This window comes from Hydractinia symbiolongicarpus, chromosome 1 (assembly GCF_029227915.1).
Source record: "Hydractinia symbiolongicarpus strain clone_291-10 chromosome 1, HSymV2.1, whole genome shotgun sequence".
Classification (NCBI taxonomy): Eukaryota; Metazoa; Cnidaria; class Hydrozoa; order Anthoathecata; family Hydractiniidae; genus Hydractinia; species Hydractinia symbiolongicarpus.
In genome coordinates, this window is record NC_079875.1 from 14,961,750 (window position 1) to 15,105,928 (window position 144,179).

The 144,179-nt window shown below is 34.0% G+C and overlaps 10 protein-coding genes across 17 annotated transcripts; 7 read left to right on the forward strand and 3 right to left on the reverse strand.

Annotated features, from left to right (window-relative positions):
* Positions 1-11,034: 11,034 nt before the first annotated feature.
* On the reverse strand, positions 11,035-16,166 carry LOC130641948 (uncharacterized). 6 transcript variants are annotated; one of them, XM_057449016.1, is made up of 7 exons: positions 15,764-16,166; positions 14,058-14,234; positions 13,805-13,939; positions 13,301-13,435; positions 12,660-12,743; positions 12,239-12,334; positions 11,035-11,446 (listed from the first exon to the last, which is right to left on the reverse strand). In XM_057449016.1, exons 1-6 carry the CDS (start codon positions 15,834-15,836, stop codon positions 12,273-12,275), a joined length of 666 nt encoding a protein of 221 aa, XP_057304999.1. In that variant the 5' UTR covers positions 15,837-16,166; the 3' UTR covers positions 11,035-11,446; positions 12,239-12,272. The 6 variants fall into 6 exon arrangements, with proteins under 6 accessions (XP_057304999.1, XP_057305007.1, XP_057304975.1 ...); XM_057449024.1 differs by having other exon boundaries at positions 12,684-12,743; positions 15,764-16,164; XM_057448992.1 differs by having other exon boundaries at positions 12,235-12,334; positions 13,082-13,435; positions 15,764-16,162.
* Positions 16,167-24,353: 8,187 nt separating this feature from the next.
* LOC130641979 (isocitrate dehydrogenase [NAD] subunit alpha, mitochondrial-like) lies at positions 24,354-37,087 on the forward strand. The gene is made up of 12 exons (XM_057449036.1): positions 24,354-24,512; positions 30,143-30,187; positions 30,480-30,566; positions 30,916-31,030; positions 33,137-33,194; positions 34,080-34,209; positions 34,637-34,770; positions 35,012-35,114; positions 35,549-35,613; positions 36,432-36,516; positions 36,687-36,839; positions 36,916-37,087. The coding sequence occupies exons 1-12, from the start codon at positions 24,417-24,419 to the stop codon at positions 36,994-36,996; spliced, it is 1,152 nt and encodes a 383-aa protein (XP_057305019.1). The 5' UTR covers positions 24,354-24,416; the 3' UTR covers positions 36,997-37,087.
* A 5,129-nt stretch (positions 37,088-42,216) lies between these two features.
* On the forward strand, positions 42,217-52,010 carry LOC130641988 (protein Wnt-5b-like). Of its 3 annotated transcripts, none has more exons than XM_057449053.1 (4): positions 42,217-42,438; positions 49,872-50,104; positions 50,736-51,043; positions 51,340-52,010. In XM_057449053.1, the coding sequence occupies exons 1-4, from the start codon at positions 42,416-42,418 to the stop codon at positions 51,808-51,810; spliced, it is 1,035 nt and encodes a 344-aa protein (XP_057305036.1). In that variant the 5' UTR covers positions 42,217-42,415; the 3' UTR covers positions 51,811-52,010. The 3 variants fall into 3 exon arrangements, with proteins under 3 accessions (XP_057305036.1, XP_057305042.1, XP_057305027.1); XM_057449059.1 differs by lacking the exon at positions 42,217-42,438 and adding an exon at positions 47,709-47,820; XM_057449044.1 differs by lacking the exon at positions 42,217-42,438 and adding an exon at positions 47,930-48,503.
* Positions 52,011-61,755: 9,745 nt separating this feature from the next.
* Positions 61,756-63,943, forward strand: LOC130654636 (probable cyclin-dependent serine/threonine-protein kinase DDB_G0292550). The gene is made up of 2 exons (XM_057457283.1): positions 61,756-63,546; positions 63,701-63,943. Exons 1-2 carry the CDS (start codon positions 61,756-61,758, stop codon positions 63,941-63,943), a joined length of 2,034 nt encoding a protein of 677 aa, XP_057313266.1.
* A 2,128-nt stretch (positions 63,944-66,071) lies between these two features.
* Positions 66,072-70,691, reverse strand: LOC130642004 (short-chain dehydrogenase/reductase family 16C member 6-like). The gene is made up of 3 exons (XM_057449072.1): positions 70,352-70,691; positions 69,106-69,552; positions 66,072-68,865 (listed from the first exon to the last, which is right to left on the reverse strand). Exons 1-3 carry the CDS (start codon positions 70,545-70,547, stop codon positions 68,564-68,566), a joined length of 945 nt encoding a protein of 314 aa, XP_057305055.1. The 5' UTR covers positions 70,548-70,691; the 3' UTR covers positions 66,072-68,563.
* Positions 66,610-67,192, forward strand: LOC130642021 (uncharacterized). The gene is made up of 2 exons (XM_057449091.1): positions 66,610-66,732; positions 66,846-67,192. Exons 1-2 carry the CDS (start codon positions 66,639-66,641, stop codon positions 67,190-67,192), a joined length of 441 nt encoding a protein of 146 aa, XP_057305074.1. The 5' UTR covers positions 66,610-66,638.
* Positions 70,618-75,616, reverse strand: LOC130642011 (UPF0235 protein C15orf40 homolog). Its single transcript, XM_057449081.1, has 3 exons — positions 73,887-75,616; positions 72,628-72,758; positions 70,618-70,841 (listed from the first exon to the last, which is right to left on the reverse strand). The coding sequence occupies exons 1-3, from the start codon at positions 74,018-74,020 to the stop codon at positions 70,618-70,620; spliced, it is 489 nt and encodes a 162-aa protein (XP_057305064.1). The 5' UTR covers positions 74,021-75,616.
* A 7,758-nt stretch (positions 75,617-83,374) lies between these two features.
* LOC130642032 (mucosa-associated lymphoid tissue lymphoma translocation protein 1-like) lies at positions 83,375-114,549 on the forward strand. Its single transcript, XM_057449102.1, has 15 exons — positions 83,375-83,575; positions 96,793-96,943; positions 97,167-97,323; positions 98,204-98,476; positions 98,990-99,061; positions 99,537-99,764; positions 100,770-100,826; positions 100,966-101,368; positions 101,633-101,719; positions 102,375-102,496; positions 103,288-103,446; positions 109,887-110,041; positions 110,581-110,631; positions 111,480-111,590; positions 111,936-114,549. Exons 2-15 carry the CDS (start codon positions 96,794-96,796, stop codon positions 112,062-112,064), a joined length of 2,154 nt encoding a protein of 717 aa, XP_057305085.1. The 5' UTR covers positions 83,375-83,575; position 96,793; the 3' UTR covers positions 112,065-114,549.
* Positions 114,550-120,157: 5,608 nt separating this feature from the next.
* LOC130642042 (uncharacterized) lies at positions 120,158-124,015 on the forward strand. The gene is made up of 2 exons (XM_057449114.1): positions 120,158-120,317; positions 120,699-124,015. The coding sequence occupies exon 2, from the start codon at positions 120,703-120,705 to the stop codon at positions 121,750-121,752; it is 1,050 nt and encodes a 349-aa protein (XP_057305097.1). The 5' UTR covers positions 120,158-120,317; positions 120,699-120,702; the 3' UTR covers positions 121,753-124,015.
* Positions 124,016-129,469: 5,454 nt separating this feature from the next.
* On the forward strand, positions 129,470-131,921 carry LOC130642052 (ras-like protein rasD). Its single transcript, XM_057449124.1, has 3 exons — positions 129,470-129,742; positions 130,818-130,948; positions 131,283-131,921. Exons 1-3 carry the CDS (start codon positions 129,634-129,636, stop codon positions 131,718-131,720), a joined length of 678 nt encoding a protein of 225 aa, XP_057305107.1. The 5' UTR covers positions 129,470-129,633; the 3' UTR covers positions 131,721-131,921.
* The last annotated feature ends 12,258 nt before the right edge of the window (positions 131,922-144,179 follow it).

Sequence of the window (144,179 nt, forward strand, 5' to 3'; positions counted from 1 at the left end):
GATTTTTCACGATGGCGTACAGTTGTTTGGCCCAAATGGTACTAGGCTCCCCAGAGAATAGCTCTTGCGCATCCTGAGGTTTGAATAGCCTTTCCGCAAGTACCTTGTTGTATGACTCTACAAAGGCTGTAAATGTGTGATGGTATTTGGTGGTGGGCCACTTAATTTCCACTCCCTTGCCTTCAAGCAGTTTCGTTACATCCGATTTAAACTCAGAACCATTGCCGCACAGGAAGGTTTTTGGGTAGTGTAAAGGTCCTGCCTTGTATATATCTTGGATCATACTCGCGACTTCGCTGCCTTTTTTAGTTCGCAGGGGTCTAGCTACTTTGTAACGTGAAGCCACGTTAATACCTGTCAGGATATACTTGTACGTATTGCCGTATAGCTTGTCATGTGGCATGTAGAGTAGATCAAATTGATGCATTTCATTAGGTGTGTAACGGTAAAATGGGGGTAGTCTATACGTTTTGGACCCTTGATGTGCCTCAGCCACAAGACTTGACGGGACAGCCAATGAGTAACCAGCTTTGTTGAGAGACCGTTCTCCTTTGCGAGTAATCTAATGGCTTTTCGCCCGGTCCACAGATGTTCTGGGGTATAGTAAATTTGGCCTAATATCTCTGCCTCCTCATCGGTAACAATGTGTGATGCTTTTGACATGTCTTTATATATACATGTTAAAAACGCGTTCTTACAAATACGTGTAAGCAACGAAGCCTAGTAGGTATAAGGAGCCAACAACGAATGCCAGCTCCCCGTCTTGTTGTTCCTTCAAGGGGGTATAAAAATCTTTCAATACACCTTTATGATAATTGAATTGTACATGCGTTCCTACGGCTCTCCATCGTTTTACAATATCAGAAAAAAAGGAGGTAAAAATCGTTTTTTTTATGAGAGTTTTTAAACTTCCTTTTGATTTCTTTCAAATTTTCAGGAAACGTTAATAATAATAAGATAAAACAAAACGCGGCAAGAAAGGTTATCACGAAAAAACGTGTTTTCTCATTAATAAACTTTTATAAAAGTGTGATGTTTACCTCCTCCGATCGCTAAATAAGCTGCGATGGAGTATTAGTTTTCCCGGATTATCGTAAAGGTGTATTGCGGGGCCTTCTTGTCTGAAGCAATTAAAAATTAATACATATCGTCATCCAACTCATGAAGGCTTTTACCAGCCTTTAATTGCATCTCCCTTTGCTTGGCGAACCAATCGAGCTTATCTTGCCGTTTCCTGATGCACTCCGCCTGAGTTGCATCAAGCTTTTTGACGGGCTCGTCATACTGTTTTCTCTCTGCCTCACCGTGTCCTGAGAGCTTACTGAATAGAAAATTTGTGCCGGAGAATGCTAGGGCGTTGATTAGCGCCCCCCGCCATGATCATAAGAGTAGCAATGTTTCTTTACTTCAGCGCTCCACGTTATGAAATCCACCATCTAAGATAGTCAGTTGCGCGTGTTTGAGAAGGTATACATAGCACAAAAAATCCCCAGTTCCGTCGGCTTTCTTGCTCATATGGAGGGTAATGTCGTCACTTAGAAGTTGTAGGAGTATTCCGGAACCATGTAGGGTATCGTCGGGAGAGGCTCGAAAATCAATAAACAGCCCATACCTTTCGTTGAAAAACTGACCAATCGTGACGTTTCTATCGTGGGAGCCGAAAGTATTGACGATCTGCTCCAAATGGTCCTTGGGAAGCATAGCATGCGAGTAGACCTCATTGGGCTCCCCCTTAACGGTAATACTAATACTCTCGATCTTGGGATTATAGAACACCTCATTAACGCCTGCATAAGACTTCACTTTTCCAGGGTCTATGAAAAATAGCAACACACCTTTGAAGCTTTTCGCGGGGTATCAATTTGAAGGTTATATGAGGTATCCTGCTTCCTCATAGTGACTACCTTGATACGGAGTATGCGTTCGTAGGACAGGGCCAATCTTGCATAACTTGATGTCATAGCGCTGGCGAGGCCTTCATGAGTGATCTTGTCAAATTCAAGCTTGATATTGGTAATTTTGTACGCGGCATTGGCCGCTTCGGTTGCCGTGCTCCCCGAGGCCGCTGTCCCTGCATCTTTGATCACGTCGCCGTAGGCCACGAAATACAGAGCAAACTGCAATCTGTCATGGAGTCCTGCCGGGTAAAGCGGGAGGTCCCTAGTCAGTTCAAACATCTGGCCAAGGGGTTTGCAAAAGGTGTTACCATACGCTGCGGCAATAGCCCTTTCTTCATCCGTAACAACGTGATCCCTAGCCTTGACTTGCACGGCCCTAATGGTCCCGTCATTGGGGTTGATGCCGTCCAGGATGAGGTTGTTATCGCGATCGAATTTGGGTAGCCATAAATCCCGGTACACTGCCAATATATTGTAGTCAGATATGTTTTGCACCTCGTTGCCATCCAATGTAATGCGCAGGTTCTTCACCAGGTTTTTGCCTATATTTGATACGATTGTACGCTTTGTATTGGTTGTATTGATTGATAAGGATGATACGCCATCAAGACAGCAAGTCCCCGGAACATCGGGAACTTCGACGCCAGGACAACAACGGTAGGATATACCAAGCGACTGGGGTTGGGTGCGGCGTCGGTCGAGACTATACTTTTTAAATCGAAGGTTGATAGTCTCTACACGACTCTTACGGATGGGCTGGGGCTTATGCCTAATGCGATACATTACGACAGGTCTAGAATGGATGAAGAAAATCAACTTGTCGTTAAAAAGATTGTGACGGGGAAAATATCCTTACCGGATATAGTACTCACATTGGAAGATCGTACCTTGTCCAACTATTGAACAGCTCAGAAGGAGGCTAGGTAGCACGCGTATGAAGGCCACAGGTTTTATCAAACACCCAGCAAGGGTAGTAGGGCGACCGCCCAGAACCTCGCAAATAATTTTGATGTTCTTGTATTGAATAGGGGTGAAGAGAAGCTTTCGGGTAAAGAGGAGGCATCGGGTAAAGAGAAGGAGGGTGAGATGATCCAGATGGAAACAATAGAGGGTATTCAAAATTTTGCATATGATATGGAGGGTTTCATAGATACTTCGTTTGCTGGCATCGACGAAGTCGAGGACATTGGACATTGATATAGGAGGAATAAAGCTCGAAATTGAAACCTTACAGAGTAACATTAAAGAACTAAAAGGTAAGATTATTTCATATGATAGTGATATGAAAACAAAAGAGTCTAGGGTGAAAGAACTCAAAAAGCAGAAAGCCGGGGTGAAAAGGGATAGGGATATCACCGATCTTGAGAAGAGTATTGATAAATTGAAGAGGAATAGGAAGGTTGCACTGAGTAGACATGGTCTACTCTCAGGGGAGATTTTTAAGCATCTGAAAAATATCAAGGCGAGTTGATGAAAATTGCCGGAGATGATATGCCTTTGGAGAAGCTTAAAATCCTCTTCAGGGAGCAGGGTATAACTACAGCGAGTATAGTGTCTGATATTGGCCTATTGGTTTCCACCATTGTGCTCTCCGTTACTGGAGAAAGTGCCGCGGCGGGTGCTGCAGGAGGAAGTGCAGCATTATTCGGGATTATTGGTACCGTAGTCTCGTTCTTTCTCAGGGTAGCATCAACTATCGTGGAATACGCGGCAAAACATCTGTATATGGTCATTGCGGCAGGCGCTGGGTTTATTGTGCTCTATATTATTATATCCATATTATTAACAATTGCATCAACAAAGAAATATTTCCCCAGCAATGGAAGATTGCTCGTGTTTGCCCAATACCAAAGATCGACACACCAATTAGCACAAAGGACTATCGTCCAATCTCAGTACTGCCTGTAATGTCAAAAATCTACGAGAGAGTAATCTTATCTCAGTTATGTGAATTCATCGAAAGTAATCAACTTTACAATGAAACACAATCCGGTTTTCGCAAAGGTCATACGACTACCACATTGATGCTTAAGCTTCGTGACGACATAAAAAAAGCAATGGCGAAAAGTGAAGTGACACTCTCTATCCTCATCGATTACTCCAAAGCTTTCGACACGATTGATCACAAAAATCTGCTGCTGAAACTACGTGATATGAATTTTTCATTTCGTGCTTTAAAGATATTATCAAGTTATCTGAAAGATAGGAAACAATACGTTCAAATTGAAGACAAAATTTCATCTTTAAAATCAATGTTTTACGGTGTACCACAGGGTAGCATACTTGGCCCTGTCCTGTTTAACCTCTACGTCATCGAGTTATCAAATCAAATCAACTCCGCCAGTATCCAATATGCTGATGATACAACATTAGATAAACACTGCAAAGTCAGAGATCTATTTCAATCAATCAAAGATATGGAAAAGGATGTAGATAACCTTCTAGCTTGGTCAAAAGAAAACAATCTTTTGTTCAACAGTGACAAGCTTAAGTTAATCATATTCCATTCTAAGCGACTGAGAGCATTTGATTCTGACCGAAGCTATCTTTGTCGTTGTGCTGGTATGTCAATCGAGCAGGAAGAAAATGTTAAGTTACTTGGCATTCAATTCGATCAAAATCTATCATGGACCTGCCATATAAACAATGTTATAAAATCCTCGCACTCAACACTACGTGCTCTACGAAAGTTTAGTCGTTTCACACCTTTCCATGTACGCAAAACCTTGGCGGAAACGTTGATCTTATCAAGGATAAGTTACGGTAATGTTGTCTTCTCGCAAATACCTGATTATCTGATATGTCGGCTACAAAAGATCCAAAACATGGCTGCTGGTTACGTTCTCCGCCGTTATGCTAATCTGCAAGAAGTCACGAATCTAAAATGGCTTCCCGTAAAAGAACATATTGAATTCAGTATAAGTAAACTTGTACACAAATCGAGAATTGATAACAACCATCCAAGCTATCTAAACGTAGAGTTTGTTGTACCAACACGAAATTTGAGATCTTCTACGAAGGAGCCTCTTGTTAAAAATGTTGGAAATGGCACTTTTCAAAACCAAGCACGGTGTTACGATGAAATCCCGGATAGTATAAAAATTATTGAAACTCTAGAAAAATTTACTAAAGAAGCAAAACAATTTTATCTAAATAAGGCAGTCGCTAGAGTCTTGTCTGTTTGAATTCTGTTCGCCGAAGTTTGGGTGCCAATATTCTATCGACCTGTTCACAATCTACCCTTACTCATTTTCAGCTTGTGTTTACTTTTGCCTTTTCTCCTTTTGCGACTAGCCAAGTATATATATGAAATATTTTTTTTTTTTTTTTCATAATTCAATTAGTTTATTTTATATTTTCTTACTTCCAAGGCCATTTATCGTTTTCTCTGGGTTTTTTTTTTTTTTTTTTTTCTAGTTACTCCTATCTAGGTTGATTCCAATATCGTCTCTATTTATCTTGTCGATTCGAGTGTTTCAATTTCTTTCGAGCCTTTCAAGTTTATTTTTAATTTTGCTTTTCATCGCGGTTTTTATAATGTATATATATAAAAAGATAATATTTTTTTTTTTGAACAATTATTTATTCTTTATTTATAGTTTATTTATATTTTCCTTACTTTCAAGGCCATTTATCGTTTTCTCTGCTTTTTGTCTAGTTACAATTTAGGTCGATTCCTTATATCGTTTCTCAATTTCTCGTCGATTCTAGCGTTTCAATTTCTTTCAAGCCTTTTCAGTTTTTCTCATCGCGGTTTTCTTTTTTATTTAATGTATATAAAAAAATTTATTTTTTGAACACTTATTTATTCTTAATCTATAATTTTTTTCTTTTTTATATTTCATTTTAGGGAGAAGAACAATTTTGTACAAAATTGAACCCAAATAAATGTTAATAATAATAATAATAATAATAATAATAATAATATTAGGAAATGGGTTACTTGAGCCAGATGTAGGCTATGACGAGGCCTACCCCCGTTGTGATCAGCACGGTCTTGGTATCCTCGTACTGTTTTTTTTTTTTTTGGGGGGGGGTTGTTCGGGCGATGTAGTATGATCAGAGGTATGTATAGGAGATGTAGCCTGCTTGTGAGGTATAGATGGTATAGCCTGTATGGTATGATCCGGAGTATGTATTGGAGGTGTAATAGGTGTAGCATGCTTAAGAGGTATAGAATGCATGGTATGTATAGGCGGAGTAGTATGCTTTGGAGGTGGTTTGATAGTCTTCTCTGTATGAATAGGCTTGTTATTCACATCAACCTCTACCCCCACATTTACATTGGCAGGTGCTATGAGGATGTTGTTGTTATACTCTACAATTTACCTACACGCAGGTTCATATCGGAAGGTAGCATGTATACGCTTGGAATAACAGCAAAATTGACCGGGGTTCAGGCATATTGAAGCACCTTTTGGAACTCCGTGATGTCATGGCCTACATTTTCTTGGCGTTGTAACATGGCCCCAAATTTTTGCAATAGGATTTGCCTTGCTGTGCAGTTGTCGGCACCAGAGCCGATTAGGGATGCTTTTGACCCTCTGATGTTAGGCCTTGGCTTGTTGGTAGGATGAATTTAGCCCAATCACCATCAACCTGGGGCCACCATCTACCATTTGTCAATGACGACATGACAGCTTTAAACTTGTACAAGGGGTTAGCATCTGCACCGTATTCGTGACACATTTGGGCGTACCCACAGGTGGAGTAGGGGTTCTTATACTGTGAGAACCCATCGTCATAAAGCATCGGCACCCTTATTCTTGTTAGGATACGACGCATGTGGTAATAGACATGGAATTTAAAGATCGAATTGACAAGGGGTATCGAACCCGTCATGTGCTTGGCAGATATGCCTCATGCCGTGGTGGCGCAATGGGTGGCAAAATTACCCTGAATGGTCCAGTAGTCCAAGCCTTGCCCTGTCCAACCCACTCTAACAGGATCATTAAGCAAATTGGTCGAAATAGAGATGGCATATTTGGTAAATTCCTTAACCCTATACGGTCCGGGGTTTTTCGAACATACTATGACCGGGGGGGGGGGGGGGGGGGCGGATTCCGCCCCCCCTCAATAACTTTTCATAGGGTTGATCATATTGAATCAAACTTGGCACACTTATAGTACGTCATAAAAGGAACAAAATGGCGCCAAAAAAAATTTGCTTGCGTCAGCACATTTTCTGTGACGTCATCAAAAGCCTAAAAAATTTTAAAAATGCCACTATCTGCTTAAAATATAATTACTTTTGTTCTAGAGCGAATTTTTACATTCTGTTTGAAGTTTCTGAAAGCTAAATAAAAGTTATTTAACATATCTTCCGGTTTTTACATGGATCGGATAAAAAATTGCCAAAAATTGCCCGTAAATCCGTTTTTTTCCGATTTTCGGGTAAAATTCGACAAAATCGGGAAATCGGATTAGTCACGTGTTCAAATTATTCAAAATGATTCTTCTTAATGAAACAAAGTTGTGTTGCAAGTTTCAAGCTCTAAGGATAATCCTAACAGGAGTTATTATATTTTCTCCATTATAAGGATTTCATAGAGATTTTTAGGGGTAGCTTCGAGTAATGGCCAATATCAAAGCCTCTGAAAGGTATGGGACCTAAAAAATTTACATGCAGGTGTCTAATAGATAAATGTTAAAACTCAGTAAGTATCATAGCCATATAACAAAGCAATCAGGAGTTATTAAAGAAAAACCGTCAGGGGGGGGCGGAATCCGCCCCCCCCGGACCGAATAGGGTTAATGTGTGAGTCTGTAGACACGTACAGGTCCTGATGTTCCAAATTTGTAATACCAAGGGTCCATTCATGTTGGATTTGTACTTTGCCTTTGGGTTGTATGAGTACATGTTCATCCTTTTCTTCTAACAAGAAAGGGATAAAACAACTCTATATTACTGATATCGAAAAGCCTACTATATTTGAGGACTACCTGGGGCAGGACACTCGTATAGCTGTGAAATCCATCAGTATCAGGCCTGTATGGCTGAACCTTTACAGTGACAATAAAATCGTCATCCGTAACATAGGGCCTGACCAGAGGATTGAAATCATGAACGGCCTGTACAGGACCGAGGATTTGGCGGTCATTGTGAACAGCCAGGCCCAGGAGAGGATTAAGCTATTTGTCCTTAAAACTGGACTCTGCAGGCTCCGTGTCAGTGACGTGTAGTCGGTGGTGATTCATCGACAACTGCAAGAGCTCTTAGGTCTACCGTACGATCCTATTAAAAAGTACTATATAAAGGGTGATTACGATGTATACTATAGGACTGATGTTTACCATAGATTGAGACTCGTTTGTCCACAGTTGGATGAAGACGAGCGCCTACTAGACGGTAAAAAGTCGAAGATTCTGGCTTTGCTTCCCACCAAGGAGGGGATATGCTGACCTGGAGTTTTGACACCCCTGTTTTGTTCACCGGCCTCACCATGTGTATTCTCATATAATAAAGATAAGCGATATCTTGCTATAGCTATGGGGGGGGGGGGCTGACGATTGCATCCGGGACAGGCCGGTCTCCGGAGCGCTTCAAAAAGGCTTGGTGTAAAATCAAAAAAAAACATGAGGGTATTAGGCTACTTGCCGAATGGAAATTGAAGTTGTTGATCTCATCTCAAAGGCAGTAGAAAACGGTGTGGTTAGCGACTACGAGTACAGCCTGATTAGCCGTGAAAAGCAGAGGTATATGTTGCTAAAGGAACAAATGCGACAGCGGTTTAACCGTATTGTCAATGCGATTAACGAACAAGGGAGAGCCCAGCTAATTGCGAAAGGTCGGAAGAATGGTAGGAAAGAGATGCAGGATAAGATTTTAAAAAAACGTTCGACCTGCACAGTATGTAAGCGGTACCTACAGTCCCCGCCTGAGTATAGACCCTAATTTGTATATATTTTATAGGTCCTGTATGGCCTATCAAATATATGGTTTTTAATCCTCACTCAGCAACCATTCTTTTTTGAAGTCCTTATACCGGCATTCTGTAATATGTACCTGAGGGTAGTAGTTTTTACTTTGCATTTACACAGATGAAATAGCCAGGGTGGCACTGGCTTGGCATTGCTCATCATACGGTACTGACATACCGTGGAATTTAGTCCTTGTAGTATTTAAGCTTGGCGTTCACATAACGGTCCTTTTTCACGGGCTCTGTCGTCAATTGCTCGGATATCAACTCCTCAATCTTGGACCAGATTTGACGATACTTCGCAACCCAATCAAGGTACTGTTCAAAATTGAGACTCATTGCTGGTACTGCATTTGCGTTATACCGGGTCACTCCATATGGGGACCAGATTTTTGGTGTTTTTACCCTGAGGGCTGCCACAAGGTCTCGTCTATGATATCTTACTATGTACCGATTATCGTTACCTCCATTGGCAGGAATGGGATTCGACACTGTCAGGTAGTCCATTTACAGTGCTCCATTTATTCTATAGTCTTCAAGACGATCATCTAAGCCTTGAATCTTCCGTTCATTCACTCTGATTCTCGTACCAATGCTAGGGCCATGAGGGGTAGGGAGATACCAATGCCAGCCATAAAGGTCATGAATGCTGCAGCTCCGAACATATCAAATTTTGATTTCTGACAGTTAACGCACATTTATTATAGTAGTATTTTTGATTTCATTCCTCAACCCCGAAGGGTTGTGGGATAACTTATGAATTTCACATGTTGTCGCACATGTCCTGAGTCTTGAACCTTTCGGGGACATTTTCAAGGATATGGGGATCCTTTTCAACGGCCTTATTGCACATGTCCTGCGTCCTGAACTGGTCCGGTACGTGCCTTATCATATACGGATCCTTGTTGCATATGTACCTTGAACTTGTCGAGGACAAAATCGAGCATGTGGGGCTTCTTTTCAACCGCTTTGCTGCACATGCCTTGCGTCTTGAACCGATCCGGCACATCCTCGAGCACGCGGGACTCCTCCTCAACAGCTTTGCTGCACATGTCCCGCGTCTTGAAACGGTCCGGTAATACTCTAACATGTAGGGATCCCCCTAACATCTTTGCTGCACATGTCCCCCGTGTTGAATTGATCGGGGACATATTCCGGCAGGCGGGGCTTCTTTTCAAATGCCTCGTCGAACTCCCCGATTGTATTTAAAACGATGCTGCTGTCCATCTTTATTAAATACAGAGTTATTTGAAAAATGGTGCTCTGGTATTTGCTCGATTTTTGAGTAGGGAATTTCCCTCGACTTTCTCATCTGTTAGGAACTTACCCTTGTTATGCATGACTAAACACCGCGCATAACACTATTGTCATGTATAACAATGGATTCTTGAGCAATGAGGCGTGACAAAAAGTTGTGACGTCACAAGCAAAATTCTGTATGATATTCTTTATGAGAGTTTGACCGTGGTTTTTGGAAAATCCTGGGTATATTCCCTCCCTACTCTAGCTCAAGCGCCTTTTTGGCCGCTTTTGTTTCTCAAGGGTCACGTGTATGGATTGAGCGAAGCGCATTTTCGCAAGGCTGAATCGTCTTCCAGAGAACTGATGCAGTATTTTTTGGGCGACAGAAAAGGTAAAACAGGGCAAAACAGGCAATATCTCGACAAAACTTAGATTTGAAAATCTGTTTTATTTAAACACTAGGTGGTACTAATGCGTGCATCTACGGAGAAATTGTAAAGCGTGGGTGCTTCGATCTTGAGAATTCTTGTTTTGCGTGTATTCCGATCTTAAACGGTAAAAAACTTGTTTAAAGATTATTTTATGGACATTCTTGACTTGTTGGTCTACAAAAGGTTACGCCAGCACTATTTCGACCTGAAAAGCACCAACGAACTTAACGAGTAAACTCTGACGAGTGCGTCGTTAAGACAGCTTTCTGAATGCTTGTGGAACACCACATTTAATATTGAAAACTGTCATATATTGTTTTAGGAGGCCCTAAAGTATCATCTAGCTATTGCAAGGAATTAAACATCTACGGAGGGACAAGAAAGCTGTCTAAAAATGCGAAAATGGTTGCTATGTGCGTTGCTATGCATTGATATTGCGGTTGGGTGGAAAAAGTGCCAGAATGCGCAATAAAAACCTAAATTTGTCATAACCACTACTTGCCACGGTATTTTAAGATGAATTTGCTGTCAGAAAACAGTTAATTGAGTGTGCGGGTTTTTAGAATTCACAACACACTTTTTAAAAGAAACCAATACAATTTTTATCACGACATGAAACAATACGATAATGAAGTAAAGAAAAACAAATAAAACGAGCACTGAGCACTACTTTTGCTGGTAATAACTCTCAATTGAAAGGAGGCGTCTAATTGAAGGGAGACGCTTATTGGAAGCATTAAAATATTCAGGAATAGTTTACCTATAAGCTGATCGCTGTTCAGTAAAAATGGAACTTGGGGCTCATCTTATCTCAAAAAAATCAACACTAAAAACAAAATCACACTACAATGTTCATTGAGAATATTTTTCCGAGCAACAACGTCCATCTTCAACATTTTTCTTCGTAATATCTTCATTAACTTCGTAATATCTTCATTAACTTCTTCGTAAAGATCTAGAAATTTGAAAAAATTAATATCTAAGTTACAAGATTTTGAACAAACTGTGATACTGGCCAGCCGAATTTGACTGGGCGCTTAATATGGCGTAGAATTTGTACGTGTTTGGCTGTTACTCTATGGTTGTCTATTACAGAAGAACAAAATGTAAAAAATATCATAAGTGGAACGGAATACATTTTTACATCTTTTCTCACCTATTTCCTTTCCACAGCTGCCTTTACCTAAGACACCAGGCAGGCCACAATTCGTCTTCATAAAAAGAGACCAAGAGATATAGCTAGAGAACTCCTGTCACGATTAGTGAGAAAAGGAAAGTAAATACACCTGTATTAGTTGAAAGACTGACATAACGCCGGATGCATCCTTTTGGTTTGCCGTTCTTACAAAACAAGTTCTCGCAAAAATTTATAATTTAAGCGGCTAGGATATAAACAACACATCCTACAGGTTCAACCGTTAGGGATGGTGACTATTTCGTCATGATGAGCATCCTATCTATTTTGGTAGATGTCAAAAGTTCAATAACTCAGAAAAAGGAATGTTGACTTAATAGTTGTTATGGAGCGCTTTACTTCTTTTATACTAATTCCAGACAGATTTATTGGGATTAGTATAAAAGAAATAATTTTGCATCTCTTTAATAATAAACATCGTCCGTCTGTCTGTTTGCAACGGTGCTAACCGTTTGGAGCCCTGCTAGCACAGGGACAAGTTTTCGCTGTGGTAAATTAAAGGAAAAATGAGGGGAAAAAGAAGCTACAAGTCACAAAGACAATCATACCCACTTTTTTCACGCTGTATTCTCTTCATCTTCACTTGTCACTCTTGCACGAACACCTTCACCAGTTGAATGAGACACAACAGGAGGGGAAGTTGGGCCGCTAAAACCAAAAACAAAACATATACCGTGGATGGTTAAATAAGGTAAATAATTAAATTAAATATAAATAAGTCCCCATTACTGAGTAGTGAGAAAAATCCATTCTTGAAACACTCGTCGTTTCATAACCATAACTATGTCTACTATTGATAAGGAATGTGAAAGAAAATGAAATTGAAGTTTAACTTCTTGCACATGATAACACTGTTGAACAGGAGGTAACTACAAAAACATCATAGTCAATACTTTGTAACACAGTTACTAATACACCTTCCAGAAAGATCGTCATTTTAAAGTCAACTCTAGCGAATTTTGATTATCACCACCTTGAATACAAGTAGGAAGCTCACCAAAGTTCAACATTGGTATGTGGAGACTTGTTCCCACGTTTGTTGCAACAGACTTTTTAACTAAAATAATAAATTAGCACATACTTAAGTATTTCACTTGATATTACGTGAAATGTATGTTTGAAATATATAATACCACATATGCTATTTTACCAAAAACGGAACAAACGAAATAGTGTTTTTTGCATTTGAAATGTTTTTTTGATAAATTTTCAGCATAAAAAATCTTAAGTTCAATCACTGTATAATTTGAATGGTTGAAAAGGTAAAACATAAACAAAGAGTAATAATATTGAAGCAGCAACGTAACAAACCCAACGAAATTTACAAGCTTCAGGGAAAAAGCAAATCTGGTTCAAAATGTGTTGATATACAATAAAAAGAAACTGGTAGAGTACCTGCCATTAAAGTAACAATTTTATTAAAACGAGCAATACGACCAATACGTTTTGTTAAAGATAACTCTGCCACACAAAAGTACTTTCCACTATGGTAGCCGCGTACATTGGATATATTAAGAGACGAATATGCATATGAATTTTTTTTGTCAGGGTATTCAACAATGTTTGTGTCAAGGCTAACATCAGTGTCATTTGGAAGTTTTCCTGTGTTCGTACCGTATTTCCAAACCAAATTCATCCCTATCACAGGCTCTCCCAAGACAACGGAAATCTTACAAGACATTGTCAAAGAGGTGCCTAGCTCTGCTGTAAATTTATCTTTATTGACAGTGATATTTGGGACACTAGTTTCTAGAATAAAATTAGGTATATATATTACATTAATGTTCGTGAGACTGCTGTTTGTAAAAAGAATAGTATATGTTCTACGCAATCGTATTCTTGATGTTGGTTGTTACTTTAAAACAGAAAACCATAAACAATCTTCTTGCGTAATCTTATACTGATTTTTGGAACATTCAAATGGAGAAATGAAATTTAAAAATGTTTAAAAATTAGTTTATTTCTTGCAATGACAAAAAATATATGCAGTTATCATTCTAAATTTTGTAGGTTCACTTTGAAATATGAACTGTTTGATACAAATAACTTGTAATCTCAGATTTCCTGAGAAGAACAAAAAAATTAGAAAAGTGGATTGTAAAATAAAAGATTACTTACTAGGTATGATGAAGAAATTTATCAGATAAGAACTAGATCTTCTATCGTAGCGACACATTTTAATACCATCTTTTTTTTCATCATTAAGTGTTAAATTTTTTATCAAAGCTGTGACTAATGTGGTATCATTTTTTTCTAAATGTGATGTGCAGAAACTAATAAACAAGCTGGAGAAATGTGTTGTTAAAATCATTACAGAGTAGAACTTGGCATTACGCTGCTACAATACAAAAACAGAAGAAGTTATATGTACCAAAATATTCTTTCATATAAATAATATGGTCTGAAGATGGAACTTCAAGTTCGTCCGAAGTATGGAAAGTTAGATTAAGTGGTCCTTTATTTGTCTTGTCATGAGCATAACAGTATAAGCGTAAATCGGATCCAACCAACGGATATAGGTTGTCTGCCCAAGCACGCATATTATAATCTAGAAATAGCAGAAAAAATGTTATACAACTTTCCTTATTTCAGAAAATTATGCAACTTCTCTATCTAAATTCCACACAGGAGTTAATTTGATTTTTCTTTCATTCTGGAAATGTTAAGGGTCAGTAAAAACAAATTGAAAAGATATTTGTCTTTCAAAAAAACCATTGTGTGAATTTTTAGACCAAGTCTATTTAAAACGATCACAGCTGGACACTAGCAGAGATAAGTTTTTGATTTCTAGTTTCACCTGTTGTTTAACGTCTTTACAGAACACAGTTTGGCTACATGTCTGTTCATTTAAACATATTTAGGGGCCGTTTACACGTAAAATTATACTCCGAGACGAGTTAACCCGTTTCTAATGAAAATCCTCATAACATTTACGTGTTCAGGTGGGATGAAATCTCATCCTGGGATGACATGACTGTTAAACAGTTAGGCTCAACTTACGGAACAGGGATCCTATGTTCCAGGGACTTTTGTTCACTGCAATCGAGTGATATTCGTGCTTTATTATACCAAGCCTGGAAATTTGGTAAAAGCGATCGTTTCGTTTCAGTGACATGTTGGCAAAGCAATAAAGACAGTAGCAATGTTTTACTTTATTTAAGGGGATTATGAAATATTTTGTGAGACTACCGGTGGAAAAGAAAAAACGTTTTGATAATTTCTGTTAGATTCAAATCACGGTAACGATGGATTGTTTTCCTGGACTCAACAAATTTCAGTTCAAACAAAGCTCAGCTGTCAAAAATGTGTTCTAGTTTTCGTATTCGAAATGCACAGCCAATATTAGATATATATAATAAATAATTAGCGAATAACTCACAAAACAATGTATCACAAGGGCCATGTTTCTCAAGCCTAATATTTTAGTTATAAATAAATAGTTACAAAGTTTAGTTACAAATATATATATATATATGTCAACCAAAGTGAATTCCAGTTTTAGCCATTCTAACCGTAAAACATCTGATTTGGTAGCTACCAATAAATCTACATAGATATTTTAGCTGATCTGAATTATAGAGTAAACTACCTTCAGTTAAAAAACACATGTGTGAACAATAGAGAAAACCACAATATTCGTGATTCAGGGGTTCTGCCGATGCCTGAATTTAGGGGATCTGATCCCAGGATCCCTGATTTGTAGATTGAGCGTAACTGTAGATTGAGCGTAACTGTGAAATCGCGTAACTGTGAAATCAATGTGTAATGCTTTAGTTAGACAGGAGAGAAATGGTATCACAGTTTCTCTCATCTACACCACCCACATTTTTGAATATGTCTAGCTAGCTAGGAAGGAAACTGTGATGTTATTTTCCTTGGCCTTATGTGCAGTGATGGTCAAAGGTTTTTAAGGTCATTTCAACTGAATGTAACTGAGTGAAAAGTCATTAGCTAGCAAGCTATATGTGGAAATTAATTTTGCACATTTGTAAAACTGGGTGGGGCAAGACTGGCAAGAGAAGAGCTAGCTAGCTATATAGCTAGCTATTTAAACAAAAATTGATAAGAATTATATACCTAAAAATTGCTGCTGCACTGCAGTGATTAAGAAGGCCAACGAAAACGAATATAAGCAAAACTTGAGTGACATTTTGTCCAAATATCACAACGAAACGACTCGCCCTTCCAAATTTGTTGTTATTGTGACTTCGACTTTTTCTTTGCTCTGCCCTCTGACCCCAAAACAAAAGGAAAACATTAGGTCAATCATTATGTAAAGCTTTATCAACAATGACCTCCAAGTGTGCAGTATAAAAGCCATCTGTCACATTTATTAAAGAAAACTTGGTTCTTGTAGGAAACCTAAGTTAAAGGAAGATGCTTTATCCAAAATGTCATTCCGTGGTTTAAAATTTTAAAAGTAACTCTTATTTAAAATACTTCGGCATTAACACGTGCGTGGTGCCTCAGGCTTTTTCCGCGAATTCCTGCTAAATGCGCACCCAATGCATTTCGGTATTACGCAACAATACGTCATATTTGAATAACGTAATTCTAATAATAATTTAAATTTAAAACCACGGAATCTCATTTTTATGGCATTCCAAAGTCACATTAATACAGTTATCTTAAGATAACAAATGTTATCTTAAGATAACTGTATTAATGTGACTTTGGAATGCGTGCATATTCACATTAATGTCCTGATTGTAAGATAACACTCGAGTAATCTTAAGATAACATATTAATGTGATAATTATATCTTTACTTTGTAGTTATCTTGAGATTAGATAAAGATTTTTTGGATAAAGCATCTTCCAAGTTAAACGCAGTGGCTATTCATACGTGACCGTACTTTAATATTTTTTTTCTATTCGTACGTGACTCTCACGTACTTTAATATTTTTTTTCTATTCGTACGTGACATTCGTGTACTTTATTATTTTCTTTACACTCGTACGGGAAACTCACGTACTTTATTTATTTAAAATGAATCTGGGGGAATTAAAAGAAATTTAGAGAAATTCACAGTATGTACATATTTACAAAAGAGCATTCTTAGCAACCTTTTTCATGTTTATCTGATTTTATGGCTGCGGTGTGTCGTACGGAGCAAGGTTTGCAGAACCAGATCCTAGCTGCTGGCATTTTGTTCTGTCAATACAAGATAGATGGCACCAGCACTGACAACCATCACATCCCACAGACGTTTCCTCGGAAAGATCGTTGTTGCAAACTTCGCAAAACCATTTCTTATTTTTTGTGTTTTTTAAAACATGCTTCCACGCAGCTTTACCACACAAGTGTTGGATCACATTGGTGGGTTCATTACCTGAAACTTTTTGAAATAATCGAGCAGCTCTGTGGTTTCGTTCTATGTTAAGTGTGTTTATGCACTTCAACATATCTTTAAGAAACTGCAGAGCACAAGATATCTCTTTCCGTCATGTCTTTATCAATGACTGCTACTTCTATCTGATTATGGTTAGGATTGTGTTTCTTGAAACATTCACTCATGCGGACAATTGTCGATTTCTCCTCATTCATTACTATCCAAACACCCACAATCTCGCTTTCTCCATTTGCATCCACGCATATTAACAAATATACTGGCATTCGCAAATCATTTAATTTGTAGGTTGCGTCTAACATAAGCAGGTCTGGGTAAGCAGAAAAAGCTGTTCTCATCTCCATGTCCTGATAGTATATAGCGTTCAATGTATCTTCGCTGTCAACAATAACTTCCACAGTGGCTCCTTAAATAGAAAGTAATCATCTTTCACGTCATTTAAAAAAATTAAAAATTAATACCCGGAAATATTTTTTTTCTTGAATTGCGAAATTAACTAGCTGCGAAAATTAAGGTAGTACATCAATTTAAAAATTTAAATTCTTAACAGGCACACTTATCATTTCCCTGATAAGACTCTCGACTTCATTTTTACTTCTACCTGCCATTTTCGCCTGGATATTGTGAAGCAAGCAAGGTTAGCAACTAAGCAACTAAGATTAATTTTGTTAATAATTATAAATGTATTTTTGTGCTATGGCTTTTTGTAATAAGAATAATAGAAGTAGCGCTGGAAAGCTTCCTTTGCCAGTCTTCCAACAGACAAGAAAAAACGAGCTGCGTGTACTCATTAACAGAGTCAATACCTTTCAGTCGAGTTTTAATCACTAGAATGTTTTGATCAACGTTGGCAAAAAAGACTTTGGCAATTCTAAATCTCTGTCTACTTGTCTTTGCATTAGGCCATATGAAAATTCTGGTATAGGTGCTCGCTCTTCTACGTTGCGTCTATAACTTTTCTATTATATTTGTGGTACACTAGGCAAGGGATTTACGGGATTTTATTTTGTTCTGCGCGCGTTGTTGATTCTTCTTTCTTTTTTTTTCTTTTTTCCTTTCTTCTATTAATCTATTTTATTTTATTTTTCGTGTCGCGTTTCATTCTCATATCAAAGAACGCTATAGGACCTGGGATCGAGGTTGCTTGATTTATTATTATAATAAGCCCAGGGTTGTGTTTTTGTACCCGTTCTTTCTATTTTTACTTCCGCATGGTCGTGATTATTAACGCTGCCAATAGTCTAGTCATAAAATGAAGTTTTTGCAAATCTTCTAAATTAAATTTCAGAGTCTAACTCTTCTAACCAACACAAACTCTTAGGGATTACAGCGCGGCATTTTTCGAAAGAGTAAAATAAAATGTCGCCCGCCATGGTTTGCTCTGATAGCCCTAAATAGCTTCTTTTTCACTTTAAAATATACTTTCCGGCGCCGCGACCCGTCTCCTGTGGGCATTGAAGTCTCTACACAAGTCAGAAAGAGTCAATCTCGTTTTGAGAGCATCGGAATAGCTAAAAAGGTCACGGTTCACTGCTAAGCTATTGCTTCAACTTCCATTCTCATCCTCATATCAGCTTTCCCAGCTAGAGTCTGATTCACTGTCAGGTTTTGTAGACTTTTTACTGACCGAAACTTCAAAACTAAGAAAGCCCACAACTTTTTCACGGGAACTCAGTTTTAAAAAGGGAAGTAAAGAACAAGTGTTTACTTATCTTCAGTATATACCTGTTACAAACTCATCTTCAGTACCCGTTACAAATGTTGAAAAAACAACAACCGCTTTGTCATATAAAAAACCGCTTTGTATATAAAAACATGGGCCAACGGCAGAGTCAGCGAAATTATCATCCGGGAGTTGACGTCACAAGCCCTCCCGCGAAGGAATTTATTTACAATCGGGACACAAGATGGCGACTGGCACGAAGCTTCTTCTTCAGCTAATATTTTACAACTTCAACAACGAATATCTTGCGAACAAATCAAAATAAGTACAAAAGAATTTTTTTTTCGTTATTAGTACAATATTTTGAGTTGATTTTCGAATACTTTTTTGAAAGTGGGAGGTTTTTAACAACTTCCCGGGTTTTTGAAACGTCCTTTTTGAAATTTATTTATTTAAATTGAACCACTCCATCTCAGGTGGGAAAAATATTTACAACACTATAAAAGGGTTACACCCGAACGAAACAGCGTTCCTATCAACCTCCTCCCCGGGGCATCTTATTGCCGCCCCATAAAGGGCGGCTCTTAGTCCGCCAGGCGTGAATAAAAATATTTTTTTGCTGAGCGAAATCTTGCGTTTCGTGCTGTGGTACTTGATTTCGTGTAAACAAACTACTTAAGTAGTACAGCTTCGAAGTAGCACAAACTTTAAAATAAACGAATAGAACCTAAGAAAAATTAATTGTGAAGCTGTACTTAAAAGCCAGGTTTGTCATGGCGGGGACCATAGAAAGGTTTGAGTGAGTATCACCTTTCATGCGATGATGACAGTGATCTGGAAGAATCTTTTAATGATGACAACTTTATACATTCTTGCATTACATAGCTGTGAAAAATACTTTGTTGATAATTTTGATAGCTACGCTAGATCAATTTCCCTGCTGGACAAGAGGGTGCCGATAAGCCGCAAACGCCCGCATATATACGGGCGAGTTCGGGCGACATTTCAAATAAAATTGGCGTTTGCCCCCCGAAATCGCCCGGAACATTCCCGAAATGCAATTCCTTGTAACAAACCATGCGGACGATATTTGGGAAGAAGGCGCTTGAAGAGAAAGGAGTTAATATAGTTTATATATAAGTTATTTATAAAGTAAACTTTATCAAAAACCATCAAAAACAGTTCTTTTAAGAACTTCACTACCACATAGTAAGTTTATTTTAATTTTTATAGTTTTTTTGAATCACATTAGTGTCTGTTTTTTTTCTTTATCAGGCATTATTCGGGCCTATGCGGGTTTTTTCGGGCGAATCCTTATATTTTTTTCAAAACGCCGAACTCGCCCGAAAACGCCCGCACTTTTTACGGCGTATGCGGCTTATCGGCACCCTCGTTGCTGGACTCACCATTTGAACACTGCTAAAAAGCCTACACCCTGGAGGTAGCTAGCTATATGTGTATGTAATGTAAGTAGCTGCAGTATTTTAATTGTTTTTCTTTATGTAAAGTTCTGTAAAGTCCTGTAAAGTAGTCACCCCTGAAATTCAGCTGTGCAAAAAGAATGTGTAAGTTTGGATTTGGGAAAGAGAGAGCACTCGCATTTTTTCAAAAGTCCAATTGACGTTCGGCTAAACTTCAGAAAATGTACACAAAAAAAAAATAATAAAATATAAGTGCGTATTTGCGTTTGCAGCTTTCATATGACAAACAAGATTTCTCTGCACAAATTCTACAGTTGCTCCTGGCGTTCTCCACGAAACCACCCATCCACCATGACAAACGTCCATGTAGCTTTGCAGCAACAAAGGTTTATGAGCTTGTTCACACAAAGTAATGTAGCTAGCATGCTCAAAGAAAAAGGAGGCGGAGAGGTAGTCTAAAAGCGTATCAAAGTGTACAAGGGGAAGGGGGTCTTCGAAGGGCTTACATATCTATATAGTTAGCTACGCTTTAAAAAATTATTGCGGTTTTTTTAGGTATCTTTTCTGCAAGAAATGCGTGGTTATTTCAGCTTAACACCTTAGACCTGCCACAGTTACCAATTGTCCTTTTTTCAAGTAACGTGTTATAATTAATAGTCATTAAGTTGATTTTTCATGGGAGGGGTAATCTGTAACTCGGGAAAGGGGTAAGTCGAAAGCAAAGCATACAATGGAGTATAAGATTGACGATTTATAGTATGTACGCATTTTTGAATAGACCCATTATAGTAGTTGTTGACAAATGATTTTTGTCTGTTTTACCCGCATGTGACTGGTTAATCCTTGAAATATAACTTCATTTTTGGATTGCTTATTTGATCAATTATATATTTTTTTAGAGTCAAAAAAAGGACAAATTTAATGGAGATCCTAACTGGAAATATAAAGGACGTACTTGTAAATGATTAAAGGAAAAGTCCTTCTGATACGTTACAACCAATAAACCACAAGGTCTTTTGGCTTAAACTTGCAGAAAAACTTGCCACCATTAACATGAACTGATGCATATATCTATAGATTTTGTTTTTGCAGATTATGCCTTTAAATTTTTTAAACTATAAATTTGATTTAAAAAATATTAAAGCTGCAGGTATAGACCTGCAGCTTTAATATTTTTAAAGTAACCGTTGGCCTGATTTTTTTTATATTTTTATGTTGTATGATATATACTTTTACATTTTTTATGCGTGTGTCTGAACAAAGTGTTATTTGTCCTAAAATCTTATTTTTTGATTGGGATTTTTTAATTCCTTTTTTAAATAAATATTTATAAAGTTTTATTTTAAACGCTTCACAGACTGCATTTTAAACATTTTGAAAGTATCAATTGTGCATGCAAAACAGTATAAATATAATCCAATTTATAGTGAGGTAGAATGTGGCAAGAAATTCATCCGTATATCACTGTATATAATACTGTGCAAAATAATTCTTTAAAAAACTTAACTGGAAATATTTTGTTATTCTTTCCGGATCCTAATAGTTATAGACCGTTTGTTGCTCTTGCAAAAATCCACTAGAAACAAAGTCGAATGTGCATGTAACTTCCAGATTTAAACCTAGCTTGCGGAGGTAGAATGTGCACACGTGATCAGATAAAACTGAGTATCCTTTCATTGTGCACTTCGCGTGTTGGTGCAACCTCGACCCCAGGGTTTATAAAAAGAGAACCAGCCCTGGGGTAAAGGTTGGTGTTGGGGCTAATCATCGCTTTGGAAAATAACGGTTGCATATGTATCAGCTTTGAAAGAACAACTGTCGTATCATGGTAAACAAGGGCGGCAAGTAGTTGCAACTATATACTAGTATCTTTTTTCAGATATCTATCTATCTCTTCAATAATACCCGTCGTCTGTCTGTCTGTGTGTCCGCGAAAGCCGTGTCCCGTAACGGAAACACAAAATTTTTAAAATGAGCATCAATACCAAATGCGATATATTTCTGTCCATTTTGTTGCAACGGGTTAATTTAAACGACGGGAGAACCCGTGCATTTTTCCACGAATGCGAATAATAATAATAACAAACAACAAATTTTAATGTTAAATTTGTATGTCAAGCCAAGGGATACTTGAATGTAAAGCATCTGGACACCAACAATTAGTGAGGTTTTGTCAACAGAAAGGAAGCCAGGAAATCTGATTGACAAATATTCCGTGTGTGGTTAAGAAAAGTAGTGAAATTGTTGGACATCTTTCGCTAGGAAAAGATGAAAAACTGTTTTTCACTTTTTGAGAGCATTGTCTTGGTAAAGGGGAAATCTGTTAAACTTAGGTGACAGTGATAGGATACAAGTTCCGTGTATTTCGAAAGGAATTTATTGATATTTTACAGAAAACATTATTATGTTATAGTGAATTGTTAGAAAATAAATTATTTTCTAAAAAATATGTAATATTTTTACCTTTTTTTACTAACAATGACAATGTCTCCAATGTGATGCATGAAAAACTGCTATGATCATATTTTTTGGCATACTTGCGAGAGCTCTCTCTTTTAACAAGTTGCGGTCTAATAGAATGTTTGACTATGTTTTGAAAAAATCATTGGAGCACCACAACCACTGCCAAATTTATCAAAATTACTCTCTCTTAATTTTTGCTTTTTGTTAGAAGAGTTGTCTTTCACAGCTTTCAAATACTTTTCTTTATTTTTGACCCAGGTCGAAATTGTAGTTGGGAGTACCGCATATTTGATAAAAACATCTTTGTTTTAAAGCCCTTTCTCTATTTCTTTTTGCTTTGTACTTTTCATTCAATGTTTTTACAGTAAGCTTCCTTTTGATATGTCCAGAGTAAAACGTAGGTAAAAGATCACGAAGTGGAGAAAGAGACATTCTGTAAAGCCTTTGAAAAGTAAACAAAAACGAAACCGGTTCCTATCAGCGGCATTTTTTGAAAAGTTCGAGATAAAGATTGTAATTTGTCCAAATGGAGACCGTAAATAATGCTGACGGGACCGAAGTTTTTCAATATTCGGAATACCTGGTCGGATTTTACAGGCTCTAATAAAAAAGCGTGCGCAATTTTGGTCTTGTGCTAAACAGAACGAAATTTTCTCGAAAGAAGGCAATGAAATCTTGCAAAGCGTGACAGTAAAATACGATGTAATTCTTAAGCAGCCTGCTGATTTTATTTTCGCAAAGATACAGCTATCTTTCAATAACATTTAGCGCAAATTTTCCTAAGTTGTTGGCACAATTCCGTTGGCAGCTTCGCTCCGAGGCCTTTCTTTTTATAAAATCTCGGTATTAAAATGAAGAATTTCAAGTAGGATTATAATCATCACATGAAATATTATTCCAGCCCAGGTGGCGATGTATTCATTTAAGCTTTTTTGTAACAACCAGTAAAATCCGTTCTGACTGAGACTGGTTGTTCTTATTTTTCGTGCCTTTCCCAAGCATGATTTGTTTTTGCTTTTCTTAATAGTTAGTTTTCTTAATGTTCCTAATAATTGCTCCTAATAATTCGTGCTGTCTCTTATCAATAAAACGACAATTTCGACTGCTTAATTGTCCCGCCAAACTCGTTGAGATTTCAGTTTTGTAACAAACAAGTCAAAAAAAAGAAAAAAAGACTAGTTCGGGATGAAACACACTCGTCCCCAAGGTTTTTTGTCTTTGTGATATGAAAGAAGATGGCAAAAATTTTTGGACGTCATTTCGTCAGGCAAAAACCCTGGGGACGAAACACACCATGGTAAGAAACTTTGGGAAACAATGTTTTAAATAAATATACGTACTGCATATTTTTTTGTCAAATAACATCGCACGATGTCGTCAAATAATAATGTACGATGGCGGAATACAGGAACAGTAGCCATCTGAAACGCATGCGCGTTATGTAGCTATGCTTTAACGATTCTCTGGCAATGCTATTTGTTTACATTTATAGCAATAATTTTGGTTGCTAAGGTTAAAAGTTTACTGTGTGTTGTATACAGCCCGTTGTGAAGGCTTTTTAGCCAATCAGTATAAACAGGTGGAAAATAGTTATTAGTTTATAATAGTTAATATAAAAGCTTTTATTTTGTATCAGACTCTACCTTTAAAGCATTTTTAAGAGGAGGAGCAGTAAAAAGGAAGTATTTGTAATTGTTCCGGTGTGCGCCGGGTGTTGTTCTGGATAACTTATGCCGGGGAGTTCTGGTTTCCGGTTTATTCCGATGTTCCGTGTTCCCACCGTTCAGCGTTTTACACTAAGCCCAAATCAATCGTCTAGTTTGTTGATACAAGATGGTTGCCGGCGCAGCAGTATTTGGTAATTCTTTCGCAAAAGGGGCATCCTGGTGTGCCAAATACTTGGCCGCATCAAACAAAAGATATTCAAATGTAATGATATGTTTTAAATTAGTAGCATACCTTTCAACCATAGACGACTCGCGTTGATCTTAGCAAAGTTAACAAAATTTTCTCTTCCAACAAAAGGTCCTCTCCACCCAAAAACCAGGGTGCCAGCAACAATCCTGAATTTTTTAGGACAGGATGACATCATATTTGATGGTAGTTCAACGGTCCAAACTCTCTTTTTTTCTCCATATACTTACATTTTTATTTTAACGTAACATTTTCTAACATAGTCCAGTACAGATTATAGCTAAATGTGCAATGAAGTTCTTTATTGACTGTTTTTCTATTTTTTGGACTTTGATATGGGTTGGTTTTTCTAAGTGTATACTACCTTCACAAAACACTTGCCCTTTTTAGTCTATGGAGCTTATAGACACCCTTGTTCCCACCACAGCACTGCCCTAAAGTTTTGAGGCAGACACAGGACACATGTCACAAACATTTAGGGCCCCATCAAAAATATGTTATGTTCGCGTCCTGAAGACCCCGCAAAAATGGGGGCAAAATTTGTTCCTAGTGCCAGTATAGCGCCACTCAACATCGTATGCAGACCCTTTTTCGCCGCCCTGTAAACTTGACATTGGTACTCTAAATAAATTAATTTTTACCGGAATTAATTTGCGCGAGTTTTTGTCAATTTTGGGAAAATTAGTTCTCACAAATTTTATTTTTCAAATATATCTTGTTGGATCAAAAAGTTTTTTCCGTTTTTTTTCCGACTTACCGACTCAGGTTTTTATTACCAAAAGTTATTCGGTCGGAGGACGCGAACATAACATATTTTGGATGGCGGCCGATGTCACAGTTATTTAACTAGCTAAGTGTTTTTTTTTTAATTCTTTTATATACCGTATTCGTTACAAGGTTATCTAAACAAAAGACTCCAGATTGACTGCTTCTAACCTCGCTAAGTTTATATAGTACACAAGGGTGCAGACTCGCCGAAAACGCTGTATATATGGAGGGCAGCAGTGGGTGTTTTCAGTTTTTTTCAGGGTTTTTGTCTGTAACCGCCCGGAAAACCTAGACCAAATTGTGCCCAAAATGGAACGCAGGCAAGCTCATTTTCATTTAATTTTACAGTTTATTATTTTTAGGATTTTGTTACAACTATTTATAGAAGAAATGATATAAAAAACAGTCTTCCACTACCACTGCACTACATTAAATAAATAAGTTATGCATTAAAATAAATGTTTAAAAAAATGTTGTTTCAGGTTAATTCAGGTAACTCGTCTGACAGCCTGTGGTTTTGCGGCCTTTCCGGCAAGTCTGCACCCTCGTTATAGTACCGCTTAAATATAACCTTATGTACACAACAGTTATCACCTTCGCAAAAGCTTTCGATGACATAGGAACTTTTGTTGTCATTCTTAACCTATTACCTAAAGTTTGCATTAGATATTTTTGCATGTTGAAAATAATATATGTCTCGCACAACAACTTTAAGTAGCTCCTGTCAACCATTGTTATATTTAATTATTATAGCATTGCAGGTCAACAAGTATAATCTGCTGTATATCTTTAAAACAAAGCAGGTATATTCTGTATAACTTTCGAAACAGCACAAGAATAATTCCAGCTGTACAGCTTTCAAAACAACACAAAAAAATTTGCTGCATAACTTTTGAAAATAAGTTTTTTAACGTGCAAGTATTTTTATCTTTTCACCTTGAGTACTAGTAACATTCTTTTAATGAGGCAAATTATTATTATTTTTCCTTCGCAACTAAAAAATATAAACTGCATGCGTTATGCCAAAATACATAGAAAACGGTTGTCGTAACACCCTCCTCTTTTGTTATTTTTTATTATTATTTTTGTTGTTGTTGTTCCGACCATTCATTCTTATTTTTCCATGAACTTTCATTAAATCGGGCATTCGCTAATTTAATATTCGCTAATACAAGAAAAACATACATAGAAAATATGCTTGTCGCAACACCCTCCTCCATTGTTGTTTTTTGTTGTTGTTCCGACCATTTATACATTATCGATAAAATTATTTTTATTTCGCCGACAGACAAACCGTAAACTACTATCTACTTCTACTATCTACTTCACGCGTAGAAGAAGTAATTAAGTTGGAGTCACCTTATTTCTAAAATCCAATTTCTCATAAAAATACAAGATGCAAAAGAATTTTTAAATGTAAAAAAACAAAAACAAAGACACAAGATTAGCTATACACATCTAGTGTTTAATATTTTTAATGTTATTCACGATCAATCGCGACAATCACGATTAATAGTGACGATTGCGATAGCATCGTTATTTTTTATACATCGCGACTATCGTGAAGCTCTTCGTTAACATTTTTTCTATCGCGATGGTCACGATAGGATCGCGGATTGTTCGTGTCGCGCATGATACGCGCTCGCGATGTTAGGTGTCCTGATTCAAGTACTGTAAAATCACTGTATATACTGTTCTAATATAACAAGAACACGTCCCATAGAAGGTTAAAAATCGCTGTACTTCATTCTTAAGTGAGGTGACAATGACCCTACAAAGCTTAAAGATTGCTGTATTTCGTTCTGAAATGACGAGAAAATATTTTGTCCTAAATATCTCTGTATTTTGTTTAATATAGCCGTCAAAACTATTTTTTTCATTGTGGTAAAACAGTATTGAAAGCAGTTTGTGCCTATACATTTAAAAATATATAAAGTTCAACAGCTTTTGTGATTTTTAGTGCTTTTAAAAAAAAGCTTACATGTTACATGTGAGAACAAAATACTTTATCATATCTCCTGGTTTATGCACAATAATAACTATCAATTAACTTCATCTGTAAATAAAAGATATACAAAGGTTCTTTATGCAGACAAGAGGTTGTTACGCAGGTCATATAACTTGCATAAATCTAAAATTACATTTAGGCTGTATTGTACCTCAAAACAGATGCAAAATTAGGAAAACTTGGTAAAGCGAATTAACCAAGAGAGTAATATTTTCTAGCCTGTCAAGTTTCATAACAATATAGGTTTGTTGTGTATTTGATAAATGATTACAGAGATAACAATAGATTAAATGTTGTACCCCTACCACACAGTATTTTTATGACTGAGCTACCCTAGCGAAGTTTTGGGTTTCTGTTCTATTAAGTACACAAATTTCGGTACCATTAAAATTGGTGACATGGTTTAGATCCTAGATGTAGGGCTCAGGATATGTTATGCTCTTCGTTTTTCTGCAGTCATTACACACCATTAACTGAATGTGCAGTGAGAAAAGTGTGAAAATACCACAAGATTTTTTTGTCATGTCATCTTGTAAAAATCAGCCATGTACAGTACCGCAATGTAACTTTACATGTACGCGAGTTTTACGACTTCATGTAATGATCTCATGTCTACATAAAGAACCTTCACATATCTTTTGTTTATACACAAACTTTCTTCTATTGTTATCGTTTTGCGCGAGTCATAACAATAAGATTTGATGAATCCTTTTGTTGGCACATGTAACATGCATGTTATTGTTTAAAAGTGTTAAAGATCTCAAAGGCTATTTAACAAGTTATTTTAGAAAAATGAACGAACATAACATGTAAAAGTTACATCATTAAATTGATTTTGTGTTATTGAAATCCAGAGGTCTTAATATTTAAAAGCCTTTTAAACGTTTTAGTAATATTTCTTTATCATCGAAGCATATTTTTTAACATGCTAAACTTTTAAAAGTTTTTTTATAAAAAGCAATGTTTAACAACGCAAACGGAAAAACCCTACGTTCGAGCCTTTTCCCTCATGATGAGATTTCAAAAACAATTGAATTTTAATACTGAACAAAGAAGAAATATGAAAATATAACTTTTGACGTTCTTTATAGATGAAAACACTCATTGTGAGGACATATTGTTTTTGCTATGCGATCTAAAAAAACATTTCCATCGCTCCTTTTTGCTCTTCAATTTGTAAAATGCGATCGAAAAAAGCTTTTCTATCACCGTTCTTCGTTCTTAAACTTTTAAAACGTGATCTAACAAAGCTTTTCAATCGTCGTTTTTCGTTCTAAATTTTTTAAAAGCCTTCTAAAAAAACCATTTCTATCGCCGCTTTTTGTTTTTAAACTTTTAAAATGCGACCTAAAAAAAGCATTTCTACTGCCGTTCTTCGTTCTAAAATTTTTAAAAAGCGATCTAAAAAAAGCATTTCTATTGCGTTTTAAAAATTTATAAACAAATGGTTTCCGTTCGTGCGCGTACATGTAAAGTTACGTTCGAGCGGTACTGTAAGCCATGCAAATGCAGAAATAAGTCATGTCATTATATACCGTTTTAAAGCTTAAAGTGATCCCGAGGTACTTTTACAAGTTGGACTTACCTGGAAGATTTTCATAAGAAGTTCCCAATGACATTTTCACTTTTTCTTAAAAGTTCATGTAACCTCAGATATCGTTTTTTAAATATCTGTTTTTCTTGCCGCCTTGATGGCTGCTTCGATCTTCTTGTTCAGATTCCTTGGGACCCATTACTCTTTTAAAACCCAATTGTTCATACTTTCAAACCCCTTTTAAAATGCTTACACATCATTTTCATTTGTTTCTAAAGCAATAACAGTAGTTTTGAGCTATTGGAAATGGCTGTATTTACTGATTTATTAGCATGATAGTAAAAGCTGCTGTAAGCAGCTTACATTTTTTTCCATGATATTGAGCTGCTGACAGTGCTTTGCGGCACAGAATGAGTTAATTTATTAAAATGGAAAAAAACTATTATGTAAAATACGACAGCAAATTTATACAAATATTAATGTTTCGTGGATCGTTAATGGTTGGGCATAAATTTTTAGCTTTTATTTACAGGGACTGAGCAACTGACCATTCCTATTTTTAGTGTGCTAATGTCTCTAAGTATCCTAGATATTTGTAATTGCCCATATTAAAAAATGCACCAGAACTGCACCAGGTTTTTTTTCAGGAGAATCATGCTCATACCTACAAACATGCAAAATGACTTAGGTGTGCTATTAATACTAAGGTTGACAAAATATTTTAAATATTTTCTTTAATACAGACAACAAAATTATGTATTATTTGTTAACTTTCTAGCCGTTACGGCACAACGTCAATAGATATAAAATGACGTCAAAACACTATGTAAAATCAGCAAAGCCATTGCATTGTACTTAAAAATTTGAGGCCAACAAATGAAAAAGGGGAAAATAACTAATGTCATGTCTAGGGACTCCTGTGAAATGCTGATGTTATTAAAATTTCTATAACTTCCAGCCTTTTCCATTGTCCTTCTGCCTGAGTGGATTTTTTACAGGTTTATTGACTACTCCGTTATAATAATACAAATATTGCATGCATTTGTCTTTCTGTAGCAAAGTAGATCTGTTCATTTTCACTTGATGTAGCTGAAAATTTATCTCCTGTTAACTTTTTTGACATTAAGGCATATATAATCAAGGTACTAGACCTGACATCAATGCATTTATTAGGATTAGTGAAACTATTGCGTTGAGCTTATGACTTTGAAACCAGGCGATGCTGGCTATTTTTCAACAAATAAACCTTATACTTTAAAAAACACTAAACACTACTCCTATGTACATGGTAATTTAACTTCAAAGAATAGTTACCTTAATAAAATCCTTTTTTAGATTGTATCACTTTCTTCATGTACAAAACGTGGCTACAGCACTGAGGTAAGTATCTCCCATATTTTGTGTGTAACATGAGCCAATTTGGGCGAAGGTATTCAGAAAATATTTTCATTAGAAGTGAAAAACGCAGTATATTATAATGCTGAAAGGCCTATTATAATTATTCCCTATTTTGTGCTATAAGTATGCACGAAATATCCTTGTGGACCTTCCACGGGCCCACAACTTAGCCTATATTATATGGCTGATTCTGTCAGTAAGCTAAAAAGTTATTTTCTTTAAAGACAGATTTTGTTCAATCAACAACATTATAACAGCTTTTTTTTAATTATAGAATGTTCGAAAAGTAACCTTAATTCCTGGGGATGGTATCGGACCAGAGATTTCAAGAGCAGTACAAAGAATATTCTCTGCTGCGCAGGTAATCTGATAATTTGAATTTTTTTAATTAACACAAATTCTATCAAACTTTATTTTTTTGCTCAGTGTTTGCTCTTTTATTTTTTTAATAAACCAGTTTTGGTTTAAGAGACTACAAGATATTTGCTTGAAAGTAAAGAGATTTCTATCGTGTGAGTTACAGATAATGTTTGAACTTTTTCAAAAAGGTGCCAGTAGGATGTGAAAGTTAGACTAAAAATAATACAGATGTGCAAAACGTGTCTACTGCCAGTTCTTGTAAGGATATGAATTCTTACAGCATGTTCAGTTTTGCAAAAAAAACAATAGATTCATTTTACTTTTGTATAATGTTTTTTTCGTTATTGTAGGCTCCAATAGAATGGGAATCTGTTGACGTAACACCGGTAATTGGTTTGGACGGAAAAACTCAAATTCCACCTGCAGCAATAGAATCCGTCAATCGAAACAAAATTGGTTTGAAAGGTATGAAAAGAAATGCTGTAACATGATTTAATGTAGTAACTATACCATGTTTTTAAACAGTTTTCTGTTTCTTTATCGGCTAGCATATAGCTGCTAAAGTTCATGGCTATGTCATAGTGGAGAAAAATGTTACGAAAAAATAATTCGATTTACCTTCTCAGTTAAAGCAGGATATCTCAAGAACGAAATAAGATTTTTATATTCTGTAAAGAGAATAATTCTCAGATAAATTGTCCATATTATTAAGACAAAAAAAGTTTTGGACACCTGTCCGAAATTGGTAAATTTAGGCCAAAACTTCTAAAAATGTCTTACAAATTATCGTTTAGATGAATGTCTTCCAAATATCTCTGGAGTAAAATTAGGAAAACATGTTTTTTATGGTCCACAAGGTTTGGTTAAATATCTAGAATGAAAATTACTTAATTTTATTACTGTCCGAAATTGTCCAAAGGGCTATTTTTAGGCCAAATTGATATGTGACAAACGGCCTTTAGAGTCTCAATGTATGCTTAAAGTTTGTTTATTAACTGAATAAAAAACATTATGGATTCTGAGGCCATTAAAGATGATGTAGGTGATATATTAAAAGGCTTTTTTGGTGCTAAATTTTTTCGGGCCGAATATGTGACATCTTTATATTAAATAAAACGTCATTCAGAGTCTACGGTTTTAACATTTTTGTTTATCATGTTAGTAGAAAATATCTCAAGTTGTTCATAAATAGGTTATTTATTATATACATTAAAATATATACAAAGAAATCATTTTGTGCTTCTTTATAAATTGTATATGATAACACCCAATCTTGTGATAAAGCCAAGATTAGCTAGCCAGCTAGCTATAAACATCTTTTCAACAACAATTTCAACAATTTCATCTTGAGAAAGCCCACCAAAGTTTTAACTAAAAATAAAAAAAAAGTATTAAGTTACTTAGCTACAGCATACGATGCAAAATGCAAAACTGAAGGACCAAAAATAGCTACTTTTTACAGAAAAATATAAAACAGGAGAACAAAATTAAAACGGATAACAATTATCCACGTCTAAACCTTTAAAACAATTTCCTAATTAAGGGTGCTCTAATAGCAAAAAAATAATATCAAAATCCCTGCAAAATAAAGTAGTTTACTCGTGCTTTGTCAACCTTTAGCTAGCTTCAAAATTGCTAAGACACTGTTGTTATTCTAGCATTTTCAAAAAATTCCAAACAGGGATTCCCGGGTCGAGCAATCAAGGCCAAAGTAAACACTAGGTCGCCGTATTTTTTTGGAAAAAACCCATACCTAACAAAACATTAAATGCCATCGCTATGACTCTCTTAGAAGTTTAAATAATTATTTGATTAAAGACAAAAGGGATCACACTAGTTTGGCAACTTTTTCTCCTCTGTTTTAGCGCCTAAAGAAGACTCTAACTTAAAATTTAAGTAGTTTATAGTTTGCAAGACTATCAGTACACGGTAAGGGCCGATAAAGCCATTTCCAGGCTCCCCATACCAATTTTCAAATCCGTACCTAGAAGCGAGGCGTTGGCACAAGGTTGGAAAGATGGTATACAAAAATATATGTTTTTTTTTTAATTTTGTGCATTTTGTTCGACAAAAATAACTTGAAATCTATAACACACATGTATAACATATTTATATATTTAAAAAGAAGAAGAGCAGATCGTTTTAATACTTTTTATTTCAGTAAAATTAAAACAATACAAAAAAAGTTTCAATAACTTAAAAAATGATAAAAATACAAAATTTCAAAAAAAATTGTAAAAAAGCCATCTTAATTTTGTAGGCGGTTTGACCGTAGTAAAACAGCCGTGGGTTCTTGGCACCAAAGGTACCAGAAATCTAAGAAGGGCAAATTGCTCTTTAAAAAACAAAGTTCAAGAAATCCTTAAAATTTCTCTCTCATTAATTAAATGCCAATGTAAATATGTATGTAAACAATTTGTAAATTGCATGCAGATTCAAATCAACTTGGTAAACAGCAATAAAACCTTAAAATTAAACATGCTTTCTTGAAAATAGAACAACGTCAACTCTTCGCTGAATTAACAACATTAATTCTTTTTTTGCCCATGACTCCTAAAAATTTTATTTTAGGTCCACTGGCCACACCGATTGGAAAAGGACATGTATCATTGAATCTTACTCTTAGAAGGTAAGGCACACTACGTGCAATGTATCCATAAATTTACGGTACAAACCAACTGCAGATTATTACAAGGTAGACAGTGATCCATATTATGCATGGTGAAACAAAATACTATAAATTATATGTTCTAAAAACAGATGGATAAGAAATCGTCATTAAACTCGTCTGGCATTTCTTGAATTATATTTTAAAGATTTGATTTGATTTGCTTTGCAACTTATTTTACATTCATTTTCGAAAAAAATTGTTGTAAGATAAAAAAAAAAAATTCTGTGAGAATTGAATCTTTTGGATTACCAAAATTCTTCAGTTTACAGGAATTAATTTCACCAACATACCCCGTGCCCCCTGTAACTGATAAATTTAGCTCCTGTAAAGTAATTGTTTCCGTATTAGCCAGATAATTAGTTACTGGTAAGGTTACTGCTCTGTAACCACTATCGGTATACGTTACCTTATGAAATCAACAATTGATGTTATCATTATCGTTACTGATAATAACATTTTTGGCCTGAATTGTCTCCTCTGTGGGTTGCTAAGACAATTCTCGAAAGATATGGAGACAAATTTTTTTACAGTAACCACAACTCCTTCCCTGCTTTAAGTTTTTGCAGTAAACAAAATCCAAAAGATAAAAACATTGTAAAAAAACGATGTCTTATCTTGTCAAAATAATTCTTATATGCAAGAAAATCCACACAAAATTAAAAATTTTTGATCAAAAGACCCTCTTTGCTTGTTACAGCCTGGTTGCTGTAAATAAGTGTGTAGAAGCACAGTACTAATTGCATTTGGAAGTCTATAGAGGTTTATTTATTTCAAGGCTTAAGATAAAGAAACGTTTCCATTCCTTTTACAAATTGTCTGTGTGAGCAGCTCATATATTTTTAGAACTTTCAATTTGTACGCAAACGTTCGACCTTGTCGCTCTATAGAAGGCTTTAAAACTGCATACGATAATGTCGATATTGTGACCATTCGTGAGAACACTGAAGGTGAATACAGTGGAATTGAACATATGGTAAGACGCTATTTCTTTTCCTCAAAACAACAACACTATCTTTGCCATACTTACACGAGCTAGTCTACTTTACTTTGAAATTTAAGCCATTGGTGGTTGAATATCTCTTTTCTTGCTAAAGATGAGGTTTTACCCAAGATATCCGAAGGATTTGGCGGTGAGAGATAACCATTTTTCTACCCATATTTAATTCACTTTCTTGGGTTTTCTTGTGTGTAACGTTTTTTTATCAGTATTAAAATACCCACCCTCCCACATCTCCTTCCCTGCACTCTACGGAATTGTTTAAAGAGGGGTACACATCTTCAGATGTGGAACATTTAGTGGCGGTGTCTTTTGAGCAAAGGCAAAAATAAGTAAAATAAACTTTCGAATTAAAAATTACACCCAAATTTGTGTTGAAAAATTCTTTGATTTGAATCTATAGGTGGTTGATGGAGTTGTACAAAGCATAAAACTCATAACTAGACCAGCTTCCGAAAGAATTGCAAATTTTGCTTTCGAATACGCTCGTGCAAATAGAAGAGATAAGGTCACTGCAGTACACAAGGCAAATATTATGTGAGTATTTTCGACGTACTGTATATTAAAAATAAGACGTTACGATCTGTATTGTTTTTATTGTCTTTATTGTTTTTGTCGGTCGGTCGGTCGGTCGGTCGGTCGGTCGTGAATGCCCAGAATCAAAATATCAATATTAAATCACTGCTATTTATTGTAAAGGGTAAATCAAGCCTTAGATTTTGTTGTTATGATTTGGCCACGTTTTGTAAGCATGCACAATTCTGTTTTCTGTGTATAGGCGTCAATCAGATGGATTGTTTCTTCAGTGTTGTCGAGAAGCTTCGGAGAAAAATCCTGATATTAAGTATACCGAGGTATTCTTAGACACAACATGTCTAAATGTAAGTTCGCATTTCTGTTGATGTTTTTGCTATGAATTTATTAATATGCAGTGAAACCTCCCTAATTTAAACTCTTGCGGGGCAAACATTGACTTGAGATAAAGGAGGTTATCCCACAGGACAAAGATGAATAAATAAAAATTATCTCCAAATATCGACTTTGCGCAGGTCAATTTTAACCAAAATGTTCACTCTTGACCGAAGATCGTTGTGAAACTAAAAAATTACTGGACAAATCAAACTGTCCATCATGAGGTGTCTACTTTAAAGTATGTCTGGTTCAGGGAGATTTCATTGTGTTTTCTATATTGTCGGCCGTTTTAAATAACTTGTGGATTTTTATCATGCGTGAGAAAAGATTGGGAGGGGGTGGCGAGAGGGGGTGGAATACCTGATATCACTTTATAGTACATTTAAATATTTTTTTCATATAGATGGTGAAGGATCCTTCCCAATACGATGTATTGGTAATGCCGAATTTATACGGGGACATATTAAGGTAATGATAAATCGCACCTATAATTATAGTATCAACCGCCCGTATGTAAACAGGTAACAGGAATGCTTAACTATTCCTTCAAGATTTTAGATTTGCGCTACGTATTTTTTTCGTAAACTTTTGATCGTCCACTAATGAAAAGAATTACGAGTTAATGCGGCTTGCTGAAGGATTTTATTCTACGTTTTGTTTTATCAAGTTGTGTCATAAAAATCTATATCACAAATTATTTAGGCACAATTTTTTCCCGCAAATTTCCTCGAAAATTTTTTATAAACTCTAAGCGAACTCTTAGTACTGCGTTTACGCTTTAACACTTTTACGGTTTCAAAGAAAGAGTCCGGTTTTAAATCAAAAACGTAATAATTTGAAATCGGAAATGTTTTATCCGTTTTCAAAACGGATAAGTTTTTGAATAACCAACTTCATATTATACCGAATTTATTCAGATACATGCGTTTTTCTTGAAAATTTACACCGATTCAAGCAATTATCCCGCATTCAAACGAATACGGAAAATACTTTTTTCGGAAACAATTCCGTTGGCAGTTTCCAGCGTTTGAACCCCTGCCGCTCAAAATGCTTAATTTCCATTAATTAAAGATGGCATCATTTTCTTAGCTTTCATTGATTATTAACTAAACGCTTGGAAGTTGACTCTTTTATTTACTGTTGTCAAAATACAGTCGCCGCGGCTAGAAGAGGGATCTAATGCAGGTATTAAACGCTAGAAACCGCAGCTAAAAAAGCAATAATGGAAAACAATTGCAAGTTTTATTTATTTATTTATTTATTTTACGTGTTTTTATTTTCTTCAGTGACTTGTGTGCTGGTTTAATTGGAGGGCTTGGGTTGACACCCAGTGGTAATATTGGTATGAATGGTGTAGCTGTGTTCGAAGCGGTACGTCAGATAAGTTTTCTTTAAAAAAAGTTCACAGGACTAGTACTTTTTTCTGAAACGTTTTTGGTAGTACGTGTTTTACAGATTTTGTAAAATCATTAGGTTTGTGATAATGTAAAGCTTTGCATATAGCTCTGCAAAATACGCTTCACATTCATATTCCTGTTTAGGTTCATGGCACAGCACCAGACATCGCTGGTGAAGATAAAGCAAATCCAACCGCGCTCCTCCTTAGCGGTGTTATGATGCTCCGTCATATGAAGCTAAATAAATATGCTGACGTCATCGAAAAAGCTTGCTTTACCACGATAGCTGAAGGAAAGGTAAGCCCTATTATTCCGATCGGGTAAATACGGGGAATTAGGATTTAATTTGACTTATATTTCGTTTTTGTTATAGGCCACCACTGGAGATCTTGGCGGGAATTCTTCGTGCACTGCTTACACAGATGAAATTATCCGCCATATTGAAACGATGTAAATAATTTTAAATTTTATATTTCGTGCGTTAAAACTAAATGTATTTATTAAACAAAAAATTAGTTTTCTTAAATCTTAATGAAATCATTTCACTGTGTTTTTTTCTTGCTCTGTACATTTTCGCCCTGTTAACTTTGAATTACAAGTATCCCGTTTCCATTGGTGTAAAGATTTCTAAAACTTTGATAAGACAGTGAGACGGTTTAGAGTTACTCCAAAAAAAAAATGCTGACAAAATTTTCGTCACCTGGAGAATATTTGGTCACTTTTATGTTGGTTAAGGTGAGACGCTAAGTAAATCCTCGTCCTTAAGACCTCTGTTTGCTTTTTAATTTTATGGTACCCAATCGATATTAAAAAGCGGAAAGCGTTCCTGGGGATGAGGTTGCGTTAAGTAAAAATATGTCTTCAGTTTTCCGAAGTTGTTAAAGAGTATTATAAAACTGTCGAAGAAGAAAAAAGTCATGAATACATGCGTTTCGTCGACTGTTTATGAGAGAATAACAGTTTGAAAGAAATTCTAAGAATTTAAAAGTGAGATCCTACAGAGCTACAACTCCTTACAAAAATATTGGGACAACGACATCTTTTCGGCTATTTTACAAAGTTGGCAAAAACTCAAACTCTCTCCCGTCGGTGAGGTCTGAAAGTGCTGCTTTACAGTTGCGTGGGTTATGTAGACATAGTTTAAATCGTGCTAATTCACGTTCGGGTTTATAAGGAGGCCGAAAATGTGAGAAAAAAAGGCCAATTAGCACATTTTAAGAGTCGAGATTTAACCTAAGATCCTAATTCCGCTTGACATTGCGTGTACCTAGTATTGGAATGACCTAAGTAACTACTTGTGAAATGAACTTCGAAATTTACCCCTTTGTCTCAATACATTTTAGGAATGGTTGTAGACGGCAATGATATGAAATCCTCTCCTCCCTTAAGGAGAGACTAGAGATCGTAAAAAAATTTAGCAGAGAACAACAATTAATTAAAGACTTTTTAAAATAAAATCATCCATCATTTGTTATAATTTGTTTGAAACTTAGGTTCGTTATCATTATGTTAATAACATATTATCATTTGTTATTTTTCCTTTGTGATACAAAAATCGGCTTTATTTTCTAATTTGCGGCTTAAAATGTAAAACTTGCCAAAACGCAGACATTTCCAATTAGCGGACACTCTGGTCATACACCGATTGTCTCCGCTAATGGGAGAGTATACACGCTTTTTTATAAAGATCAGTAGCATCTAACCTGAAGCGTGTGTCAGCCAATTTGCAGCCATCTACTCAATTCGACTTGGCATAGTAGGCAAGCAAGTTAAAGCAATTCTTTACGTATCATTGTCGGTTATGTAATATAATTACAGCCGGAAGGAAGTAAGACCCAGCCGGTAGGATGGAATCCCCAAGGACGTTAACACCTCCTTACTTACTTGCTTACTTACTTATTTTACTTAATTCCTAATTTGTTCCTAGATGGAAAAACACATCTTTGAAATTCAATCTTTTTTGTTCTTGTATTTAGATGTGCGTGCCTTGACCTCCCAATATTTTGTTAGATAATAACATTTTTTTACGACTGCCACGGCGAAAGAAAAAACAACATAAAAAGAAAAAGCTACGGCAAAGGTTATAGTAAATGTCACGTCAAAAGAAAAAGCCACGGCAAAAGTCAAAAAAAATATATTCGAACTAGCCGTTCGCCCGTGGAAAAAATCCACGGGTTCGCCCGTCCTTTTTACATCGCATTGCGTGCGTCTCGCTACTCGTGCAGCTAAGCTACCATTTTTTGTTACAGACAGTCAGACAGACAGATTTTAATTTGATTTTAATTTTTCAATATATAATTTAAATAATTAAACTAGACTATATTTATATATATATAAATATATATATATTATATCTTGGAGGAAAGAATACGGAAAAAAGCGTTTTACACCAATATAGAAACTTTAATACTTTAATCAGAGAAACTTTCGCCAATTTCACGAATGGGGGGTCCAGTCTCAGTTTTTAGACGGTCTTGTTGCATCAACTTTATGGGTTTAGCTTAAGAGGGTTTCTTATAAGTCAAGAATGTCTGATTTTATTATGATGTTACAAAATACTGCCGACTATCAGCATTTTATAGGTGTAGAAGCCCGGGGACAAGGTTGATAATATAAATTTTGTGCAGAAAAGCATTGACTTATTAAAGAAATCAGTATTTTCACACACAAGTACAATAACGGAAATATGCCTATTTATTACTTTTTTATGTGATTTTATTTATTTATTTAATTTTTTATTTATTTATAACGAATATTTATACAACATAGCCATTCAAAAACTCGTAAAGTATGTGAATATATACACAAAGTTTCTGTTCTTTTATTGATCATGTAGAATATCATGGGCGTAGAAGAACCCTGGGGACAAGGTTGGATAACTACACAAAATGATATCCAAGAAAAGGTGTTGTAATAGATTTAATGAACTATTACGTCATACGTCATGCATCCATAGTATTTCCAAGTAAAATACCCTAAGAGATAAAGTGACAATCCTGCGCATGTGCAATTTTTTTAGTCTTTCGACTTCACTTGCATTCTTCTTTTATGAAAATAAACATCGTCTTTTTCGGAGAAAGGAGGTCATGGCCACCCCAACCTCCCTCCCCCGGTTTATTGGCCTCGTATATTCAACATAGCCTCATAATCTCCTCAAGTGAGCATGTTGTTAATACACTAAATGACAAATTACAGTTTATAAGAACTGTCTCGACTGTCCATCAAAATATAACTTAACTAGCCGGGAGACCCGGCGTCGAAACGCCGGGTTAAGCCACAAGTAACTGTTGTTGATCGCCTTGAGGAGCGCTTAATAAGAACCGCAAACTGTGCGACCCGGTGAGGTGGAGCGCTTTAGTACGGGTATGCAGTATGTCGTAAATCAAGTGAAGGGACCACACCATTGCAGTGTTGCGACTGTAAGATATTTAAAAAAAAATAATTTCCCGCAACAAAAGCTGAATTAAAACAGTTTACAAACCGTTGTTACTCCGCCATAGCAAAAACAATCGGGCAATATTATTTTATTTTGCGGAATAAGTTTCCGTAAAAGTTCAAAACTTAATCATGACAGTGGGCCGAGAACGCATAATACCCTTTTCATAAAAAACTTTACTGCAATTTCGGTTTAACTTAAAACACAGGAAAAATCCAGTCGTTACCCCATAAAAAAACTAAAAAAACTCCATAATTGGAGTGCTCTAGTACAGGTATGCAGAATATGTCGTAAATTGAGTAAAGCTCACACAACATTATAGTGTTTCGGTTGTAATGTACTTTTTAAAATATATGTATATATATAACTTTACTGCAACTTTAACCGAAATAAAAACACAGTTTACAACCTGTTGTTACCCCTTCATAAGAAAAGAAAATAGTCAATATTATTATTTTATCTTGCGGAGTACGTTTCAGTAAACCTTAACAAATTAATCATGACACCGGACTGAGCACTTAGTACAGGTAAATGGTGTCACACATGCGTTATGGCCATAATAGCCTTTTCCCAAAAAAACTTATCGCAACTTCAATTTAAATAAAAAACACACAAAACACCCTGTTGTTAACACCAGGTTGAATGTTTATTGCAGGTAAAAAAACTTTATCACAACGAATTAAATAAAAACACGGAAAAAGCCCGTCATTAACACCAGGCTGAGCACTTAACATGTAAATTGTGTCATACATGAGTAACAGGCGTAATAAAATTTTTCAAACAAAATTTATCACAACGGTTTAAATAAAAACACAGGAAACAGCCCGTCGTTAACACCAGGCTGAGCGCTTAACAGGTGAATCGTGTCATACATGAGCACAGGGGTAATACCATGTTCCAAAAATCCTTATCGCTTCGGTTTTAAAAGAAATCAGTGAACAGCCTGGCATTAACCCGGTTAAGTTTAAAAAATTACTCAGCAATTTTATTTTGCATAATAAATTTTTAAATCAGTAATAAAAGTGGCCGCTGCCAACTGCATTTAGCATAAGAATTGTTAAGAATTGTGTTGCAGCCAAACTGCATTTGGCTACTTTCACTTGCAGCCAAACAGCATTTGGCTACTCTCACTTTTTAGCAGGATGTAGCTAAAAGAGGAGCTAGCTAGGTAGACCCAACTTCAACATAAAAATAAATAATAATATACCAAACTGAATAAAAACTTTAAAAGTATAGGAATAAATAAAGCTAGCTATAGCTAGCTGCCTCAAAATGTACGCTTTGTAGCTAGCCAAAAACTTAAAATTGGTTTGTTTAAGATTTATACGTAGCTAGAAAACGTGATGAAATATTCACCTTAACATGTGAAAACAAACTAAATAATCCTATAGGATAAAAAGTACTCAGAAGAAATAAGGAGGATTGAAAGGAAACCTACAAACTTCACACCATCACTTCCAAACCAAAATGGCCTTCGTAGGGGTAGCATGTTTCCTCCCGTCGGCATGTTGAGACCGCGAAGCACTTGGATTGGTCATTAGTGAAAATGGAGCCTCGTGATTGGTTTATTACAATGAGCGGCAAAGCAAGGCCGGTAAAAAAACGGGGTCTGCCGGGGATTCGAAATAAAGCTGCAGGGCCGCGGGGATTTTCGGCGGGTCTCGCTACTTGCTCCGCCATGTTGCGCAGAGACAGACAGACGACGGCTATTATTAAAGAGATGATTAATTTGTCGTTCTTTACATTTCAAAATGGCGCTTGACGTGTTTTTTTCTCTAATCTGGCTATTCTCTTTTGTTACTAAACTCATCAAAGAGATATCTTAGTGTAAAGACAAGGAAATGTAGAGACGATCAAAAAGTATTTACAAATACAACTAACTTTTATTTGACACGGATAAACAACTTGTCAAATTAGAAAATACACTGCTTATACCCAGGCTTAAGGAATTACAATAGATCCCTCCAACGCAGAGGTCTTACGATTTTGAAAAAAAATACAACAAATTTACGCCTTACGCACTGGGTTGTACCTTATAGAACTTTTTGCTTTTCAAAACAGCTGTGCGCAAGATCTTGTTAAGAGTCTAGGTTTTAAGTTGCTGAAAGCCTATGTGTCTGGATATATAGCTTGGCAGAAATCAGATGACATTTGTTCAGGACAACTTCGTCTAAAGTCTTTTAACATCGAAGAATATTATATGGAATATTATTTATTCCTCTAGATCGCTAAACCTGATGTTAGGTACTCTTATATATATATATATATATATATATAAAAAAAAAAAAAATAAATAAAAAAAATTCGCCAGTGTATAGCAAACACAAATGTTTGATGGAAAAGAAATATAAATCAGTGTGATTGTCCGTTATTTTGTTTTTAACTATGGCGACTAAGAAGAACTTTATGTAAGAAAGCTTATGTTATTATCACCGAGATGCAGAACCATGTTAGTCAGTTGTAAGTATAAAGATTGCTGAAAAATGGTTTTATAAGCCATCATGGATCTAAATAATGTGAAATTATAAGATGCTACTGAGATCATTTTGTTTTGATTTGCACACACGTTTACGTTTATATTCTAAAATAGAGAAAAACTGAATTCCTACCTGTATGACCGTCCACACGACCATATTTAGTGACGTTCGTAAAAATTGGTTGAGTCTAAGGGTATGGTCTGAGGTGTTCTAAATTTTGACCAATAAAAACGTGTACCATTATGCTGAAAAGAACAGGCGTTTGTTAAATTTTTCAATTTGTAAGGGTGTTTATTCGAAGAGAAGAGCGTTTAAACTCTGTTACTGATGGGCTTTTTTTACTCTTTTTACACTTTGATGCCCCCTACCGCTGCCCCAAGCATCTTCATAAATAGTTATCGCAAGACGCCTTGTACAAAAAACTTCAATATGATAGATTTAGACGGAAAAAATGTTCAATGCTCTATGACGTCATGTTTGTTTAGGAAAAGTCACAAAAATCAAATTGTTTCGATGACGTGGCAAAAAGTTAAAAAAAATAAAACCGGAGGGAGGGACACAGTGCCCCCCCCCCCCCTCCCCCATAAGTAATAGGGGTTAGCTAAAGTTTTGTAATTTATTTTGTTAGTGCAATACATTTTTTTTGCATAATATCAACATCATCATAAATACCACCATTGTTTATTATATGGTGAAAATGGCGCAGCGTCGACGATATGCCATCATTGTTTATTATAAGGTGAAGATGGCGCAGCGTCGACGATATATCTTCCGATATTTTGAATAACTCTTTCTCGGTAAAATTCAACATTTGCATTAAGTTTTATAGCGGATATTTGTTGGAGAAAGTGTGAATAAGAGGACATTTATTGAAAAATTAATTATAGTGAAGCATCTTATAGAAGCGAGAAGTTTATTCAAAGCATGACCTGATTCCTGATTAGACCTCGACCACAGGGCTATTTTTTCTCTTTTTTTATACCAAGACGGCGAGACAGCGTGATGCAGAAGGGCCACGCCTAGCAACAGTCCTTTTTAATCAATTACATTTTCTTTACCCGTGTAAGTTTTTTATTAGCACATTGTGCCAGCCTTTTACTTCTCCTCTACCAACCTGTTATCTCTTTTATATATCGAGACGGTCTTAAAGTCAGAAAAAATACAAGATGGTCTAGTGACGAGGTTGCTCTTGATCTTCTATATGTCTGAAACTTTGGAAAAAAATTACCAGCATAACGTTAGTATTTTTTTTGTTATGTAATTGGTAAATTGTAACCACGATATATTCTTTTTGTTTCTCAGGTCCTCACTCTTCAGTTATCTTCACTCGTGTCTTGTTTGTTATTTATTAGTTCTTGCATTGCTTATACTAAGCTGTTGCTTTTTAAAAAAAAGTGTGTATAGGTCTAGACATAACGGTTTGTTTAGTATGACGTAAAAAAATTAAAATACAAACAAGCATAAAGAAAATAAATAAGCAAATAAGTAAATTTGCAAGCCAAACAAATAAAAAGAACTATTTTTACGCGCGTTAGTCAATAAAAAAGGACAAACCTAGTTCCAAGAAAGCAGATCTTTTGCGTTAAATATAGCAGAGCTTTTCACTACACTGGCTTGTCATCCTCGTCCCCAGATTCTCCTGGACTTTGAGCCGTTGTAACAGGTTCGCTATCAAGTTCGTCAAATAGGCAAAATACGCCGAGAACGACGTTGTTGACTCACATTTAAAATTTCGATATAATTTTCTTGACCCATTTTTTTAAGTTCCTATTTACTTTAGTAAAATGAAACACGTGGAAGTTTGGTCTCGTTTACCCAGTACGTTATTTTCAGGAAAAGTAGTTAGCCTTTTCTAAACCACTCTTTTTAGGTTAAAGAAAGACAAGATAATTTTTCCAGGCTTTTGATAAATCAAGGCAAAATAGGTAACGTTGGATATGTCAATCATTCAACTGTCAATCAAATACTTGTCAATCATATATTTTTTGCATTATAAATAAAGCTTCATTCGTGTTGTTAATTAGCAAAAAATTAATATACTAAAAAAAAAATAACAAACTATATCTGTAAAAAGACAAAGAAGGTTGAATGGTAGCTAAAGAGTAGGCCGGACATGATAACAAAAAACAAACTAAGGGGTCTCTTCAACACAGTTTGTTTGGCCAATGGTAATTAAATCGCTTTTCAGAACAATCATGATCGCTGTAGGTGATCAAGAGATTTGATTTTTAAGTGAATTTCTAATTGACTGCGTGGTAAAGTTTATGCTGGTGCAGGTATTTTGTTTATTTTGTTTACTTGTTTGTTTGTTTTGCCTTTGTTTGTTTATTTCTCTTTTGTTTATCCGATTTGCATGTTATGAAGCACACAAAACGGCTAATTATTATTTGTAGGTGTCCAAAAAAAGGGATTAGGTGTTCTGTACAACTTAAAAATCAGAATAGGAAAGTAAAAGTCTAAAGGAACAGAAGGTATAACTTTTAGATATTGCATAGCTCTTTTTTTTACCATAACCACTAGTGAATTTGGTTTGTGTTGATGGTGTAAGCAAAGTAATCTAGATAATAATACAAGAGGGATTTATTTTTAATTTGATGCTTCAGTATTTCCGCTTGTTTTAGATTAAGATATAATTTGATCGATTTTTGAGTTGATGAGAAACAGATTATCCGCGTGTGAGAAGGTTAAAAATGCAGCTTTTATTCTCACCCTCCATTGCAGAGGAAATGGGACAATTTTCCAAAAGACTATTTCAAAAAGCCGCAGTAATGAAACTTTATTAAAATTTTTTACAGTTTTAGCACTTATTAGACTAACATGAGATCTAAAGGGGGTTTCTTTAATCTCGTTCCCAGAGCTTCTTTTTCTCTTTCTGTTATGCACCAGCTACATGTCAGAAAACGAAAAAAGGAGCCCTGGGGACGAGATTGGTGTTTCTTAACATTTTTTTCCTGGTTTTGTCTATTTATTTATTTTGCCTAGTAAGATGCCTTCGTGTATATAAGAAATGAAAAAAATGAAACTTTTGATACCTGGAAAATTGGAGTTACGGTATAAAAATAGTAACATACTTCATAAAATATTCTATCAAGGGCTGTGTCTACCTCGTACGCAGGGCTATTCTATGCCTATCATAAGCTGATGAGACGGCTCTCCTCTTTATATAGGCGAAAGGCTCTGGGCACGATGTTTCTTTTAAAAAAGACTTGTCCTAAGCATGTTGCGTGCTTTTACAATTTAAAGGATTAAGTCCTGAATAAGATTATACATTTTGCGCGCGAAGTGATGAAAATTCTAACAACGACTAAAATTTTGACTGAGAAAAAATTATGTTTGATCAACAAATCGAGCCATTATTGAAATTTTTTTGAAAGAGGTAAAAACAATAAAAATTGTCTTTTATATTGATATCGCATTAAATAAACGACGACGGTCAAAGGTGACGGATATCTTAAGTGGTGAGAAGAAATACCGACAGACGGAAAAATCAGCCGACGCAATTTAGTCGGACAGTAAGGTATTGAGTCTTTCGTTTAAGGCCTTTTTCTCTCTTTTTGATATAAGAAAAAAAGAGAGAAAGAGCCCGGGGTCAAGGTTGCTGTTGTTTACCTCCATAAAAATCGATGTTTTTATATCTTCCTAACATTGTTAAAAAGGTGCTTGGAAACCTGAAGAAAGGGGACCTTAAGTAAATAGCTAACATCTTCTGTGTGTCTTTTCTGACAACTTTGTCCCCAGGCCTTTTTTTCTTAAACACTATTCCAAAATCAAAAAGTGAAAAAAGCCCTGGAGCGAGGTTGTCTTTCCTGCTTCCACTTTCAAAATTGTAATATCTTTTCAAATCTTTTTTGAAATCAAATTTAAAATGCTAAAAATAAAATTTGAATATATCAAGGCATGCGAAGAATATTTTTATCCCTCTTGATAAAAAATCGGCATTAACTTCCCCAATCTAAACATTTGTATACATTTTTGTCATAAAAGCAAGATGAAACAACACCGCTGCACATAGTTAGGAAATGGCAGAGACAAAAGTGCATGAACACTAAAAGGATTACTACAAACGTACGTGTAATATGATTGGGTATAAAATACTTCAAAAGCTTTTCATTGGTTAAGACAATTAATGACAGGACATTAAGCTGATTTGCATATTTGTTGCTTTCGATCTTTAACAACTTACGAGGACTTAGCACTAAGTGTACACACACACAGCTAACTCTCGATATTACGAAACCTCCGATATATCGAACTAACTTACACCCACTTTTTCTTAAAACATTTAAAGAACTCTTCGTTATAACAAACTCTTTGTTGAATTTTTTTTGTGTTATTTCATGGTTTGATATATTGAAAGGTTAATGGTACTTTCAGGATCCCTCAGATTTTCGTTCTGTTTGTTTATCTACGTTTTACTAAAAAATACCAATTCTACCAATTAAGGTCTTACAAAGTACACGAATTTTCTTTTATTAGTATATGCTTTGTAAGAATGTAATGCTGGTTTTACAGGTTGACAACAATCGGTCTATTGTTTAGAACAATAGATAAGAATAATGACGAGCCTAGTACGTTATTACTAATTCTTCTTCTTTGCAGCTCCGGCTTGAAACTATGAAAGTTTTTCGCCTCCTGTTATACAGCAAATTTGCGGTATATTTAGACTTTGGCAAAGATTTATTAATGACACAATGGGAGCGGATTCTCTATAGACGTGTTACGGAGTCACGAAATAACAAATGTGATAACCAGTTATCGACACTGTTGTGGGAAGTGAATTCTATTCTAAGAAAATTGCCGCGAAGCAAAATTAGGCCACCTTTGAGTAGCAATGATACGCGTAAAAATACGGCTTTTGGTTATATTCCAAGAACTATAATACAGGATATGGTGAAGAGGTTGCTACATCAATTTTTTGAAGCTGTCGCAGTCTTTAATTAGCTGTGTAGATGTCAGTAATTAATATCTACGATTTTTAGTTAATCAATCATTATCTCTTTCACCTCTAGAGTATTTCAACAATTATTTATTGCTTTTAAGATACTAATAGAAGGTGTCTTGTGATTATTTTGTGCTGAGAAATTTAGTAGTGCTACAGTTGCAGTTTATTCAAGTTGTATTTTGACAGGTAAAGTTTGTTTGAGTGTCTATACAAAAGTCGTGGCTATGTGTATAATAAGAACACTGATAGGCCACTCACTGCAAAATGTGTTGCAATGAACCACAACATCTATTGTAGGGGTTTATTTGGATCTGTAGAACAAAGGCTTATGAGAAGAACGAAGATAAGAGAAAAGAAAACGAGAAAAATGTGAAATCGTTATTTTTATAACAAGATCTTGCTGTGCCGATCTCCTACCCACAAGTAATAAATATGTTTCTGATAATATTATTGACCATGAGAGTATCTCGTTATCTTAGAACGGGGTAAAGATGGGAAGACAAGGAATTAGGATCGGGGGTTGTAAGAGTTTTTACCCGGAAGTGAAGCAACTTAAATATGTGATATATAAAGTTAAATCTAAATACATTTTAAAATCAAAACACTCAAAAAGTAAATGGATATTTTTAAAAACAGCATTTCATTTCCAACCCTATCTGTTCATTGCAGGGTCGTTTTTCAATGTATATGCATTTGTATTCATAGACGTTTTTATGTAGAATAGAAATAAAATTACTAAATAATATCGTGGGCAGAAAAAGCGGATAAAAAGTCCTGCGATGAAGTGTCAAGAATCGGCTATACAATGGAGTGTTTAAGCAGTATATAAAGTGTTAGCAGAAGTCACTACAGTGTCAATATACAGTGACGACACGTGACAATAAACTGTATTCATTAAAAAGCAAACAAAAACATGAATGAATAAACAAATAAATAACTTCAGTTGATTTACACAAATATAATATTGTGAAGAAAGAGATGAAACTCTTACGCATCTGGGTAAAACTTCTATTCAGCATGAAATATTTCATCACCAAAGCAAAGAAGACCAAATTTTGGTTATTTATTTATTTATTTAACTTGCACACTTGTTTTGGTCAATGGTGGTGAGTAACCTTTGATTTTTTTATGTGCAGGTATTATTAGTTCCAGAAGGCAAAATTATCGAGCGCTGAAATTATTTAAGAGTTGCTGGTTGTTTACAGGAACCGACGAAACGATTTTGAAAGTTGAGGCGTCCATATTGTGACCAAGAAAGCCGCCGCCATAGTTGGGGATGTCAATAATTTTTTTAAAAAATTTAATACCTCCGGATTGGGTACTGTGTAAGCTTTGCGTGAGTGGGAGGGAGCATAAACACCCCCACGTCAGTTCCGTCTTAGGGTTTCTCCGACGTGACTGCTAATGATATGGTTATAGGTTAAGTTGTACAAAGTTTGGTTAACAATTCGGTTTATCTAGCTGGTATTTTTTACAGCTCAAGGTATTGATTAACCCTTTTTACTTCACTCATATTATGCCAAGTTTTACTACTCTATTTCTTATAAAAAAGAAAAGGTTTGTAAAAGCTTTCTAGGTTACCCTAAATTTGATTTTTATCGTTACGTATAATGTAAATACATAAAGACCAGTGCAAAAAACGCGAAGAGCCTGATTTGCGTGTTGTTATGTGGAAAATTCTCTTTAACAAGGAAGTTTTTCTTGCTTATAATTTTCATGATTTAATTTTCATTTATTTTTCTTTCATGCGTGTTTGTACGTTATGACGTCAATTTGCTTGTCACAGTCAGCATAAGAGATTAACTGGCGCGTATCATTTTAGGTGCCACAAACTTCACATTATTTCATTCCCAGTCCCCTCAATTCAAGTAACTACAATCATGTGTAAAACATGTACCTTATAATCACCCTCCCTCCCCCCGTTCCTCCTCTATCCTACCTATAATTATCCCCGGCCTTCGAAAACAATTCTGGATAGGTACAATCTCAGCTTTGTTGTTGGGGGAAGGGTTTTTTTCTGTATAGCACCACTATATTTTGCACATTGTTGTACTTCTTTGGAAGGCCAAATGCATTTTGATAATTCAAGATAGTGAGATTGAGTTTTGTACAATACATTTGTTCGTTAATATCTCTGTGTTGTGTTACATCCATTGGGAGAGTAAGAATGAGATTTATGTAAAGTTTATGAAGTCTATAACGCTACGTTGGTGCTCTATTCTGACTGCGTGGCAGTATTCCGAAGTACGCCTATTGTCGTCGCAGCATGGACGAAATGTCGAGATTTGTTCGAGTTATTCAAAGAAATGTTTTGCTTCAGCAGAAAGTCTAAATTATTTCCAAATCAGTCTCCACCGGCACATCAAGATGCGTACTCGCTTTAAAGTTTTATTTTCTCCCGCTATGGGTATTAGAGTTTATCGCCAACCTCCTGCCAAGGCTTTTTCAATGTCTTACACAATCCTATTTTTTAGGTTGTATTCCCGCGTAATTGCAGAAACAAAGAAACTGAATAAACAAGACCAGTCAATGTGCTACCATTTTAATTTGAATGACGGCCAGTTAAAAGCATGCTTAGTTGATCCAAATGTTTTGCTTCTCGTTGGCAAGGGAACAACTGATGGTCTGGCACATTGTGAAAGACAATTCGTGAATGAACGATGGAATTGCTCAAATAATAACTTCAGTAACAAGTTATTTAAAAGAAGTATGTATCTTCGTTGGATACCTTTACACCTTAAGCAAGCTAACTCTGGGTGCCTCTAATTCGACAGTAAACGGGTTTTCCTAGTTACCCAAGGTCATTTCAGCTTATATTTGGGGAGAGAGAAAATGATCAAATTGACATGACTGTTTACCAAAATTCTCCATTTACTAAAAGCGTTAGAGTAAATACAATAAGTAGTTATACGTGCGCGATGCTGATGCAATAAGTCACATAAAAAATTACCGTAAAATATTTGTATTTAATGAAATTATTTTTTTTACAGTTATTGAACATTTTTAACACCTTTATAAAAAAAATTAAAAAACTCCCAGATAAAGTGGGATTCAAAACAAAAATCTTCACTTCACTTCATGATCAAAGGTGCACGATATTGTTCTACTCAATTAAACCTCGTTCCTAGGACTTTTTTGTTATTCTGAGAAGTAGCAAAAGGCAACATAAAAGACAAAATCAATCGTAGTAGGAAGGTATTAGAGACAATGCAAAGTCTCACAATATCAAAAAATAAATAAAAGTCTCGAAACGGAGTAAAATAGCCAGTTTTACTTCAGTCTTCCCTTACCACAAACGATATTTCGTTTTACGACAACCTAATTACTTGACTTTTTAGGGACACCGGAAACCGCGTACGTAAATGCTATCTCCTCCGCAGGTGTTATAAATAAACTCTCAATAGAATGCGATCGAGGCGTGTTAAACAGTTGTGGATGTCGCACGGCGACACCTCATCGTCGCATGTGGAGTAAAAATGACGAAGAAGAACCTGTTTATTGGAGTTACTGCAAAGATCATTTAAAATATGCGATACGTACAACTCGAATATTTCTCGATCCGAGTCGCGAAGAGACATATATCGATGGGAAGAAGCGAAGCTTGAAGAAGCTTGTCTTGATACAAAACAATAAAGCTTCAAGAAAGGTAACAACCTGGTACCTAGGACCTTTTTAATTTTAAATAGGGAATCAATACGTTTCTACCATATGACAAATTCGTTCTCAAAACTCTTTGTTTTTTAGAAACGATTTGACAAAAAAGTCTTCTCCAAATAATAATAATATAATACTAATAAATATTTAAAGTGGCTAGCCCAGAAAGTCACAAAAACCTATAGTGAGTGGGTTGTTTCCACTGGGGGCCACTGAAACTAATAAAAAAAGTTCTAGGGACAAGGTTGGTTAATTGTTATTCCTAACAGATGCTTTTAAATTATTTAGATAGCACACGAACTATCAAAAAAACACAGAAAATGTTCTTGTTATGGAACGACAGGAAATTGTATTGCAAAAACATGTTACCGTTGGTTACCAAAACTAAAAGTCATAGGTCAAAAGCTCTATGATAAATATAAAAATGCTGTCAAAGTAAAAATAAAAAATATGAAAAAATTGGTATCCGCTGAACCGAGGAGGGTTTTAAAAAAAACTGATTTAGTCTACACTGAAAGAATAAACTATTGTGACGTCATACAGTCGCTGGGTATTGCTGGTACCCAGGGTCGAGTATGTTTAAATACAAAACCAAAATCGGGCGATGATATGACGTCATGTAAAATACTTTGTTGCGGACGTGGTTATAATCCGGTACGAAGAAAAGCAAAGGTGAGATGTCGCTGCACATTCAAATGGTGTTGTGACGTCAAATGTCATTGGTGTGAAAAAGAAGTGACTGAATATAGGTGCAAATGACACATTTTTTCCCAGGACTCTTTGTCTTTCTGACATTAAAATGACCCTAAACGAGAGACCCTGGTAACAAAGTTGATTTTTACTACACTTTCCCGCGCTTTTGCTTGGGAAGGAATTACAAGATTATAGCTACGAATATATTTATTGTTGTAAATAGTTTTGATGAGTTTATTGGTTCTTTTTACTAGAAATTTTGGTTACTTGCTACTTTGGTTACTTGGTTTCCTTTGAAAACGTATCAATTGAAAAAAAAATAAAATGTAAAAAGGGAAGAACACATCCGCAAAATGCAGAGAACTGCAGACTTTTCCGAACAATATTGCATGAGGAGACTCATTTAACGGAAAATAATCGTTTAGTGAAATTTCCCTTTTCCTTTCTACTCATTGCGCCTATCATCTATTTTTCGGCATCATATTTGTTTATTTCTTCCCTTTCATATTTTTTCTCTTTTTCTAAAAACACTACAAGGAAAAAAAGAAGCGCTTACCTGCATAATTTCATTTCCATGATTGGCCATAAAAAATACTACTGGGAACTACTATATTCGCAATTAAACTGTGAAATACCGCAAACATTTATGCCCGCAAAATTTCTCCCTATTTTCTCTACCCCTGTACCGTATTTGATTTTAGCTAAATTTGTTAATATATGCCACAAGTATAAATAATTATTTAAAAAATATCAGTGCGCGGAGAAAGGGTTTATTAAGGAGAGGATACTTTTTTTACGTCCCTGTAGGATAAGCACTCCTATCTTTAATACTCTACGCACACTAAACGTGGTAATTTTCATGAACTTGAGTTTATGCGAAAGTCTCTCGTGAAAGTTTATGCCCTTAATTTCGCATTTTCCCTGAAAATTTGTGATCTAAAATTATAAGCAATGCCAAAAATATTTTTCCAAAAAGATATTTATCACGAACCATTAACCCAAAATTTATCCAATCGAAAGAGATAATTTCTGACTGGTAGCCTTATGGTAAAACGTCTGCTTACAGTGCGGGAGGTCTTGGGTTCAAACGCCAGATACTATAAAAGAGTAAATCTATCTCTTCTGCTTAGCGCTCATCATGAGAATAGGATTTGGTGTTATTTTGCAGTTGTCTAGTTGAGTAATTGCAGTGTTTGCACGACTTTCGTAGTTCAAATGGGAGCTTTAAACGCACTAAGACCCCTTCGCAGGACCCCTGTTAATAACAGTACCAATAGGAACTGAAGGGGCTATCCTGGGTAGAAATAAAGAAATTAAAAAAAAATTTAAATTTCCATTTCCAATGATATTAATTTCACGGCAGACCCTTCTTTACAAAGTAAGTAAGTAACGGGAAGTTTTAACGTCCTTGGAGATTTCATTCTAACGGTTAGCTCTTCCTCCACTTTGACTGTAAATATTACATTAACGCCAGAGAATCGTATAGCATCACTCTAACTTGCTTGCCTGACACATAAGCCCGTTAGCTGTCATTAGATGGCACTAAATGGGCTTACAACCCTGCATTTAAAGTGCACCGGAGTGAGGACTCGAACCTGAACCTGAAGTCAAATGAGCTACCACTACACCATCTCTGGTTAGGATTAATTGAAACCTGGGGCTGCCGAATTTCACGAATTTTAGAGCTCAAAAGAAGGTATATATATAAGGTCGCGCAGAAAATGATGTTATGATTATTAATTTGACGTCAATTAAATAAAGACTAACAATCTGACGTCAATTGGATAAACGATAAAAACGCAGTTATAGTGGGATGATGCGTATAAGATGTTTCCTTATCTTGTGTGTTTATGCGACAGCAATAGTGGAGGATGTCGCGTGTAAAAACGTGACATACGAGTGGAAATTTAGTCCCGGCGTCAAAGATGCTACAAAGGGATATTTATACATCACTTTAAATAATCCGTCATCCCACAATCAAGAATACTCTCAATCATTGGATTGTTTCTCATTAGAAATACTACAACATGATAGAACCCACGTAAAAGTTCCCGCAGGAGAAGAGCGAGTTGTAAGTTATAAATTGGGTATTATAAAAACTTATATGAAGGAAAATCCCGATCAGTTGGAGCATACATGTGTGTATTATAATTGGCTGAAGAAAACGAACCAAAAGAATGCCGAAATGAATACCACCATACGCACCTATCCTGGTTACACTTTCGTACAAGAATGCACTTCATATGATGGAAATGACCTTATAGTAGAAACGTCCAAAAACAAATTTTCATCTAAGACAATCACCCTTACGCATGAAGGATCGTTAACACATTATATTGCTAATATTTCCTGCGAGCCTTACATCAATCTACTTCTCCATGGTAACATGTACAATTACTTGCGTAACAACAAATCTTGGACAATCCCGTTAACACCAAATTGTTCCAATGTACTAGACATTGATTATAGTGGAGAATGCAGGCTTACCATATATCAGTTTTGCCAAGAAAAAACATTGTTGAAGGAGATCGTCTACCCCTATTATGAAGGAGATGTAGATGAATGTGCTCATGTTGTAGTTAAAGATGGTGTCAACGAGGAGATAGTTATAGAAAATTCTCTTTTGGAGGCGTCAGGGTTAATCGCGTTATTTTTGTTACTGATGGCAGTTTTCATACCTGGTTTAAAATTTGCTATTCTGTCAATAAAGCATGGATTACATGATGGGCGGATTATGATGGAGAATGATATCGTTGATGCGTTTTGGTTATGTTGTAGAAAGAAATTTCAATACGAACCCATGATTTATGATGGGAAATAGCGCCTCCTTGAAAACAAATTGTTTTTCTTTTGTGATTTATAAAAGATTATGTTGCGATAAAATAGAGACAGCGGTAATAATAAAGCGACCTCGTTTCAAGGCCGTTTTGTTTTTCTACCTTCCTGGCTTTAGAAAAGCCAGGAAGGTAGAGTTAAACACAATGGAGACAAGGTTGATCATAAACGCGTTTCTTTGAAAATAATAGACCTATTATTTAGAACAAGGCAGAAATATGGATAACAAACAGCCTGATTAAAATTTTGGCATTCTTAATAAAAAAACGTGTTGACCGACTATTGTTTGACATGTAAACGAATGTATATTATATACTATACTATTAATTAAAATTTATAACATATTAAATATCCCTTTTAAAAAGATCGTGGTAAAAATACACTGAACTAACGGTAAGCCCTAAATGATACAGAAACCCGCCCAACTCTAATTTCGACCTAAAAAAGATCGGAAATAAAACTCTATTTTCACCCAAGAATGTTAAGTTAACCCAGCAATTGTCTATGACATTTTTACAAGGTAGAATTAATGAAACAATCCAGGTGCAGGAAATTTGGCACATTCCCGTCCAGTCGCTTTAGGCAAATTTACTCCGGCGATCGATTCTTTGGAATAGCCGGACCGCTGATTGTTTTACGGTTTTTTAGCAAGTAGAACTTTTGAAATACGTTCCTTTTTTGTCGCCGTTTTTACTACCGAGAATAGTGAAACTAGTGTAGCGTTTTGAAATTATTAGTTTTCGAGTGTTGATAACAAAAGAACAAGCTACAAAAACCTATTTTTTTTACAAATAAATCATTTTTTTGCATTATTTTTTTGTTTTTATGTATGTTTATTTTGTAATTGGTTTCGCCAGTACCAAGCTACAACGGCTGCTTGTTATCTTTTTTTGTGATCTAAAATTTTATGAATAATAAAAATGAGATAATAGCATGTATCTACCAATCACTGAGCAGTTCTAATAGTTTATTTATCAGGTGAAAGGTGGCCATCACAAGTATAAAAATGGAACTGAGCTAGTCTAAACCCTAACGACAAATTAGAGACGCATCCCAATATTTTCAAGTGATTGATAACAGCACTAGTAAAAAAATAAATATGCCTGGGTAAATAAAAAAGGCCCGCTTTGATCACTTCTCCGCCGCCATATTAAAAATTGTTCTCGGCCGATTTTTTTTCGATCCCAGGCGTAATTGAGCGTTTTTTTTAAGCGATCCCATATTGGCTTCCTCCACTATAATTCCTTCCATCCAACATTTACAAAATCATCCCTGCATTGGGCAAATGACCTTTGATAATGATCCATTTCCCATGACGCATTTTAATTCTTTTAATGCTTCATTGATAAATGAAATACTATTAAAAGAATTAGAAAAACTTGGATAAAAAATCTTGTATACATCAGAATAAGAGGCTTATCACAAAAGGATTTCCTACTCCGTTGGTTGTATTGGAATGGCTAATATGGATGATCTCTCGACACATATCTTTGAAAAACTGACAACCAGTAAATGATAAATTGTTGTGATACAAATAACTTAAAATCATATTAGCAAAATTAAACAGTGATGGTGAAATATTACCAAAACAATTCGCTTACTTTTCAGAAATGACTTCTGTTTGGCGTGACCATCATCATATCTCCTATAATGACATCGATTGAGGCAAGTATACGCAAAAGTTGTTGTGACACTCCCAGGCAACCTCGTTCCCTGGGATTTTTCTCTAATCGGCGCTGCGCTTATTGATAGATCTCGCTGTCTGACATGCAAAACGACAACAGGTAATGGAATCGAGGGTGACTTCTGGGCAACCGTGGCATTGCGTTATCTGTACAATGCCATGATACCATGCCCTATACAACATAAGAACGTCTCTCACTTGACCTCAATTATCATGAAAGTTTTAATGAAGTAACTCACTGCGCTACATATCCACTGTATCCTTATGAAACGTGTCACCAAAATTATCACTACCACGTAACACGAATTCAGTGAAATGGATATCAGTCCCCCCTTTTTATATGAATATATCTTGTAAGAAAATCAGGCTTTTAAAAGCAATAGGTCTAATGTTTAAAACAGTAGAGAAATAAGAGTAATGACCAGTGTAGTCAGAATTTTGATAAGAGTGTAATGTGAAACAAATCAACATAATATCCACTCAATATATACATACAATTATTCCTTGTTACATGATTGTCAATACGTGTTGTTGTTATTCAATCATGTTTTCATATTCACATTCACTAACTTTTAGTTTAAGAAATGCTCTGGTATTTACTGACGCAAAATCTGGTTATTATAAATCTGAATTCACAGTTCTTTCGTTTAGGTATTTGTCCCTGCGTAAATTCTGGTATTGGTGCATGCTTTCTTTTCTACATTGTATTTAGGACTCTACGTTCTATCGTGTGCCACTGAGAACGAAGTCACGGTCTTTGATTTTGGTCTGCTTTATAAGCAGGTGCTTTTAGGCAGGGTCTCTGAGTAACCTTCATCTCTACCTTACTCTTCCCTTGCGACGCATTCTCGGCCCCAGCACATTTTAAGATAAAACATTGATGTTTACTCTTGCGACCCACTGTTATCGCCATGTTGGACAGATTCAAGTTCATCATGGTCAATATCACCACCCAAGCATTTCTCTACATGTGTTACTCCAAATCCTTCATCAGAGAGTAGGGATAGTCAATTGAAACACAAAAGCTCATCCTAAGTGTGTTCCAGGAAGCAATTTTCAAGGGGCAGTTATCCTAAGTAAGAATTGTCAAGTGGGCAATTTTACAGTGAAAATTAGCATGGACATTTTTCCTGGCGGCAATTACCCAGGTTGTTCTAGAACCTTAAGTATTAAATTCTGTTAGGAACGCATTCAACACGGTTGATAGGATCTTAGAAGACGACAAAACTTCAACAATGGAAAGCTATCATGACGTGTCGATATGCCGAGAGTTAAATATTTGGCTAGTTTCAAACCGGAATTACTGGTTTGAAAACAAGTTATCTATTTTTGTCGCAAAAACATCACCGGATACCACCTCTTCATTAGTCTATTTTCCATATCTTCCTTTAAAGTTTCTTAAAAAGACTGGATACGAAGATGTGACAAATATATGGCGTCAAATAACCATGCACTATATTGACGTCAAATATATATTCTACAAGCGTCTTTTAATTTAGACATTGCCCAGTTTGGACGCTTTTTGAGCGATTAGTATATTTTTGGAAAGTTAGTGTGACTGATTTTATAAAAGAAGAGATTGCATCAATTTATATATCCAAACGAGATTTTTAAATCGCAAGAAACGATTGTAACAGATCGAAGAAACGACAGAACAGATTAAAGAAACATCAACTCTCGGTGAGATACATCTTTCTTTTTCTGTACCTTAAAATCCCTAATTTTTAAATTCATACGATGGACGGCAGATGAATCCATTTCAACGATCCTTAACATTTATATTCACAATTTTAAAACCCTACAGCAAAGTTTTACCCATCGGTAAATACAATCATTTGAAAATTGCAGTTCTTACTTACGGCGAACCTCCGCCAAACATTTAGCGTGAGTGCAAAAGTTCTTAAAAGTATGAAATACTTCGTAGCATCTTGGAATATCTCTTCTCTGAGGCAACATTAAAGTTTAAAGTATAAGTAAGAATAAACGATATAGAACTCACGTGATTTCTTGTTGAGACAAAATACTAAAGCCTTGTTCACACTAATGAAGTTAGCTAACAATGTTAAACCGTTATCGACAATGAAGCGCTTATCGGTGTTGAATACAAAAAAGCAACTGCCCTAACGCCCTTGATACGGATCATTTGTACTACATATAGTGTTAACATCCTCAACGCTTTCAGTCTGGACAAGGCTTTAAGTACCATTCTTGTTCCCAGAGCCTCTTGACTCCTTGGCCCTTATTACACCGCTATCAAATTCATTAAAAAACAAAATGCCCCGGGAACGACGTTGCTTTACGTATCACTCAGAGAAAGTTTACACACTCTTAAGAAGTTATAAATATATTGTCCTAACTAGGCTGTTTTAAATAAGTTCTTTCAGATACATAAGTAACATTGAACTCTTGATTAAGCCTCAAATGTTTCTTATTTGTTTCTTATACTCAATTGTTTCAAAAACATGAAGAGAAGGATATGCTGATAGAAAAGGGTGCAGATGATGGAAACATTTTGGTCGTGATGTCTGTCTGTCACCATTTCAGAAGAGCTATATCTCAAAATCTAGTGACTTTGGTACACTCTAGCTAAGTTTATCTAAAGTAGACAGAATTTCCTACAAGGTCAAATGGTTTCCAGATCTCTCTAACCAGCGAAGTTTGTGAATTTTGGTCATGTTTAATCATTTTAGTACCTGGAAACCGCAGGGCGGGCTATCTTGGTTACAATTTTGGAATGGTTATAACTCAAAATCTGGTGACCTTTGGAAATTCTAGGTCAGTTAGGGTTAACAACCCTTTTTTGCTATGTTGCACAGCTATGATACTTATCGAATCTTTATATTTTTTTATTAGACAACAGTCTGCTAAATTTCAAGATCCAATTCTTTCCAGAACATTAGATAATGACTATAACTCGAACCTCGTACTAAATAGAGGTAAAAAATATGCGGTACCGTACTGTAGTGATATATCTGGTATAAGGGAGCAAGATTATAAGGGTTCCTCTTTGTTGCAATATATCATGTTAGAACCGTGACGTGATTTACAATGATCGCACTTAGTTTGATCTGCGTTGATAGAGTTTAACAACTAGGGTAATGCACTCCATAAGCTATATGTAAGATATTTGACTCTAATAGCTTGTGCAAGCATATGTATTCGATAACGCCCTTCCTTGTCTTAGATTGAGAGGTACTCATGTACAGAAAGATGGATCCTGTCATCAAAGGAATGAGAGAAGGCAGTAAAATACCAGTTCTTAGAAGTAAGCTGAAGAAAAAAACACACCAGGTAAAAAATAAGAAAACCTGGAAAAGCTGGATTCCAATTCGAAAGAAGCAGCGTTCCTTCCACTGGAGTGACAACAAGCCACCAAACGTGAAAGAAGGCAGCGATGCCAAGAAATCAACTGTTGTGCAAAGACCTGCCAAGAAATATTACGATGAAAGAAAGCCAGCGAAAAAACGCGGTGGAGAGCATCCCATATCACCTCAAAATTTTGTGCCAGCACCACCTCCTCGTCCAAGAAAGGATGAGTATGTTCCTGGTAAAAACAAAATAACTTATAACCTATCGTCCGGTTATGGTTTAACTCGAGATGATACAAGACCTAGCAGTGGAAGAGTACCGCGGCTCGAAATTGAAGCAACCAGACGTGCATTTGGAGTTGATTTCAAGTATCAACGGCGTCGTCAATATGACCCAAAGAAACCAGCTCGACCTCGTGTAAACAAGTTCTTGTTTCGCCAACGAAACGATGTTCAGGAGAACACAATCAACAAAGATAAAACCCGTGGTCCAAAAGAAATCATAAGCTTTCGTGGAAGAAGATTTTCAGGTCGTCAAAGAGACACGGAAAATGATAAATATGATCCAAGAAAACCATCCAGACCACGTGGTAAAAGCTCCTCGCTTTATGAATCTAAAAATGACCAAAAAACCTCGGTAACCGAATCACACAGCCCAAGAACGCTGATAAAACTCCGGGGTCGGGTTTTCACTGGGCATCAACGGGATACGCGAAAAGATGACTATGATCCTAGAAAACCAGCTATACCTCGCGGTAAACGATTTGAATATCACCAACCGGTAAATAAAAAAAGGGAAGCTCCAAAAAGACATAACGCAAAGAATCGTGGCCGTAACCCTGCCGACAGGACAGAAGAACATAGCTTCTTTCTGCCACCAATTCAACATGGGCGAGAATATTTTCCACCTCGTCCACCAAGTTCAAGATTGGACAGAACATCAGCTCCTAGTCAAAATGTTGAGAAAAAAGGATTCTTGCCACATATTCAAATGTTTATGGAATCTACTCCAACGATTCAAAAACGCGGCCACAGAAGATTTAAAGCAGCTACTGATTATAATCTTCCAAGTTTGTGTAACGCGACAACAGATGCAAAACACGCAGAATATTTATGTAATCGTAACTACGACGGTAGCCATCTTCGTCTACTATCTTACACAGCGTTGCCTTATTTACCCAAACCACCACCGACAAAACGATTTGCGAGACCAAGACAGTACAATGATTTAATGGAATCAGATGTCATTGTAGAATCAAAAGGCGAGAGTGAACTGTCGCAAAGATCGAGTGACATTGAACAACTTTCCCCAGAATTTTTGCAAGAATCAAGCAGCGTTGAGCAATCTACGCCAGAAATGTTGCAAGAATCGAGCGACGCTAAGCAGCCTTCGCCAGAATTGTTGCAAGAATCGAGCGACGTTGAGCGAGCTTCACCAGAATGGTTACAAGAAGCAAAAAAACCCATAAAGAACGAAAACAACAAGCCTCAAGCTTGGTTTTTTGATTTTAATGACGACACAAATGAAACCAACAAGGAAGAGAAATACGATCATGGTAAGGAAAGCAACCATGAAATACCCCAAGCATGGTTCTTTGATTTCAATGACAGCATTGAAAAAACTGCTCAGGAACAGAAATACAAACCAGCTAAATTGCCTACAGCTTGGACCATTAAAATGGGAAGAAGCGACAAGGATGATGACGTGGTGAGAAAGAAACGTGCAGAACAGATTAAAGCTAAACTGGATAGCCGCAGAGATTTTATCCTTACTCTGGCTGACATTGAGAAATTAAAAGCATCCAATAAACCTTCCAGTTCGAAGAAATCTGATAGTGCATGCGATGGATTTGGATCAAGTGAAACAGGTAATTCCGAGCAAAGCTTAATATATAGAAAACAGATAAATAACATATTGCTGCAAGTAGTTGGTGGGTTCGTCTGCGGCTCCCCGTCCTGTCGACCGCGGCTCGCATCTAGGCAGTATGTCAGTGATGCGTAAAGTAATTCTTCTCCAATATAATGTTGAATGCGTAAATTTTTCTGTGTTCTGTTTTTTAGACTTCACCTTTATTACTTTCTATCCAGTTGTCATATTTATTTTCTCGTTGTTTTTTGCTTCGCATTCCCCGTTATATATTCTCGTGTTAGCATGTAATGAAAAAAACACAAAAACATTTTATAATGTTATGTCCTGTGTGTATAGGAAAAAGACATTTGTCTCACAGTAATAATCTGAGAAACCATGGAAACAACGAGGAGAAACATGAAGAAAAGGATGAAGAAGAAGAAGACGAAGACACTTCGTACAACATTGACTGCTACAAGGAGAAACATAATCACGATGATAAAGACGATGGGAGTGATGGATGTGCAGAAACTAAGCCGAAACAGCAAGATAGTGGTTACATCTTAAGTCAAGGCTCAGACACCATTAGATGTATTGACCATGGTAGTAAATACGACAGCTCTGCAGGGAGTGTGAATGGTCATCAGAATAACAGCGACATGCAGGAAGCATATAGCCATATGACCAATGCAAATGGTTATGTTCAGAACAGAGCATCTGGTGATAACCAAAAGGACACTGCAGGGAATGTAAGTGGTTATCAAAACAACAGCGACGTGCAGGAAGTATATAGCCATATGGCAAATGCAAATGATTATGTTGAGAACATAGCATCTGGTGATAACCAAACGAACTCTGAAGGGAATGTGAATGGTTGTCAAAACAACAGCGACATGCAAGATATGTACAGCCATATGGCAAATACAAATGGTTATGTTGAGAACAGAGTATCTGGTGATTACCAAAAGACCACAACAGGGATTGTGTATGATTGCGAGAATAACATAGAGACGGAGGAGGTGAATATCCAAATGACAAATGCTAAGAAGGAGTGCGACAGAAATCAGAACCAAGAAGAATGCAATGTCTTTGCTAACGACAAAATAGCAGATAAGGTTGAAAATAAATCTGGCATGCAAGAAATACAACAAGATAAAGAAAGCTATAAGAATGCACTTGACTCTGGAAGTCAGGATAACTTTTACCAGCTCGAGAATAGTTCCAATGAATATTTAGTAGATAAAAACAACCATCGTGACGATACAAGGCGTGAAAGATATTGTAAGCACTGCATTACTACTGAGCTGACGGGTAAAGACAATTTATGCATTATGAAATGTATTGAATTGATGTGCAATAAAGAAAAGAAAATTAGGTGTGAAGATAATAGTGGCATTGCTAACACTCATAATATTCTTTACCACCAAATAGAAAAAGAGGGAAAACTTAGCGACAACTGTAGAAACTATGACATTGGTTGCAGTAGTCAGTATCTCAATGGATCTAAAAAACAGAGTTGCTCTGTTATTGAAGATGATATGTTTGGCTGTGACGACATATCAAATGAACAAGATTATCACAGCTATCTTTCATCATATATAAATGAGAAAGATGTAAAAGCTGTAACTGGAAATCCCACCGAAAAGGATATTATGTTTGGACAAAATACCACAGAGAAAAATGGTAAAAACAAAGAATATGATCAAGAAGAGATAAAAAATGGCAATAAAAAAGTTGATTGCAATATTGACAATAACAAAGAAAAGAAACATCACGATGAAGATAATAGAGGGAGTGTATGTGAGAACAACAGAAAAATACAATGTGATGACACTCAAAACACAATTGGCAACGACGAAAAGAAACATCACGATGAAGATAATAGAGGGAGTGTATGTGAGAACAACAGAAAAATACAATATGATGACACTCAAAACACAATTGGCAACAACGAAAAGAAACATCACGATGAAGATAATAGAGGGAGTGTATGTGAGAACAGCAGAATAATACAATATGGTGACGCTCGAAATACAATTAAAAATAAAGGAGAAACGAAACATCACGATGAAGATAATAGAGAGAATGTGTATGTGAGAACAGCAGAAAAATACATGATGAGCATGGTCAAAATACAATTGACAATAAAAACGAAACGAAACATCACGATGAAGATAATAGAGAGAGTGTAAGTGATGACAGTAAAACAATACAACATGATGATGGTCTAAATACAATTGAAATTAATGGGGAAAAGAGATATCACGATGAAGATGATAGAAAAAGAGTGTAAGTGAGGACAGCAGAAAGATTCAATATAATGAAGCTCGAAACACAACTGACAACAAAGAAAAGAATCATCGCAATGAAGATAACGAAAGTGTATGTGAGGACACCAAAACAATGCAATATGATGCCACTCAAAATACAATAAAAAATAATAACGAAAAGAAACTTCGCGATGATGAAGATAATACACGGAGTGTACGTGAGGACAGCAAAACAGAACAATATGATGCTTAAAACTCGTGCGCTACATACAGTGGAAATTGTCGAAAAACTAGAAGGGAAAGTAATGTGTCACCAGAGAAGCTACAGCAATTTCAACTGTAAAGTTGATCAGAATGAATGCAGTGCGGTGGAGGCCAACGAAGGACATCATCGGGTTCATGTAGATACCGTTGATTATTAACAGGAATATGCAACAAAACACAACAAGACTGTTAGATTCGGAATGGCAGAAACATTTACTACAGATTCAATTGTTTTAGGCGCACTTCATTAAAATCTAACGAAAGACAATGAAAACGTGTAATCAATCGGAGATATGCAAATTTCTTCCAAGAGCTGAGAGAAAAAGAACAGGGGGGAAGAAAACGTAGACAGAAACTAGAATTAGAAATAATTTTTATAATGAGAAATAAATACTGTTTTTAGGATAACAAATATTCGGATAGATACTTGTTTTTTCTTTATAGTTTTTATTGACATTCATCTTTTGACGAAAAACAAAAGTTAGAGGTGACGTAGGCTATTTTGCTAGTCCGACTTACTTAATTCCCAAGGATGTTTTTTTTTTACCTTGTCTGTCAAATAATCACAAAGGCAAATATCACAGGGAACCAGGGTTTACCTTGTTGGTTGATATTTATGTAATATCCTTTTATTTGTTATGGGAAAGGTTATTGTACCCTTTTTCGCGTAGGGAATTTCTGCTGCATTGCATAAGAGAATACATAGAGTACTATTGAATAACATTTCCCCATTTTTTTCGAAGGGATAAAATTTTCGAGGAATTGATTTAAATGATTATTTGAAAAAAAAACACACGAATGTTTTTTTACAAGCAGGATTTTGTTCCATAAATGTCACCGTGCTATATTATCAAACGAATTAAAATAAAACTAACTATGGCTTTTAATGACATAAAATCCATTTCTCACTTCAGGTTAGTGGTAGTCATACTCTATATTGCGAAAATATGTGATGGGTGCTCTGCAATAGGATAAGTGTAACTTCGGGACAAGGTGGATTCTGACTATTATTATTTAATGAAATGTTTTCTTGCAAAAATTGAGAATTACTTTTTTTTGGCAGTCTTGTCTCTGATGTTTTAGACAATAGCTTTTAATTATTTGTTTCAATCAATTTAGCCTTCCTTTTTTTCACTAGTTTTTGTGTGTGTGCTCTGTTTTAATATATTCAGACATTTTTTGTAAGCATTTTGTAAACCTTACCAACTTCATATCAGTCATGTAAACGACGTTGCTAACTAGGAGATCCGTAAAAGTGGTGGGTGACTTTTCCGAGATAACACTATAATCAGCACCAATCTCCTTTGAGCTCAAGCGTTATTCTGTAAAATAGCTATGTAACATATAAAACTGCATAAGAAACAAAATGACAGACTACGTTGTGGTGATCAGCTTGAATTTTAATTTTTTCACCTTTTGTAGAGCTGTTAGTTTGTCAACTAAAATCAGTTATAGACGATTGTTAAAATTTCACACCTAAAATTTAAGGTAATCCACTCTTTATGTTTATTTAGCAGAGGAACTTTTCCTGATGAGCAGGATTAAAGTCTCTCCCCCGTCCGTAACGTAGCTAGCTACATGCTGTTTTGCCTGGTAGATATGCTGGCTAGTTACCAGCCAGCTAATTTCATATTTTTGAACTGATCAGAGTAATATGAAGTGCCACAGAGCGTTATTAAACTGTACATCTTTTAGTTTTAAATTTACTAGGAAACAGTAAAAACAGTAAAATAAAAATGTATTCACATCATTCTTAAAACGTGGCTAGATTTTAAGTTTAACTAGCTAAAGCTAACATATACAAAAGTTACGCTCTTAAAATTGCAATATTTTAACTTCTTTGTCACACTACCAATACCGTCTTTATAACTGTGTTAACTACGATTTTGTGACACTGCTAGTTAAAAGCTCTAAAAGTCAAAATTTTGGTGATACATTTTTCAAACTTACATGTAAACAACCAGCACCCGAAATTTGCTCATAACTAATCTCGTTTTCAAGATATTCTGCAATTTAGCATGCATATTTAGCGGAACTAAAGCAAATACTCCCCCGTAGAGGAAAAGGAGTAAATGAGTTCCTGCCGCAACGGCTGGTTTATTTTCATTCCTAGCAAGCAACTACTTTTTGCATTTTTCTATTTATAACGCTTACAAATAAAAAATAACAAATAAAACAAATAAAACAATTAAAATCGTGTAGTCTGGAAAAAAAAATTGAAAATCTTTGACTTGATTGGTCAAAAGTGATGGAAAACCTGTGTTTTATAGGAAGATGCTTTATCCAAAATGCCATTCCGTGGTTTTAAATTTAAATTATTATTAGAATTACGTCATTCAAATATGACGTATTGTTGCGTAATACACCGAAATGCATTGGGTGCGCATTTAGCAGGAGTTCGCGGAAAAAGCCTGCTGGAGGCACACGCACGTGTTTTTGAGATTTTGTATACCGTTGAAGTTTTCAACTAAAATAAAACCTTTCGAACTGTAATCATCGTTCAATAATGGAAATAAATAAAACGAATAATAAAAATCTAGATGATAAGTTGTCAAAGTTTTTTTTTATTATTCTTGGATATTATAAAGAAAAAATAAAAGCTAGAAATAAATCAAAATCGAAAATTTTTTTCCACCGGATACTTTGTAAATTGTAAAGAAAAACAGAAATATATATTCGAATCCATGGAAGATGTCGATGTAGCAGTTAGAAATCTCGAGATAAAATCATTATCCCATTTCTCTGTTTATCAAAAAGATAAATCATTCGGAGTTGCTGGTGAGTTTTAAGTTATAATAAAAAAAAATGATCTTTTGACCAAGAGAAACAAAAAGCAGTAGTCTTCTTTAAAAAAGAAAATCTTTGTGTGTGTTACCAACTTAATTTTTTAGATATTAATTTAAAAAATCACAAGATTCTCTTCGAAGATATCAAGAACAAGGAGTCACCCCAACAAATCCTTTGGTCCGGAACTCCTTTTGTGATTGTTGGAAAAAAGTCGCTAGATTGCACGCGCGGCGTAGATCATGGCATATTAAAAAAGAAGAAAATACAGGATGAAAAAATCAAAGGAAAAGTATGTTTTACCTTTGCTTTGAAATCTGAAAAGGAAAAAGAAAGGAAAAATAATAACCTTTTTCTTATCTATAGGATTCTCAAACACATCGCAAGGTATACAGTAAGGCTCGGTTTATGGTTCAAAATTCGAAAAAACTTGGTTGTCCAGCAAAAATCATAATTCGTGACATCGCCTTTTTCCCAGACTTCAAAGTAAGCGCATTTATTTTTCCATTTCTCGTTTTGCCGTTTTAGTCTGACCATTTTCTGCTCATCTATCTAACTACCACAGGACGAAGACACTCCTGAAGATGACGAAGTTATGATAACACATGTGTCTGAGTGTGACACTCCTTTGCCGAAAAGAAGGAAGTTACTTTTCTCTAAAGAAGAAAGAAGCGCCATTGTTAACAAACAAATGTTAACTGACGAGTCAATAAACATCGCAGAGTCTTTTGGTGTCACAATTCCCAACCATAGGCGGATTTCAAGACACGGTTGTTGGGAAGACGCAAAGTTTTGACATCGTGAAATACGAAGAAAATTACATCCAGTTGCTTCATGCTGGTTCTTTGCACTGGATATGCGTGGCAAATGTCAACAACAACAAAATTGACAACAGGTATTGCCAAATTTTTGATAGCTTGACAAGTGGAAACGTTTCCGTGGATGTTGCAAATCAAATTTCCGCCTTTTCTTACTGCCAATCAGAAGAACTTGTTATCGATGTTATGCCTCTTCAGCAACAGAAAAATGGAGTTGACTGCGGCCTGTTTTCGATTGCTTTTGCTACATCATTAGCATTCGGTGAAAACGCATGCGATAAGATATATGGCAATGATTCTCTTCGTCCACACCTTCAGTCATGTCTAGATGCTGGTTAAATGACTCCCTTACCAAGTAAGCTACGCGCAAGAAAGAGAACTTTAAGGCCGAAAAAACAAATTTGGTAGAAATATATTGCGATTGCCGTATGCCATACAATACGGACGATGAAATGGTGGAATGTTCAGTGCATGGAGTGGTTTCACGATAAATGTGCAAACATTGCGAATGTCCAAGCTTTGTCACGAAGGAAATGGTTTTGTAAAAAATGTAAATAAATTTCTTCCAAAAAAACACATCATCATTCAACATTTCTTTCCTGTTTTACCCAAATATCTACTTCCGCAATAAAATCTGGGTAAATCGGGGATCTGGGTAATAAGTGCGGCTAAAGGAAGCCATATTTAATGCCGAAGTATTTTGAATAAGAGTAAATTTTAAACCACGGAATGGCATTTTGGATAAAGCATCTTCCTGTTTTATAGGCCAAAGGAACAGAGCATGATCGACAAATAAAAAACAGGACTAAACTTTTTCCGGGAATGTCAACGTTTTTACCGGAGTAAGAAACACGCAATGCGCATGCTCAAAGAAAAAATATATATCAGTAGCCAGACTAAATTTGTTAAATAAAAATTACGTTTTGACTTTGTTGTTGAAAGATATTGTGAAGCTATTTCGGGAAGCAACATGTTTACTGATTAAAACAAACCAGTCCAGCTTTTTTCTACTCTTCTTTCTTTCCTTTTCCCACCCATGTTTTCATAGCAGTGTTCGTGTGAAGAAAGTCATATAAAGCATCGTATGCACACACTGGCAATACATTCATAACAGCAATTGCTGCGTATAAAATTCTTGGTATGTAAAGCACGATTTGGTTTTTTTGTATAGCGTCTACCATCTTTGTTGTTACGTAATCCGGATCGAGGACGTTTAAAAATGGTACATATGAGAATCGTGCAGCGCAACCTTTGAACATATCAGTGTGGATTTGGTATGGAAATATAGATGTACAATGGATATTTTTTCCTAAATACAAAAATATATTTTTAAATTGAAAAATGAAGATCGGTTATTTCCTAAGCATTGCCTCTTCAGTTCTCATTGAAGCTGCTTTCAACAAGGGTTATTTTAAAGTGCCCTAACTGTGTTTAGTATGAAAATATGAATGCACAACTCCTACAATCGGAACATTTCTTTTTTTTTCATATAGTTGAGCAACTTTTTTGAGCAAAATTTCGCGAAAATAAACAAAATTCGAGGCCTTACCAAGCAATCGAATTTCTTGTCTCAATGCACGCATGAAAACAGACGCTGCTGCTTTAGATGGACCATAATCTGAAACGCCACTTAAAGAATCCAAGGCTAAAATGGAGGATACACAAACAATATGACCATGATTCTGTTCTAACATGTGCGGTAAAAATGTCTTCACTAAGGTATAGTGCGAAATCACATTCACTTCAAATGTACGCGATATATCAGCGCTTGTCAATTCTGTGAAATACTTTCCCGCCACTACGCCTGCATTGTTGATAAGCATTGTTGGATGCCCTATGTTGTTGATCACGTGGTTTGACACACTTTCTACTTCATTGTGATTGGTTATGTCGCATTTAAACGCGTATGCTACTGTTTTTTTATTGTTTGAATTTAATGAATTAGCAAGTTCGTGCACATTTTTCTCATCGATGTCGTATAAAACAAGGATACATCCTGAAACAAATACAAAACAAAATAAATTAATAAATAAAATCAGACAATATCTTATGACTGCCTTTTGTTTGTGTTATCGAGTATCCGAGATAACACGAGTCAACTACATCTGCTTTTATAAGCAAAAAGTTTTTATCCGTATAACAATATATAGGCTGAAAGTTTAAGGACATGGTCTTTTGTTTATCTAGCCTCGACATATGCTTATGTCCAGGCTAGATAAACTAAAAACGAGTGTAAAAACGAGTGTTTTCATAAAACATAATTTTTTTCCAAATCATAAAATAGGAGAACAATAAAAAGAAACAAAAAATCACAAAAAAATCAATGTCTCTTCAAAACAAAATTAAATTGACTTGTCAAAAAATGTTTTCTACGTCATCGTGTCCAATATAACAAACTCAATACATCAGAAACGAAAAAGATGCATAAATAAAATGAAATAAGAGATAGGATAGATAAATATCACGAGAATAAAGTTCAAAAAATAAATAAATAAAAACAATATTGAGGCGGGACTCAAAATACACTATGTTTATAAAAAAAGATATATTTTGCGTAGTTGTTTTTACGGTTGATGATCGTGAATGTGGAAGTTGGCGTTTCGTGAAGAAAAATAAACGAACAAATAATAAAGAGAATTCACACTATCATTGGAAAGCTCGAAATATTGAGTTTTACGAATAGTAAAGTTGCTCCAATTATGTGACCTCTAAAAAAAGTGTCGAACATGTAAAAGAGAATGAAGATCATTTGAAAGAACAGTGAAATCAAGCAGCAGTAAACTAAGCTTTTCTACCTTTTCGCACTAACTTTTCAGCAAGTAACGAACCAATATGTCCAGCTGCACCAGTAAGTAGGACAACTTCACCTGTCAAATCTTTACGTGGTGTGTAGAAGAATTTCACCCAAGACTTCAACACCTCATAGACGGCAGTGAAAAGCATGAGAAATACATCTGAAGTAACTTCAACACACGCTTTCATATCGACCATTTTGATGATAAAATATAAGTTCGATACAAGCGATGCTTATAAATTGCAGCAGTCGATTGGTTGGATTAAACTAAGGCCTTACGCTCTCTGCAAGAAATGTTTGGATGTCTTCGATCGTGTGTTTAGTTGAAGTGACCTTCACTGTTTTTATTCGAGATTTTCCACCTCTCTTTATATAAATTTCACTTCTTTTGATTTTCAGTACAGACTGTAAGTAGGAGAGTAATTCACTATTCGCTTCACCCTCTTTTGCAGGAGCTGCAATTTGTATTCCAATACGATCAGAAGACAAGTCTAAAGATTAAATTACATAAGAATAAGTTCTAAAACAATTGAAATATCAAGTTACGCTATCGTCCTATTAAAAGATGCGTTTTTACACATTACTCTCATCCAGCAGAACCCTAACTCTGACGTTGCCTTAAAATATCTCTAAAACATGGCTTTTTATACAGTTTAAAATTTTCCCATCATTTGTCATAGCCCATTCGATTTCTATACTGTTATCCAAGAGGGATCTGCGAGGGAATCTAGTGTATTTAATGTTCCCATATAAACTCCTGAAAATGTGAAAGCACAGTAACCGCACAACTAGACAATCGCCCGGAACACTTTGTTGTTTTTACCGTCTGGTAAAACTCGGCTGAGAATTAAACCAATAACTTTTAGCACTTGTAGCAACAACAGTATCCCATAAGTCTCCTGTTAAGTATATAAGGTTTGCTTTTAAATCTCTCGCCTGTTTCGCATGAAAAAATCGTGAAGACAGACGCGTTCGTGTTTTACCAAAATCTTTTCCACATTAAATTCTTAAATACACCTGATCTTCAACAAAGATAGAGAAAACCTTCACAAACAATAACTTGAAACATTACACTTAAGTTTTGCCATACGCGTATTCTACCATATGTTACAATATTATTCATCTGCGTAACAGCTAGCAGATGTTTACTATACTAAAATTGTTTTTCGACTTTTTCAATCTTACCACTTGGTTATTCAAATTCTGGCTACTGTACATTACACAGTCCTCCCAGCATGTTTTAAAATTCCAAAAATCAACAAGAAAACAACAAATAAACAACCAAGAAGCAACAAATAAACAACAAGTAAACAATAAATAAACAACAAGAAAACAACAAATAAAAAACAAATAAACAACAAGCAAATAACAAATAAACAACAAATAAAAAACAAATAAACAACAAATAAAACAACAAATAAAAAACAAATAAACAACAAATAAAAACCAAATAAACAACAAGCAAATAACAAATAAACAACAAGTAAACAACTAATAAACAACCAAGAAGCTTTAAGAAGTTCAAGAAGTTTTAAGAAAAAACGACCCAAGACGGGAAATAATAAATTATAGATGAGTGGTGATTGTTTACAAAGTTCTGTATATGCCGCGTGCATTCTGACAGGAAAGAAAAGAAGGACCACATAAACCAGATTGGCTAGTTACACTTACTTATAGATGTATAGTAATGTAAGGTTAAAAATACACTGAAATTGTTTTTATGAACTATCATTTTCTCTCTTTAAGAGTAGACTTTACCAACTTTAGCGTCAGTGTTTCTTTATAATTTTTATTATCTATAGTCGCGGTCTGTTGTTTATATATCTTGCCTATGAATATGTGTGCGCATGTCCATTGGTTTCGATGCAAAATGAAAACATTACGTTACGCCGCAACTCATCTATACATCCCGTAGGGAAATACTAAAACAGAAAGAGATCTGTTATTCAATCTTTGAATACAGTAGTCTCTAGGCGTGTCAGATATCCACAAGAACCTACAGCTACTTACATCTCTACCATTTTTGACTTACAGACAGAAAGTCAGGTAATAGAACATAGACCAGGCCTGTAGAAAATCCAAAGTTATCATTAAAAATGTATCCAATTTGCTCTTTTAGGCAAAAATTTTTTCCTAACACGACATTAGCTCACGTGACAGACAACAGGTAATATTGATATAGAAATAAAGGATTTAAAAAATAAATATTCAAAAATAATAAAAGTAAACAAATAACCAAACAAACAAACAAACAAACAAACAACAGCTGAGTTTTACCTGCAATTTTGTTTTTCTTTGCCCCAGGTTTAGCATGCACTCGTAGAAGAATATATCCTTTTTCGTCACAGGAGATACATGATATGCCTTGCGTCAAAAATCTTCTAGTAGTAATTGTTAACCATTTCATTCTATAATATAATTAAAGGATAATCTTGATAGTAACATATAAATAAAATAAATAGTTTGATTGTATAATTCAAAAAGTTTCGTCCAGTAGGAGGAGAGTGAGAAACATTCTCTCCATCACAGCGTTTAAAACTAAAAATGACTGATACGAAGTATTAAAAATATACACAGGAATAATATATAAAGAAATACAAAAAAAATCAATAGGGAAAATTAATCTGCAAAAATTAAACATGTACACAGAAGCAGGATATTACTCTGAAAACTCACCTGCACTTCTACACTAACATAAAAAGAAAATATAATACAAAGTTTTACACCACACTAGGAAAAAAAATTTAGAAGATAACAGCATAATAATATTCAAATTTAAACAAAACATTATAATAAAATGGTGATAACGATTATATTTTAACATCCTTATCATCTTATTAACTGAGTAAAAATATGAGAAGTTGACCAATATCAATTGATCATGATATCACAGCGGCAAGACAAAAGTACAAAAAACATTTTTTACTACTTGATATTTTAGCATTTTCCACGATATTCCTGACAGGGATACTTTTTTCCTTCATGTATATCAAATATTTATTGTCTCGTTTACCTTTCATGCAGATTTTATTGAGCAATAAAGTAACCAATATAAATATTGAGAAAAAACAAAGTTAAAAAATCACTTAATATTTAAAAAGCGTTCTATGTAAAAAGCATAGTATACAAATGCATTTATATTCATAAGATATTGGCCAGTGTATTGGTGAGATAGCCAAATTTTACCAACGCCAACAACATTGGAAAGCATTTATGATTTTTGTTACACGGTTTAACCCCTTCTTGATGACGAACAACAACACAGTGTTCCAATATCATTTAAAAGTTTAGATCACAAAAAAATATTTGGCTGTAATGCATTTAATGATACAAAATGTAAGCAAGCAAACATTTTTAACATTCTAAAAACTAAACGTTTCTGAGTACTCAAATTTGTCTTCGAAAGTGGTACACTGCATAATTTGGCCTTAATTTAGCTTAATTTGATTTAGCCAACGCTAAATTTGAAAGTACTTAATGGAAGAGTCCATTTAGTCTCTGAATCCATACATCCATACATCTGTATATCCACATACCTGTATATCCACATATCCATATCTGTACATCCATATGTCTGTATATCCACATATCCGTATCTGTACATCCATATATCTGTATATCCACATATCCATATCTGCACATCCATACATCTGTACATCCACAAATCCATATATCTTTAAATCCACATATCCATATATCTGTATATCCACACAACTGTTATAACTGTATATTTTTCAATTTTATAACTTCAGTATGAAACTGTTCTTTTTTTCATTCTGGGAGATTAGTAATAAATTCGTTGTGACCAGAAATAAAGTTGTACAAAGATTTTACCAGCTCCTTCTGTTAGCTTTGTTCTTACTTAGCCAATATCATCTTTCTGTCTGACTATTAGTCCTAAGTATTGGTACAGAAAGCCTTTCTTCCTGACATTAATTTTACAATGTTTGTTTACATTTTTTTTGCAGGACAAACATCTAACTTTGTTTCAATGCCAGGGAAAACTGACTGGTAAAGGTCTTTAGATTCACAGCAGTTATCAACAATGAAATACAATGGTATTATTATTACTTATTCTCTGCTTATGTTTTTAAATGATAGGTTGAATTTCAGCATGACCAACAGTTTTTTCCATCCACATACCCTATACTTTTCATTCATTAAAATAAAGACCTTTCGATTCTCATTTATGCAGTTATCATCTTCTTCTCTATATCCTCCAATATTCTTTGCAATTTTAAAAGTGTGATCTGCACTAATGCGAATGGCTGGTACACAATCTTCCACGCCTTTTATGTATAACAACCTTCTGTCTCAAAAAATGTCTAAGAATGTGTTTAAAATCTTATCCCTGCCAGAAAAAGAATACATCTCATTTTTATAAAACCCCTCGAGATTAGTGTCATGACTTTGCTGATGTTCCAAGAAATAAAGTTTACTAATACTCTCCGTTATCTGATTAAAATTGATGCCATGGGTTAGTTGATCAAATACGTAATCAACGATGTGATTAGAAAATACTGTGTGATGGTATTTTTTATATGGAATTTTTTTAGTTACTTTGTCATTTAACAGATTCATTATATTAGAACTGCATGATAAAAATGAATTCAGCTCATTTAGTCTCTGAATTATATATATGTACTGAAATATATATAATTTAGAGACTAAATGGACTCTTCCATAAAGTGCTTCCCTAAATTTGACCTTTAATTAACTTTTTTTATTCACTTATTATTTTTTTTAATTTCAGCAACAGGCAAGATAAAAGTCAAGTTTTAAAAGATAAGATTACTTGATAGTTAGAAATTTTTAATTTATTGGAATTTATTTTTCGATTTCGATTTTTCACAAGAATGCAAAAGGGCTTGTTAAAAAATTAAAACAAACTTTGTTAACCAACTTCTAAAGCTCTATAACACAAGTCCAGCCATCATTTTAATATTTTATACCTCGTGTTTCCTTTAATACAATAATGTACCTTATTTTTTTAAAAAACAGGCAATAATATATGACTTATTGGTAGATACCAGTATAACTGATTCCAGCAAATATCTATAAACAATGTAAAATTTAGAATTGCTAACTTGGTTGCATGGTTTCATAACATAACCTTATATTGCTATGGTTGGTATTCATAATAAATGTATATCCTAGGTATAACTTATGAAAATGAATGTTAAACCTTTAATGATGGAGATATTTTTATAGTGACCAAAGAAGTGTATTTATAGTTATATTATTCAGCAAAAACATTTAAATATGATGTTACCGTTACAGTATAATTATATAGTATGCTATATTCAAATTAACCATCTAATAAAACTTAAAGAATCACAGCATAACATAGCTGTGTTATATTTTGAATGCTCATATATATTTTTATGGCTTTTATTCCCTGGTTACATCTTGTTTTGTGTTTTATTAGAAGGAACAACTTTAACTTTAGCTTTGTTAACAAAACCATGTTTATTTAACGAAGGGTTTATAAAATAGCACGTCAACGTATAGTTTAATTTTTATCCTGCATACAGCTATATTACAATTTATACAATCAAATTAGGCAGCGGAAACATTGATTCAATTTGATTTCTAACAGCATATATAAGCAAGGGCTTTTTGGCGTAAAAACACATGTTCCCTTCATCAATTTTTTATTGTTGTAAAATTATTTGAGGTGGTCTTGGCGCTAAAAAGTTGCAAATTTTGGCACTTTAGTAGGATGTAATTGGCGCCTTATAGGACTTGTAATTTTCATGAATGTATGAAGATGCTAATCATATAACAAAAAAATGGGATAAAAAGATAAAAGTTTACGCAATGCTTTTAAAAATGACCGATTAAAGCAATGTCTATTAAGAAAGAAGACAAACATTCAAAAATAAGTAAAAAACACTCACAAATATTTCCAAAAAAGTTATTAACTGAAAGAGTTTTATGACTGTAACTTGCATGTTTTATAATTTTTCTTCGTTCTGTTGCTACGTCGTATAATTTTTTTTTCAAAAATAATGAATAATGAACGCATCGCACATTTTAGTTTCGTCGCAACAAATTACCTGCTTTTTTAAAACATGGCAAAATTAGTGTTGTTGTATGCGAGTTCTATGATTATTCGAAAAAAAAATGGAACAAAAATGAGCACACGCCATCGCACGCCATTGAAAATTATGCCGTGCGAACAACGCACGCCTCAAAATTATTAAGAAGTATCATGACGTGCGAAGCTCGCACGCCGGCATTTTTCTTCCTGACAAGGCCTGCGCGCAGAACAAAATAAAATCTTGTAAATCCCCTGCCTAGTGTACCACAATATAATAGAAAAGTCTTAGATGCAACGTAGAAGAGCGAGCACCTATACCAGAATTTCTATATGGCCTAATGCAAAGACAAGTAGACAGAGATTTAGAATTCTAGTGATTAAAACTCGACTTTGAAAGGGTATCGACTCTGTTAATGAGTATACGCAGCTCGTTTTTTCTTGCCTTTTGGAAGACGGGCAAAGGAATGCTTTGCAGCGCTACTTCTATTATCCTTATTAACAAAAAGCCATAGCACAAAAACACATTTTATAATTATTAACAAAATTAATCTTAGTTGCAATAATTTACTCTTTTTCTTTTTCCCTGAGTAATCGTTTTGCGTCAACATGTTCAGGGGGCCTTTTTTGCCATCCGGGAGATGACGTCAAAATGGGTTTAATCTGAAAAAAAATTATCACAAAATGGCGGCTTTTGAGAAGGAATATGCTGTAAACACAAGAAAATGTGGCTTTATATTAGCTTCATTATTTCAAATTTTACTTGATAAATGTTAAATTACAAATTCTCAACATAATATAAACAGAATAAGATGAACTTTTTTTGAAGTGGGAGGTAAGCTTAAGTATAATGTCGTCCATTTTGTATAACCTGCAACTCTAAACAATTAGGCCATGGGCCAAGAGACATAAACGTTTAGGTTCGTACCCCAAATCTCAGGGCAAAAGTATCTTGGTTGATTTTAATACTTTAAAGGATGTTGATCACGATTTTAAATGTTACCAAGACCCAAAACCCGCAGTTTTCTTTAATTTTTACAAAACATGTTACTTTTTTACTGTTTTATTGTTCACTTCTAATGCCGCCCTTTTTAAAAATAAAAATCATGCTATACCACTATGACTCAGAGCCTCTAAAAAACATATATATGAAGTCATTTGACTTGTTTCCACAAAGTGAGGGGGAGAATTGGTAAGAAGAAAGAATTTCTGAGTTATTTTATCATCGGCAATGTTACCAAAGATTTACAGACTGTGGAAAGTTAAAAAGAGCTAGTGACAAAAAGAAAAACAGCAAAGAAGCAGGATCTGATCAGGTAAATACCTGCTCTAGAGTTATAGATGGTTATACAATTTTTTCACAAGCCAGCTATGGAAGACTAAATATTCTTAAATTCTTTGATTTTCTGTGTGAAAGTTAATGTTTGATGTTAAATTTGTTAAAATAAGCCCTTAATGTCTTAGGTTTCGGTTATACATTTTTATTTTTATTTGACAAAAGTAGTTCCTTAAGTTTTTTACCTACTGACCTAGAATGATGTTGTGTCAGTCAAACATCTACGTTCATCAGTAGTGTTGGTGCAAAGTCTGGTCATGTTTTACCAGCAGTATGTACATATTACAGTACTGTGAAAAGGTTTGTTAACATCGTGTTCGTATAACGAGCGTGGTGCACACGAACCACGATAAAATCGTGGTCTTTTTGTATAACAAACATTCAAACATTCTATCGTGGCCACCACGCTAATATTATTATCTCCACGAAGGATCGTGTGTCACACGATTATTTTCGCGAGCTCCACGATTTTTATAGCCAATATAATTTAATTTTTTTTTCTTTTTAAAAAAGTCTTTTATGAAAGTCAATTTGTTTGTTTCAGGTTTTATCAAGCTAAAAAAGCATATTCGTAGTTTTTGCTTGGTGTATACTATTTCGTCATGGACGCGATTGTATTTTTACGAAATGTCATTTGTCTAGAAAAATTAAATTTGTCTGTGCCGATAGAAATGCTTTTTTAGATCGCATTTTAAAAGTTTAAAAACGAAAAGCGGTGATAGAAATGTTTTTTTAGATCGCATTTTAAAAGTTTAAAAAGGAAAAGCGGCGATAGAAATGTTTTTTTTAGATCGCATTTTAAAATTTTAAAAACGCAAAGCGGCGATAGAAATGCTCTTTTAGATCGCATTTTAAAAGTTTATAAGCGAAAAGCGGCGATAGAAATGTTTTTTTAGATCACATTTTAAAAGTTTAAAAACGAGAAGCGGCGATAGAAATGTTTTTTTAGATCGCATTTTAAAAGTTTATAGACGAAAAGCGGCGATAAAAAATGTTTTTTAAGATCACATTTTGATTCACGAACAATTAAAATCTATTATGTAGCTAGCTTTATGACAACGAATTAAAACAACAAGTGTTAATTTATATTTTTGCCGTCAGTTTTTGATTTAATTGATAAACTAACAGTCTTTGTTGTTTTACAATAGCAGTTATCTATCGTGGAAGCCACGATGTAATATTTAATTTTCGTTCGTGTAGTCCACGAAACATGATCGTGAGGTCCACGATTGTTAAAAAAATACGCATCGTGGGCTATCGTGGTTCGTGCGCAACATGAAATAAACTCGAACCACGATGTCAACAAACCTTTTCACAGTACTGTATATGCAACAAGGAAACTATTAAAACCGTAAGTGCTTATATTGTTCTAATATGTTCTAATTAAGTCATTTTACATATATGAATGTGATGTTTTGAATAACAAAAGTGGAATTGTTTTATGTGTATTAAAATAAAACCTGATATTATAGTTTAATGCAACAATTTATTATAGTGGTATACTGTGCAAGCTGGGGAGTGGACAAGGTATGGTGGCATTGGAAGTAAGATATCATATGCCATGTTACAAAAGCTACCCCAAAATACTTTGGGTTGAAAAAAAGGAAAACATTGATGTATGAAAAATCATTCATGAAGTTTTGTGACAAGTAATCAACAAAAAGTTAGTTAATCAAGGAAAAATATATTTTTTAAAACATTTAACAATAGATTTGTGAAAATTGTTCAGACTGTAGAGCAATTAGATGCTTCCAACTACAAATCAGAGAGATAAAAGGCCCGTATACAACAGAGTTTTCCACATACTGTTTTTCATCAACCAAGTGTAAGAAATAGTAGTGAGTTAGTATTTTATGAAGTTATGGTTGCTGGAGATTTGAACTTATGGAAACAAATATTCAATCATCTAGTCAAGTTGAAGAAAGATGTAGTCAGTTAGAAGTAAATGAAAGTTTTGAAGGTAAGTTCTGCATGGTTTTAAGGTTCAATTCCTTTGCTCCACTTCACGTAATGTCTGGTGACAGTAATATAGGCATAATGCTGGGTGGCCCATTTCATGTAGAACAATGCATATATATGTAAATAGATGTAATATATACTTTGTTAAAGAAAGCAGTTTTTAAAAAATCCAGTAGAATTTAGTAACTTAGAATCAGAAAGAAAAAGGTAATATTGTTTAGGGTTGCTAAATGTGCCAAAAATTTGTGGAATTAGAATAAAGTCTTAAACAGTCTGTTATTAGAAAAGACATGTTCTATACAGGCCTATCAATAAGGGAAGAGCAATTGCTCTTGCTCACCCAAAGGCTCGCCCAATTCTGAGAAATGAGAAACTAGCTGAGCCATTAATTGCTCACCCAAATTTAAAAAAAAAATTCTGCCTGAGCAATATTAATTCATCTCACACGGAAATCAATGTCCTCTTTCTTATTATTTACAGTAAAAAAGAACTGAAATATATAAAAAAGATAAAATAACATAAATAAAAAAGACAATAATAAAATATGCGTTTATAATCTTATTCTATTTATTCACATTGCTCACCCAGTTTAAATTATTGTAACCTTGGGGGAGCGATTTATAGCTCTGGTGTTTTTTTCTTATTGATAGGCCTGTCTATACATAAAATTAAGCTATGGTCAAAGAAAGAAAAAGAAAATATGTTCATAATTAGAAGCTGCTAATTTTTACTAGTATATTTAAAAATACAGTAGAAGTATAGTATATAATCATATATACTTTAAGAAGAACTCCTCAGGCTTGTTATGAAGAGTATATAGTTCTTCTTTGGTATAAACATACTGTCTTATTTTTTAACAGAGATCATCAATGATCAACGGTGTCAACCTAATATTAAACGTGAGTTGTACTTGGTTGCTCTTAATTTGCGTGAGTTATTGAAAAATGCTCCAAAATTCACTAAAGCATGGCCACCTACATCAGAAGAATTCAATATAAATGCTGTAAAAGATTCAATACCACCGTTGGTGTATAACTTTGTTGCATGGGCAACTGGTAAAAGTGACCCACCGTGATTACACAATTCTAAAACTGACCAAAGATGAGAATGTTGTAATGGCTATTGCACAAGATTTGATATATCACGAAAGTAATGGACGGAATCCAACCCTAAAATCCATGGCACTTGTCATGGGCTGTTCGACAGATTACTGGTAGTGAGCGTCTTATCAGAATTTTAAATGGATTTGGACATTGTGTTTCACACTCTTCTGTTCTGAGACATGACACTGCATTAGTTGAACGTATTTTGGACATCTTCCCTTTCAAAGTTAATTCAATTATCAGATTTCATGCATTTTCATGCATGATACAATAAACTCATTTGTTGTATAAACAATCCGGAATTCAAAATTTTAAGCAATAGCTAAATAATTTTTCAGGAGAAAACAAGTGGTAATTAAAACAAATTCTGTTAAAATACACAATTCCTCTACATGCCCAATTTGTTTTTCTCTAATGTAAAGACAATCTGCAAAAAATCAAATGTTCTTAAAAGAGTGTAGTGACTCGAAAATATAAATACACTTTTAATTTTTAACTCATCTTCCAGGTTGCGATACCGCCAGCTGCTTTTACGGCAAGGGGAAGTAAAAGTGCTGGCAAAATATCGATAACACACGATCTGCTTTTTCCATTAGATTATTTTACTTATAATTAAGCTACTTACTGACCTTTTTGTATTTTTCAGTCGATATACATGAAAATAATATTAGGTACAAGAAAAAATAATATTAGGTACAAGCAAAAATAAAAAACTGATATAAGGGATGCTGGAGATTTCAGTTCATTGAAAAGTTCTCGATACGACCCGATAATTAAATATTTACCTAGTTTTTCAAGGCTATAAAAATTTTGGGTGTATTAATATTTATATTGTGTTAACATGTATTTTTTAATTTTTTAAACTATAGCTAGCTATATTACAAAGAAATACTTTAAAAAGCACTTAGCTAACACAATAAAACACAATAACACACGAATAATGTATTTTTGATGCTCAATTTCTCGAAAACTATGGGGTTACCAGCTTGGTAACATTTATTTTTGAATTCAGTATGTTTAAAATCGCTAATTTATATATAGATACTTTTGTCCCGAGATTTGGGGTACGAAACCTTTTTTCAGAGCTTTTAAGACAGATTGGCCCACGGCCTAAATATAATATAAAAGAATATAAATGTAGCAACTGCTAGCTACATAAATAGGTTGGTGTCAATGTAACTATCAGGACAATGAAATTAAAAAAGAAAACTATGTTTAAAAACAAGAACTGTGGCTAACTCTTGACTTCCACAGAGTTTTCCCGCTTCCTTGCGTCTATAGGCTGCGCGATGTCTGACTAGCACAGTGCCAAGTTAGGTAATTTACAGAACGCGAAAAATATTGCTCAAGATGGTGTAGATAACAACACGGGTTGGAACAAACACTATCAAACTAGATAGATAGATAGATAGATAGATGTGCATATTTTACATGGCTAGCCTCACAAATATCAAGAGATATACCCTGTCTATTATTTCCAGGAGGGGCCATGGGGTAGATGGAGAGTCCTAGAGTATTTAATGCTCATTTTGAGCTACGCAGACCCAATTAGAGCCCGCGCTCTACTAGACAACTCCCGGCAACATCCAACGGCCCACACAGTGTGCCATCTTCCCAATTTCCCTCACATGGCTTGGGTTAACCCGGGGCTATGGTAACATTCACTCGCCCATGTTGAATCGCCGTCAAGAGGAATCGAACCCTGGTCTCCCGCACAGAGTACGAGAGCTATAACTACTAATCTACGGCGCCAAAAACTAGCCTTTTACAGGAGTAACATCACCATTGGATTGAACTTAAGGTTTAACGTTTTATATAGACATAGAAAAGCATAGCATACTTACAGTTAAAAACTCAGTAGTACCATCTAGGTGGAGAATAGAGCTCTCTTGAGGCCGGTTTCCACTCATTCGCTTTAGTCGCGCGACTCTAGCAAATAGATATCTGAGCATGCGCAAAATCTATTTTTGAACATTTACGCAACCCTCTGTTGGTCGCGCGAATGGTCGCCAGAAGTTCAAACTTTTTAAACTACCAAGCGAATAAAAAATAATTTAACCAATCAGAAGCCGCTATTTATCAAGAATTTAAAACATTGAAGTCATAATGGCAGATGTGGGTCTATGACACAGAAACGAGATGGAATTTCAGCAACTGGTGTCATTCTAAATTGGCCAAAAAAGAATTCTCTATCAAATAGTCGCATGTCATTTACAAGCAGGTGGTATCCTCCTTTCGTTTTCCTCTCCAAATAAATCTTGCGCACCCAAAATCGTCTGGCTTTCTTTTTCTTAGCATATTTTCGTCTGAATCGTCTTCTCAAAAGCAAAAGAATTATAATTTGCCTTCCAGTAAAAGCCATCTGCATTAATAATTTAGAAAAATTCTTCATCGCGTGTTTGACATGCTTGTTCCGATATTCAGCCATTTTTGTTTATGTTTGTTGTCAAGTGGAAACGGCATTCGCTTGGTCGCGCTATTCGCGCGACTTATTCGCGCTACCAAAGAGAATGACTGGAAACCGGCCTTTAAGTGAGGCTAAAGGACAAAATGAGAAACAGAAAAAGAAAGCAAATTTACGCAATAATCTCGCAACTCTCTCCATCTGAGAGGCTGAAATTCCACGCTTATTCGCGGAATTCCTGTTCATAATGGTACACTAAGCAGCTACTGATCTGCAAACAGGAACTAGAAACTACTTTCTCTAGTTTTTATTTACATAATGGATGAATGAGAGTTTTTGAAATTATGAAAAAATAAACTATTAAATTTTAAAAGGACTGAAAGGTTAGTTTTTTATGTATTGCTATACTTGTTTTACTTTTAACAAGTAGAAAATTAAAAAAGAGTTGACTGGGATTGAGAATAATCATTCATTTTTTCGGTGTTGACTAGCTAGTTGTTAGTTATGGTGCAGTTTACCAACCAGAACGGATTTAAGTATGTAAATCTTACGTATATATTCACTTCACTTTTCTTTATTATCTTTTATAGCTATATACCACTTTTCTTTTATCACTTTTCTTAGCTATTGTTTTAGATAGCTAGCTATAGCTAGCTATGTAAAGATTTCATTTTATAGTTAGCTAACACAGCTAGCTAAGGTATTTTTTATTGTATGTTTTTTAGAGTGTGTTTTCAATACATCTAGCAAACTGACAGATGTAGCTACAGTTTTACACATTTTTAAATTTGAAATAAGAATCCAACCATCCAGCCATCAACGCGTGCCATTAAATCACCGATATTTAATGATAACTTTGACATGTTGTTTAAGGGATTGTCTCCGAGATCGTTTCAAAAAAAATCGTTTCATATCGTTTCATTTTTTAATTAGCCTAGCATGTGATACGAATTTGAAATGATTTTAAAGTAATGTTTAATTTTTTGAAATTGTTTCAAATCGTATGGAAATCGTTTCACTATTTTGTAAATTGTTTCATTAAAAACTAAAATTGTTTTATAATCGTTTCATAATTGTTTCAAGATTGTTTTATTATATTTACTTGAAATCGCTTCACATACCATAATTCATTTCAAAATCGTTTCAAAATCATTTCGATGTGTTTGTTTTACATTCTTTTTACATAAAAGAATAAAAAAATTATTAATCTCTCAATAAAACCTACACGCTGTCACGTAGGTAAATTTCTACATTGTAAAAAATCGCGTATCGAAAAAACATTTATATATATAGATTTGCTTATTTTTTAATTCATCTATTTTATTACTAAAGTTTTTTTCAATATGTAGCTCCTTTTTTATTTCATAAACTTATTCAAAACACACTACAATGACATCCAGAATGTTTCTTTTTATGTAAGTCTAAGTTTCCTTGACATAAAAATGAACAAAATAATTATCATGGATCGTCTGTAACGACAACGCATGGCATAATTATTCTAACATTCATAAAACTTTGTTATCTATTTATATCACAGCAATCACAGTGTGCATAATAAAATGAATTGCAGCAATGGGGAGAAGATAAGTTACCTGTGTCTTATTAATTGTATTTTTTAAATTTTTTGTACATTTTTGTGGCCACCTGTTGTTAAAAAGTAGCAAATATAAAAAAAGAAAAGAATATTTTTTTTCCGACTCAGTATATCAAAAATTTCGATCAAACATTAGGGTCGGTCAGGTGACTCTAACACCAAATATTCAATGCTCTTCGTATACGCTCAGAAGACTCTGCTGCTATAAAGGCTCTTCGTGATGCATGCATTACAGCAAGGTTATGGGCCATGGTTTTGCTTGAAACTGTGTCATTAATAGGTGGCAAATGATCAGTGAGGATGCAGGGATAGTCATGATTTTTACCATAAACAAGTTGATTTGGTGAGAATCCCTTGTTGTTTGATAAAGAATTCTTTGCACTTATAGCCCAGAATAGTACCTGATTGTGTGTACATTTTGTGTCTTCAATAATTTTTTTCAGCATTTCCTTAATCATACCATTGTGTCGTTCACATAGTCTTTTGACCAAGGACTTTCAGCTGCAGTTGTTGAAAACTCTATGTTAAACTGCTCACACATTTCTTCATACACTTTGTTAACAAATTCTCCAGCATTATCAGCTAGAAACTTCCTTGGTTGACCAAATCGGGCTAACCAAATTTCAAAAATAATATCTGTTATTACATCTTTGTCTTTCGTCTTTGTCACTTTTGCTGATGAAAATGTGGTAAAAACATCTATGATATGGATATATGGTAGCTGTTTAAATGTCCAAAATGAAGACACAGATGAAATAAATTGGCTAGATTTTAAAATATGTGTGTGTGTGACTGGCAACCAGTTGTTGAGACAAACGAAACTGAAGAAGTACTATTATCGACTCAAGCAACTGTTACAGATGAGGTCTTAAATGTAAAGTATAAAGAATTAGCCAATTGGGAGGACAACAAAGTTTTCTCCACCATAGAAGATAAGGGTCAATCTGCAATATCCACAAGATGGGTAGTCACAACAAAGAATGTAGAGGAATACAAAACAGTTAAAGCTCGTTTGGTCATAAGAGGTTTTGAAGAAGAAGAAGTCAAAAATCTTAATAAGGACTCCCCAACTTTTTCAAATGAAAGTCTTCGCATTGTACTTACGATGTTAGGGATCGTCTCAAAATGTTCGTATGTTTTTTCGTATAATTATATGAACGCTACGTACTTCGTTTCGTGAAACGAATGTCATACGAAGTGCTTCGTTTAAAATAAAAAATGTAAACAAAGTTTATACGAACTTTTTTAATATATGATACGAACTTAAACGAAGTTTTTCATCATACAAAATATAATGATATGAACTTTGAACAAAGTAAGTTGCTATACGATCTTGAAACAAACTTCAAAAGTACCAGCGTAATTACGCATAATTATTTCAATACGAAACCAGAAACAAAAGAATTAAATGATTTTTTTTAAAAGACGAAAAGAAATGATACAAACTTTAAACGAAACCAGAAATAAAAAAAGTAAAATATACGGGGTTGACTTAATTGATCTCTTAGCTTTTACGATTTCGTTTTCTTGACTTTTAAACGATCTACGGCGATCTTTTCGCTTTCTACGATCTCGTTTTCATGATTTTTAAACGATCTACAGCGATCTTTCCGTTTTCTAGGATCCTGTTTTCATGATTTTTAAACGATCTATGGCGATCTTTTCGCTTTTTATGATCTTGTTTTCATGATTTTTAAACGATCTACAGCGATCTTTTGGTTTTCTACGATCCCGTTTTCATGAACTTTAAACGATCTACAGCTATCTTTTTTTTTGATTTCTACGATCCTGTTTTCATGATTTTTAAACGATCTACAGAGATGTTTTTGCTTTCTACGATGCCGTGGAGACGATCCCTAAAGACCCTAGATAATAAATCCAATTAAAATAAACTAAGTTCGTATAACGAAACGAACTTTATAATTGTTGAAAAAAATTGAATATAAAACTATAGATAATAGTCCAATTATAATAAACGAACTTCGTATAAGCAAATTTTTATACAAACTTCTTTAAAAATGATACAAATACATATATACAAACTTTATTTTAATTGATACGAACTTTATACGAACTTGTTATTTTGATGATACAAAAAAGTTCGTATTAAAAATAAAATGATACGAAAGATTTAATAAATCGATACAAAGTTTTTTTTACGAATTATACGAATTACATACGAACATTTTGAGACGGTCCCTTAGCAGCCTATGAATGGGAATGTCACACCTTAGATGTCAAGATGGCATTTCTTCAAGGCAACCAGATTGACAGAGAGGTTATCATAATGCCCCCCAAGGAAGCAAATACAACAGGTGTGTTCTGGAAACTAAATAAAGTTGTATACTGCCTTGCTGATGCTTCAAGAGCTTGGTATCTACGTGTGAAGGAAGAGCTAATCGGCTTGGGGTTGAGAATGTCTTTATTTGATGAAGCATTATTTTATTGGATTCAAGATAACTGCTGCCAAGGACTGATTGTAATACATGTTGATGATTTTCTATGGGGAGGATCCCATAATTTTCAAGTGAAGGTCATTTCGCCTATCAGAGAAACTTTTCTCATTGGATCTGAAGATTACTCCAATTTCAAATATGTTGGTGTCAATATACAACAATCTTATGGTTCTATTAACTATGACTAAAAGAACTATGTGGAAGGTATGGAACTGGTCAAGATTCAAAACACAACAGACAGACATCGACAACTATCACATGAAGAACAATCGAACTTCCGATGTATTTGTGGGCAACTAAACTGGATGTCATCACAATCAAGGCCTGACATTTCATTTAATGTGTGCCAGCTAAGCACAAAATAAACTGTGCAGTAGTTGATGATGTCATGAGAGCCAACAAAGTGATAAAGAAGTTGAAATTGGATCCCAACATTTTCTTGAAATTTTGGAAACTTAAGCTTCCATTACAACTGATCTTATATTCTGATGCTTCATTTGGGAACCTTCAAGATGGCAACTCTCAAAGTGGAATTTTTATTTTCTGAAAGGTGTTGAGAATCTTATGGCACCTATGACATGGCAGTCTAAAAAGATTAAGAAAGTTGGGCGTAGCACTCTGGCTGCTGAGACACTAGCTCTTGTTAATGGTATTGATACATACATATGGGTGAAGAATGTGATAAATGAAGTGTTGAATTCTTATCTAGAAGGCATCTTATGTCATACAGTTAACAAATCATTGTTTGAAGCTGCCCATTCAACAAAGTTTTTGGAAGACAAACGGTTAAGGGTTGATATGGCGTGTTAACAAAACAAGGAGCAAATAGCACACTCTTAATGAATGTGCTACAGTGGGGTCATGAAGAATAATAGTGACCAATTAAATGTTGAGTTATGAAAATTTGAATATTGTGTTCAAAAATTAATTTTTATGTTTAAATTCCACACAAGTAATCACACGAGGAAAGAGAGATACATGTAGTGATGACTTAACCAAGACTAGTACAGTAGAGGGTTTTGGTGAAAAGCCAGTTTTGCCCCTAGACCACTGTACTAACGAGTAGGAGTCGCTATAAAATCCTCTCACATTCGAATAACCAACTGAACGCCAAACAGAAAGCAAATAGAGGGAGATTGTTGATCTTCTATCTAGGCGATTACTAATAAGAATCACTTTGTGGTGGGGTTTTAATTGTGTTGAACCAGTATCATTGGTAATTTGTTGTGTTTAGTCAAAGTGGTGTTCCATAGTGTTGAGGTGAATCAATCACACTAATTTAGCGTTGCGTTACAAACAGAAAGAACTATTGCGAAGGAAACCTACAGGTTAGTCTTATATATATATATACATATTATATTCAACAGTGACGTCCACCCAATTTATTTTGCTATACATATAATATAGCTATAGAAAAAATCTTTGCACAGATTAATTTTTGGGGAATAGCACTATAGAGTTGGTTCGGCTATATACCTTCAGAGTTTTTTTGTTCCGAAACCCACTGACTGCCGATCCTGTTAAGTACAGGTATGTTTATGCTGCATTGCAGCCTTTTTTTTAAGTGTGGCATAAATAGACACTGGGTATACAGCAAATATAACAATATGGTCAAAATCACCCATCCCTGGCGACTTCGCTCTAATTCGGGCACCCAATATTATGCTTAGTATGCATCTTACTTTGGTCATCCATAGCATTTTTTGCAGCTTTTAAGGATAATCGATGTAATGATTCTTGTTTTTTTTAGAAACTAAAAAAAGTTCAAAAACATTATTCAACATGATGTGTCTGCCGGGTAATACAAAAGCACAAAGATAGGCTTACTGTTTTCCTATTTATTTCGCCGGTACTAAGTTATTCACTAGGCAACCTCAAATGTACCAGGACAAAGACAGATTGCAATCGGAATTGCGGAAAACATTTTTTTAAATAAAACATATTTACATAAGAAATAATTAAAAAAAAACTATAAAAAAAGCTCTTTTCTTCATGCTGCTTCATTTATGGCATCTTTGCACTTCTTCCAAACTAAATTCTTCTCTGCAGCACCAATCACGTAAAGAGAAGAAGCATATTGTTCAATTAAATGTAGTCGATTAATATCTAATTCTTTTTTCCTTTCGAACCAGCGCAGTTTCCTTCTCTTCTTTCCTGCCTTGTGAACAATTGCTCAGAAAGATTTTTTGTGAAATTCGGAACAGATAACTACTTCCGATCCAGCATTTGTAACTCAGCAAAAGTAAAACTTGTTTTCATTGTCGTTTGAGATTCCACAGCAGCATTCGAAGACATTTTTGGGCTTAAGCAAAAGAAGGGTGCGTTGCTTCGACTCTGCTTGATCGGACTCACATGATGACTGCTATCGAAGAAAGATATTTTTCCCATCATTCTCTCTTGATTGCTGATTATTTGTTCAAGCAGCGACTGTATGTTTGTTTGATTTTTTTCCAATTGTTCCAATCTATCATTAAAACGCTCCATCACTACATCATGTGTCTAAAGACAAAAGAAAATGTTTAGTTTCACTAATACTTACAACTTTTTCTGATGTAAGAAACAATTATTTTAAAAAATTAATAAACTACAATGATGGAACAACGTTGTTTGGCAATGATGCACATGTTGAAAAGTTAATAATGCTACATACACTAAATTCCAATTGTGATCCTTGGTGGATATGTTCTTGTATTGTTGTTGAATGATGAGTATCATTAACAGGTGGCTGTAACTCCTCCACAGTGCTTTTATGCACAACATATATGGCCTCTGGTACATTAAGTTCACGTAGTAGACTGTTTGTGTCATTAACAACGCAACTTAAATATTCAATACTTTTATTTAAATTTTCAGGTGGGGAAGAAGGTGTTTGTAATTGTAATTGATGGTCCGCAACTGCCCCAACTTTGATTACTACAGCCTAAGAAGATAATTAATTAAATTAAGCAATGTTATCTTTACATTCCTTAAATATTCTTAAAATATTCTAATTTTTTTTTTTATCTCTGAAGCCATTTGTTCTTATATCCTTGGTTCTTATAAAAAAATGTGTAATAAAAAAGTAAAATAACATACCAAATTTTTTGTTACAATTCCTTTTGCTTTTTTCTGTGCAGGTTGTTTTTTGCATTGTTTTTCAGCTACTACGTTTGCTTCCACATCCTCCGAACCCCCCCCCCCCCCCCCCCCCTTTGACATTTTTTCTATCACTTCTCCAATCTTTCTTTTTTTTGTTGCTGTCATCTTTGACACTTTTTTAATTTTTTATTTTTTTTTGCTCTTCTCCTTTACTTTCTCTTTTTTCCAATAGCTCAGCAATTATTACTTGTCGCTGTCGGAATCTTGCTTGAATATGGCACTAAAAACTTATTCTTGTTTTTTGATCTTCATAATATTCTTGTAACTTTTGATGTAGGATTGTGTCATCATCTAAATAATAAAAATTTATCTGCTGAGTTTTTGAAGAAATGCTTCATTTTTGAAACTTTTATTGTATCGCCTAAGTAAAAATTACTTACCGCCTAATATAATAATTTCACCAGATTCTTTTTTCTTTCCTAAGGAAACCTGTACTTCCATTCCAACTTCAAAGATCTCATTCACAATGTATTTCGTTAGCAAAACCATAAAGGTTTATCACGAGGAAAATAAAATAATCCAGAACGAAAAGTTTTCAATAGTTGACATATAGACATTTTTAACGATGTTGATCCAGTGTTGAATAACGAGATATATACTGTTAAAAATGTGAAAATATTTTTCTATTTGTAATGTGAAAGATAAAACCATTAATGCGCGCATTTTCAGATCTTCATTTGTTTTGATTGAGCAAGAAAAGTTATAGTTCTTAAAGAGCATGTTAATGAGCATGTTATAGATCTTTCTTTGTTATTTTGTACCTTATATTTTTGAATAAAAGCCGCCCTTAAACCGAAGCCGCCCTTGAATTAAAAAAGTAATTCTTGGCGGATTTACTTAGAGTGAAATAACTCACACCCAGGTTTTTTTTAGTAAAAAAAATGTTCTTTAGCTATTTGTTTGTTATTTGCATGGGGATAAAAAATTCAAATCAATATTATTTTCTAATATTTTTTTTAGGTAACTTGATTTTCGTGTTGTTGCTAAAGCGGATTTAGATTTACAGCGGCTTTTTTTTGTTATTCGCTTTTCTCCGTCAGCTTCCTTAATCAGCCCTAGACGATTTTTTTTCGTTGTGTTTTATCTATGAAATTTTAATAGCTTCATCACTAGTCATGTGTTTTAGAAAGTCCTTCTTATTTTTTCTTTCTCTCTCTGGGTAACGCAATATTGCCCTGGGGGAGGTAGCGAAACTGTCCATTCAGAGTTTGTCTTTGACTTTTAACCAACCTTGGTGAAGGACTTTCCAAGCTTATTGTCAGGGATGTCAATGTCCATAAAGTTCTATATTAATCAAATCTTGTTCAACAGGATGCATTTTTGGAGTACCACGCTGTGTTGGTTGTAAAGTAGTATTTAATTCCGCAGGAAGAGTTGTGTTATGCGCTAGGTCTAAAATGCCATAGTTTACATTTAGCCTGTTTACAGGTCATATTTCAGTAGAAGATTTCACTGACTGGTCAGAAACCAAAACACCCTTTGAAAATACCCTTTTTGTCTCAGTTGGTTGAAGTGCATTAGAGATATATGTAGAGGTAGGTGGAACAACAACATTAGATTTTGTTGGCAAAATAGATTTGTGTGGTAATTAATGTGTGATGCGTAGGCATCAACAAGCAACACAACCAGTCTTAATGGAAGAATACTTTTTACAAGATGATTGCTGAGCCACTGCATAGTTTCCATTCATCCATTTTTGGTTAATCCAAGAAAAAATTTTTTTTTGGAAAACCAATGCTGAATTCAGGATTAAAATTCACATCTGGGAATTTGACTGCAGGTGCATACAGCATACCCATCTTGTTTGTTGTGCTGAATATCATCATCATCATTCTCGGCTTAACGTCCGTTTTCCATGCTAGCATTGGTTGGACGGGGTATATTAATGGCCCTCTTCCAATCTGATCTAGACTGTGTTAGATCTAAACTCAACTTCCTCTGTATCAAGTCTGTCCTTATAACCTCCTGTTAAGTCTTTCTCGGTCTGCCTCTGGGCTTTGCCCCAGGAACTACCAAGCCTCTACACTTTCTTACCCAATTATCCCCCTCCATTCTTTCCAAGTGCCCCAGCCAATTCAATCTTCTTATCTGGATAACATCTTTAATTCTACGGAGACTTAGCCTGCGTCTTAGCTCATCTGAACTCTTTCTGTCTCTCAGACTGGCGTTACACATCCACCTAACCATTCCCATATCATTCCTTTCTAAACGGTCAAGACCTTCCTGCTTCACTGGCCATGTCTCACTACCGTACAACATAACACTTCTTACACAGGCCTCATACAACGTACCTTTTACCCCAATTGACAGGACTCTGCTAGTCAACAAAGGAAGTAACTCTCTGAACCTTTTCCAAGCAGAACCTATCCTGCAAGTAACACTTCTTCCAACACCCCCTTCACTGCCCAACATATCACCTAAGTAACAGAAATTCTCAACTATCTCTAACGAGCCACTGTTGTACATCATTAAAGCTGGAAATACTTCATTCTCTATAATCTCACCTTTGCAACGCTTGCATACAAACTGAATGTCAACTCTTAACCTTCCACTAATACTACTGCACTTCTTATGTACCCAATGCTTGCAAGTCTGACAAAAAATTGAGTTACTACAAACCCCTTTCCTGCAAACTCCAAAAGGCCACTTTCCAACTACAAGGTCACACTTGGCTGCAATGCTACTAATCATGACTTTAGACTTTGCTGTGTTTACCTTTAGCCCTTTCTCTTCTAGTCCTTTCTTCCACTTCTCAAACTTTTCAACTAATTCTTCCATTGACTCTGCTATGAGAACCAAATCATCTGCATACAATAACTCCCATGGACAACCTGTTCTGAACTCCATCGACAGCGCTTCTAAGACTAGAACAAACAACAAAGGACTAAGTACAGAACCCTGATGTACACCAACATTTACACTAAATTTATCACTAAGTGAATCGTTAATCCTGACACGACATCTAGCATTGCTGTACATAGACTGTACCATCGTAACTAGCCACTTATCCACACCTAATTTTCTCATAGCCCACCAAATAACTTTACGTGGCACTCTATCAAAAGCTATCTCTAAATCTACAAAGGCAAAATAGAGATTCTTTCTCTTTCCTAAATACTTTTCCTGAAGCTGTCTAAGTAAAAATATTGCATCTGTAGTGCCACGCCCTGGAACAAAACCAAATTGCATCTTATCTATATCAATCCTTTCTCTAAGTAACTTATCAATCACTCTTTCAATAACTTTCATTGCTTGATCAACCAACTTCAAACCTCTATAGTTACCCCTTTCTAATGCATCACCCTTGCCCTTGAAACAATTCACTATTATACTCGACTACCACTCACTCGAAATAGCACCATCCTTTATAATCTGGTTAGCAAGACTTGTAATAAGCTCAACTCCAATATATCCAGATGCTTTTACCATATCTGCAACAATACCTGATACTCCTGCAGTCTTGCCAATCTTCAATTTCCTAATAGCCTCCACTACCCATTCTGTCTTGATCTGCATAGCTTGCCCTTCTACAACATCATCATCAGACAAATTATCTTCATCGTTTAAATCAATAGTGTTGTTTGCCATGCAACAATTGTTTGCCATGCAACATTAATAGTCCTTCCCAACAAAAAACAAACTCAACTTTGCCAGGACAAAGTTCAAAGTATGTTAATTTTATATTATGTTATTATATTTTTTATTTCACAGATTTATGGCTTTCAGGTTGGTAACTAAAATAAGGATTTTTGCAAACACATTTTTTTAGTCAGCACTGCAAAAACAAAGCTACATACGTATATATTTAAGTAAAGAGAGGATAGTATTTTGATGTTCATTTTCCTTAAGCAAACAGGAAATTTTATATGCAATTAAAGAAAGTTAGACACAGGTTATATCACAATTTTTTTTAGTTAGTTATTAAATGGCTTTATTTTAAAGAGAGAATAATAGATGATATGTTGTTATTATTATTATGTTACTTTAGATTGTTTACACTGTTATGTTAGCCAAAATGTTTTTTTTGACATGAGTTGTTAAAATAGCAGAACACTAATGTATTTTATCAACTACTACCTACTATCAAAGTTTTAAAATGTCATGATCATTAAAAGTATTTTTTTTTAAAATGTTACAATTTTTATATAAATATTTACAATTCTTATAAAAATAATAATACAAAATAACAAGGGTGTTTCATAATAATGACAGTAAAAACTACATGAAAATCCAATACATTGGGAAAAGTCATACAATGTGGTATATAATAACTATCTTATGATAAAAAAGTACAAAGTACAATTATATAGCATGGAAACAAACTGAAGTTGATAGAAACCAGACCAATAACATTAGTTCTTATTTAAAAATACAAATTTCAATAACTTTTATTACATTGACATTTTAACAATTTATTATTGTGTTACATGTGAGAACAAGATGTATTTTTCATGTTCAGGCCTAATCTATAAAAAAAGCACCTAATGTGGTTATGCGACCCAAGCTTTAATAATTCTGCTTCCTCTAGCAATTTAAGATACTGAAATTACGAATAGAAATTTGAAAATTTTAAGCACACAGGGGTACACGTCAGAAGGGCTGCTGTTTTGACAGGGGGAAGAACGTAGTAGTATTTTTAACAATGCTTACTGCAGGGTGTTTTAATCTATATAAATAAGTTGTAGTGGGCGTTGTTAACTAAATTAAAAACAAACAATATTTGTAAATTAAATTATGGAAAGTTCAGCCTAATAATCACAATGCTAACAATGGATCTTAAAAATTAGCATTTTAAACATTACTCTGTTATTGTCAAAGACAATTTTTATCTTTTACATCTTTTATTTTTCTCCAAAAGACAACCAAACAGCACTTAAAATAACGCTTTCAAACCTAACTTTGTAAAATTGTCACTTTAAAAATCCTGGTGTGATCATACTTTTTTAACAAACGTTATGATCACACACCCCCAGGTTAATAATAATTTTGGTTTCATAGAGAAGAAATTAATCAACAAAGACTCTATTCAAAGCAAACTTGTATATCCTAGCTAATCCACTGACTGCTGAGCCAGATAAAGGACTAATTAGACTAAGGTGTCATAAATACAGTCCTTTTGTATTAGTAACCACGAATTACAGCTAATACCTAGCTATGCGATCATTTACTAGTGTGGAGGTGAATGCCAATAAGAAACGAATAAAGAAAGTCTACATGGTTGCAAATGCAGAACAGGCAATGTAAAATAACTGAGGGGTCTAGTAACACAGTAGTTATATACATAGAAGAATTTGATGAGAGGTGACATGATGCGCGAAATAGGCGAAAAATTATTAGAGAAATATTCTTATAGCGTCACCACCAGCGTGAGCTGGAGTCTCCTGTTGATTAGTAAAGTATGTTTTGTCTAATCTAAAAAAATTATGAAAAAGAAATTTAGAGTACCAGGTTCAGAAATATATATCTCAGCTAGCCACAATTTTTGTGGAATTGGGGGAGCAATTTTTTAAAATTAGGTGCGTGTACAAAAGCTGGCCCCTTACTTATAGGCCTGTATATCTTATTGTTATAACTTGGGAACAATGATAACAGTAGAGTGTCAACAAAAGGTATATGGGGCTCTTATGTAGATAAGAAATTGTTACACAACCAGATGCTATAATATAGGTTGCAGTACTGTTATTAGGCAGGTGCCCAATACAAATTACTGAAACTGTGTTATTGAGCTGTCAAGTACAGCATGCTCTAATTGAGTTTTATGAGTTTTATTATTATAGCAATTATAAATATTAACCACAAACCACTGTGATTATAGAAATTCATTAAAAAAAGAAACTTTAAGCTTGTTTTTGAAAAAAGAATCATTTTGGATTTTAAATTCCTGTTAGGGCCAATTTTTGTAAGCCAAAAACTTTTGTGACCCTACTTGTCTAAGAAAAAAAAAATTTCTCATTGATGACGTCTGCTATGATCCATTGATACATCAAAAAAATTTTTTTTAATTTGTTTTGTCTGTTGCCTTTATTGTGTATAGAGCTTAAAACTGAACAAAGAAATCTATAAGAACACGTGCTTTTGTCATTAACATGCTGTTCTAAAACGAATGTGTTGATTCAGCTTTAAAATCCAATTTTGATCCCTAGTTACCCACACAGGGGATAATGCCAGTTGTTTCCATTCGTTTCCAAATTATGATGCCTCAAACTTATAAGTGCATTGTAATGGTTTGGTAATAAGCTATTGACATTAAATGAATGTTATTCATGTTGTGATCTGTCAATTACCTTTTAAGAATTAAGTGGTCTATTATTGTAGTAAATAAACCTTATGTCTTGCTTGTTACACATGCAAATATCTTATATATTAAAAGAGTTGTAATTTTTGAAATTTTATGTGACTGAATTATTTTTAGCATGGTAAATCAGATCACACCTGATCTTCAGGTTCGAAGCCTACCATACAGTGCGCTACGTCAGTTGGCAGAACTGCTTGATATACCTGGTCCACATGACTGGAAAAGCCTAATCAGTGAACTTCCAAGTGGTGCCTACACACGTGGCCAGGTAATTTTTATTTAATTCCAGTGCTGTTCCTAGCTGGAATTTATTTTTTTTGTATTAACTTCAGTAGCAAAATAATATCAATTCGAGCATATAGGATAAGGTAGCTTTCCAGCATTGTTGCAGTAACATTTTCTACTCTTCTGAAATTTCATCTAAACTAGGTTCAACTTTACATGCTTCTTGTTGTTACTGTGTTATTAAAGTTGAATTTTTTTTTTCATAGATTGCGCAATTTGAAAAAGAAAATTACAGACCAGGGGGCAGTGCAGCAATGGCATTATTAACAGATTTTGGTCATCAGTTAATGACAGTTGGAGAACTGGCAGCGTACCTTGAATTAATAGATCACCAAGAAGCGTTGTTGATTGTGAAGCCTCATGGTAGGTGTACATTTGACAATTTACATATACCATTTACATGCAATCGTGTAAGACACAGTACTTATCAGTACTAGTTCTTCCACAGTGCGGAGTATTTTAGAAAATAATGTTTTTGATGTAAATTGCGAAAGTTAGGCTTTAAAAGAATTTGTGAAATTTGTGAAAAGGCTTAATCGTGAAAGTTTATTCCCTCAAAATATATTAAAATAGGCTATTCACAAATCATAATTCTTATAGACTTCTTCAACGATTTCTTTAAAGGAAAACAAAATTCTATATAAATAGCTATTTTTGTATGCGGAGGAATGTTCATAATTTTAATTTAACTTTAATTTTCATCTGACTATGATTACAAGTAATTATATGAAAACGAAGAAATAAATAAAAAGAGGCATTAGTTATACTGCATACAGAAATGTAAGGATTAACAGTGGATTTACACGGATAACAGAATTGTTTTACGTAATAGTACTAAAATGTTTTTCATACATTCCTATATTAACAGGTTAGTTTTGTTTTAACTGTTTCACATTGAGTATTTTAAGGAATAATATTTCCTAAAACATGTTGCATGATGTACTTTTGACATAGGTGGTAAAGTAAATCAAATTTTAGGAAGTACAAAATTTATTGATTTTGATTTTCTTTGGTTTTAACTTTTGAATCCCTACATAAACTAGGGAACTAAAAAAGGTTACTATATATTTTTTATCCATGTAAACTCCACCTTAGGATAAATTTCTACAACAAAAACATAAAAGTAAAACATTTTTTCAGTCAATGTTTTTATGAAAACCCTTTTGGCTGTTTTACACAACCTTTAAGAGTTGCCATCTCTACCTATTGTACAACCCTTTATCATAATGTTATTGTTTTCAAGAACCAGTGACAATTACCAAACAGCCATCTCCGGTTATCGTTCAAGAATCACAAGATGCTTGTATTTCCTGTGAGGCAACAGGCTTTCCTCGCCCACGTTATCAATGGTATAAATATCAAAACCCACTTACTGGAAAATGTACACCGGTACTAAAATTTAAAGATGTCACTATAGACGCCAGTGGTGACTACTATTGTAAAATCACAAATCCTATTGGCTCCGAATATACTGAGGTTGTAAACGTACAAGTTACGCCTTTGATTGCACCAATTAGTAAGTAATTTTTTCTTAAATATAAAACAACTAGTCCTTAAACTGTGGAAAAATCCACGGGGTCGCTTGTCTTTAAATTAAATGCTATTTCTAACGGACAACTAGACAGAATATGGCTATTATTAATGAGATAAAAAAACTATGTTTTCACACTCCTCCAACAACAGGTTCTGCAGCAACACACTGACTAATCAGTCACACATGCAGGTTCTAAAGTACACACACAGTAGTACATCATCAAATTTGTTTAAATAACAATTAAACAAGAATATTTTGTCACATATTAATACCAGATTATACAATGGTAAATTAACTAAATTAGACTAGTTAAATGTTAGTATAACTAGTCTGAAAATAAATAATGTACTCAAGTGATGTACACTTTTCAATTTGTGATGTAGACATAACAACTCTCTGGTTTTAACTAATCATACAAAATTTCAGTGTGACTTTCGCTATTTATGGTAACATTAAGGTATTAACTTGCATATACATGTATTATTTAATTTTTAGTTAATGGGACTACTGGCCCTGAAGATGTATATTCAAGAACCTTTTCTGGTATGAAAATTCAGGACCCCAATGGTAAGAGTTTTTTTTATAATCGTTAAGCAAACTATGAATAAATTCATAACTAAAGCTAAATGAAATATATTTTTCATTTTTTACATAACTTATGATTTTTCTACGATCTTTTTTATATTCTTTGTTTCTAAAACAATTTTTACCTATACTGTTAACAGTAGAATTGGATAAACTCCAGGAAATAAGGTTGACATCTTGGTTTGCGAGTTTTTGCACGTGACTACCTCAATTTCTATGTTTTAAAAAATTTGCCAATCTTAAATATCCTTTAATACACTGCAGACTAAAATTTGGTAGTATTGAACACACAATTAAAATAAAATGTTATCGATTCTTTTTATTGTTGTTTTTTCCTTAAATAATTATCAATTACTAAGTGCTTTGAGCTTTCACCTTGCTATGCGGAGCAACGAAACAAAACAGCATCTTTTTGTTTGTTTTTACTCTTATACTCTAAATATTATTGTACATTTAGGGTTTCCAGAGGAGACAGTGATAATGTACGTTGGACAATACTTTGTCCTGTCATGCGACACAGATGCACAAAGCTATCAGTGGTATAAAAATAGCTACCCTATTGCAAATGCGACTAATCGTAATCTACTCTTTAACGAGTTTCAACTTGCTGATGAAGGACATTATTCATGTAAGGTGAATGTGAACGGAAAAGAAATTGTCACTCGTCTTGCACATTTGAAAATTGGTATGTATGTTCGAAATGAAAATTGACACATGTCTCCTCAAACTTATCAATCCTCTCGGTTTGGACAAGTCTCCTTAAATCTTTTAAAATCTCCTCTAAAAGTAGATTTTTTAACAATTTTTTTTTCAAATCTTCCTAATTTCAGTTAGGCATTCTAGTTCAGCCTATTACATGTTTGAACTTTAATTTTTAAAATGCATAGAAATGCTACATGGGCCCATCCATAATTTGTTCTTCACTTATGGCATATACCTTTAAAATCATCTCATATATTCTTAATTTCTCACAAAAAAAATGAAAATCTCCTTAAAAACTTTTCATGAAAAAACCCCCATTGTTTAAGAAAAGGTTGAAAATTCTCATCAAAAGCCGTCAAATTTGACTTTAAAAAGAGCAGCAACATTGTCTTAGTATGTAGTGTTATTACATTATGAAAGACTTACCTAGGCCATCACTTCCCTTAGTATATCTTAGAACATCTGAAAAATAGTATAAACACAGAAATAAGTGTCTACGTTTTACCATTTTAGCATACTGCAGTATTTTTAAATCAACGAGGCTGTCTGTAGAAGATGTTCTGTTTCTCGTCTGTCAGTGAGCAAAAAATCAGAACTTGAAGGTTGAACTTACTTACCAGTTTCTTAAAAAACTTTAAAAAACTTCAGTAAACTTTGGTAGAATTGTTTAAATTTACAATCATTGAGAAGCCTTTACACGAAATCTGGACTTCCCCAATATTCGGTGTATAACTGCTGGGAAACCTTCACACAAAGCCTCATCCGCTAAAAAGAAATTGTCTTAAACAATCAATGGCGTAATCTTAATTAATCTTCTCAGTACTTTAAAAACAATTCCATAGGTACTGGCAAAAGTCTTGACTTTCATTTAAGGTTAACTTATTCTGCTTACATACAATTGACCATTTTTTCAATGTTATTCCGTTATTTCCGTTAGTTAGTACACATCATTTATCATTTGTACATGTCTGTTTTTTATTTCATCAAGGCAACCCACCTCTACCTATGCCTCAACCAGTCAACAAACTTGTAAATCAAGAATTTGGTAAGTTTTCTGGTGTGCTATTTTATCAGTAGTCTTTTTCATTCATGTCACTCATGTTTATAGGAGTTGACTCAAATGTTTATTTGTTATATTTTTGCTCTTCTTTTGTTCTTCTACTTTTACTTATTTCTATTTGTAGCTACTGCTAAATTAGCTTTAGTTATTGCAAATCAAAAGTATCAATTTCCACGAAATGAATCCGAAATATTAGTTCATCCCATCGACGATGCAAAACTTTTGTCTGCTACGCTAGAAAAAATTGGATTCAAAGTCACCTGTTTGGTAAATTTAACGAAAAAAGAAATGGAAGCCGCAATACAGGGTTTCTGTAAGTTACTGGAATGTGCGAAAGGCGTATACTCGTTGTTCTATTTTTGTGGTCATGGTTTTGAGGATCATGGAAAGACGTTCCTAGTTCCCATTGATGCAACAAACAAATGGACTTCAGATGTTGCTTTGTCAGCGGAATATGTTTTATCAGAAATCCAGCATTGTAGAGCCACAAAACTTGATGTTGTTCTACTGGATGTGTGTCGAATCAAGTAAGTCTTTTGTGCATTGTTTATGTTCAAACCAAAAAATGGCAGGTTTGATTCATTTGTTCATAAATAATAAAAATAACAAAAATAACAAAGACTAGAATTGATTTTATATCTAAAATTCTCTCTATGCAATTTTGTGTTACATGAAATATTAAAATAGCAAATGATGAAAAATGGTGGAAATATTTAAGTTAAGACTAGAAATCATATGAGTAAATTAACCATGTGTTATTTAAATATATCTGTCCTCATTGTGTATTAAAGATCTGGCGGCGACCAAATGTCAAATGGGTTGAGAGCATTTGATCCCCCTTTTTTGGCTGGAGCCCAATGTGTGTTTGGATATGCAACGTAAGTTTTACGGTTCATGTAATTTACTAAATAAATTTTTCCATAAGCCCTGAATTTTTTTGATGAAAACACGTTGTTGTTGTTTTTTATAAGAAACTTGGTGAAGGGTCTTGTTTTAAAAGTTTCTTAATTTTGGTCTAAATTTTAAACTAAAAGTTTTTCATTCGGTTTCTTTTTTTGTTGTTAAAAATATGTATTCAATGAATGATATTTTGATATTTTTAAAAATATTTTGTAGTTTTTTAAATCCTTCCTTTTGTTTTAACTTGAAAAATGTAAGCATTCGATTTTTAAATGTGCTTGAAACAAACTTGTCTTTGCAATATAATAGCTATATAATTTGTAATTTAGCTATATATATAATTTAAATGAAATTTTTCTTTTAAAAAAATTTCCTCAAATAAGAAGTCAAACATGAAAAAATAGTCATAACAATGTAGTTTTTAAATTTTTTGAGATTCTACATGTAGATTTCGTATAAATTTTTTTTTTACATAAAAACGTGTACGACGTATGCTGCATCATCAATATTTATTCTTTGTCCCTACTAAAAATATACACCTCTTTATGGGGCTACTTATATATAGTTTTTTGAGGAATAAGGAATCAGTAGAAAATGTGTTAAAGATAAGATGTTTCGATATTCTTCATTTAGGTGTCCACAATCACAAGCTTTCGAGAAACGTCGTGATACAAATGGTATATATATGAAACATTTGGCGCGTCATTTGACTGAGAATATTGAAATAGAAAAATTGCTACATAAAGTTGGTATCGGTAAGTCCTAATCTTGCTAACATTTATTCTAAAGAGTAAAGTTATTAGAAAAAACACTGTCGGCATGTTTAAGGCTGATATAAGAGTTTTCATAAGCATACTGAACTAAAATTTATTATAAAGAACTTCGAAATTTTGGTAGAACGTCCCTTTTATGTCAAACAGAAAACTCATAACGGAAACCAGATGTTCAATATTAAATTGCAGCGTAGTTTACCACTTACTGTTAAAAAGGGTGGCACTTTGTGCTTTCTGGCTTCTTCTGTAGCTGGAGTAATGAGGCTTGGTAGATCCCTAATGGATAAATTAGCATCTTGGCCCACACACAATTTTTTTAAACGAAACCTGCATACAGGTTTGCATAAATAGCTTTTTTAATAATTGAATTAGCAACTCTTTGGAAACACATTAAGGCTGGGAAATCCCTAAAATATTTGAACTATAATCTCAGCCTAAAGCCTAAGAGTTAAAACGTTTACCAAAAAAAGAAAATAGCATTTTAAATGGATGAACATGGATAGACATTGATCACAGTTTTTAGGAAAACATTGACTTAAACGAAATGCTTTTTAAATATTTGAATAAATTGTGCATGTTCGAAAATTTAATCGTTGACAAAGCATGTTGCTGTCCTGGGCAAAGGGTACAAACACAAACCAGGTTGGACAACATTAGAAAACACATCGTAGGCATGGTTTGAGGCTGATATAGGAGTTTTCATAAGCATACTGAGGTTGAAAGAAAATACACCATGCTTATAAGTTCCACTAAATTTGTGTAATACATTCTAGCTGTTCGCGAAGAAGCTGAACGACATCGGATCACAAACACAATGTCACCTACCTACAAATCAACGACAACTAAGGTGTTTAGCTTGTGTGATAACATTCTTCCTCCAGCTGGCTTTCTGGATGAACGTGATCCTACTATTGAATGGTTTGACTACCACAGTAAGTGACGATTCTCCTTTAATTCTTACGAAATGCTACCTTTAGCTTTACCTATATTTACTACGACCTTAAAAGAATTATATATTGAGAATTTCACTCTGAGCTCACCCTTCACCCGAGCTCACCCTTCACCCGAGCTCACCCTTCACCCCAAAGCCAATATTGAAGACGTATTGTACTTAGCTAGGGCTTGTAGAAATATTCCATTGACTTTGGAGGTAAGCAAGTAAGTAACGAGAAGCTTTTACGTCCTTGGGGATTCATCCTGAATTTCCAGATAAATTCGGATACAAATAAAACTTTATTTTAAAACGTGACTATATTTTTAAAGAACGAAATCTAAAACTAACATGTGCGAGAATATAAATACATAATAAGAGCAGCTAGAGGACTGGGGAAGATATAAACAAATATGGTAACCACATCCTCCCCCCTAGCTGCCTAAATATCTTATATATAACAAATACGTGATAAACTATAAAAGTGTCAACAAATGTATAACATAATGTCTTTATGTTTCTTATTTAAATGTTCGTTATGATATCATTTTCGTCAATGAATGTGATATTTACTTCTTCTTTCTTTTCAGCTTCGTCTTTCGCTAATTCAACAGGATAAAGTTTGTTTATCGGTCTTCTTATTGTATGTGTGTTTCCATTGAGAACATATCTAACGACAGCTCCCCGTTTCTTGCCGTCACGTGATGGTACGAACTCTTCAACGACTCCCATTTTCCAATTTTGTCTCGGTTGCTTTGCTTCCTCAATTAAAACAACATCGTTGATTCGAATAGAAGTTTCACCACGTGATTTGCCAACTCTGTGATATTCGCGTAACTCTGTCAAATATTCGCATTTCCATCGATTCCAATAGTGGTTTATGATACGTTGCAAATGATCATAACGTTGACACAAATCTTTTTCATTTTCATCGCTATCAATATGTGAGGCTTCCAAATTAATTTTTCTCCCAAATAATAAATGGTTAGGTGTTAATGGTTGCTCACCTATGTTTTCATACAAAAATGTCAGCGGTCTGTTATTAATAACTGCTTGAATTTCAGCTAGAACAGTCAGTAGTTCTTCATACGATAATCTGGTATTGTGTAAAGTCTTCTTTAAACAACGTTTAACGGATCTTACAAGTCTTTCGAACATCCCTCCCCACCAAGGAGCGGCTTCTAAATTAAAATGCCATTTAATTCCTCGATTTGACGAAAATCGTTGCGTATCTTCGGCAATGAATTGACTACCATTATCAGAAATAATTTCAGAGGGAATACCTCGTTCACTGAAAAATCGGCGAAGACTACGAATACAACCTGAAGACGAAGCATCAGGAACTAAATCCAAATGTAAAGCTCTGGTACTGGTACAAGTAAATAAGAACACCCAAGCTTTATACATACTTCCACCATGATAAACATTTCGAACATATAAAGGTCCGGCATAGTCGAGACCAGTATGTTTAAACGGATGATGATTGGATAGTCGTGATTTCGGTAATGCTGGTGAAACAGGATACGCATAAGATTTCCCTTCATAATAACGACATAAATAGCACTGTCGGATTAACTGCTTTATGTAATTTCGTGCTTTTGGAATCCAAAATTTCGATCTGATGGCATTAAGTGTTTCTTTCAAACCATTATGCAAAACTTGAACATGATAATGCAAAATGACTAGCCTAGTTAAAGGATTTTTTTTCGGTAAAAATATCGGAAACTTAGTATCAAAGTCTAAAGGAGCGTTTTCTAAGCGTCCCTTACAACGAATAATACCATCAATATTTTGAAATCGTAAATCTTTTTGTAACTGCTTGTAACTCGGAAGTTGAATTATATCTTTTTGCGCATATTTAATCCACAGTTTTTCTACATGCAACTGCTCGTCCTTTGTAACAAATGTATGTAAAACCAATTCTTCCTTACGACGCTTTTTTCTGAGGTTTCCAACAAATCGTAAAACCAATGCGGTAATTCGCAATAAACGTGTGTAATTAGAATATCGTGCAATGTTCATAAAATTTAAATCAATTTCTTCTTCGGTGCTCTCCTCTGATTCGTCGTTACCAACAATTAAACAAGTCGAATCATCAACCTTGAAATTACTGAAATTAAAACTCGAAGCTGAGATGTTAGTGTCGCGCAAGAAATCAGGTCCTGAAAACCATAAGTTATTGTTCACCAACTCAGATACCAAACAACCTCTCGACAAAATATCCGCAGGATTTGCCTTTGACTCCACATGAAACCAACTGTCCGGTGAAACTAAATCACGAATGATACCAACTCGCCGTTCGACAACCACCTCATACTTCTTATTAACATTTTTAATCCAATATAAAACAATAGACGAATCAATCCAACACCGTGTCACAGAAATATCATAAACCAAACTCAACTCATCACGAACATACTTCACCAGCTTCGCTAACATCACTGCACCATACAGCTCCAATCGAGGTATCGTGACCGGTTTAATTGGCGCGATTCTCGACTTAGACGTCACTAACTTCGTAAAAAAACTACCATCAGTATGTTCGAACCTCAAATAAACACACGCACCGTAACCTTTCAAAGAAGCATCAGAAAAACCATGCAATTGTACATCAACAATATTCCCGCCATCGTAACATCGTGGTACATTCAAATGTGAAAAACTTTTAAAATCATTGTACGTAACTCGCCACTCGTCCAAAACCTGTCCACTCAACTCGATGTCCCAACCAATTTTACCTACACAGGTTTTTTGAAACAATGTTTTTAATCGCATAACAATAGGGTTAATAAGACCAAGAGGGTCATAAATGGAAGCGGTAAATTTAATCAATTGTCGTTTTGTCGGTATGTCCTTCGCTAACGATAAAATGTCGTCGAATGTGAATAAGAGCGAATCTTTCTTTTTATCCCACAAAACACCAAGAACTTTGGTAACATGTCCGGTATGAGCAACATGGGGTTTGGTAACTAATTGTTCCAACTCTTCGGAATTCGAATGAAATTTATGCAGATTGAAATTTGCTTCAGCGAGACGTTGTTTACATTTCTGGTAAAAATCATGTGCTGCATTAACAGTAGCGCCACCGGAAGTTAGATCATCAACGTGAAGTGAACTCAATAACTTCTGTACAAACAAAGGATCAACATGATTAAACGATTCAGCATGCTTAATAAGAGTGGCACTAAGGAGGAATGGTGACGAACTTACACCAAACAATACTCTACTCAATCTATAAATACCAATTTCTGCAGTTTCAATGTTTTGTTCTGATAAATTATGTAAATCTTTAAACCAAATAAAACGAACAAAATCACGATCGGTTGGATGTAAACTAATTTGTAAAAATGCCTTCTCGATATCAGCAATGAAGGCTACTTTGTGAGATCGAAAGCGCAATAAAACGTTATATAAAGGCTCCGTTAAAGATGGTCCAGCATACAAACAATCATTTAATGAAGACAGTCCCACCGATTTTGAACTTGCATCGAATACCATGCGTACTTTGGTGCTTGGTTTATCATCACGAATGACTGGTCGGTGTGGTAAATAGTGAACTTGTCTTTTGGTACAATCGTCGTTGGTAACTCTTTCAATGATACCTTGTTCAAGCTGTTCTTTGAGGATACTGTTATAATTACGCAATAATTCGGGATTATTTTTCAATTTATGCCTCAATGATTCAAGTCTCTTTGAAGAAACACAATAATTATCAGGGAGCACATCGTGATCATCCTTAAAAGGCAGCCGCACCTCGTAACGTTTAGTCTGCGCGCTGAATTTAACATTTTCACAAAAATTTTCAACAGCTGGTTGTTCCTCGATACCAGCGTTTTCGAAGGACCAAAACTTTTCCAACTGATTATCCAACTTATCTTCGACAAACTCAGCCCCAATCTTCAATACGTTTGCTACCAAGACTGCACTTCTACTACCTTCACTCGACCCTATGCGTCCACTTACAATGTATCCAACCTTTGAATTTAAAGCAACTGGCCCATCCTCACCCCGAACTATACCACCATCAAAAAATTTCCAATAATTATCAGCACCCAACAAGACATCCACCTTCAAATCTCTATTATTACAGTTACTGTCAGCTAAACGTAAGTCTTTCAAGTGTTTATACTTCAAACAATCGTTAAAATTCTGTCCTGTTAAAGGATGACAAATATTTTTCACATAACAATCAACGTTGATTTTATCTCCATCTAAACCGATCACTGAAAACTGCACCCTATCTAAAGTTTCTTTGAACGAATGTTTACCAAAAATACGGATGCAAATCTCACGCTTACCAACAACCTTTAATTGCAATTTTTCACATAACTCGGGCGATATGTAACTTAATTGGGAACAGTTATCGAACAAAATTCTCGTGTTCTCAATTTTTGAAGGATCAGTAGTATTAACAACTTTAACTTTAGCGGTTTGCAACATAACGGAACTCGGAATGTCGAGCGAATTTGAACTTGTAACCAACGAAGTGGCACCAGCAACATTTTCTGGTTTTTCTTGTTCGGTTCCATCCTTATCTCTACGACCTTGGTCAACGTCCCTTTTTTTATCACAAATAGCAACATGGTGTCTACCCGAACACTTTAAACAACTAATCTTAGAATAACAAGACTTGGCTAAATGTCCACCTTTCAAACAAACAAAACATCTCTTCTTGTCACGTAACACGTTTTTCCTTGCGTCGAAATTAGTGATTATTCGGCATTGCTGTGATTTATGCGATTTGTCACAAAATATGCATCTATAATTATTCTGATTATTCTGATGATTGCGATAATTATGCTGATTGTTCTGATACTGATTGTGCGGAAGATCACGGTTCGATTGATGTGAATAGTGAACTGGTAATGCCGATGATGAAAACGGGTTGTTATCATGTGGCTGTTGTAAAGAATATGCAGATTTCTCACGAACTTCGATCTCCGATTTTAACGCTCTTAAAACTAACTTCATATCCCAGCAATCTTTGTCGTTAAATTGACGACTAATAATTAAATTAAGCTCTTCTGGAAGTTTCGACATAAGTACCGGTATTAATAGCGGACCATAATTTTCAGACGTGACATCTAAATTTTCCAGACTTCTCACTTGTGTCTCAACGTTGTCAAATACATTACGCAATGTTTCTATGTTAGTTAAGTTATTCGCCTGTTCAAGTTTCAGTAATTTTTTCATATGTGCTGAAATAAGTAACTGTTTATTATTATATCTCTCTTTCAGTAAATCAACGACGGTTTTATAATTTTCATTGCTAAGTCTAAACCCAGCGATACAACTTGCAGCGGGACCTTCTACTAGATTTTTTAAATAGGTCATTTTTTGAACGTCGGAAATATCGTCATTAGTGTGTACGGCACATTCAAAGCTATCCCAGAAAGTCGACCAGTTTTCCGGATGCCCATCAAAGGGCTGTAAATGTAAGCGAGGCAATTTTATTAGTTTACTGTGGCTGAAAGTGCTTCCTGCTTCTGAAAAATCCTTTTTGGCTGATCGTTTTTCTAAAAATGATTCAAACAGACGAAGTTTATCCTTTAACATCATCATTTCCTCCGTACTAGAATCTTCTTCCTTGTCGATATCATCCTGCTCTGTCAAGCAATCCATAATCGACTCGTTTAGTTCAGCAACTTTCGCTATTTTTTCCATCAAAGTATCACGGATCGACTCAATTTGACGAACATCTGCAACATTATCGGTATATGACGAAATAATTGTCTCTCCCCTTGTAATTAATTTGTTTGCAGTTCTAACAACAGACTTTCTAACTTTGTTGTACTTCGCGAAATCACCCATTTTTAAAATCAAAACAACACCAAACTTTAAACCAAACCAATAAAAATAAGACAACTAAAAACCACTAAATAAAACCATAGATACATAAGCAAAGTATCTCTCCGAGGGCTCCAATGAATTTCCAGATAAATTCGGATACAAATAAAACTTTATTTTAAAACGTGACTATATTTTTAAAGAACGAAATCTAAAACTAACATGTGCGAGAATATAAATACATAATAAGAGCAGCTAGAGGACTGGGGAAGATATAAACAAATATGGTAACCACACATCCGACTGTAACTAAGTTGTATTACCGATAGAGATACGTATAGCATTGCTACGTATAGCATTGCTACGTATAAAATGGCTACGTATAGCATTGCTCTAACTTGCTTTCCACACAAGTCGATTAGCGGTCAGTAGATGGCATCAAATGGGCTGACAACACTATTTTTAAAGTTAGCCAGAGTGGGGACTCGAACCGGAAACCTTATGATTACAAGCTAAATGCGCTGCCACTACATCATCTCCGCCTTCAACATCAGCAATATTGACCTTAGATAGATCAAAATAATTACATACGGCTGTCTTACTGATTGTTTGTAAGAAGTATTTTCTTCTCATGCTGTTTTCGCTTGTTGCTAGGGTTACCGTCCAGCCAATCAATTTCATTCGAACATGGCGTTGAAATTGAGATGAGATTTCTACCAGTGTGTTCGAATATATGTAATGTTGTTATCCACGTAGCTAGCATGGGCGAAACCACGTGTTGTGATGCCAAAATCCTTGAAGTGTGCGAGGTAAGTTACATTTTAAAGAAATCGTAAATGACGAAATAAGCTACCCCTGCTGAATAAGTGCTTTGAGTTAATTTTTTTTTATCAAGGAACGCTTATGAGTATTTAAGAACCCCTTTTAAGCAAAAAGGGTGTGTATTGGGACCCAGAGTAACTACATATTTCTAAGAAATTATGGCAAAAAAATTGATCGTTTATTAAATTTGATTCAGAAAAGGTCGGTTAATATGGAGGGTATTTTTCAATTATTTTTTTTATGTATTACACTTTTTCAAAATCGAAAATAAAAGAAAAAAAAAAAGAAACTTTTGCTCTTTTTTATTTGTTACAACCGAAATTGAATTTTCTTACCCTCTGAATTTAAGGCCCCTACTGACTAAGCGTACAAGGGCGGTTATTACGTCATTTACAGTATAATTACTGTATATTAACATCAACAAATCATCAACAACCGCCAGCCATTAAGAGATTCCTACAAAAAGGAACAGCAGTTCTCTTTTTTTATCTATCGTCTTGTTAGTTTTATTTTTTTATTTATTCAGGACTTAGAAGCACCAGTTGATTCAATGAACAGGGAAATCTCTGTGTTACCAGTAAGTTTGTTTATGTTTTTAATTCCTTTAATATTTAAGCCACGGAAATATTTCATATTGTGGCTTTTGAGACATCAGGGCACGCTCAAGCAATGTTTGGAGTACGTGATTAAAAACTGTTCCTATTGAAAATCCAGAACTCAATATTATACCCGTTTTAAAACTGATAATTTGAACGTTGGTAATTAGCCTAAAACTAAAAAGGGATTAACCAATGAAAGGTAAAGGAATTAGATGATTTTCAGGAAATAAAAGGATTTAGTGTCCTAGTTACTAGTGGTTTTTAATTAGTTAAGTCAGGAATAAGGTTAAAAATATATATATAAGTGCAGGTTATATATATCTCATTTATAAAACAAACACAATAGGCAGTCTTGTTTTTTGTGTAAGCCACAGTACATTTCTGCTCACTAGAAGTATCACTTTATCCTTGCTTCCTTTTCCCTAAATCTTATCTGCAAGTATGTTAACTTTATTATTTTCAGTTCATTTCAGCTAAAGCAAAATGTTGATTTCAGCCTCAGCTTTTAAGAAGTTGCTAAGCATAATATTCAAATTTTACAAGATTCTGACTTGTCACTTGCTATTTTTGTGTTTTAATATTCTTATCCATTAGAAAAAAGTTTTTCATTCTTTATAAGAATTGTTTTCTAGGTCACTTGTTAAATTATTTTCTAGGTTACTTGTTAAATTATTTAGATTAAAGCCTCAGGGCTTTGTGGTTGCCTAGTTTTTAAGTCAAATCTCAGCCTCAATCTTTAGCAACTCCTTAAAGTGTAACACAGTAAATTAATTTAATTTGGTGTAAACTGAGCCCTTCGATGCTTTAAATCTTCTTTGTCGTTTAGGAATATTTTTCAAAGAGTCTACCCTTTGACAGTAAGGAAACATCTATGGAATCTGAAAGACCATCAGGAATTGAAAGATGGACGCAAGTATCTGGTTTACAAAAGCTTACTGTATGTTTATTTATTTATTTGTTTGTTTGTTTGTGTGTTTGTTTGTTTGTTTGTTTGTTTATTTTTATTAACTTCTCGCTTTACAGTAAATTTGAAACAGTAAATATGATACAAGAGATAGAACTAAAAGTTTGGAATGGGTGGATATGAATTAACTAGGTACCTTAAGGGGCGAAAATTTCGCCAAATTTATTTTCGCGAAAATTAGTGATTATAGTTATACAAGTTAAATTAACACTACTCTTTGGTAGAGTGCTTTTTGGTTTTGGAATTGAAGCGTTAGAAGATTATTCCTATCGCTATGCAGAAATGTATTATGTATATTATTATGTATTTTTTTGATAGGGACCATTCGCCGTTACTATGAAAATTGAATACATATATGGCGACCCGCATGAAATCAAACACAGTTTCAAGAAACAAATCTTTAGAAACGATGAGTTTGGTATCGTTTCATTCTTCAACACTTTTTGATTTGGTATGATTTTTTGTAGAGGTAAATGGTTTTATCCATTGAACGAAAGATGCTTCTCAGTCGAAAGAATTTTCGCGTCGAATCCATCGAGATGACTAAGAGTAAAGCCATGCATACATAAACATTTATATTTAATAAAAAACAGTACTACCTACTAAGCACATCAATTGTTGTGAACATAAATTATTGTTGCATAAATTATTGCGAACATAAATTATTGTCGCATAAATTATCGCGAATGTAAATTAATGCGGTTTTTGTTCAAATAATACACCTTTCCCGAATTTTATAAATTATAATAATTATGACAAATTTTTGTAATGATTCTGTGCTCTCCAAATAAGGATATTCAGATAGAATATTAAATTATCATGGAAAAATGTAGTTTTTAGAGCAATATAATATTCTGATTGGATTTTATTTAGATTTAAAGAAAAAATTATTTTGAAAACGAAGCTATTCTTGAAAAGCTCGGCTATATAAAGGGTTTGACCTTAACTTTCAGCTCGGAATTGAGGCACTTAGCGAACACAAATATTTACGAAATTAGGTAATTTGTTCTACTTTATGCTAAGGAACTTAGGGATAAAAATCATTTTTAGTATCGACCTCTTTAAATGACTTTGGCATAATTAGGAAATTCTGGAAAGGTCTATCGCAAAATTTAAAAAAATAGTAATCCATACGAACAATTTGAATGTTAATTGTAGATTATTTAAGTTTAATGGGAATAAAAAAACTCGTATCTATCGAAACGGTAAAGATTCTTTACATGAAATGCAGGTTACTCATAAAAATATTTTTATTGAGAAGAAAACGTCTGTAAATGTTGATAAAAATTAATAAAATAACACAAATTTATGCAACAAAATCATAAAATTATTGTCAAATCGCAATAACTTATGTTGCCAAATCATAAAGTTATTGTCAAATAGCAATAATTTATGCCACAAAATCATAAAATTGTTGTCAAATCGCAATAATTTATGTCACAAAATCATAAAATTATTGTCAGATCGCAATAAATTATGTCGCAAAATCATAAAATTATTGTCAAATAGCAATAATTTATGCCACAAAATCATAAAATTATTGTCAAATCGCAATCAATTTATTTTGCTCCTTTAAATCGCATTACTTTATGTGGCAATAATTTTGTCTGCAACAGTTTTGTCCTTAAGGTATCAATCTTCCATTATTAAGAAAATGCATTCTAGGATACTTACTTGTTATTATTTAAATGTGTTTTTTGTCCGTGATTCATGATGTTTTAATTAGGACTCTCCGATAACAATTAATTGGTCAATCAGCTCTCTTATTGTTCTGAAATGAATTTTGGAATTTGTGTGAGTTTCATACCTAAAAGAAAAATGAGTAATTAATATATGTTACTTGTTGTTTTTGTTAACCTAAGTCCTTCTGTAATGTGTAGTTTCAACTGCTTCACACAATATTGTGCAATCACTTGTAGGAACTTTTGTACAATTCTGTACGATTACAAGAAAAAGGATATAAGTAGTTCACATGTTTGTTTAAAGCTTACCTCCCGAAAAACAATCAGTTGATCGGTTGGCAAGATTTTTAAACTTTTTATGACGATGCTAATTAATGGCATGATATAGTGTATTAGAAAAACTGAGGTGCTGTTTTAAGGAGTTACCAAGGTATGTGGTGATGTAAACATGTTTCACATGTCAGGTTTGGTACTTTGAACTACATAATTTATTAATAATTAGTTACCCTGATTATCCTTTTTACCAGCAACTGTTTCTTACTTTGCCATTATTCCGCATAGCTAGCTCATCTTTCTAGACTTACATCTCGGAAACCAATAGATTTTTCAAAAAAAAATAAAAATTCATAGACAACTTTTCAAGTTCTTTTATATGAAATCGACTTTCTTTTTACGCAGGAGGTGAGCTTTGAATGCACAAAGAACAAAAGTAGGTGCGAAAAAATACATTTTATATCGTTGTTACATCTCTACAATATCTTGTACAAAAAATATATACAACTTGTCGGTGGCCCGTGAAAGAGTCACGAGTTCTCCTGTTCTTTTTATACCACATTGCGTGCGTCTCGCTGCTTGCGGTACCATTTTGCGTGAGAGACATACAGACGTATACGGGTAATTTAATATACAATTGTTCACAATTAAGTGTGTATAATGTTGTGTAGCAGTAGGAACTACCCTTAAGTATTTTGTCATATATTGTCAGTGTTTTATGTACATCATATATTTTGTAAATAATAATATTATACGCACCGGAGTTACTCTGGCAACACGCCTTTATAAGCAACTCTATTTTTTATATTAACCTCAGTTGCCAAGAGTAAAATTTTGATCTTAGCAGCCGCAGTTGGCTGGGCGTACCATTTTTGTTTTCGGCTTAAAAGGTACTAAATCTAATATTCATATTTCACAAGATTATGCTTTAATGTTATTATTTCTTACAAAAACAAAATACTTTTCATTCTACTAAAGGACGAGTGGCAGCCTCAGCTCTTAGCAACTCGGTTTCTAAAAAAAGCCTCTATCGCCCTGCTTATTATTTTGTCTATTTAAGTTGGAACTTATTTGGGGTGTAGAGTCAATTGAAACAGAACTCATATAACGTACACTGTAAATTAATATTAAAGGTATTACTTCCACAGTTTCAAAGTTTTGGTTTTTGCATTCACGTCAAAAAACTATAATAAAGTCTGTATCAACTTTACCAAATTTTAAGTGAAAAAAAAGACAGTCTAAATTCTGGTACGCAAATATCTTCCCAATAATACTGGTCTTTCCGTCTCCAAGTCTTTTTGTATTTCCATTTATTAATTCCCCCAGCAGTCAATTATAATCTTTGGAATTTATTTCAACGTTTTCTGTTGGAGTATACATCAAGATTTTTCTTGTAGTACATTTTATGTTATATTTTCAAAGTAAAAATTTATCATAAATTGACGATTATGTGAAAATATTTTGTGTATAACTTAATAAATGAATTTATTCAAACGTGCTGCTAATTGAAGGATGCAGTGGCCAAATATGTCAGCCACAAAGATATGTCCCTAAACCAGCCTACTTTTCCTTAACTTTGTGTACAATTTGAAGTCACACTTGCTGATCAAGTTTATCTGGCAAAAATAATGCAGGAAAATGATATTTTACCTAGTTTGGATGCGCAATGAAAGAAACGATTTGACACGCAGTCTGAATTGATTTTCAGTGTTGTCAGAACACTGTTACATCAATCGCACTTAACCTTATTTTTATCGTAACCTTATTTTTTTTCACAATGCACTTTTATTTATTTTAAAAAAATGATTGTTTGCACTTCGCCTTGAATATTAGCTACTTAAGGAAAAACGTCCCAAAATATTGTTCAGTCAGTGTTTTTGTGGTATGAAGGCGATTGTTTATGTTAAGCATTGTTTATAAAAAATGTGTGCATAATCAGTATATCTTTTCACCTAATGGAGATCTAAATAAAGTGAAGAAATTAGTAAAAAACAAATTCCCTATTTTTGTCAAAATGCGCAAGAGCTTACCAAAATCTCAAGAGATTTATGTGCTATCGCAGAAAAATGCATTCAAACTGAAACGCCCGTCTTGCAGGAAAACTGTAAACCCCTGAACATTGAGTAGAATGATTCTAGACTAGCATAAATAATAAATTACAGCTTGGAAGAAAGAATACGGGAGGGGAAACAACTTCATTTCTGTATGCTTTAAATGTATTGAATTTTCTATTATTCTTTATTTCAAAAAAATCAGTGCGCAAGGTGCTCGACCGTGTTTTATTCGCAAAAAAATTATCAAATTCTAAATTATACTTTAATAGGGGCTTGCTTTTTTCTATGGAAATGTTGCTCTAAAACATCGCTGTTATCGCTGTGTTGGTAAAAAAGTAAAAAAAAGTAAGCATGGCATTTGAAAGGTTTTACAAAAAGTTCAAGAATATTCGTAAAGCTGGAATAATAAGCTTTTTCTACAAGCTAGAGTATGCTGGACTGATCATATAAAAAGTAGCGATAGAAAAGGGCCGACCAAAGGACGACAAAGTATGTGGAAGATTAATGTTTATTTCAACTGCTAAAATAAGTTCCGATTCCAGAAACTCTTTTTAAAACTAGATATAAACTTTCTTTTTTGTTTACAAAAGTATTTCTTCCTCCAAGATTACAACTATCCTCCTAGATCACAGTGATAGTCATACTAAATTAGCGTGATACAACCTGAACTAATGGCGTTATTTTTTGCAGATGTTACCATAAGTTCACTCTGGTCTCCCATTTTATCTTTTATAAGGATGTAATTGTTGAACGGAGCTGCCCAGACAATTCACTTTTTTTTGGCCTGGCTTTTATATTATCGCATTATACTTGTAAGTGAGGGACACTCAGAACATCAAAAAATACCATCCCATAATTTTTCTTTAAAGGCGCGTAATCACCCTAAAATTAACATATCCATTTTTTATGACTTTACTGAAAATTTGAGGATATAAAACCTACTAGAAATGGAAATAATGGTACTTCAATATCTTGCATTTATTGGGGTCTTTTTCCAGCCGCCATATTTAACGGTCTTGTTGATCTCTTATTCTCGTCTAATACGCGGGCCGTCGCAAAATGTTCGTGTGAAACCGTAGGTAAACAAACGGCCTTATCTTTAAATGAGCACTGAGATGGAGTTCGATAAAATCGGTTGGCTCCGTTCACGCTGTTCTTTTAGGCTTGTTTTTCTTAGTAAAACATGGCATCAAAAAGTGGAAAGAAATTTTGGTTTTGTTTAAAAAAGAGGCTGAGCGTAAAAACATCCGTATCACTTTCTCCACTTAGATTTAATTTTCTTCTATTCTATTCGCCATTGTTTTTGGAGACCAGACAAAACAAAATAGAAAGTAGAAATCACAGCATTGCCTCGTGGCTATTAATTATGATAATTAATGCTTATCACGCTTTTTCTTTTTTTATTAGCTGACCGGGATTATTGCATATTATACGCAAAAAAAACCCAACGGGGCAGAATGCTCATTGTGATAGTTGAAGATAGTTGAAGCAGCACTATGGAGATAATTAAATTTAGAGCATGAAAGGAGAAATTCTGAATATTTAGGTATTCTAATTGTGTAGATTTGATACTGCCTCCATAAGGAAACGACTAACTGTTTGAACAAAGGAAAATAATCAAAAAGTAAGACAGCTAGCGAGGCGAAGCTGTCTTCAGAAACAACAACAAGAAGTGGTCAGTGTTGCAAAGAAGTCTGATTTCAGTAAGTTAAAACGTTTAAATAATAAAGAATAACACAGAAACTTCGATTGATTTATCTGATTTATCATGTTCGGAACTTTGTTGATACATTTGTAAAAGCATTACGATGAAACACAGCTACGGATACTCTTCCTCCTTCATTATTTTTTCTGTAATGCCATGAATCCAGCAACCATGTGATCGATTTTGCCGTGGGTTTATTATCGCATGATTCGTGCAATGAAATGCAATGGCGGTTCTATAGGCGTAGAGAAATTGGAGTGAGTTTGTTATTTCCATGAAACATTTGAACATGTTCTGGTTGTCAGTTTTCAATAAAATTTTTTGGGTAATGTTTTCTCATGTATATCTTTCTATTTTTACAATAAAATAGGCACCTCAAAAAAAGTTGCCTACAGGGTGATTACGCGCCTTTAAGTTCGGTAATGAACGTGTATCAATATTTCAAAAAAATAAATAAATTATTAACAACATCACCGATACAATATAAATCTTAATAACTTATAACAGAATTATTCAGAATGAATGTAAAATGCTTCGGATTTGTCTGATTCGTTAAAAACCTTGACTTTAGGCAATTTTAGGCGATTTTAGGCAATGCAAAAAATCAAACAGGGGACATTATGTAAATTTGCAAATGCGAATTTTCAAGAATAAAAGCTTGTCACCCTTTTTAAGCAGTGCCGGCATGAAAAGCCCAAATTATCACTGACTTATCTCTCGCCACAAGCAGAGATTTGTTAAATATAGCACACCTTAAAAGTTGCTGACGCAGTTAATGTAAACGTGGTTGAAGTGCATCTAAGGAAAGTTAATTTCCTGGGAAGGTCTGAGATAAGAACCATGTAATTATCCTGAAGATAATGTATCTGATTGATAGAGTGGCCTTCGAGCGATGCAGACATATAGTATAAGATATGTTTCGTTCTAGGAACATTGATACTTGTCTGAAATAGCTTCAGAATGGTCCATGGTTGGCAACTTGAGTGCGATTGATGCAACAGTGTTCTGACAACACTAAAACTCAATTCAGACTACTCTCAACCACCAGTTTTAAAACTTATTTTAAAATGAAAAGAAACAAAACAAAAGCAACGAGGCTGGAACTTACTAAACCAAAGATATCCTTAAATATATCTATTTACCTAGTCGGCTATGGAGACTATCTGTAAGAAGAAAGAAAGTCAAATTGTTAGCTATATATATTATTTCACTAGTTGGTAGCCATGGAAAACACCAGGTCCCACCTGTCGTATATATTTTAAGCATTTCTAATTCATGTATTTGTAACACGAGGTAGTGATTTGGTTGCCATCCTTAACGTCAAAAAAAGGAATAAAATGGACGACAAAAGTTTTTGCTTGCGTCAGCACATTTTCTGTGACGTCATTAAAAGTCAAATATATAATATAATTTATACGAATCTTTTCAATATTTTCTTTCTGAAATTTTCGTGTTAAATCTATTCTCTCAATTAGCATCAGCATTTTTTTAAATTTAAGTTCATAAATGTTTCTCTTTCACTTGTATTCAGATAGAGATATTGCAGTATGCTGGAGGAAGGATCATTTCGAGGAAGAACTCTGGATTTTGTGTACCGCCAAAGTTAACAGGCCTTTTTTTAAATTTAAAAACCGTTTCCGGGCTTAAAATTTATCACCGTGTTTCAGCAGTACCGAAGTAAAAGGCTTAAATTGTCGCTGATTTATCTCTAGCCACAAGCAGAAATTTGCTAAAATTAGCAAACCTGTAAAGTAGCTAAGGTAGTTGAGTTTAACGTGTTTGAGGTGCATCTAAGGAGAGTTCATTTCCTGGGAAGGTCTCAGAAAAGAACCAATATATCTGATTTATAGAGTTTCCGTCAAGCGCTACATACATTCTAGGAACATTGATACTTGTCTGTAAGAGCTTCAGAATAGTCCATGGTTGGTAACTTAAGTGCGATTGATGCAACAGTGTTTTGACAACACTAAAACTAAATTCAAATTACTCTCAACCACCAGATTTGAAGTTTTTAAGCTATTAGTTTTAGAATGGAAAAGGCAAAACAAAACAAAAAGAAAGAAACTGGAGCTTACTAAACTAAAGACATCAATACAAATATACGTAGCCAGCCATGGAGAGAAGCTGTAAATAAAAAAAGAAATATAAAATTTCTAATATATATCATTAGTCTTTATGGGTATTTCTGTCGTATATATTTCGAGCATTTTTAATTCGTGGATTTCTAGTACGAAATAATGATCTGGCTACCATCTTGAATACATACTTTAAATACGGAGAAGTTTATAACTTCCCCAACGTTCCTTTGTGAAGTCTGAAATCCTATACACCCTCCACCGTACCTTATATTTGGCAATTTAATGAGGAAATAGGCTACCTGTTATTAACACTGCGATAACTTTAAAAAAAAGTAAGCACACCAGGATTCATCGAAAATTTAGACAATATTATAAACAAACATTTATGCGTATCCTTTCCTAATAAGGGTTGAAAATTATATATTGCATAATAAAAATTATGTAAGTAAATAAAGATCCATGTTTTTAAGGTATAAAAATAAAATAATCACAAAAAAAATTAATCTGTGCGTTGGAAGACAAAATACTTTTAAAACACTTTTTTTGTTCCTAAGAAAATATTCACAACATGAAGTATTTAAATGTTAAGGATTTAATTTTTTTAGATTTTTAAAGAGCTTTAAAATCTTTTTAAAATACATAAGGGCGATAAGTTGTATCCAGGATACAAACACTTTTCATTAAAAAAAAGAGCAATTAAAACAATTAAATCAACGTTGAATAAAAAAAACAATGCAAATTTTTGTATAGTTAGCACAATGCACAATCACATTTAAGTTATTGGAGAAAGATAAAAGAAAGCAAAAGACAAGTGGAAAACTATACGTTACAAGATATATAAAGCAGAACATAAAACGCAAACAAAAAAACACAAACAACAACAAGAGGGACTATGTGAACAGATTTAGGTATGTATGTCAACAGTATGTGAAAATGATGGTATATTAAACAAAAAAATAAAATTCATGAACAGTTATGCTTCCCTCTATTGTTTTGAGTAACTTGTCCTACATGTTGAAAACCCTTAACATCATGATAATATAATTCACAACTGTAAGATTTCGCTATATTACGAAGATTTAATTTTGCCCGCCTATTCCATTTTATCTGTTATCTTTATTATTCAACTTTTGGATTTTTAATTTTTACAGTAAATGAGTTTAATACTTTTATAAACAGGAAGTGCATACATACAACATAAGACATAAAATACAAAATGTGATATATGATATATATTTTCAGCAGGAAATTGAAATTCTTCATCATTTCAGTAAAACTCTTATTTTTAGAAACATGAAAATTCATGCAATCAATCTGTTGTACCTGTTTATGTTTAATTTAAATATCATTACCACAACTCAGAAATTGGATTGGACATGTTTTCTTAATAAAAACCACACCATTATTTTAAATATCAAGATACCTACTGCAAAAAACTCAAATTTATGCAACAATCACAAATCTCAGAACTGCATAGAGCTTGCTTACAGAAAACATAGGAAAAGAAGGTGGCACCAGGTGCAGCACTGCCATATACACAAAGTTAAATATGCACAATGCGAAATGAAAAGCTGGTCCACAAATCATGGAATGTACACTATGAGAATAAAAATTAACAACATTAACAAAACACAAACATATCACAAAAAATGGATACATATGTATTCTTTTTCAAACTGCATAACAAAAGCTGTAAAAACGTTCAAAATTATTAATATCAGTCACAACAAAGTACGTCTAAACTGGAAGAACTCAATACATACTAAATACAAAGACCAGTATATTATCATTAGGGAAGGAAGTGTTGTGCACATGCCATATAAAGTAGCATCCGAGAGGAGCTGCAGAAATGGTAACTGTACAAGAGAACTTATCCTTCAAGAATGTACAAGATACAGAGTGTGCATCGACACAATGATGGCAGATAAAAATATATCTAAATGCGAAAACATTACAACACCCTGTAAGAATCACCATGCAGTATTAAAAAATTCCCCCACTGTATCCAACAATCAAACTGCAATTATTTTAACCACAAGTGTATTTTTAATATGTGTTGTAGTTATGATTTTTTTATTGAAATATAAAAAACTAAAATTAGAACAACAGCAACAACAACGACAAAAGCAACAACAACAACAACCGGAACAACAACAACAACAACAGGAACAACAAACACAATACATCTACGGACTAATTGTACATGAAGATGAGCTACTCTCACCACGAAAACAACCAGAACCAGTTTACTGGGAAATAGAAGAATTGAATGGTTATGCTGATATTACTGAGTTGTCAGCTCTGCATCGGTACGAAAATACAAAAAACATGAAGTTTTTCTAAGTAATTGTTTTATTTATAATTGTGAAAAATAAAAATAAAAATACACAAACATCTTTTTTAATATTTAACTTCAACAGGTTTTTACAGCTTGCTAAATTAAAAAAACCTTTTTCAATAATAAATGTTTATCAGTACAGAATCATTTAATTACAAATTTTCACACATGTTTACTAACAAAATTTAAAAAACACCTTAGTATACTTGTTTAAGGTTTTTTTTAATTAATACTGTAATATTAATAGCTAAAGCATTTTGCTATACCTTAATTTACGATTTAAAAACCCCATCTTCCTTCTCTTTTAAACGATTATGTCTATTAACATATATTTAAGAGACTACCTTTGGTTGAATTACAAGCCTATGTCCCATTTTTCAAAATAATCACAATTGAATAAGCATCCACCATCAAAATATAATAAAAGTAAGCCTAAAACGACTTCTATAATTAAATGATCCCAGATAAATTTTATAAGAAAATTAATTAAAAAATAGTTTGATGGCCTACAACGAGGGACATAAATTAGTGAAAAGGGGGACGAAATTGCAACGTTTATAACCACAACAAAGCATTAAGAAAGGCGTTTATATATAAGTAGATATTACTTGTAAAGAAACGGCTTCCTTGATGCTTTAGTTCACCAATTTTTAGACCTCTCTGGGCTGTGGAGCAGATCATTCTGTGATACAGGAATTGTGGAAAGCACAAAGAGCACAGAATGGGACTAGCAGAATTAGGCCTTAGGATATTTTGTAAAATCCGATTAGAGTGTTAATTTTTGCTGACATCAGCACGACTCTTTTTTCAGAAATTAATGGAAACTGATGTGGATTATTCTGTAATCATGGCGTGTTAGAGAGTACAACTAGTAATTTTGCAGATACAGAATCGCATTTCCGCCGACAACCAATTATTAGCAAGTCTATAATTTATGCAAACTTTAAAAAATGTCCTAAATCTTTGTCCCCAATAATTTTAAAACGTTTTTGAAAAATGTGTAATTGTTTATCCCATTAATAGCTGAACCGGAAATCACTTTGTTGATGTCAGAAACAACAGTCAAATTGGAAAAAAAGTTTTTAGTGTTGTAGTAAGTGTTGGAAATTACTTTCTTAAGACAATGTTTTGATATCAAATATCACAAGTAGTTATAGTTTCAAAGGGAGGATTTAAATTTCATTTTCAGGATTAAACAGTAATATTAGGAAGTAATATGTAATCTTGCAGTTGCTGTAAGAAGAAAGAAAGTCAAATTGTTAGCTATATATATTTCACTAGTCGGTAGCCATGGAGAACTCCACGGCCATGTCTGTCGCATATAATCCGAGTAATTAAGATTTCTGTATTTCTAGCACGAGGTAGCAATCAAGCTACCATCTTGAACGTTCAAAAAAGGCAGCAAAAACTCTTTGCTTGCGTTGCTGACGCAAGCGAGAAATGTTTTTGCTGCCATTTTTCTGTTACGTCGTTAAAAATCAACCATAAGGTGCTTTTTTTAAATCAAGCTAGATTTTGTGAGGAAAAAGAGGAGAGATGTTAGCACCCCTTCCCCTTTCTTGCGGCTTTGTACAGGTCCAGCCCGAATAGGGTTAATTGTCAACAGTACACAAATTTCATAACATTGGCTTTTAATTTTTTAACTAATATAATTCTTACGTATCTTTTCAATATTCTTTTTCTGAAAGTTTCGTGTTAAATCCATTGTCTCAATTAGCATCAGTATTTTTGTTAATTTAATGTCATAAATGTTTCTCCCTGACTTGAATTCAGATATCGATATTGTAGTATGCTGCAGGAAGGATCATTTTGAGAAAAAACTCTGGATTTTGTGTACCGCCAAAATTGAAGAGCCTCTTTTTAAATTTAAAAGCCGTATTCGGGCTCAAAACTTGCCACCGTGTTTAAGTAGTACCGAAATAAAAAGCTTAAATCGTCGCCTAGTTACCTCTAGCCACAAGCAGAGATTTTCTAAAATTAGCAAACCTTAAAGTTAGCTGAGGCAGTTAAAGTTAACGTGGTTGAAGTGCATCTAAGGAGAGTTAATCTCCTGGGAAGGTCTGAGGCAAAATCCATGTAATTATTATCGTGAAGATTATCTATCTGGTTGATAGAGTGGTCTTCAAGCGCTACAGACGTACAGTAAAAGATATGTTTCGTTCTAGGAACATTGATACTTGTCTGTGAGAGCTTCAGAATGGTCCATGGTTGGCAACTTGAGTGCGATTGATGCAACAGTGTTCTGACAACACTGAAACTCAATTCAGACTACTCTCAACCACCAGTTTTGGAAATTTAATCATTTTATTTTATAACGGAGAGAGTAAAACAAAACAAAAGTAAAGAGAGTGGCACTTAGTAAACTAAAGATACCTAGTCAGCCATGGAGAACAACCGTAAGATAGAAAAAGTGATCGTGTCTGTCGCATATATTTCGAGAATTTTCAATTCGTGTATTTCTAGCACGAGGTAGCTAGTAACTTTTCCAACGCCCCTATGTTCACTGGGAGTTAATTTTGAGTTAATTGTTTTTCAGGAAATAAAAAAATCTTTCACAATGTCTACATAGATCTTTGCGTTGTGACAGTTTTAAAATATGGTGACACTTCTATAAACAGATGTATTTTTATATCGCAACGTCATTAAAAGTATTATGAGTTTGGAAAATATTAAGAATGTTGTTTACATTTTTAACTGGTGACATTAATCACGTTTACACTCACTTGTTTACAAAATATAGAATTTAAACTCCCACGCACAGGAGGTAATATTGTTGGTTTGGTGACTTGCGTACAGGATGAGAGGGCAAATAATCAAAAAAATTAAAATGATGGTCAATAATCTGTAAGAGCGACGAATGACGCTTTTTATTGAAATCAATATTGTCAAGGATCTCTCCTGCACAGTATCCATAAAAATACTTGTCTTGTTAAAATAAATAAATTAAATCAATTCTTCAACTGAAAGACCTTTAAGAAATAGACACTTTTAAAATACAAGAATTCCAAATTGTTGATCAGTGTTTTTATTTTTATTTTTTGACATGTTTGCTGGTGAAATGTTAGCCAAAACAAATGATTTTAACCCCTTTATGTGCCATTTTACCTAAAATGCATATCTGATGGTATCAAGAGTATGGGTGTGCGGGCTTTTGTACTTTAATGAAAATACACGACTTCCCGGAAATAAGAGGAATAAAGCAAATAAATTACAACACGCTTAAAAATGTGATTTTGGAACATGCGAGTTCTTCACATTCTTTCTTTCAGTGTAGGTCTAGTTTAACAAGAATTTAATAAAGATCTGAGAAGTTAAAGCTTTGTTGGGGATTTTAAAACATTAAATGACAAATTTTTGCGTAGCCACGATAGCAAGAATAAGTTTAAAAAAAATAAAAAAATTGTTTGTTGTTTTATATTTCGGCTTTTTTTTCATCTTTTCTGTGAAAAATGTACATTTTTTTATTTAAAATCTAATAATTTATGAAATTTAGGCTTTCCAATGACATAAAAGATTTGGGCATTTCCACAAATTGTAGAAACAAGGCTAAAAAAAATACTGTTGCTAGTATGGTAACGGCCTACGAGATGGGATGTAAATTAAAGTCACCTCTAAAAATGGCTATCCCATTCAGGCTATAAAGACCTACCATCCCAATTTTTTAAAGTAGGTTTTGAATTAGCTAGACCGTTTAAAATTCTTCTTTTTGTTTCAACTTGAGTATTCTTTACTTCTCCACAAAAACATCTTGATGTATTCTCAGCAAATTCTTAGAAAGAGTGAAAGATCTGAAAATTCACACTAGTGTAAAAGTCAACCCTAGGGTGCTGTTGTTAATTCAACTGGCAGATAGACAGCTAGATTGTGTAAGGAAAAAATACTTCAATTAAAACCTGAGAAAAGACTTTTTTACATCATGAATAGAAAACGAGTTTATATGAGTTTATATAAAAAAAACTAAACTTTCACAATCCAAATTTTCAATAAAAAAGAAAATAAAGCAAAAATTTCCAATTGAGCACATTCTTAGGATATTTTTAACGTTTTGTCTAATTACATCTTGAATTTTATTATATAGTATATATTTCTATAAAAAAAGTGTGTAGTCAAAAAATAGTCGGTTAGCAGGTGGTCAGAAAAAAATCAGACAAGAAAATGTTGGTTTCTTTAAATATCCTTATTAAGAATTTCAAAATCAAAATTATATTTTAGCCATGTTATAAACTTAAATCGTTGACAAATTTTCTTTTTATTCCAGATTTTATGTCCCACAGCCTTTTTTAAGAATAATCATCCAAATTGTATTATTCCAATATTTTTCCAATGTGCTAAAAAATAATTCCTTCACCACTTCACGTCGGCCCCTCCCCCTTTCCTTCGGCTTTTTAGAGCCTTAAGAAAGGTCCAGCTCATATAAGGTTTAATGGTCAACAATATTCTCCCTTGACTTCTTGTGTTTTTTGCTATACTACACTAATACAAAAAGGCTTAATGGACAACTTTAGTTATAGTCAGCATAACATTATATAATGGGTGAATAAATATGAATTTTTCTCATAAAAGGAATAGCTGTTACTTACTTATGTCTGACTTTGCAATATGTACACGTATAATAAACTGTCTCGCTTTCATGCACTTAGAATACCTTTCCCTGTTATTCATTTCCGGCCTGGATATTATGCTTAGTCATAGCTGTCATCATTGTGAGACTGATGTCTTTGGTTTTTAGCCTAAAATTTGAAGAAATCTGTGTATATTTATTATGGATTCATTACACTGTTCAAATAGCTACTCAATTTTTCCAATCTAGGTCCCTTTTAGTCCCTAAATATGACATATTTTTACAAAGTTATGTTTTTTACTCTAATAAAAATTAGCTAACCAAAAAAAAAAAAAAACAAATTGTATTTGATCTTATATATTTGCGCAATCAAGTTCTATTTTTATTTGGCGTGGAGGAGATGTCAAAAATGACATTTGATTTGTGAAAAACAAAAATTAAAAAAACAAAAAACAATAACAACTTCCAGCAATGTTGATCAATTAAAATGTTTTTCAAATTATTTATTATTCTTTTTCTAAAAAACTTATATTTTCAAATTAAAAAGTTATTTAATTTGATAAGAGGATAGACATTCCTTTTTGCATCAAAACATGTGACAATACGATAAACCGGCTTGTTTTCATAAATCTGTTAACAATGTAAAGTTAAACGACGAAAAATGGCAAAATAAACCCAACATATAACGTCAAAACAAGACAAAAAAGCCCGGTAAAATAATAAACAACAACTCGTCTGTTATATTCCGAAGTACGTGACTAGCAATATGTCCACTATGTTTGAAGAAAACATTTGTTCAGGAAATTTAATAAAATGTCGAGAAGACAGATCATGTAGGCGTAGTGCGTTTAAAAGTTATATTAAAAAGGTTCAGGGAAATATTTTTTTCCGTTTTACTTGAAGCGACGATTTACGCGGCAACTATCCTGAACTTGCTCAAGTCGTAATAGCTACCCACATTCCGTCGGATCTGAATACCCAAAACGATGATTGAGAGGGTCAACTGTGACACTAAAAGGTGTGAAAAAACAGCGATGATTTCTTTTCTTTTAATTTTTCAACGAGAGCGTATGCATATCATTTTGTCGCTCTAGTATTTACAAACTACGAAGATTCGCAATCATGACCTTTGCGACAAATACGTTAACATCGTATATTCCGCGCAGTAAACTTTCATTAAAAGACTTAAAATCTGCGACAGTGTTTCATATAAAAATAGTTCGACCAATTTCAGCTATCAGATCAATCGGAAGAAAACTTTCAGATCTTTCAGCAAGTTTACACAAATCTGCTTTTACTCGCATCCTGAAAAATGATTAATACCTTACAGATCTGTTAATGAAGGAGGGAAGTCAAAGTTGAGCATGGCTCACGTACACGTTTTTATATAACCAATGAACAGTTGAGACCTAATGTTGTTAAGATTTTCTCATTTACAATCTAAATTTAGGTTACTTTCTGCTTATTTAGCTAGCTGCTTTAAACTCCTAATTCGCACGTGGCTTGTTTGTTAAATTAATGCATCAATCGAAATTTTGGTTTCAATCAACTTTGCTTTATAAAACCGAAATAATTATTTGAACAAGAAAAGTGTCGGCCATTAGAATTATTGTTATAGTTTTCTTTTCTTTTTCTTTTTTCTTCTTCTTTTTTCTTCTTTATTTAATATTTTATTTACCTTCACCTAGGCCGTTCTTACTACTTGCTTCGTTTTTAAAAGATTCCAGCTTGTTGCTTATGAAAAGAAGGGAAAAAATAGCAATGAAGCAAATTTCTGATATTTATTCTTCTCATTATTATTGTTATTATTATTTCTTAATGAAGATACCCACAATATTTAAGGTAAAAGTTAATCTTACGTCAGTAGATATCAACTAATTTCAGATATTCAGAATTCAAGCGGTAATGACGCTTCAGTGACGCCATTGTACTCCCTCGCTTACTCACAATTATTTTCATGTAATGTGGTAGTTTCTTTTACATGTGAAGCATTTACCACATTTGACCTTTTAATTAAAATCAATCATTCAATTTGTTGCATCCTATTGTTGACTCGTGTGGAAGTATCTTTGCATAGCAAGATTGACACTGCAAAGTAACAACAAGCCAGATAATGTTTATTAAATTTTTTATTAAGATCTCCCGAAACGTCGCCTACAACACTATCATGTTCAAGAAATGATAAACTTTTAACAGTAATAAGCCAGATAATGTTTGTTAAATTTTTTATTCCAATTCGTTTTAAAAAAAGATGCCTATAAAAAAGCCTATAAATATCTCCTTAAAAAATTTATTTATAAGGACCGTTTATACGTGTCCAGGAAAAAATTCCTTCGCAAACGGAAAAATTTGCAACTAGGAATAAATTAGCAAAAAAGTCTAACCGGAACCTCCTCTATCTAAAATGGTGCATTGTAGAAAATCCTCTCCTTTTAATAGATCTCTATCTCTTAAATCCGCCGAAAGATATTTAACACTTCTTACAATTTTAATACTACAAAAAAATTATAAAAAAACCTGGCAAATGACAAAGCGACAAAATAGAACATGACGTCAGCAGTATGCGGAAAGAAGGACAGTTGTTTTCAATATGGCGATAAGGGGCTAAGATTGACGTTCTATAATGCGTTAGCATTCAAAAACGTCAATTTTTAGGCGGGGTCCTTTCAATTTTCACAAGCTGTAAGAATTACTAACACACGCACTTTACCGATATAATCTAGCCTCGATAACCCAAGGTTTTGTCCTTACGACACAAAATATTGTATCAATGAGTAAAAAACAGCCGCCATGTATGTCTAAAAATAAACGAAAGAATAACAAGCGTTCACACAAAATTTGCAGCTAAAACATTGTAATTAATCTATTATTATTTTGATTGGACTGACGTCAGCGTTTTAATAGATAAACAATCACGAATGTGATGAGGTGCCCAATTAACCATATTCAACGAACGGAAAAAACAATTTTAAGAAACAATAGGAACATGGGCACTAAATAGAAGAACTCGTAACAAGGTTAATTATTCAAATTTTTGTTTTGTTTTTGTTTATCTAGTCTCCATCGCAGAGTCTGTAATCATACCAAAATGTGCTCTTAGTAGGTCAATCAAATTAAACGATGGAGTGCTTGAATACATTGATATAAAAAGGTAGTTGTTATTGAGGATTTGTCAGTGTAACCTATTACAAGTCTACAGCATATATATATGGCATAATAAATTATTCACATATATATACATTTATATATATATAAATTTAAGCATAGCTAACTGAACTATTAAATCAGCCGTGGTACTCACTGAACACGTTTCTATTAAAATCAAATGCACTTAAAAACAAGAAGACGAAGAGCCAGTTCGGAGATGGAAAAACCAATTGAAAGTCGCGTTTATAGGACAGTAGTGATAGGAGATGGATGTGTTGGAAAATCAGGTAGATTTTAAATTTCACTTCTGTTTTGATTTTAGTGCCTGTTGTGCAGGGCACTTGAAAATACAGTTACTTTTTTGACGTTTGTTAATGTTGAGTTCTTCAACTTGTTGATATCAGCTTTTGCTTATGCAGAAACTGATGGTGAATGGTGAATAAGAGCAAAAGCTGTTGATATCATCAGTAAAGTATACAGAAACTGCGAATCGAAAAAACATTTTATTCATTTTCGATACAAACAAAAGTGGTTGTTTTTGAGAATAATTTCTTAACCACGTAAAAGTCAAACCCATAAAAAATTCAATGTGTTTCTGTTTTTTTCAAAATAGGTTTTCTTTCTAATTGATTATTAATAATTCATATGTTATTCTTTCTTTTTCTTTTCAATATTATACATATTTAAATACAAATGAGCGCCAAAAAAAGAAAAACAACCCATTTCCTTGTCTGACTCAACTTTCTCAGATATCCTCTACTCGGATTTGTTTTGTTGTTTTTTTTACATTCTGATTCAATTTGACGTGACGTCACAAACAAACAAAAAACCGTTATCCACAAATCACTTGACCGAACAAGGTCGTAAAAATACTTTATTTAAGTGCATGTATTTACAAAATCAACTGTAAAAACGTTCACACGATTCATCACCAATTAAACGTCGTGCTTTGTAAGGGCAAAAAAAAATTCCCAGCCCACTTGAAAAGACAATGTTTACTCTCGGAGTCTAAATAACAATTTTGATGTTTCTTCATTTTACGCATATATAAGACATGAGAAAACTTGACAAGCAATTTGTGTTTAAACTTACTTCAAAATTTATTTTATTGTACACATAATTGAGTCATCAATCAAAAGGACGTTACTATGAATAGCGTGACAAAAAATGGAAGGTAAAAAAACACAAACAAAGCAGATTGATTCTAAAGCATCCAGCCGACAAAACTGTATAAAAGTTTAAGTAGGAAACATTTGGAAAGCTTCAGGAAGATCATAAAGCCCACGAATAGATATAACTTCTTCCCGTTATTTTCAATCTGCTTTTTTCTTTTATTTATATCGTATTATTTTCTTTGTTTAGCGCTGACAATACAGTATGTGAGTAATATCTTTCTGGATTTCCACGACCCAACGATAGAAGATGCTTACCAGAAACAAACAGTGATCGATAACAATGTTGCTGTTGTGGACATATTGGATACAGCTGCACAGGTAAACAAATAAATAAATAAACAAACAAACAAAAAACAAAAAAGAAACAAACAAAACATGCAATTCCTACTCTTTTTTAATTAATTATTTTGATCACAAAGGGGGAAATAAACACACTGTTATTATGCACTATTGAAAAACCTTTGTTCCGTTTTTGTACAATCATACCTAAAAAAATCAATAATCTTATTGAAAAGACAAATTTCTGTCAATTTCTTAAAATCAGATATTCTCTACTTGAATTTTTTTAATTTTTTTTTTACATTTAGACTCAAATTGATTTAAACTTAATTCTCAATAATACTAATATTTACATTTCTTTCTCCTTTATTAGGATGAACTACAGACCACATTAAAAGAACAATGTCTGACGCATGGTGAAGGATACATCGGTGTTTATTCCATAGACGATGAAAAGAGCTATCAAAACTTACGCAAACATTTATTAGAACTAAAAAGAATTAGAAATACTGATCGAGTTCCAATAGTTATCGTTGGTAACAAATTAGACTTATTTCAAGACCGTCAGGTATCTACAATGGAGGGTGTAGCGCTCGCCCGTGAATTTGACTGTCCATTTTATGAGACATCAGCAGCAAACAGAATAAATGTTGAAGATGTTTTTAACGGTGTTATCAGACAAATAAGAAGAGCTAGTGAAGAGATCGATCAATCTGAAGAATTAAATAAAAAACCGAAATTAAAAAGGTTTAAAACATTTATGAGTAAGAAGTTCTATGGAAGTTTAACGAGACTTCCTCAATCGTTATAACGATCAGATGAGAGTTTGTTCTATCACGACATGTGTTCATTCCACATGCTTTTTCTTCTCTACACAGTACTTTCATCAATTTTTAAGATGGTATACTTTGAAGAATTTATAAGCCATATTTATTTATTGCCTTTTTGTACCTATTTGTAAATATGTGGAATAAAAATAGTGTTATTAAGATTATATAGATTTAATTCAAAATGGACTTTTTATTTATTTCATGCATTTTTCTAGCATGTTGAAAACAGTCGACACAGATCTATATTTTGATGTGATCATATCCAATTCGGATACAATAATACTATTGATTACTCTCGCATCAGCAAGCGCTTTTGACGCCGGTAACCTTCTTTTCTTCCAGAGATACAGTTTTTTGTGCGGGTATTGCGAATGTATAGCATTGTATATACAGGCAAAATTTCATCGTCTCACTTGACATGTTTAGATATTTCTTTTATACAACACACCAAAATTAACGAAAGCAATGCTGCAACGAACCAACTTGATTCATGCATCATTTTGCAGAACAATAAAAGCATTGTTACTGGTTCCTCTGTTAATTATTCTTTTGTTTATTTAATTATGTCGTTGATTAGTCTGCAAAACAAATTGAGTCTGATTTTACTCTTCACTCACCAAAAAAACAAAAAAAGCTATAAACGCATTTTTTCCGTTTTACTACGCGGAATCCTTTTTAAAAGGAATCTGTGTCATTATGATGCTATAGTTTTGGCACGTTTTATTCCAAAACCTTGATCATGCATCTTGGTATACGTCATACTGTCTTGTTGTTTTCGAAAGTCACTTAAAAGCTTTCAATTAACTTTTTATCTCCATTAGCTACCTTTTAAGAGGACTACAATTATTTTATTGTTTTTCGTTTCTAACAATTGATAGTTGTAACTTTATGTTATTGTCTAATTCATTGCATTCAGTCGAAAATAACTTGATTTATTAACTCTATATGTAGCAAAATTAAAAACAATATGTGTTGTAGACCAGACAAAAATATTGGTTTGGATTAGAAAACAATTGGCTAGGCATGTGATAGCGGGCAAGATAGTATAAATATGTCCGAATAAAGTAACGGTCTGTTTATTGCACTTAGAATATGCTTTTCATACACCGGGTTCTTATATTCTTTTTTCGATTTGAAACTGGTCACAAAACCAGTTTCAAATCGGTGGATTACTCCATATGGATTAAAATCCAGTTGGAGCAAGATTTAAATACGTATATCACAATTACAAATCATATTTACTAACTGCCACATCATTGCTGTTAAACACTTCATGAAGCCAATCGTTTCCCCAAAAAATTTAAGACTCATTAATTGAGGAACTATAAAGTGGGAAGCTCTAAGCTTTTTACATTCACTTGCGATATCCTGTTATTGTTGTTATCCATATGCTTTCCCTGTTTTCTTTATTTCCATTTCCTAGCTACCTTTACACAAACTAGCTTAGTTTCTTCGCCAATAAAAAATATTTATTACGAATTTAAAGGTATTTTTTTATTCACAAAATAATGCTTAATGCAGTTTATAACACGCGATTCTGCATCACGAGCGTTATAATTGTTACCATTAGCTTTACAGTTTTTTAACGGCTTTGGCTTGGTTATTTGATTCGATTTTTGTGCTGGCCAATTTTATTCAACTAAGATTGCTTTTTATTTTTTCTCGATCGACATCGGTCAATTCGACCATTTTGTTTTAAGTGTAAACGTTTCTCTAGATCTTTACATTTAAAACTTTGAAACATCATTTATACTTGTTAAAGTTATGACGTCCTTTGTCGAGGCACAATTTTAAACTGTTTAAGACTACAAAATAACAGAAGAGGAAGAACAACAACAACAAATAACAAAACAACAACAACAGTGACAACAAGATTGAAAACAAAAATAACAATTTTGCGGTTAAACTCAATAAAAAACAAATCAATAACAAGCTTATCAACATAATATTTTTAGATTTGCTTATTCAGTTATAACTAAATTTAATCAAAACAGGATATGTGCAAATAAACAAAAGATTAGACGGACGGAAACAGCCTTAGTTAAGAGATTCTGTTCTAGAGTACCATGGTAGCGCTGTTAGCTGTTACAGCAAGCTATAGTCTACCACACAGGATTTTCATATGATTTGCACGTGTTTGAAATTACACTTGTGTGCTATTGTGACTGTTGTTGCGCTGTTATATATGTTGTTGTTATTGTTATTGTTGTTGTTATTGTCTTTTTGTTCTGTTCTGCTGACGCTGCTGTTTTTGTTTTGTTTGTTGTTTTTCTCATTATTGTTCATTCGGTTGCTATTTTGCCATTGTTTCTGTTTCTGTTGCTTTCGTTGTTGTTGATATGGTTGTTGTTGTTAAGATCGTTTTGTTTTGTTTTGCTGACGCTGTTGTTGTTATTTCATGTTTGTTTGCTGTTTTCATCATCATGGTTTATTTGTTTGCTATTTTTTTTTTTTTTTTTTGCTTTCAATGTTGTTGTTGTTGTCGTGGTCGTTGTTATCCTTGATGCTGTTGTTGTTTTCGTTAATCATGTTGTTGACGAAGTTGTTTTTGTTGTAGTGATTATGTGATAAAGTAATTATTAAATAAGACTTGATTGCAGAACGCCGCTGAGTCTGATTGCAATAATTAATTATTTAAAACCACTTCTGGACCAAACCAATCTTGATGATCTGTCTTCATAGTCTAAAATCCAACCCATGATACAATGACGGTTAAATAGAAACACAGATAAGTAAAAAATAGGTAATATTCTCGTGAACAAAGGTAATTACATAAGAAAAATTCTCAAAACATTGATTTTGATTTTGCCCTTGGTGTAGTACCAAGCTGTGTTTTAAGCATGCAATCGTATCAAAAGATGAGTCACATCATAAATTTTCATATTTTTTAGCTAGCCATGATCTAGCTATCATTAGATCAACCAATCATATGGGAGTGCCACCAGACATCTCTGAGACTGTAGGAAATAACAAAAGTAGAGTGTCATATTTAAGTTATTAAAAACCGAAATAACTAACGATTAACTAGAATCACAGCTAGAATGTGTCCCTTTGAAATTAACACGTAAACAAATTTGTCATCAATAACAACATCAACACAAAATCGAAGTTCACAAAGTAAAATGGTCAATAGCATTTTTAATAAGATAAAAATCTCTATAACCTGATTTTATCATATATCCTGTATAGTTGTTTTTATGTACATTGTAAAATGATTAGTACAGTTATAATGTAATTATAATCAATAAAAGATATAAATGTAATTAAGTAAGGGATTTTAATAAACTTTATAAAAATAATCAGATATGGATTTTAATAAGCTATAGAGAAAAAATATGCAAACGAGATATTTATGTCAAGTAGCTAGTAAAATTCTGTATTATAATCATACAGTAATTCCTTTTTCACTTCCCAGCGGGCGGTTTTAACATTATTAATGTTGCATGACTGCTTTAGAACAGTGTGGGCTACATTTAATTGAAAATTCCCCTCCCTCCTCTCTCCCTTAGAGGGATGATTTTCCCTGACCGCTTTTTCCTTGACAAATAATTTTTACTATCAAAAGGCTGATATCTTCTGAAAGGTAAAGGTCGGGGGCTATTTTCTTTTTGCGTTTCGTAATAAAAAAATTCCATTCATTGACAAAGAAAAACCATGAATGAATAAAACAGAACTAAAAAAAAGAAAATTGTAATCTTTGATGTTACGGGGAAAAAGTTTGCTGCGGAAAAATAACGAAATGATTTGCTTGCGAGGAAAATATCACTAAAGCATTTTTGCAGCATATTTTGTATATAGGGATTTATTTCTTTTTTCAGGACTAAAAAACCTTTTATTTGCATATACGCGCCATCGGAACTTGCTACCTGCATAACATATTGTCACATGTGGTTGTAGTGAGTTTGTTTGCCGTAAATAGTTCCCAGGAAGAATGATAAAAACCGCTGCAGCTGGCACTGTGTTAAGAACATACTCTTTCAATTTAAGAAAATTCTAATTTTAAAAACAAATGAATTCCAGTGAAAATTAGATATACTAGTCGTTAGCCATTTTTACCACATTGCGTGCGTCTCGCTAAACCTCTTTACACCATTTTGCGTGACAGACAGACAGACAGACAGACAGACAGACGGGCAGACGTATACGGGTATTATAATATAGATGTTTCCAAATGTTTAGGACTACTTTTATTGCAATTAGTCTAATCTCAATGACTGACTGTTCCAGCAAAATAGCGTTAGCTAAAACTAATAAACGTGTGTTGTCTCTGCCGTATAGAGTCTCTGCTGCGTAGAGACCCAACCCCTAAAAGCTATAAATTTTTTGGTCTTCCATGAAGTTATACCTTTTCTGGTGGCAATGCTTTTTTGCTTCGAAACATCTAAAACTGGTTTTAAAGAACGCCTTTGCAAAGATTTAACCTTGTCTTCAAAATAACGCTGTATTTTTGCTTACTTGGGCCGTGTTTTTTTGCTGGTATTGTATCAGCTGTAGAAGTGACGATTTATTGATTGGTGATTTCCAAACCATGTTCTGGAAATGACAATTCCTTGTGAACATAATTGGGACATAGAATTTGATGTTGATAAAGGCTGAAATGCCTTCAACTATTTGATAAATAGCGTAAACGTGTAAAATATACTTCATAAGAATACCAGGCTAAAATTTCAGGTTGAAAACAACAGGTCTATTGCTTAGAACAACAAAGAAGTAAAAGTTTGACCGCCTTGATTATAAATTTGGTACACTTATAAGAAAGCGTGCAGAATAAAAACATTAAACGTGCAAATTATGATTATGATTTCGATAGAAATTAGCTATTTGCGAAAATGAATTCTCGCGCAATTTATTGAAACTATTTATTCGCAAAATTAAATTCTCGCAAATGCCAAAAATATTCAAAATTTCGATTCGTGAAATCGAGAAATTGAACTCTCGCTAAAATATATTCCGTTAAGGCAATTTAAAACGTTTTTGTATTTTCAAGACTTTCTATACAAGTCATTTTTTTAAATTGTAGAAACCAAGGAAAGTTATAAAGGAAAAAAACCAAGGAAAGTTATAAAGGAAATGCTATTAAAAATTGACATTAAACGAAAGCACGAAAACTCTATTTATTTCGACACGTATGAGGTCAAAATATATATGACACACCGGATATTGTTAAAAACTAAATTCAAACGCAACTGCCAATGTTGGTTGACAGTAATTCGTTGTTTTTAAATTTTAATATCGTTTAATTGTTGAGTATATTACTTTTAATTTTTTATATTTATCTATATTTAGTTAACAAGACAAAAGACAACGAGATGTCTGACCATAAATCGTTCGGTATAATTGTCTCTGTCGCTAATAATTTAACACTTTCTATATTGGAGAATAAACAGAAACTAGCCGTTAGTTTGTTCAAAAACGCACAGGAATTTGCTTGTTGTATATATTTCCCGCATCAATATTTCCTCCATTGTTGTTCGTTTGTTAGGATGAGGTAATAAAATTGCCCTGCGGCGGGTCTGATATAAAGCTGCTACGCAACCCTTCTTAACATATAATCAGAACACAACTATTAGTATACAGTCAATTGTTTCTAATTTGATTTTTGAGGGGGATAAAGTTTTTATCGAATTAGAGAGAGAATCGGATTAGGGAGTGTCTCCCTAATTCGAATTTGCAGGCGACAAAGTAGAAAAAATCAAATTACAGAGGGAAATCTTTGTAGTCTCGCAAAAAAAGAATAAGGCAAAAGGGTCTTCTAAATTCTCTGGAAATAGTTATCAATACTAACTATTTTTTAATTAAGCATATTTCATAAATCAACAGCCCTATTTACATCTTTAAATACAACCATTACATCGTTTCCAAAGTTTGAAAACACACTGTAATCTTCTTATGTGCTAATGGTATTTAATACATCTGATTTGTCATTACTGGAGTCCACAGAATTCCCGGACACTTGGGCAATTGTGTTAGCATTGGACAAAGTCCTACTGACAGATGTCTAATAATCCACGTGTACCAGTTCTCCGGCTGTTATTTGATAATCCACACGGAAGTTACCCTTCATTTTCCCAAAACCTGCTTTCAATTCTCTCACGACGTTTCCTATATTTCAAAATATTCGAATAAATTAAAATTCGAAATTCAAATATGGCTTGAAGCTGTGGTCAGAGCCTTACTCAAATCAAATTAGACAAAAAATCTCTCCGTATAGAACGAAAATCCATATTGTATTAGAGAGTTTATCGAATTAGAGATTATCGAATTATGGAGGTTCATGAACCTTTCTAAGAATTTGCCCGTTGCAACAAAGTGCAAGAAAATATATCGTATTTGCCATACAAGGACGAAAACATTTCTGTTTAAACAGACCATTTTTTATATGCAGCTTACAGTGTCTGATATATATTTTAAAGGAGACTATTTTTATCTTAAACTCGCAAGGAACCGAAAAATTTGTTCGAAATAGAAAAAGTTTGATATAGAGAAAATTCTCATAAAACTTTTTGTTAATAAAGCAAAAAAATACCCCCCTGATTGAAGGAGCATTGGACTTCGCGTTTATGAAATATTATACATTAGATAAAGTTAAACATGCTTAAAAAGATCCGTAATAAAGATCTGATAGGTTTCATTCTCTATTTGTCTTTCCAACTTCCTATCTAAACATGGAAGTATACTTTAACACATCTAAAGCAGATTCAATTTCTGATTTTGACGGCTTTTCACAACAGGAACAAATATTTCTTTTATTGAAGCATCGTCATCACTCTCCTCCTCTTCATCATATTCTTTCCCTTTCCTAAATTCTTTTACGATAATAGCTTTAGAAATCTCGGGTTCAGTCGCAATAACATCATCGTCTGGGCACACTAATGTAGTGTTGACAACATCTGGTACCATTGAAGAATCAGCTTTCTTAATTGAATCAAACTTTCTTGGAAATTCTTAAATGTTTCATATCGATAGCAGCTTGTTGGACACCAGGAGTTATTTTAGCCTTTCCTAAAAAGTTGACGGCTTGCCAAGAACCAACCAGTATCTTCATCGTTTTTACAATTGAAATCTTTGGATAAGGCTCTTATTTCTCCAAGGATAGGCATAGCTAACGTACAACCCTTCTTCGGTAATGCGCTTTAAGGTTGTCTATAACAGTTTAGGTTGTAATTGGTAGTGAAAACATGAGTTAAACGTTGGTTAAATTTGCGATTAAGGGATGGACTGGACAATTGTCAATGATTACCGCAATTGGAAAAGAAACCCTACTGTTTGCCATCAAACTTCAAATTTGGAACGTTCAAACTTTTATTTTTCGTTTTTCGTTTTTTATCTATTCGCTGTGTAGAACAACTCTTAGACACAAAAAAATTCAAAATAGAGGAAGGAAAAATCGCAAGGAAGTAGGTTTTTTGTTCAAAATGTTCAAGATGTTCGAAAATTGGAGATAGAGAAGTTTGAGAAAAAGAGAGGAAAATTGCTCAGACCGTACACATTCGAGATAGAAGGAAGTTCGAGAGAGTTTTCAAGATGGAGAGAGTCCATTGTACATTATAAATACATTTTTTACACGCTTTAATAAGAACCTAGATTATTTAAAAATTTAAGTTGAGGCTTGCTAAAAATACGCAGTTCTACAAAAGAAAATTAAGCAAGTTTATTATAACTTTTAAGAAGAGACATACAAACTGACTTGTGTATTTTTCATAATCTCTTAATAATATTTTTAAAAAAGACCTTAATAAAGCAAGTAAGTAGATATTCCACTGCTCGTCTAGGATCGAAATGTTGTTTTAGTTGTCACATTGCTTACACCATACCACCTAAATTGCCATAAAAACACAGCAATGCTTGAGTCCCATAACTCGCTTCTCTTTTCGCAAGCCTTGTCTTCATGAGAAAGCAAGACTTTGTTTTAAAAGAATTTAAAAAAAGTCAATCACACATGTGACTAAATTCTAATCGCAAAGATTCAAATATAATTAAAAGCAATAAAAACAAGATATAATAGTTGCGAGAGAAGAATGCAGGTTGATCTTGACAAGATGTAGACATTTTTTTCATATTCTGATTATATAGGTACTGTACACCTAAAAACCCAGTTTTTGTCACCTGAAAAGCCGGAAAACAGACCTAAGATATGTTACACATTCACTATTGTTTTGCAAAAGATGTTTTTGCGGAACTTAATTTTGCAAGAGTGGTCCTCATACTTCATTTTGCCGATGACAGGATGTCCAAAATTTGCCAAATTAATTTTTGCGGATGAAAAAACAGGCTTGCTGGAATCCTCAATTTTCCTTAATTTTTTAATCTTCTCTAAAAGCACATTTTTAACATTTTTCTTTTTAGATGCCTGCAAATTTAGTATAGCCTGTCACAAGTCTTTATTCTCAAAATGCCTAAAAATGCCACAGCAATTTTTCTCAATTTCTTTTATTAAAGTACAGTCATTTAATCAAAGGGCCCAAATCTCTTCAAACTTAACTCTATTGGCAACCCAGTATAAAAAAAATCATTAAGTTAGTTGTGTTTAGAAAAAAAGTTACTTTAAAAATTGAACAAAAAGAATAGTAAATGAAGTATATTTGTGAATTGGAAATTTTAGCGGTAGCACTTGTTATGTACAAAGAAATGGAAATTTTTGGAAAATAGATTTTTGCAGATGACTGACTTTTAAATATTTTGCATAACTTGGCGAATTTAGGCCAGATATATTTATTATTTATTCTTATGTTTACCAGCATAATTTAAATTAAATCATCTGAGCACCGTGCTTTCCTAAATGCAATCTCTTTGGACAGAATAAAGCATTTAGTCTCAAATAGCATCTTGACTTAATATTCCAATCAGAGAAATTGTTTTAAATGTTGTTTCCCATTTTTAATTTACCAAAGTTTAAAGAAACTGTAAGATGAACATTACAACCATTCTCTGTACAGGTCCCAAACAATACAAAATCTGAGTCGGTCAATTTAAAATTTCGAAGCAGAATGTGATAGAGTAGTGCAGTCCATTTCTGAAAATATAAAGTGCTGTGGTCCCGTAACCAGTTTTTTTTTTAAATTTTGATTTTAGCGCATTAAATGATTAAAGTCCTGTTAGATGATATGTCACAGCAGTATGCAAACGCAAATAATTTCACTTTGCACTTCAAAAAACACAACTAATTACTAGCTCCCTGACAAATTATAGTGTGGCAAGGAACACTTTTTGAGTAAACATTTTAGGTCGAATTGGATAGCGAATTTGCTGTTGAAATGTATCAAAAATGCGCTTCGTTTGTTTGGATTGTACTTCAAAGAATTCGCTTTGCTGGAAAGTAGAGACGGTTCTTCTTTAAGAAGTAATAATGTAATCATTTGTTTCAAAATAATTTTTTATCGTTATAGTTCTTAAAAGAGTGTTCACATTCTATATTTTAAATGCACGACTTTTATTTTTTGTGGAAACCAGAATTGTTTTTCGCAGTCAAAGTCACCATTCACAATTCGCTTCGTGGACAGTTAAGTAAGTAGGTGGAGGTGCAATTTAATTGCAAAACTGATCATTATCAGGTTGAATTGATGGGCTAGAAATATAAATAATTCCCAATTGAAGTTCTCCACAGCAAGTTTAGAGCATGACTAGCGTTGCCCTCAAACTGTAGTGAAATGCAATCAGGACTGAACGGTACGGTTTTTTTAATATCACTTTTTCCTACACTGCATATTTATGTCACTTATTACTTATTTTAAGCAGATTGTGGTATTTTAAAAGAATTTGAAGCTTCAAATGACGTCACGGAAAAAGTGCTGACATAACCAAAAATTTATTACTGCCATTTTGTTCCTTATAAGACGTACTATAATTGAGCCAAATTTGATTCAATTCGGACAAGTCTATCAAAAGTTATTGTGGGAGTGGGGTAAGAGGGTTGTGGGCGGAGTTTACCTTCCCGATTATAATATGTTTTCAAAACCACGTATCGAATAGGTTAAGTGGCACACTCTCTGGACTTAAAAATTCGTTTAGTAAATGTCTAGTTTAACTGAATGTCCCACTCATCAATATTTTAAACTTCTTTTAGTATTATATATTTTTCGGTGATTAATTTTCAATATATTTTTCGGTTTTACCAACTTCTGACATCCCTTTAACTCGGACCGCTAGTTTTGATACGCAGCCGCTTGTATTCAACCGCGACGGATGAAGTAAGATAGGGTTATCCTAATCTGCTACGATAGTCAGCACTGTGTTTTTTTATGCGATTTTTATCATTCGAATATGATTAATTTAGTTTTACTCATTTTTTGTGATCCTTTACGGGAATCCATTGCATTGATATTCCATTTAAGGAAGTTCAAGATACCAGGAATTTGGTCCTAGTTGGTAAAAGTTCCACTTATTTAAAACACAGTCTTGGGCAGTTAGCGAACTGGAAAGTCTATTTAAATGGCGTGCTAAATCGATACGTCGGAACTCTTTGCTTTGGGGTTTAACCCCTAAAAGATTAGGTTTTGGAAATCATTTGCACTTTTGTCTTAGTCTTACACCAAGATATTGGCAGTAATAGTAATATTATAAGTGCATTTTTTACTGGTCCACAATAAAAACTAAAGTCAAAAGCAATACATCTTTACAGATAACTGTTATTGGTCTGGTTAGTCATATGAGATTATCAGAAAAAGGATGTCGTTTTAAGCGTTTCTGGACATAATTTTGTATTTGCTTTCAGCAACCATATAACTATAATACCTAAAATAATGCAGCGGCGAATAAAGATTTATTTGTATTTATTTGTATGCTAAAGAACGTGTGGTGAGGGATATTGCAGCAAAAGTAGAACCTATTATAGTAACAATTTTCATGGTAACGTAACAAGCACAGAGACATGTGCCGTCTTTCAGAATGTCCTGGTTGGTTACATTTTCGATTATGCATGTACATTCCTCAAGTGTTTTTTTCAGGAGGTCTTCCATACTCTACTTTATAATGAAGTAAGAAGAAACTTGGAAGCAATCTTGATTTACATTTTTTTAATTTTATATATTTATATTTTTACAGTTTTATTTTGTTTACTTGGTCTGGTCAGTGACTTCAACTATAATTGTGTAAGTAAATGTTACAGTAATATATTATCAGCTGGATGCTCCTCTGTGTTTAATTTCATTTGTGAGGTCTGCTTCGTTTTAAAAGCACAACAAACCGCCATTATGATCTTTTTTATACGCAAAAATTCTCCCGGTCCATGAAGATGGTTAATTTGGCGAGGTCTTTGTTTCATTTATAAAATTTTCTATACAAAAGTCATGGGTGATTAATTTTTATTGTTCCTTCAAAGCATTTTTTATGGTATAAATACGTGCACGGACAAAGTCACAGTTAATTAATATTGCGTTGTCTATTTCGTTTAAAAAAGTTTTATTTATTTGCGCCTTTTTAAAGAAATTAACAAGAACATTTTCATGATTAGACGAAGGAAAAACTTTAAAAAGTTTTTGTAAGCGTATTTTTTGTTGTCGAATATTTCTTAAATCGATTTATAATACAAAGAGGTTTTATTTTTACTTGGTATAAATTTGAATTTATTTCTTCGTAAATTTTGTTTGATCTTACTGTTAAGTTTTATATAAGAACAAATTTTGGCAAAAGCTATTCACTTTTTTTAAAATTGACCTTATTATTTTTCTAAACAATCTTAGAAGCATATTGGCTTTTACATCTCAATTCCGATTTGACAATTACAATCGTGAAAGATAGTGGATTGGGTACGATTGCCCACAATAAATAATTGTAACGATAGGCTACTTTAGCGAAGACTTCTGCAAATTAAAATTGCCGAGTGATTGTTTTAGCTAGACGGGGAAAAGACGGGCTGTTTTCTGTGTTTCTATTGAAATTGAAGTTATGATAACGCTTTTTGGAAAAAGAATATTACGTTTATATACGGGTGGGCGAGACGGTTTACCTGCACTAAGTGTACTTTTACAGAAACTTTTTCTGCAAAATAAAAAAAGCTGGCTGGCAACTTTGTTACACCTGGGTAACAACAGGTTGTAAACTGTGGTTTTTTTCAGCAAAAATTGCAAAAATAATTTTTTTTAAAAATATGTTACACCCGAAACACTTTATTCGTTTGTGCGCTTTACATGATTTACTTAATTATATACCTTTTTTACCCCAGTAAAAGGGCGGCATCGATATTTTCGAAAATCGCGCAATGTGATTGGTTAGAACTTACGTCATAGCGGGCAAAATTCCATGGTATTGCCCGCTACTATAGCACCCGTGTTTAAAGTTTAAATATGGTAGCATTAAATGTAAATAAACACGGAAAAAAGTAAACAAAACGCGAAACAAAAGTGAAAGTTACTTTTATTTGTAACACATACACCTACTTTTCAAGGAGCTTCGATAAATAACTATACATTTAACATAAACTTTGGTCCATTTCTTATTTTTTT

Coding starts and splice junctions, on each gene's coding strand:
- LOC130641948 (XM_057448992.1), bottom strand. CDS start 15,836: ATGTCACTCAAGTTTTGCTTATATTCGTTTTCGTTGGCCTTCTTAATC. Junction 14,235..15,763: donor AGTGCAGCAGCAATTTTTAG/GTATATAATTCT, acceptor TGCTATTTCTAG/ATTATAATATGCGTGCTTGG. Junction 12,335..12,659: donor GCTTCCTACTTGTATTCAAG/GTGGTGATAATC, acceptor TTTTGGTTTTAG/CGGCCCAACTTCCCCTCCTG.
- LOC130641979 (XM_057449036.1), top strand. CDS start 24,417: ATGGTTGCCGGCGCAGCAGTATTTGGTAATTCTTTCGCAAAAGGGGCA. Junction 33,195..34,079: donor TTGAATCTTACTCTTAGAAG/GTAAGGCACACT, acceptor ATATATTTTTAG/AACTTTCAATTTGTACGCAA. Junction 36,517..36,686: donor GTGTAGCTGTGTTCGAAGCG/GTACGTCAGATA, acceptor ATTCCTGTTTAG/GTTCATGGCACAGCACCAGA.
- LOC130641988 (XM_057449044.1), top strand. CDS start 48,376: ATGAAACTCTTACGCATCTGGGTAAAACTTCTATTCAGCATGAAATAT. Junction 50,105..50,735: donor TAACAAGTTATTTAAAAGAA/GTATGTATCTTC, acceptor TTGACTTTTTAG/GGACACCGGAAACCGCGTAC. Junction 51,044..51,339: donor ACAATAAAGCTTCAAGAAAG/GTAACAACCTGG, acceptor TAAATTATTTAG/ATAGCACACGAACTATCAAA.
- LOC130654636 (XM_057457283.1), top strand. CDS start 61,756: ATGTTATGTCCTGTGTGTATAGGAAAAAGACATTTGTCTCACAGTAAT. Junction 63,547..63,700: donor AAAAATACATGATGAGCATG/GTCAAAATACAA, acceptor TGAAGATGATAG/AAAAAGAGTGTAAGTGAGGA.
- LOC130642021 (XM_057449091.1), top strand. CDS start 66,639: ATGGAAGATGTCGATGTAGCAGTTAGAAATCTCGAGATAAAATCATTA. Junction 66,733..66,845: donor TAAATCATTCGGAGTTGCTG/GTGAGTTTTAAG, acceptor TTAATTTTTTAG/ATATTAATTTAAAAAATCAC.
- LOC130642004 (XM_057449072.1), bottom strand. CDS start 70,547: ATGGTCGATATGAAAGCGTGTGTTGAAGTTACTTCAGATGTATTTCTC. Junction 69,553..70,351: donor TGAAAAGTTAGTGCGAAAAG/GTAGAAAAGCTT, acceptor TATTTGTTTCAG/GATGTATCCTTGTTTTATAC. Junction 68,866..69,105: donor ACAAGAAATTCGATTGCTTG/GTAAGGCCTCGA, acceptor TTTTGTATTTAG/GAAAAAATATCCATTGTACA.
- LOC130642011 (XM_057449081.1), bottom strand. CDS start 74,020: ATGGATTTGTGGATGTACAGATGTATGGATGTGCAGATATGGATATGT. Junction 72,759..73,886: donor ATGGATATGTGGATATACAG/GTATGTGGATAT, acceptor ATTATATTATAG/AATGAAATGGTTAACAATTA. Junction 70,842..72,627: donor AAAGAAAAACAAAATTGCAG/GTAAAACTCAGC, acceptor TTTAATCTTTAG/ACTTGTCTTCTGATCGTATT.
- LOC130642032 (XM_057449102.1), top strand. CDS start 96,794: ATGGTAAATCAGATCACACCTGATCTTCAGGTTCGAAGCCTACCATAC. Junction 98,477..98,989: donor GCCTTTGATTGCACCAATTA/GTAAGTAATTTT, acceptor TTTAATTTTTAG/TTAATGGGACTACTGGCCCT. Junction 99,062..99,536: donor GAAAATTCAGGACCCCAATG/GTAAGAGTTTTT, acceptor TTGTACATTTAG/GGTTTCCAGAGGAGACAGTG.
- LOC130642042 (XM_057449114.1), top strand. CDS start 120,703: ATGAAAATTCATGCAATCAATCTGTTGTACCTGTTTATGTTTAATTTA.
- LOC130642052 (XM_057449124.1), top strand. CDS start 129,634: ATGCACTTAAAAACAAGAAGACGAAGAGCCAGTTCGGAGATGGAAAAA. Junction 129,743..130,817: donor TGGATGTGTTGGAAAATCAG/GTAGATTTTAAA, acceptor TTCTTTGTTTAG/CGCTGACAATACAGTATGTG. Junction 130,949..131,282: donor TATTGGATACAGCTGCACAG/GTAAACAAATAA, acceptor CTCCTTTATTAG/GATGAACTACAGACCACATT.